The 144,179-nt window shown below is 44.4% G+C and overlaps 1 protein-coding gene across 3 annotated transcripts; it reads left to right on the forward strand.

Moving 5' to 3' along the window:
- Window positions 1-56,406: 56,406 nt before the first annotated feature.
- Window positions 56,407-121,226, forward strand: chd4a (chromodomain helicase DNA binding protein 4a). Of its 3 annotated transcripts, none has more exons than XM_060905002.1 (41): window positions 56,407-56,706; window positions 57,180-57,308; window positions 66,175-66,293; window positions 66,505-66,753; window positions 67,001-67,119; window positions 71,679-71,947; window positions 72,340-72,464; window positions 72,557-72,689; window positions 72,905-73,074; window positions 80,705-80,941; window positions 81,810-82,013; window positions 82,120-82,331; window positions 89,915-90,046; window positions 92,113-92,212; window positions 92,329-92,520; window positions 93,050-93,250; window positions 95,150-95,287; window positions 102,122-102,243; window positions 102,348-102,521; window positions 102,653-102,794; window positions 104,335-104,466; window positions 106,586-106,703; window positions 108,318-108,442; window positions 108,545-108,637; window positions 108,727-108,865; window positions 109,039-109,208; window positions 110,724-110,901; window positions 111,099-111,185; window positions 111,290-111,381; window positions 111,494-111,627; window positions 111,723-111,867; window positions 112,033-112,189; window positions 112,484-112,587; window positions 112,658-112,877; window positions 116,616-116,672; window positions 116,764-116,919; window positions 117,003-117,111; window positions 118,883-119,015; window positions 120,329-120,524; window positions 120,655-120,833; window positions 120,963-121,226. In XM_060905002.1, exons 2-41 carry the CDS (start codon window positions 57,245-57,247, stop codon window positions 120,975-120,977), a joined length of 5,841 nt encoding a protein of 1,946 aa, XP_060760985.1. In that variant the 5' UTR covers window positions 56,407-56,706; window positions 57,180-57,244; the 3' UTR covers window positions 120,978-121,226. The 3 variants fall into 3 exon arrangements, with proteins under 3 accessions (XP_060760985.1, XP_060760987.1, XP_060760986.1); XM_060905004.1 differs by having other exon boundaries at window positions 120,655-120,818; XM_060905003.1 differs by having other exon boundaries at window positions 57,185-57,308.
- The last annotated feature ends 22,953 nt before the right edge of the window (window positions 121,227-144,179 follow it).

Genomic DNA, 144,179 nt, shown 5'->3' on the forward strand with positions numbered 1-144,179 from the left:
TATCATCAATGTCCAACAATAATGTCTAATATCATCAATGTCCAACTCTAATATCCAATATCATCAATGTCCAACAATAATATCCAATATCATCAATGTCCAACAATAATGTCTAATATCATCAGTGTCCAACAATAATGTCTAATATCATCAATGTCCAACTCTAATATCCAATATCATCAATGTCCAACAATAATGTCTAATATCATCAATGTCCAACTCTAATATCCAATATCATCAATGTCCAACAATAATGTCCAATATCATCAATGTCCAACAATAATGTCTAATATCATCAATGTCCAACAATAATGTCTAATCTCATCAATGTCCAATTCTAATGTCCAATATCATCAATGTCCAATAATAATGTCTAATATCATCAATGTCCAACAATAATATCCAATATCATCAATGTCCAACAATAATGTCTAATATCATCAATGTCCAACAATAATGTCTAATATCATCAGTGTCCAACAATAATGTCTAATATCATCAATGTCCAACTCTAATGTCCAATATCATCAATGTCCAACAATAATGTCTAATATCATCAATGTCCAACTCTAATATCCAATATCATCAATGTCCAACAATAATGTCCAATATCATCAATGTCCAACAATAATGTCTAATATCATCAATGTCCAACAATAATGTCTAATCTCATCAATGTCCAATTCTAATGTCCAATATCATCAATGTCCAACTCTAATATCCAATATCATCAATGTCCAACAATAATATCCAATATCATCAATGTCCAACAATAATGTCTAATATCATCAATGTCCAACAATAATGTCCAATATCATCAATGTCCAACAATAATGTCTAATATCATCAATGTCCAACTCTAATATCCAATATCATCAATGTCCAACAATAATATCCAATATCATCAATGTCCAACAATAATGTCTAATATCATCAATGTCCAACAATAATGTCCAATATCATCAATGTCCAACAATAATGTCTAATATCATCAATGTCCAACTCTAATATCCAATATCATCAATGTCCAACAATAATGTCCAATATCATCAATGTCCAACTCTAATGTCCAATATCATCAATGTCCAACAGTAATGTCTAATATCAATGTCCAACTGTAATTTCTAATATCATCAATGTCCAACTCTAATATCCAATATCATCAATGTCCAACAATAATATCCAATATCATCAATGTCCAACAATAATATCCAATATCATCAATGTCCAACTCTAATGTCCAATATCATCAATGTCCAACAATAATGTCTAATATCATCAATGTTTTTTGATTGATTGATTGATTGATTGATTGATTGATTGATTGATTGATTGATTGATTGATTGATTGATTGATTCCAAACAGTAAAGAAGATATAAAAACAAACAAAAAAAACAAAAAATAAAAATAAAAAATGCAATCATCAAAACATCATCATAAACAAACAGAATAGCGTAGCCACAAGGCAATAACATAATAATGTTCGGAAAGGATTAGGAAGAAGTAAATAACTTATCAAATCCTAACCCTCTATACCACCGTTAATCAAACGTCACTTTCCACCATAATAAACTATATATACAAAAGAAAGCAAAATCAACAAAAAAAAAAACATACCAACATACCAAGACATACCAACATGGTATAATATCGGCCAAATCAAATCATATATATATACAAATACTTATGCATATATACACACATACAATACATATATACAGTACATACATATACACATACCTATAATTATACACATTCATACATACACAGACACCCATATCATAATTATGCATATATATATATATATATATATATATATATATATATATATATATATATATATATATATATATATATATAAAATGTCCAACAATAATGTCTAATATCCATGTCCAACTCTAATGTATAATATCATCAATGTCCAACAATGTCTAATATCATCAATGTCCAACAATAATGTCTAATATCAATGTCCAACTCTAATGTCTAATATCTTCCATGTCCAACATTAATTTGTATTAAAGCTGCTAGCGGCCTTGACGGGCCCTCGCACGTGTGGTTCTGCAACCCAGGGCATTCCACCACCCAACAAAACAGTTACATGTCATATATTCATCAAATGTTCAAAGGTGATGTGTATGTTGCAAATGCCATGACTGCTTGACGGATGAGAGATAGACAGACAAAAACTGTAAGTGTGTGTGTGTGTGTGTGTGTGTGTGTGTGTGTGTGTGTGTGTGTGTGTTTCTGTGGTGTGAAAATGTACATTTATATATGTACAAAACTATACATGTGTCTCCTCCTTATCTCTGTCTCACGCTGTAATCTGAAGTCATCTTAGCTTTCCTGTGTCTGCAGTGTGTGTGTGTGTGTGTGTGTGTGTGTGTGTGTGTGTGTGTGTGTGTGTGTGAACGCTGCATGTACACACACACACAATAATAGTGACCTGCCATCATTGTGCATTTTGCTGCAGACATATGAAAACTCTGCATGTACATTCACATGTCTGCAGCAAAATGCACAATGATGGCAGGTTACTATTATTGTGTGTGTGTGTGTGTGTGTGTGTGTGTGTGTGTGTGTGTGTGTGTGTGTGTGTGTGTGTGTGTCAGAGGGAGAAAGAGAGAGAGAGAGAAGTGTGTGTGTGAAAGAGAGTGTGCTCATAGATGTTGCGTGTGCATGTGAGTGCATACTTGAGAGTGTATGTGTGTATGCATAAATATGCATATGACTGTGTGTGTGTGTATGTGTGTGCACAGAATTGTATACGTCACCTATTGTCGTGAGTATTCATGTGTGTGTATATGATTGCAACTGTGTGTGTGTGTGTGTGTGTGTGTGTGTGTGTGTGTGTGTGTGTGTGTGTTACATGTATGAGAGTGTGAGTGTGTTGGTGGCACTATGTCAGGCATGTCATAGATCAATCCGTCAAAGCATTAAAATTTTTGCCCCTGCTTACATTTCCTGCTTGGCCAAATGGTGATACTGTGCTAGGCAGGTGATTTAGACGTGTCAATATCATCAATATCATGATATCCAATATTTTGTAAAGTTTCAGATCAATCCATCAATTAATTGAAATTTTTTCCCCATTTCCTGCTTGGCCAGATGGTGGCACTGTGCTAGGCATCTGAATTAAAATGTGAATATCATCACAATCATAATACACAATATTTTGTAAAGTGTCAGATCAATCAGTTAAGGCATTGCCAATTTCTGGCACATTTCCTGCTTGGCCAGATGGTGGTGCTGTGCTAGGCATCTGAATTACACATGTGAATATCATCACAATCATAATACACAATATTTTGTAAAGTGTTAGATCAATCAGTTAAGGCATTGCCAATTTCTGGCACATTTCCTGCTTGGCCAGGTGGTGGAGCTATAACAGGCAGGCCCATTGGGCATCAGGTTATCATAATAATCATAATATCTATTGAAGTAAGAAGTGTCTGACCATACAGTCAATGCACTGTGGCTTTCTGATATGTTTCCTGTTTGTGGCAAGATATTAAATCATAAAGCCATTTCAACATATTACAGAATATCAAAAATCCCTTCACAATTTAATATCAGTGACATCTTGGCATCACATATAACAGATTTCACATGAATCTCATGAACCGTCTAGGAGGAGCATGTTAAAATTCATCATGTGTCAAAACACATATTCAAAACTATTCTTTCCTTGGCCAGTTGGTGGTGCTATACCAGACAGGCATATTGGGTGTCTAGATGTCATAATAATCACATTCTCTAATAACCTGAAAGGTTTCAGATAGATAGATAGATAGATAGATAGATAGATAGATAGATAGATACTTTAATGATCCAAAAGGAAATTTAGACATCCCGTAGCTCTTAAGACACATACTATACATTCAACATACACAAGGACAAAGAAAAACACAACACCAATGGATTGGACATTCATGGTAAATGCATATTCCACATTCAGTCACTGTGAGTGCACCAATAGGGGGATAGTGCAAAGGGTGGGTCAAAGTGTCCATAAGTCTATAGGGATGAAGCATAAAAATCACAAAGTCAGTCAGAACAGGAAAGTACTGATTACTGCACTGGCTTGACATAAGGAATATTTACTTAAATTCAAGCATAAAAACAGGTGAATTCCCAGAAAACGGAACTCAAACCCAGTAGTCCATTTTTCCCTACCCCTTCAGGGAAGAGTTAAAAAGTTGAATGGCCCGGGGAACAAAAGATTTTCTCAGCCTGTCTGTTGAGCATGACAGAGAGAGCAGTCTGCCACTGAACAGGCTTTTCTGCCTGTTCAATGTGCTGTATAGGGGATGGTGCTCATTGTCCATAATTAGCAGGAGTTTGCTGAGGGTCCTTTTCTCAACTATCGATGCTATGGGCTCTAGCTCAGCACCAAGCACAGTGCCAGCTTTTCTCACTAGTCTGTCTATACATCCAGTGTCCCTTCTCTTGGCACTGCCACCCTAGCATACCACAGCATAGAAGAGAACGCTGGCAATGACAGACTGGTAAAACATCAGCAGGAGTTTACTGCAGATGTTAAAAGACCCCAGCCTTCTCAGAAAATAGAATCGACTCTGCCCCTTCTTGTCAAGTGCACCTGTGTTAGCTGTCCAGTCCAGTTTATTATCCAGGTGCAGCCCCAGGTACTTGTAGGACTTAACTACTTCCACATTGACCCCCTCAATGGAGTGGAGGGGAGCTGGACCTCCTATAATCCACCACCATCTCCTTGGTCTTGGAGGTATTCAGCAGCAGATGGTTTGCCCTGCACCATTCCACAAAGTCCTTCACCAGGTTCCTGTACTCCCTTTCTTGTCCATCCCTGATACATGCCAAAATAGCTGTGTCGTCAGAGAACTTCTGCATATGGCATAGCTCAGAGTTGTAACTAAAATCTGATATGTAGAGGGTGAACAAAAGAGGAGAGAGGACAGTACCTTGTGGGGCACCCGTACTACTGATCACAGTCCCAGAGACACAGTCCTTCAGCCTCACAAACTGTGGTCTCATGATAAAATAGTCTATTATCCAGGAGACTAGGTGTGGGTCTACCCTCATCTGCAGTAGCTTATCTCTCAACGGGGGGGCTGAATGGTGTTAAAGGCACTGGAGAAGTCGAAGAACATGATTCTCACAGCACCATTTCCTTTGTTTAGATGAGAGTAAGCTCTGTGCAGCAGGTAGATGATGGCATCATCCACTCCTATTTTATCCTTGTATGCGAATTGTAGCTGATCAAGTGCATGACTGACTTGGGGTCTGAGGAGTTGCAGTAGTAGCCGCTCCACTGTCTTCATTATGTGGGAGGTTAAGGCAACAGGCCTAAAATCATTCAGTTCACTGGGATGTGGCTTCTTAGGAACTGGGATGAGGCATGATGTCTTCCACAATGTTGACACCCTCCCAAGATATAGGCTAAGGTTGAAGACATGTTGTAAAGGCTCACCTAGTTCAGCCACACATACTTTCAGGAGTCTGGGACACACTCTATCCGGTCCAGAGGCCTTCCTAGGCTGCAGTCTCCTGAGCTCACGCGTCACCATCTCTGATGTTATGGAGACAGCAGGGGGAGGAAGCTTCCGGTGAATAGGCTGGAGGTCGTTGATTGGTGTGCATGGAACACTGAGTGAGGTAGCTGCCAGGGAGGGGGGGGCATCAATGGTAGAGGAAAGCAGTGAGGGGTGAGTGTGGGGTGATATACGGGTAGCCCCAGCCAATGGAGGAGGTTGGGGGGGGGGGGGGGTGCTGGGGCAAACAGCTGCATCAAAACGATTATAAAAATGATTGAGTTGATTTGCCCTCTCCACATTACCCTCCACTACACTGCTGGTCTTTTTGCAGCCTGTGATGGTTCTCAACCCATTCCAAACCTCCCTCATGCTATTATTCTGCAACTTTTCCTCCACCTTTCTGCTATACTTCTCCTTTGCCTCTCTCAGCCTGACCTTGAGTTCCCTTTGTATGCGCCTCAGCTCTATCTGGTCACCATCCTTGAATGCCCTTTTCTTCTTATTAAGGAAGTCCTTGATGTCACTGGTTATCCAAGGCTTATTGTTGGGAAAGCAGCGTACAGTTCTGATGGGAACAACAATGTCCATACAGAAGTTCAGATAATCAGTTATACAGTGAGTAGCCCCCTCAATATCCTCCCCATGTGATTCCTGCAGCACCTTCCAGTCAGTGCACTCAAAACAGTCCTTCAGAGCATCCTCTACCTAAGGGGACCATACCCTGAATGAACGTGTGGTGATTGGCTGTCTGCGCACACATGGAATGTACTGTGGCTGCAGAAAAACCAAGTTATGGTCTGATTTACCCAGCGGAGGCAGTGGAATGTCCTTGTAAGCTTCCCTCACATTGGCATACATGAGGTCATTTGTACGATTTTTCCTTGTGGGGCAGTTAACAAACTGATGAAATGCAGGCAGAGTTGACTACAATGTAACATGATTAAAGTCCCCAGAAATAAAAATGAAGGCATAAGGATGTTGAGTCTGGAGCTTAGCAACAGTGGAGTGGATGACGTCACATGCCTTATCCGGAAGTGCACGCGGCAAGATGTATACACAGACAGCGATCATATGGCTAAACTCTCTAGGCAAGTAATATGGTCTGAGGCTGACAGCTAAAAGCTCAATGTCTGGACAGCAAACCGTTTCTTTCACAGTGACATGTCCTGGATTACACCACTTGATGTTGATAAAAAGTGCAAGCCCCCCACCTTTACATTTTCCGCTTAACTCCGGACTTCTATCCAATCTCACTGTGGAAAAGCCGGGTAGCTCCATGTTAGCGTCAGGGATGTTGCTGTTTAGCCACGTCTCTGTAAAGCACAGTAAGCTGCACTCCCGGTATAGCTTGACATTCCTCACCAGAGCCGCCAGCTCATCTGTCTTATTGGCAAGCGAGTTGACATTCCCGATCACAACCGAAGGAACAGAGGGTTTATACCACCATCGTTTCTCCAGTCGTCTGGCCTTCAGCTTCTTGCCCGCTCTGCAACCACGGTAAGTTTTCCTTAACTTCCTGGGTATGATGTAGATATCTGTAACATTACATCAAATTGATCGTAGTGCCAGCAGCCGCTCCTGTGTGTAAACAAATTTGTTGCAGCCCTTACGAGCTGTGTGAAGACTGGTATCCATAGGATAGAATAAATATCCATGGAAGTTCGACATTCAACAGTACAAACTTTAGACGAAAAAGCGATAAAAACATTAAAAACAAACTAGACAGACAGAGCTCGAGAAAGGCAGCCACACTTGTCGGCGCCAAATCATTAAATGTATTTTGACTTCATGACACATTTCCTGTTTATGTGGCAAGTATTAAAATTCATAATATTCCCATTTCAACATATTACAACATATCAAAAATCCCTTCGCAATTCAACATCAGCAATATCTTGGCATCATGTTTGCCAAGTTTGACATGAATCTGATGAACCATCTAGGAGGAGTACGTTAAAAATGACCATGTGTCGAAATGCATATAAGTCCAATTACCTCACTTCCTGTTGGGCATGGCAAATGCAATGTATATACGAAAGTTGTTCGTCTTGGGACGAACTACATACGTACCGAATTTCATATGCATAGCTGAAACTATATGCCAATCCAAGGACTCCATGACATTAGAGGGTGCTATGAAGTCCCTGGGCCACGCCCGGGGCCAAACGTCTGTGGCTGAGAAGTGGTTACAATGACTGATGTGTGTATCAAATTTCATGAGTTTTCGTGCATGGGAAATGCCTCAAAAGAAGCCAAGCACAACAGAAAAATAAGAATAAGAAGAATAAGAATTAAAGCCGCTAGCGGCCTTGACGGGCCCTCGCACGTGTGGTTCCGCAACCCAGGAAATTCCACCACCCAACAAAACAGTCACATGTCATATATTCATCAAATGTTCAAAGGTGATGTGCATGTAGCAAATGCCATGACTGCTTGACAGATGAGTGATAGACAATGTGTGTGTGTGTGTGTGTGTGTGTGTGTGTGTGTGTGTGTGTGTGTGTGTGTGTTTCTGTGGTGTGAAAATGTACATTTATATATGTACAAAACTATACGTGTCTCCTCCTTATCTCTATCTCACGCTGTAATCTTAAGTCATCTTAACTTTCCTGTGTCTGCAGTGTGTGTGTGTGTGTGTGTGTGTACATGCAGAGTTTTCATATGTCTGCAACAAAATGCACAATGATGGCAGGTCACTAATATATAGATTTAGACACTGCCTAAAAGCGGCGCTCCCATCTGTTTCTGGATTGTAGAATTTTCCTCGCCAGTCTCTTTTGTTTTATTTCTTTACTGGCTAGCACTGGCCACGAGGCGGTGTGTATGACTGGTAATTGCTAACACTGGCCACTAGGTGGTGTGAATGACTGGTAATTACTAACACTGGCCACTAGACGGTATGTGTGACTGGTAATTGCTAACACTGGCCACTAGGTGGTGTGTATGACTGCTAATTACTAACACTGGCCACTAGACGGTATGTGTGACTGGTAATTGCTAACACTGGCCACTAGGCAGTGTGTCTCATCTCATCTCATTATCTCTAGCCGCTTTATCCTTCTACAGGGTCGCAGGCAAGCTGGAGCCTATCCCAGCTGACTATGGGCGAAAGGCGGGGTACACCCTGGACAAGTCGCCAGGTCATCACAGGGCTGACACATAAACACAGACAACCACAACCATTCACACTCACATTCACACCTACGGTCAATTTAGAGTCACCAGTTAACCTAACCTGCATGTCTTTGGACTGTGGGGGAAACCGGAGCACCCGGAGGAAACCCACGCAGACACGGGGAGAACATGCAAACTCTGCACAGAAAGGCCCTCGCCGGCCACGAGGCTCGAACCCAGGACCTTCTTGCTGTGAGGCGACAGCGCTAACTACTACACCACCGTGCCGCCTAGGCGGTGTGTATGGCTGGTAATTACTAACACTGACCACTAGACGGTGTGTATGACTGGTAATTACTAGCACTGGCCACTAGGCGGTGTATATGACTGTGTGTGTGTGTGTGTGTGTGTGTGTGTGTGTGTGTGTGAGAGAGACTGGTAATTACTAACACTGACCACTAGGTGGTGTGTATGACTGGTAATTACTAACACTGGCCACTAGGTGGTGTGTATGACTGGTGATTACTAACACTGGCCACTAGACGGTATGTGTGACTGGTAATTGCTAACACTGGCCACTAGGTGGTGTGTGTGACTGGTAATTACTAACACTGGCACCCAGAGGAAACCCACGCGTACACGGGGAGAACACGCAAACTCCGCACAGAAAGGCCCTCGCCGGCCACAGGGCTCGAACCCAGACCTTCTTGCTGTGAGGCGACAGCGCTAACCACTACACCACCGTGCTGCCCCTAGGCGGTGTGTATGACTGGTAATTACTAACACTGCCCACTAGGCGGTATGTATGACTGGTAATTACTAACACTGGCCACTAGGCGGTGTGTCTCATCTCATCTCATCTCATTATCTCTAGCCGCTTTATCCTGTTCTACAGGGTCGCAGGCAAGCTGGAGCCTATCCCAGCTGACTACGGGCGAAAGGCGGGGTACACCCTGGACAAGTCGCCAGGTCATCACAGGGCTATAGGCGGTGTGTACGACTGGTAATTACTAACACTGGCCACTAGACGGTATGTGTGACTGGTAATTGCTAACACTGGCCACTAGGTGGTGTGTATGACTGGTAATTACTAACACTGACCACTAGGTGGTGTGTCTCATCTCTCAGCTCATTATCTCTAGCCGCTTTATCCTGTTCTGCAGGGTCGCAGGCAAGCTGGAGCCTATCCCAGCTGACTACGGGCGAAAGGCGGGGTACACCCTGGACAAGTCGCCAGATCATCACAGGGCTGTAGGCGGTGTGTATGACTGGTAATTACTAACACTGGCCACTAGGCGGTGTGTATGACTAGTAATTACTAACACTGGCCACTAGGCGGTGTGTATGACTGGTAATTACTAACACTGACCACTAGGCGGTGTGTATGACTGGTGATACACGTACCTGGACAAACCACAAAAAATCAACTCGATGGGTTTTCCATTTATTCTTAGGTATGGTGCTCCGCTCGGAGCTCCGCTATGAGTGTGAGTGTGTTGGTGGCGCTGTGTCAGGCATGTCATAGATCAATCCGTCAAAGCATTGAAAATTTTTGCCACATTTCCTGCTTGGCCTGATGGTGATACTGTGCTAGGCATGTGATTTAGACGTGTCAATATCATCAGAATCACGATATCCAATATTTTGTAAAGTTTCAGATCAATCATCAATGAATTGAAAATTTTTTCCCCATTTCCTGCTTGGCCAGATGGTGGCACTGTGCTAGGCATCTGAATTACACATGTGAATATCATCACAATCATCTCATCTCATCTCATTATCTCTAGCCGCTTTATCCTGTTCTACAGGGTCGCAGGCAAGCTGGAGCCTATCCCAGCTGACTATGGGCAAAAGGCAGGGTTCACCCTGGACAAGTCACCAGGTCATCACAGGGCTGACACATAGACACAGACAACCATTCACACTCACATTCACACCTACGGTCAATTTAGAGTCACCAGTTAACCTAACCTGCATGTCTTTGGACTGTGGGGGAAACCGGAGCACCCGGAGAAAACCCACACGGACACGGGGAGAACATGCAAACTCCGCACAGAAAGGCCCTCATTGGCCACGGGGCTCGAACCCAGACCTTCTTGCTGTGAGGCGACAGCGCTAACCACTACACCATCGTGCCGCCCCATCACTATCATCTCATCTCATTATCTGTAGCCGCTTTATCCTTCTACAGGGTCGCAGGCAAGCTGGAGCCTATCCCAGCTGACTATGGGCGAGAGGCGGGGTACACCCTGGACAAGTCGCCAGGTCATCACAGGGCTGACACATAGACACAGACAACCATTCACACTCACATTCACACCTACGGTCAATTTAGAGTCACCAGTTAACCTAACCTGCATGTCTTTGGACTGTGGGGGAAACCGGAGCACCCGGAGGAAACCCACGCGGACACGGGGAGAACATGCCATCACTATCATAATACACAATATTTTGTAAAGTGTTAGTTCAATCAGTTAAGGCATTGCCAATTTCTGGCACATTTCCTGCTTGGCCAGATGGTGGTGCTGTGCTAGGCATCTGAATTACACATGTGAATATCATCACAGGGCGGCACGGTGGTGTAGTGGTTAGTGCTGTCGCTTCACAGCAAGAAGGTCCTGGGTTCGAGCCCCGGGGCTGGCAAGGGCCTTTCTGTGTGGAGTTTGCATGTTCTCCCCGTGTCCGCGTGGGTTTCCTCCGGGTGCTCCGGTTTCCCCCACAGTCCAAAGACATGCAGGTTAGGTTAACTGGTGACTCTAAATTGACCGTAGGTGTGAATGTGAGTGTGAATGGTTGTCTGTGTCTATGTGTCAGCCCTGTGATGACCTGGCGACTTGTCCAGGGTGTACCCCGCCTTTCGCCCGTAGTCAGCTGGGATAGGCTCCAGCTTGCCTGCGACCCTGCAGAAGGATAAAGCGGCTAGAGATAATGAGATGAGATGAGATGAATATCATCACAATCATATACACAATATTTTGTAAAGTGTCAGATCAATCAGTTAAGGCATTGCCAATTTCTGGCACATTTCCTGCTTGGCCAGGTGGTGGCGCTATAACGGGCAGGCCCATTGGGTGTCAGGTTATCATAATAATCATAATATCTATTGAAGTAAGAAGTGTCCGACCATACAGTCAATGCACTGTGGCTTTCTGATATGTTTCCTGTTTATGTGGCAAGATATTAAAATCATAAGGCCATTTCAACATATTACAAGATATCAAAAATCCCTTCGCAATTTAATATCAGTGACATCTTGGCATTACGTATAACACATTTCACATGAATCTCATGAACTGTCTAGGAGGAGCATGCTAAAATGCATCATGTGTCAAAACACACATATTCAAAACTCTATTCTTTCCTTGGCCAGTTGGTGGCGCTATACCAGACAGGCATATTGGGCATCTAGATGTCATAATAATCACATTCTCTAATAACCTGAAAGGTTTCAGCCAAATCATTAAATGTATTATGACTTCATGACACATTTCCTGTTTATGTGGCGAGTATTAAAATTCATAATATTGCCATTTCAACATATTACAACATATCAAAATTCCCTTCGCAATTCAACATCAGCAATATCTTGGCATCGTGTTTGCCAAGTTTGACATGAATCTGATGAACCATCTAGGAGGAGTACGTTAAAAATGACCATGTGTCCAAACGCATATAAGCCCAATTACCTCACTTCCTGTTGGGTGTGGCTAATGCAATGTATATACAAAAGTTGTTCGTCTTGGGACGAACTACATACCTACCGAATTTGGTATGCGTAGCTGAAACTATATGCCAATCCAAGGACTCCATGACATTAGGGGGCGCTATGAAGTACCGGGGCCAAACGTCTGTGGCTGAGAAGCAGTTACAATGACTGATGTGTGTATCAAATTTCATGCGTTCTCGTGCATGGGAAATGCCTCAAAAAAAGCCAAGCGTGACAGAAAAATAATAATAATAATAATAATAATAATCCTTCGAAAAACAATAGGGTCTTCGCACCGAATGGTGCTCGGGCCCTAATAAATGTATTCTAAAAAATTTTTTAACAATATTTAAGCATGTATGTAGACCCAGTAATTTACTGAAGCACTTTGGCAATGATTACAGACTGAATTGTTATTCTGTGATGATGCCACAAGCTCAGAGTATCTTGGTTTCAGTGGAGCATAGAAACTTCATTGTCATTTTAATGAGGCGTGACTTCCAGCTGGCTGCTCTGTAGAATTGGTGGAGAGGTGCAGAGATGGTGCTCCTTGTGACAGGGTCTCCCTGCTCCACAGAGGACCTCTGATGAGTGACCTTAGAAATTTTTGGTCACCTCCTTGATTAAAGTCCTTCTCCGTTTTCCAGTTTGTTCAGGACATTCCAAACATCTGATGGAAGCCATTGCTTTTAACAACAGCAGAAATGTTTTGGGACCCTTCCTGAGACCTTGTCACCTGAGAGCTCTCCAGACAATTTCTGTGACCTCATGGTTTTTTTTTCTTTTTTTTTTTGCGCTGATGTTCACTGTCACCTGTGGGGTAAACAGACAGAAGTATAAAGATATACAATCTACTGAATTTACCACAAGCAAATCAAGATATTCAAGCTGAAGAAATTGTAAATCCAAGGTCTTGAATGTACTTATGCAATTCTGTTATTTTGGGATTTTTGTTTAACTTGTAACTGCTTCAACAAAGTAGAGTCTAAACACTTAAATCTTGTGTAAAAGGTGTTTAAACTAAGTTTACAAACCCTGTTTATGCTTTATTTTTATTTTATTAAGGAGAACTTTTTTGGATTGATGACAGGAAAATTAATTACTAACAAAACAAGGGGGTAAAATGGAGAATGCGCTCTATGACTGAGTGAGAATCGTTTCTTGAAACATTTTTGAGAGTCTGAATTTTTCTGTGTTACTTTATAGCAATTTTAGCATCACAAGAAACAGCCTTGGTTAGATAAAATAACTGCATCTCAATTTAGAAATAATGACTTTGACTAAGGCACGGTGGTGTAGTGGTTAGCACTGTCGCCTCACAACAAGAAGGTCCTGGGTTCGAGCCCAGTGGCCGACGAGGGCCTTTCTGTGTGGAGTTTGCGTGTTCTCCCCATGTCTGTGTAGGGTTCCTCCGGGTGCTCCGGTTTCCCCCACAGTCCAAAGACATGCAGGTTAGGTTAATTGGTGGCTCTAAATTGACCGTAGGTGTGAATGTGAGTGTGAAGGGTTGTTTGTCTCTATGTGTCAGCCCTGTGATGACCTGGCGACTTGTCCAGGGTGTACCCCACCTTTTGCCCATAATCAGCTGGGATAGGCCTGCGACCCTGTAGAACAGGATAAGCAGCTAGAGATAATCGATGGATGGATGAACTTTGACCAAGGCATGGTGGTGTAGTGGTTAGCACTGTCACCTCACAGCAAGAAGGTCCTGGGTTCGAGCCCAGCGGCCGATGTGGGCCTTTCTGTGTGGAGTTTGCATGTTCTCCCCGTGTCTGTGTGGGTTTCCTCTGGATGCTCCGGTTTCCCCCACAGTCCAAAGACATGCATGTTAATATAATTGGTGGCTCTAAATTGACCGTAGTCAAGTGAGTCTGAATGGTTGTTTGTCTCTATGTCTCAGCCCTGTGCTGACCTGGCGACTTGTCCAGGGTGTACCCCACCTCTCGCCCATAATCAGCTGGGATAGGCTCCAGCTTGCCCGCAACCCTGTACAGGATAAGCAGATACGGATAATGGATGGATGGATGGATGGATGGATGGATGGATGGATGGATGGACTTTGACCAAATTTGAAAGAACTGTATAACTGGATATTCTGAGAGGACCTTTATAAATTAGGTTCAACTGGCCTGTGGGGGCACTACAATGCTGCTTGTGTCCATTCACTATCATTAAAACACAGATTTCTAGCCCTGGTACTGGAATGGCTCTCATGACCTTTTAACATTTTTCCCTACTTCGAAGGTCCTCTTCCACACAAAAATGTGCAGGACAGGGGGATTCCAGGATCAGGGTTGGGAACTTGTGCTTTACAATACTTACATTCTTCCAAATGGGAGACCAGGAAGTAACCTGCCTAGCTCACAAACTAGAATCAGGGTGCACACTCTGACAGGTTAATTGACCCACACAGTGACATATCACCTGTCACGCCCTCCAGAAATCACGCTTGAGCCAAGTTTTAGTTACTGATGGATGATCAATCTTTTAATAATGTAATCCATAAAATCCACTTCATTCATCTTTCATCCACCGTCAAACTGACAGTACAAACACAACACAATCAGTAAAGAAATCATAAACCCAGATACAACGCAATATAAATCAAAAACAGCAAAGACAAAGAAACAAACATACCTTGCTGGCTGCGTATAACTGAAGAGGGAATGAGACTTAAAGCTTAAAACACATCAAACATTTCAAACTAGCCCGCGGCTTGTAACATGGCCGCGAGCATAGTCAATTCCAATCACCTAGGCGAGTGGTACGGCACCTAATAATGTCTGTGTGCAACACCTGACATCGCCTGACCCAACATTGCCCAGCATAAATATCAAATTAAACACAAACATTCTTGGACATTACAAACATAATTGTGGCAGCGGGGGCATGGTCTAGCATCCGTCTGTGACAGGAGGGCGGAGTCAGGGAAGGTAAGTGGCAGAATCACTACACCTGTTGTTAATTGATGTGTTTGTGTGTCTTCCCAGTGACCGCGCCCTTCTTAAGGAGAGAGAGTGAGAGCAGAGGGACTCTCTCCACAACCAGACGGCTGATGTGTGTGCGTGTGTCTGAGTGTGTGTTTGCAACTGAAAAGTGCAAATAAAAGAGAGTTTTGTTAAAACAGTTCTGTCCTGACGTCCTTCTGTGCTCCACCCACTTACATGGACTGCACCAGTGGTGCCAAAACCCAGGACCCGAGCACAGAAGACAACAGCCCCATGGAGTCCTCCACCTTCGCCGACCTGATCCACGCCCTCGCCACGGCCCAACAGAGCCAGCACCAGGCGCTGCTTGCCCTCCGAAAGGAGCAAGAACAACGGTTCGAGGCCCTGGTGCTGGTGCAACAGGAAGATCGTCGGGCGTTCCGGCACCTCCTCGCGTCGGCGGGGTCCACCAACTCCACCGCCGCGGGCCCTTCCCCCCTCACCCTCACAAAGATGGGCCCGCAGGACGACCCCGAGGCATTCTTCACGCTCTTTGAGCAGGTAGCAGAGACCTCGGGGTGGCTGGTGGAACAGCGCGCGGCGTGCCTCCTCCCCCTGCTAACGGGAGAGGTGCAGCTGGCCGCGCTACAGCTCCCCGCCGACTGCCGGCTGGCCTACGCAGACTTTCGCCGGGCCGTCCTCCAGCGGGTGGGACGCACCCCAGAGCAACAACATCAGCGTTTCCGCGCTCTGCGCTTGGAGGAAGTCGGCCGGCCGTTCGCATTTGGCCAGCAACTCCGGGACGCCTGCTGGCAGTGGTTGAGGGCCGACAGCTGCGACGCTGAGGGACTCATCGACCAGGTGGTACTGGAACAGTTCGTTGTGCGTCTACCAGCGGGAACCGCAGAGTGGGTCTAGTGCCACCGCCCGGCGTCACTGGATCAGGCAATCGAGCTGGCGGAGGATCATCTGGCGGCTGTCCCGACGGCAGGACAGCAGATGACCTCTTCTCTTCTCTCCTCTCTCTCTCTCTCTCTCCTCCTCCTGTGTCTTCTCCTCGCCCCATTCCCCCACCGCGGAGACGGGGGCCGGCGCCACCTCAGCCGGCCCGCCGCACCCGCGGTGCCCTTCCGTGTCTCCCTTCTGTGTCTGTCTCTCCCCCCCCTCAGGTGAGTGAGCCCCAGAGCACTAGTGCAGAGAGGAAGCCCGGGCCGGTTTGCTGGCGCTGCGGGGAACCGGGCCACCTCCAACAGCAGTGCTCGATAATGGAGGTGGGCGCGGTGGTTCGGATCCCCAATGCGCCAGGAGCCGCCCTCGATCGGGCCGGAGCGTATCGCATGCCGGTGAGTATCCAAGGGGATACATATCAGGCGTTGGTGGATTCTGGCTGTAATCAGACCTCAATCCACCAAAACCTGGTGCAAGACAAGGCATTGGGGGGAGCACAATTGGTGAAGGTGTTGTGTGTGCACGGGGATGTTCACCGCTACCCTTTAGTGTCGGTCCACATTATTTTCAGAAGGGAAAAATTTATAGTGAAGGCGGAGGTTAATCCTCGCCTTACCCACTCTTTAATTTTGGGGACTGATTGGCCGGGATTTCGGGGTTTAATGACACACTTAGTCAAGAGTGGGTCCTGCCATTTGACAGGAGGAGGTCCCAGTGTCGCTTTGGCGAGAGCAACTGTCACAGAGCCGTCTACGTCATCTCCGCGCCAGAGTGAGGAGCCGCCGGCTCCTCCTCTCTCTATTGGGGAATCCCTCTCGGATTTCCCATTAGAGCAATCGCGAGACGAGACTCTGTGGCATGCTTTTGACCAAGTGAGAGTAATCAATGGTCAAACGCTCTAGCTGAACGCCACCCTGTCCTTCCCCTACTTCGCGATTATGAAGGATAGATTATACCGAGTGACGCAGGACACTCAAACTAAAGAGCGAGTCACGCAGCTTTTAATTCCGAAGAGCCGCCGGGAATTGGTATTCCAGGCGGCTCACTTTAATCCCATGGCTGGACACTTAGGGCACGATAAAACACTAGCCCAAATAATGGCCCGATTCTATTGGCCGGGGATTCGCGGTGATGTCCATAGGTGGTGTACGGCATGCCGCGAATGCCAGTTAGTAAATCCAGCGGCCATTCCAAAAGCGCCTTTGCGCCCTCTACCGTTAATCAAGACCCCGTTTGAAAGAATTGGGATGGATCTCGTCGGGCCATTAGATTGGTCAACACGAGGGTACCGCTTTATATTAGTTCTGGTGGACTATGCAACGCGATACCCGGAAGTGGTGCCTCTTTGCAATATCTCAGCACGCAGTATTGCGGAGGCGCTTGTGGGTGCAATCAGTTAATTATTGAAATTAAGTGATCAATCTCGTTAAATCAGTCTCATTAAATTTTGAAGGTCAATAATTAAAATGAATCAATCCCATTGAATCGTTTACTTTCACTCGTTTGAATTGAATCATACCATAGAATCAGTCTCATTCAGTGAATCATTTAGTGAATCGTTCAATGAATCGTTTAGTGAATCATTTGGTGAATCGTTCAATGAATCATTTAGTGAATCATACCATTAATCCTGGTGCTTAATAATAAATTACCAAACAGCTAAATTATGGTATATTTCCAAATTATTACAATCACTTACCACATTACATAACTTTTATATGCACCCTTTTGAATTCGAGGGAGATTGGGGACTTCATGTATATATTGTTGTTCACACAAATAAACACAGTTTGTTTAATAAATGAATTTATTATACAAAGATAAAAAGAAAAATAATAAATCAATATATACAAGCAGTGTGTGTGTGTGTGTGTGTGTGTGAGAGAAGGACTTGACCATGTGTTTAGCCTCGTGTAGCTAACTACACGTGGTGGAGGCCTAGCTTGTTGGTAGCTAAACAAAAGAATGTTATCTAAACAGAACAAAGGATTAGCTCTGTGTTTAGCCTTGTGTAGCTAACTACACGTGGTGGAGGCCTAGCTTGTTGGTAGCTAAACAAAAGAATGTTATCTAAACAGAACAAAGGATTAGCTCTGTGTTTAGCCTTGTGTTGCTAGTGTGAGTTTGCTAAAGGCCCTATGGCCTAGCTAAAGTGTGTTTGTTAAGCCTGGTGAGGCCTACTGAGCACGTGTTGCTAAAGACAAGGGTATTAGCCGTAGCTAACTAAAAGCTAACTTGTGGATTTCTAGCTGAGGTGTGGTTTATCAGGCCTGATGGCCTGCTGAGCACATGGTAGGCCTTGATTAGCTTTGTGTTGCTAAGCAGACAAAAGGGAAGCTGTAGCTAACCCACTAGCTCATAACCATACTGAATCCACTGAAATCTTAATGACATCAAGATGTATAATAATGAAATTATAATGTTAGTAAGAATAAAAAAAAGAGAGAAGCATGCGCAGCCTATCTATTAAACAATTGAGAGAACATAGAACCAAAATAAATCAACACGCTGCGTGTCTAACAGTGTAACAGATAAACCTGGGTTTAAATTCACACTATTTCAATAAAAGCAAATTCCTAAGACTATCCTAATTATGCCCAAATGCCAAAATCTTACTTAATCCTGCCTTTAGCAAGATATGAAGAACTATTCGCCGGTGTAGCTTCAGGCCTCGCCGTGGGAGCACGTGAGCCGCTCGTGATGGAGGCGGAGAAAACTTTCGGGTCCAGCGGAGCACTTGGGTGGTTCCCGTGGAAAGCAGAGGATTCTTGGTCCGAACCTCAGCATTCGTGAGGAAAAGTCTCTGATCAGAATAAGATGCACAGCGCTTTTGAGTTAAAAAGGATTCAATCGCTTCTTAACTTCTGACTGCCTGGGCTGCAGTCGTGACGTCACTTCTAATGCAAGTAAACCGGTTGTAACTCGGGTTGAGTTTAAAGATCGCGCGACTCTAGAGTTCACCTTTGCCAAGGGTAAGAAAGAAAATCGCGCTGAGTGATGAATCTTGCAAGAAAGAAGACGTCTTTTTGGGGTGGAGAGCGCGCCTCTTTATACATCCAGATTCATCGGAAGCCAGACGTGAGAGACAAAGATGGAAGCGTTGTCCCATTGTTTTATGTTTCCTTGTATGATGACGTAGATGATCCCGCCCACGCGTGACGTAGGTCACACGGAAGTGGACTGGGAATTGTAGTTCTGACACAAGATGGCGGCATGATACCTACAGTCCCCCTTTTGGTCTCAGGGGTATGACGGAGTCGTAGCACTGAGAGCACCGTATCGTATCATCGCCGTGTCCATAGTCCTTGAGGTAGACTTGCTCTGCACAGTCCATGGTGTCCTGTGAAGACTGTGTAAACTTGTGAGTTCCAGTAAGACAGTTGGAGACAGAGGCATTTTGGGCATAATATAATCACTATGGGCATTTTGGGCATATAATCACTATCTAACTAACTAGATCAAAACCACATCCAAAAAAAAAAATTAAACATTGAACATGAAACATGTAGTGTTTAATTTCTTATGAAAAAAAACAAGAAAAGAAGAAATGAAGGAAGAAAAGAAGTATTAGTGTTTGGGTTGGCAAACCTAATCTTCTGGGAAGGTGATAGCAGTGGGGGGTCTGGCTAGAAAGCGTGCGCTACTGCGGCTAGCTGTCGGGGACACAGACCATCTTATCTAACTAGGTGTGTAGTGTTATGTATGGGTTGCCTGGGCAGACCCAGTGGATGTCTTTCGTGAAGGTGCACATCTCTAAGTTTTGTGGATTCACAAAAGTGAGGATAGCACTGCCAAGACTATATGCCAGGTGTATTTGCGATGAATACACACTAGTAATAATAGCGGATTTTAGTATTTATCTACCATGTTATACTGAAGGGTTATTACTTCATTGGGTTGGTGAAGTCTGACCGGGAATGTTAGTGTACGCTTATGGTTGAGTGATGCGTACAAGCTAGGTGGACATGATGGGCCTAGCTGTCGTCCACCCCCTTTTGGAGTGAGGACTGTTCAAAAGGTTTGATTCGATTATCATGGAAATCGATATGAAAGCGTTTGATTAGGCCTAGATGTCCTAATGTGATACGCGACGGGGAACGGTTTTCCCACGATCGAAAGGTCTCGACCAGGGTGGTAGGAACTTCTCTGAGATTCGGGCGTAGTAGGCTTTGTGTCCTTCTACTCTCGAATCGAGATTCTTTTGGGCACCTGTAAAGGTTGACTGTAGGTGGCATCGTAGGTCGGCGACATGATGTGCGGTGTATGCAATCACGACACTCATGGCCTCTGGTTTGTATAGGAGATGCGGGGGAAGAACTGACTCTCGCCCAGTCATCATCCCAAAGGGTGTGACTTCAGTGGCGCAATGAGGGGTGGACCGAATGGCCCTTAGCACCAAGGGAAGTTTCACGTCCCAAATTTTACCATGGTTTGTGATGTACTTTCGCAGCATGCTCACAATGGTTTGAATGGCTCGTTCAGCCTGACCAGAGAATTGAGGGTGGTACACGATATGGAATTTCGCCTCGACGCCTAACATGTTCCACAGCGCAGCCATTACACCAGCAGTGAAATGGGTGTCTGTGTCTGAGTCGATGGATAGAGGGAGATTTTTGAAAGAGTTGTGGCCACTAGGGGGAATCGCGATGTCGGGTGTTTCGACACCGGACTCGGTGTGCAAAGACATGAACTGAAGTTCATCAGAAATTTGATCTCGCGTGGCGCTTGGTTGATCAGTGTTCGCACTAATCTCGTCGCAACGGGTTTGTGCATATTTTGTGGGATCCAACGACTGTGGGGTTTTGTTTTGTGTGAAGCTGACTACGTTTATGTTGCAGGGCTTGGTTGGGATTGGGTCGCCTTGTGAGAGCCGTGTGTCTGAAAAATGGTGGTGAAGACTTTAGCGCACACGAGAGGTGCGTCTTGTGTGTTTGCCTTCGCCACCAGGGGGGGCCCTACATCCTGACCCTCGCCTGCTGTTTCAGAGGGATCTCCTCCCCCTTTCACGAGATATACCCGTGGTTCCTGGCCTAGTCATGCCAGCGAATAGCTTTTTGCCATTTTTCTTGGGCTCTTTTGTTTTCTCTGTTGAGGGGTCTGACGTCTCCTGTAACAGTTCCTTAATCTCAGCCAACTGGGCTTTTAAGGAGTCCAGCTCTGAGGGGAACTCACCAGGTTGATCTGAGTCACTGTGTTGGTCGTCTCTACCCTTACATTTAGAGCTACAGTTGGAACGCTTCTGCCGTTTCTGGTCAGAGCGGGGATGACGGTTCTGCTGCCAACCGTTTTGTTCCCTACGACCCTTTTCATGTGATGGGCGATTGCCATAGTCACTGTGGACTCGCCCTCGGTCCCTCCTGGCCTTACCTTGTCGATTTTTCCACTCACCCTTGTGATGGCTCGGCAAGGATCGGGCTGGACCGGAATTTTTCCAGGTAGGTCCCCCTTTCGGTGCTTCACCTCCTTCTAAGGTTAGCGGGGGCTTGTCCTCACCCTGGAGGCTAAGGACTCTGGGTTCATCATCGTTTCCGTTTGCGGTTTTGACAATGGTCTCCCAGGTCATTTGGGCTAGTCGCCTAATTTCCCTCATCGAATAGCGACCTTGTCGACACGTCAGTGTGACATGGGTCCGCACGCTTGGGTGGAGGTTATGTAAGAAGAGAGATATGAAACCTCTATCTTCTTCCAAGCCTGGTGCGTTACTACCTTGGAAATAGGCAGTACATAGCCGTCTGTAATATTCACGAGGCGCCTCAGACCGTTTTTGTTTGACTTGTAATGCACACAATATCGCGGAGGTTTCGTCCGTGTATGGCGCATATTCTTCCCTCATGTAATTGCGAAGTTTCGAATAACTATCACGAATGTTTGGGGGTAGAGTCTCTAAAAAGGCACGAACGTTACTACTGGCGGTCTTCCAGATTAGTCTCAGTTTTTCACGTGTTGTGGCATTCGGCAGGTCCATCAGGCATCGGTCAATTTCTCGTAAATAGTTATTTACATTAGTTCTTTGATTGTCGGGATCGAATTGTTCGACATCTTTGGCAAGTAGGTCAATTTGCCGTAGGCGAAGGGTTTGGTGCACGTCCTTGTGCGACCTTTTTGGCTCTTCTGAGCACTCACTATCTAAGCTACTCTGGTGTTGTTCCCGTTTCGCACTAGATTCGTGGTCTGATTCATTTGAAGATGGATCAGGGAGACTGAAGCGCACTGACCTAGGTGTGCTACGGGCCTGGGCTCGGGATGAGCGCAGGGCGGCTCCATCCTGGCTAGACGACGACGGAGTCGTGTAGCGAGTTGATGGAGTTTGGCGGGGTGTCTGGTCCTCGACCAGATCATTTACGGTGTCCGGTTTGGACGCCTCTTCCCGCTCTGAGCTTTGGCGCATTGTTGGGGGTCTTTCACGCCCCTCGCACTGCTCTTGGGGGGTCTGCTCCTGGGCAGCCCTCTTAGCAACCATTTCGGCTTTCTCTAGCCGTTTGGTGCAATCATCAAGGGAGGTCTTCAAGAGCTCACACTCCCTATGTAAATCATTATTATCGGCTGTCAGCTTGGCATTGCTGGTGGTCAGCCTTTCAACCTCTCCACGGAGGCATCTGATTTCTGAATCAGCATTTTGGAAGTATGATAGGAATAGCTTACCTAGTGCCGCTTGGACACTAATAGTTGTTCTTTTTGGATCTCTCATATGTTTGTTTGAATTATCTAAGTTGTTTTGGCATTCACTCTCACTCGTGCTCTTAATGTTTGCCTTTTCGGAAGCAGAGCAGTGAATGAGGTCTGCGATGACCTCAAGGAAAGACACGTCTTGAGCGTTGTCTTCCATTTTTGAGACATGAGGGGATGCCATTTTACTTAGGCTGGATACTAGATAATTAATCAAGTTAATTATTAATTTAATCATTATTAATTAACTATGTAATTAATTAATAAGGTTTATTTGGAAATGCTCTCTTATCCTAAGTTGAATAGGTTATGAGTATTGGTGATATGGTTATCACACAACTGTTAACCGTTTTAACACACCTGGGGATATACCTTAGCAGTTGCTGAATTAAACTGAGTTTATTTGTTGTTGAACAATATTCCAGAAATCAACAAACCAATCTCGCCTCACACGGGGCACCAATTTAACTGTGGGTGCAATCAGTTAATTATTGAAATTAAGTGATCAATCTCGTTAAATCAGTCTCATTAAATTTTGAAGGTCAATAATTAAAATGAATCAATCCCATTGAATCGTTTACTTTGACTCGTTTGAATTGAATCATACCATAGAATCAGTCTCATTCAGTGAATCATTTAGTGAATCGTTCAATGAATCGTTTAGTGAATCATTTGGTGAATCGTTCAATGAATCATTTAGTGAATCATACCATTAATCCTGGTGCTTAATAATAAATTACCAAACAGCTAAATTATGGTATATTTCCAAATTATTACAATCACTTACCACATTACATAACTTTTATATGCACCCTTTTGAATTCAAGGGAGATTGGGGACTTCATGTATATATTGTTGTTCACACAAATAAACACAGTTTGTTTAATAAATGAATTTATTATACAAAGATAAAAAGAAAAATAATAAATCAATATATACAAGCAGTGTGTGTGTGTGTGTGTGTGTGTGTGTGTGTGTGAGAGAAGGACTTGACCATGTGTTTAGCCTCGTGTAGCTAACTACACGTGGTGGAGGCCTAGCTTGTTGGTAGCTAAACAAAAGAATGTTATCTAAACAGAACAAAGGATTAGCTCTGTGTTTAGCCTTGTGTAGCTAACTACACGTGGTGGAGGCCTAGCTTGTTGGTAGCTAAACAAAAGAATGTTATCTAAACAGAACAAAGGATTAGCTCTGTGTTTAGCCTTGTGTTGCTAGTGTGAGTTTGCTAAAGGCCCTATGGCCTAGCTAAAGTGTGTTTGTTAAGCCTGGTGAGGCCTACTGAGCACGTGTTGCTAAAGACAAGGGTATTAGCCGTAGCTAACTAAAAGCTAACTTGTGGATTTCTAGCTGAGGTGTGGTTTATCAGGCCTGATGGCCTGCTGAGCACATGGTAGGCCTTGATTAGCTTTGTGTTGCTAAGCAGACAAAAGGGAAGCTGTAGCTAACCCACTAGCTCATAACCATACTGAATCCACTGAAATCTTAATGACATCAAGATGTATAATAATGAAATTATAATGTTAGTAAGAATAAAAAAAAGAGAGAAGCATGCGCAGCCTATCTATTAAACAATTGAGAGAACATAGAACCAAAATAAATCAACACGCTGCGTGTCTAACAGTGTAACAGATAAACCTGGGTTTAAATTCACACTATTTCAATAAAAGCAAATTCCTAAGACTATCCTAATTATGCCCAAATGCCAAAATCTTACTTAATCCTGCCTTTAGCAAGATATGAAGAACTATTCGCCGGTGTAGCTTCAGGCCTCGCCGTGGGAGCACGTGAGCCGCTCGTGATGGAGGCGGAGAAAACTTTCGGGTCCAGCGGAGCACTTGGGTGGTTCCCGTGGAAAGCAGAGGATTCTTGGTCCGAACCTCAGCATTCGTGAGGAAAAGTCTCTGATCAGAATAAGATGCACAGCGCTTTTGAGTTAAAAAGGATTCAATCGCTTCTTAACTTCTGACTGCCTGGGCTGCAGTCGTGACGTCACTTCTAATGCAAGTAAACCGGTTGTAACTCGGGTTGAGTTTAAAGATCGCGCGACTCTAGAGTTCACCTTTGCCAAGGGTAAGAAAGAAAATCGCGCTGAGTGATGAATCTTGCAAGAAAGAAGACGTCTTTTTGGGGTGGAGAGCGCGCCTCTTTATACATCCAGATTCATCGGAAGCCAGACGTGAGAGACAAAGATGGAAGCGTTGTCCCATTGTTTTATGTTTCCTTGTATGATGACGTAGATGATCCCGCCCACGCGTGACGTAGGTCACACGGAAGTGGACTGGGAATTGTAGTTCTGACACAAGATGGCGGCATGATACCTACACGCTCTTCCGCGTCATCTCCCAAGTTGGAATCCCGAAAGAGATTCTGACTGATCAAGGCACCTCGTTTATGTCACAAACACTGAATGAACTGTATGGGTTATTAGGTATTAAGCCGATCTGCACCAGCGTTTATCACCCACAAACGGACGGCTTAGTGGAACGGTTTAATCGCACCCTTAAAAACATAATTAAGAAATTTGTAAGTGAGGACGTGCGTAACTGGGATAAATGGCTCGAACCCTTGCTCTTTGCAGTGCGAGAGGTCCCCCAAGCCTCCACGGGGTTCTCCCCGTTTGAATTATATATGGGCGTAAGCCGCGCGGCATTTTAGACGTGCTGTGAGAAAATTGGGAGGAGGGACCTTCACCAAGCAAAAATGAAATTCAGTACGTTATTGACCTGCGCACAAAACTCCACACTCTCACACAACTAACCCAGGAGAATTTGCGGCAGGCCCAAGAACGGCAAACCCGCCTGTATGACAAGGGTACGCGCCTTAGAGAGTTTGCACCAGGAGAGAAAGTACTCATACTGTTGCCCACATCGAGCTCTAAATTAGTCGCCAAGTGGCAAGGACCCTTTGAGGTCACACGGCGAGTCGGGGACGTCGACTATGAGGTGAAGCAAACGGACAGGGGTGGGGTGCTACAGATTTACCACCTCAACCTACTCAAACTCTGGAACGAGGAGGTCCCCGTGGCGTTGGTGTCGGTGGTTCCGGAGAAGGCGGAGCTGGGGCCAGAGGTTCAAAAAGGAACATTAGCATCACGTCCCTCTCCGGTTCCCTGTGGAGACCACCTCTCCCCGACCCAACTCGCGGAGGTTGCCCAGTTGCAGACCGAGTTTTCGGACGTGTTCTCACCCCTGCCCGGCCGCACTAACCTCATAGAGCACCACATTGAGACGCCCCCGGGGGTGGTAGTGCATAGCCGCCCTTACAGGTTACCCGAACACAAGAAACAGGTGGTTTGGGAAGAACTCGAGGCCATGCTCGAAATGGGCATCGTCGAGGAGTCCCACAGTGACTGGAGCAGCCCGGTGGTCTTGGTACCCAAGGCCGACGGGTCGGTCCGGTTCTGTGTAAACTATAGAAAAGTCAACGCGGTGTCTAAATTTGATGCGTACCCAATGCGTCGTATTGATGAGTTGCTTGATCGGCTAGGCACGGCTCGTTTTTACTCGACACTGGATTTAACAAAGGGTTATTGGCAGATCCCCTTGACTCCATTATCCCGTGAAAAAACGGCCTTTTCCACACCGTTCAGCTTACACCAATTCGTCACACTTCCTTTTGGGCTGTTTGGGGCGCCTGCTACGTTTCAGCGGCTGATGGACAGGGTCCTCTGCCCCCACGCCACCTATGCGGCCGCGTACTTAGACGATATCATTATTTATAGTAATGACTGGCCGTGGCACCTACAACACCTGAGGGCTGTCCTTAGGTTACTGAGGCGGGCGGGTCTCACGGCCAACCCGAAGAAGTGTGCGATTGGGCAGGTGGAAGTATGGTATCTGGGCTTCCACTTGGGCAACGGGCAGGTGCATCCCCAAATTAACAAGATTGGAGCGATTGCGGCCTGCCCAAGGCCCAAGACCAAAAAGGGGGTGAGACAGTTCCTGGGGCTGGCTGGCTATTATCGTAGGTTTATACCTAATTATTCGAACGTCACCAGCCCGCTGACTGATCTGACTAAAAAGGGGGCACCAGATCCGGTCCAGTGGATGGAGCAATGCCAGCGGGCTTTTTCTAAGGTTAAGGCTGCACTGTGTGGGGGGCCACTTTTACACTCCCCTGACTTTTCTCTCCCCTTTATGTTGCAGACAGATGCGTCGGACAGAGGGCTGGGGGCCGTTTTGTCCCAGCAGGTGGAGGGGGAGGATCGCCCCATCTTGTACATTAGCCGCAAGCTGTCGGTGCGTGAGGGGCGCTACAGTACCATCGAGAAGGAGTGCCTGGCGATCAAGTGGGCAGTCCTCACCCTCCGGTACTACCTGCTGGGACGCCCTTTCACCCTCTGTTCGGACCACGCGCCCCTCCAGTGGCTCCACCACATGAAGGATGCCAATGCGCGGATCACCCGTTGGTATCTGGCACTCCAACCCTTTAACTTCAAGGTGATCCACAGGCTGGGGGCGCAGATGGTAGTGGCGGACTTCCTCTCCCGTTAAGGGGGGGGGGGGAGTCGGCTGCGGGCCGGACAGCTGCCCGGCCTGAGTCGGGCGGTGGGGGTATGTGGCAGCGGGGGCATGGTCAAGCATCGGTCTGTGACAGGAGGGCAGAGTCAGGGAAGGTAAGAGGCAGAATCACTACACCTGTTGTTAATTGATGTGTTTGTGTGTCTTCCCAGTGACCGTGCCCTTCTTCAGGAGAGAGAGTGAGAGCAGAGGGACTCTCTCCACAACCAGACGGCTGATGTGTGTGTGTGAGTCTGAGTGTGTGTTTGCAACTGAAAAGTGCAAATAAAAGAGAGTTTTGTTAAAACAGTTCTGTCCTGCCGTCCTTCTGTGCTCCACCCACTTACATGGACTGCTACAATAATATTTAATGAAAACAAAAAATAACAAAAACTATGACAGTTACATCACCATTGATGATTCAAATGAGTAATGAGTGACAGAAAACTGATCGTGCAAATGTCACTGTTCTGATTTTTTTTGTCTGGGCTCCTTGTGCCACCCCTGCCATCCCAAGATGCTGCCCTGGGGGGCTGCCTATGTTGCCCATACCTAAATCTGCCACTACAGTTGTCTAAAATGTCTTTGTATGTTGTAGTATGAACATTAGCATTACCCTTCCCTAACCCTGACAAACACCCCCAGACCGTTACCCTTCCTCCACCACACTGTACTGTTGGAAGGTAGCATTCTCTTGGCAATTGGCGGCACAGTGTAGTGGTTAGCACAGTTGCCTCACAGCAAGAAGTTTCCAGGTTCGAACCCAGCGGCCAGCGAGGGCCTTTCTGTGTGGAGTTTGCATGTTCTTCCCGTGTCTGCATGGGTTTCCTCCAGGTGCTCCGGTTTCCCCCACAGTCCAAAGACATGTAGTTAGGTTGATTTGGGGCGGCCTTGAGCTGAGGTGCCCTTGAGCAAGGTACCTAACCCCTGACTGCTCCCCGGGCGCTGTGTGTGGCTGCCTACTGCTCTGGGTGTGTGTGCATGTGTTCACTGCTTCAGATGGGTTAAATGCAGAGGATTAATTTCACTGTGCTTGAAGTGTGCATGTGACAAATAAAGGTTTCTTCTTCTTCTTTCTTCTAATTGCAACACCCAGATCCATGAGACTGCCAGATTGTGAAGTATGATGCATCACTCTGGAGATTTCTCACTGCTTGAGAGTCCAGTGACAGCATGTTTTACACTCCAGCTAAAACTTGGCATTTGCTCACAGTGATCTTAGGTTTGTGTGCAGCTGCTTGGAAATCCATTTCATGAAGCTCCTGATACAGATGTTGCTTCCAGAGGCTGATTGAGACTCTATGTAACAAATGAATTGTTAGGGTTTTGCTGGGATTCGAACCTGGTTCGTTGGTGTGATGATCCAGCAAACCCCCACTAGGCCACCAGGGGAATGACTCAAATGCAGAGGCGTGAGGCAGAAGTAGAAAAAGTAACAAAAGGTTTATTTATACTATGTACACTATATCCAAGGCAAAACAAAAAAAACAAAAACAAAGAGTATAATTCAAAAAGAAAAAGGCAAAAATGCAAAAGCTCAGAAGATCCACAAAACACAGTACAAAGGAAACTGGAGATAAACATAACAGCACAAAGACTCCGTGACAAGAGGACTGAACTCAGGGGTATAAATACACAAACTAATTAAGGACACAGGTGAAGATAATTAGGACTAACAGGCAATTAACAAAAAAAAACACAAAACACGGGAACAGTGGCGGCCTCTAGAGGCCAAAATAAATATGACACGAAAAGGAAATAACAGCGGCCTCTAGAGGCCAAAACAGTCCAAGTCCTAACAGGACCCCCCCCCCCCCCCCCCCCCCCCCAGGAGCGTCTCCTGACGTTCCCAGGGCGATCCGGATGGGCCGAATGGAAGTCCCGACACAGTTCTTTATCCAGGACATCCCAAGCAGGAACCCAGCAGCGCTCCTCAGGACCATAGCCCTCCCAGTCCACCAGATATTGCAACCCGCCGCGGACCCGGCGGGAGTCAAGCAGGCGATGCACAGTGAACACAGTCTGCCCCTGGAAGATGCGGGGGGGGTGGGGGGTTCCTAGGGGCAGGGGCATACGTAGATGTCAGTACAGGCCGCAACAGGGAAACATGGAAAGTGGGGTTGATCCTCAGAGTCCGGGGCAACTGGAGTCGGTAGGAGACAGGGTTCACCCTGCGCACCACCTTGAAGGGGCCAATGTAGTGAGGAGCAAGCTTGCGGTTCTCCACCCGCAGCGGAAGGTCCTTAGTGGACAGCCAAACCCACTGCCCAGGGCAGAAAGTGTGTGCAGGTCTTCTGTGGCGGTTGGCCTGAGTCTGGTTGGTTCTGGAGGTCTGTATGAGGGTCTTCCTGACCTTGCTCCAGGTCTTGCGTTCTGGCTGAGAGAGGGAAAACAGTCTGCCACGAGGAGGGGTAGTCCCAGGGAGCAAGTCGATGGCACAGTCGTAGGCCCGGTGCGGAGGAAGAACGGCGGCCCTGCTCTTGCTGAATACCTCCTTGAGATCCCAGTACTCTGTGGGAACTTGAGATAACTCGGTGAGATCAGGGGGCTCGGCAGGAGACACAGGAGAGCTAGAGAGAAGACAAGAGGCATGGCATGCAGGGCCCCATTCCACAACCTGGCTTGTTACCCAGTCTATGCGAGGGTTGTGGCGAGTAAGCCAAGGAAGGCCTAGAATAACTGGGAACTCAGGTGAAGGAATATTTCTTCCTTGTGACCTTGAGACTGGAGGAAGACTGGAGAAGTAACTTGGGTGACTCTTCCATCACCTAACGCTTGGCCATCGAGGGCAGACACAGACAGAGGGACTTCAAGAGGTGCAGTAGGTATATTGATGCTTTGGGCGAAGTGAATATCCATAAAGTTCCCAGCCGCCCCTGAGTCTAACGAAGCTTGACAAGAGTGGACAGACTCACCCCAGGAGATGGAGACCGGGATGTAGATTCCTTGGCCAGGGAGTCCGGGAGAGAGGGTAGGCCCCGTCACAACCCTCCCTCGGCTGGACGGGGCGGTCCTTTTCCCAAGAGTTCGGGACATGATGCTCGGAAGTGACCAGGCTTGCCACAGTAGATGCAGCACTTGTCCCTCCTTCTGCGCTCCCTCTCAGATGCGGAGAGGCGAGTACGACCCACTTGCATGGGTTCTGGACAGTCACTGAAGGAGGTAGACGGTCTCCAGGTAGAGGTAGGGAGGCTGGGGGGGCTCAAGGCTTGGTGGCGTTCTCTCATCCTGTTGTCCAGACGAATAGCATGTGAGATGAGGGTTTCAAGGTCACTTGGGCATCCAATAGAGGCCAGACCGTCCTTGATGGGGTCAGACAGACCATGGTGGAAGGCTGACACCAGGGCAGTCTCGTTCCATCCACTTACTGCTGTGAGTGTTCGGAACGAGATGGCGTAATCTCCGACGCTTCCTCCTTGCCGGATGGACATGAGCTTTCGGGCTGCGTCGGTACTGATGTCTGCCTGATCGAAGACCCGAAGCATCTCTTCAGAAAACAGCTGGAAATCAAAGCACTCAGGTCCCTGTCTTTGCCAGATAGCAGTAGCCCAGGCTCGCGCCTTACCAGCTAATAAGGTGATCACAAAGGCAATCTTGCGGCGATCCATAGTGTAGGTGGTAGGCTGAAGCTCAAAGGTGAGTTGACACTGGGTAAGGAACTCTCGGCACTCACTGTGCTTGCCGTCATACCTCTGTGGTGCAGGAAGGCTGGGTTCGCGAGGTGAAGAAGGCAGCATGGCAGGAGGCACTGGAGCAGGAGTGGGAGCTGGATCAGGAGCAGGAACTGGATCAGGAGCAGGAGATGCAGGCAGAGATGTCAGCTGTGCCAGGGTTTTCCCAATTTGCTGAAGCAGTTCCTCGTGGCGAGCAAGGGCCTCACGTTGGCTGGTGAGGGTACGTCCATGAGCGTCCATGGTCGCTCCGAAGCGTGTCAAAGCTGCCATAATTCCCTGAAGGTTGGCCGGGTAGACAGTTGAAGCAGCCTCTGCTGAGTCGGTCATGACGGAGTCTTTCTGTTAGGGTTTTGCTGGGATTCGAACCTGGTTCGTTGGTGTGATGATCCAGCAAACCCCCACTAGGCCACCAGGGGAATGACTCAAATGCAGAGGCGTGAGGCGGAAGTAGAAAAAGTAACAAAAGGTTTATTTATACTATGTACACTATATACAATCCAAGGCAAAACAAAAAAAAACAAAGAGTATAATTCAAAAAGAAAAAGGCAAAAATGCAAAAGCTCAGAAGATCCACAAAACACAGTACAAAGGAAACTGGAGATAAACATAACAGCACAAAGACTCCGTGACAAGAGGACTGAACTCAGGGGTATAAATACACAAACTAATTAAGGACACAGGTGAAGATAATTAGGACTAACAGGCAATTAACAAAAAAAACACAAAACACAGGAACAGTGGTGGCCTCTAGAGGCCAAAATAAATATGACACGAAAAGGAAATAACAGCGGCCTCTAGAGGCCAAAACAGTCCAAGTCCTAACATGAATAGTCTTCCTATTAGTGTCGTAGGTAAAGGTGCAGATCTGTGGGTTCATTGGCCCCTGCAAACACTTGGGTGTATTGAAGGTGCAGTGGCAGGACCTGAAAACTCTGTGGAACTCTTGCTTGTTACCTTCTGGTGTCCCTTTTACTTATGCCATTGTAACTACAATGTCTTGCATGATTATTCACTTCAAGGTTTCAACATTTTGTTGTGCTCCAATTTGAAATTGACTTCAGTGGATTTTTTATGAATTGATTTACACATTATGTCAATACTTGATAGAAGCACCTTTGGCATCAATTATAGCTGCAGTTCTCAATAAGCTTGGCATGTCTTGATCCTGATGTTTTTGCCCATTCTTCAAGCTCTGTCAGATCATTATTGAACAGATTCTCAATCAGATTGAGGTCTGGGTTTTGACTGGGTCATTCTAACACATACAGGTTCTTGGTTTTGAACCATGGTGTTACATTATGCTACCACCACCATGGTTCTCTGTGGACATAGTGTTCTCAGGGTTTGGATTTAGCCAAATGTAGTACTTTGTTCGAAAGCCAAAGAATTCAGTTCTGATATTATTAGACCAGAGAAACCTTTCCACATCTTTGCTGTGTCTGTAGCACTGGATTTCATGTTCATGTTTTTCAATAATGGCTTTCTTCTTGCTGCTCACTTGCTCCTCCCAGCTTTGTGGAGTGTCTGGTCTGTGAGTTTCCTCACAGACCAGACTGTGAGTTTCCTCACAGAACAGACCGCTCAACAGGAAGCAGGCCTCTTGGTTTCTTTTCTGACTAACATGCTCTTTACCTGGTTACTGAATTTTGGTGACTTTTTGGAGTCACAGTTATACTATATTCGTTCCATTTTGAAAATAATGGATTTATAGGAGACATATGAAAAACCCACCTTTTTCAGTGCTTGTGCACATACATTTGGGTATCTGGAGTGACTACAAACCCACAAACTCTGAAATAAGACACCCAGTCAGTTTATTCATCAGTTAGTTCCCTTCTTACATAGAAAAAGAAGCTCATTAGAATTATACAGAGCAGCACACATCATACATTGACCCCCAGCCTGCTGAATGGATTGAGTTTATTTTTTTTTATGCTCATGTCCCAACTATAGTTGGAAAACCCATTTGTGTGTGCTAACCATTTCTTTTCCAACCCAGACCAATACAACACAGGACCGGCAATAAAATTGTTCCTAAAAGAGGGATCAATACCAACTGTGTGGCAAAACTGCAGATGAGGGAAATGAAATAGATACTGGACACTTAAATGTGTTTTTGAGCTGTAAACTAAATTGTATGACTGTACTGTGATGAAACATATCAATGCTGGTGTTAATATTGACAAAATTCCCATTTTTATAAAAATCAGCATTTTAGGGTTTCAAAATAGCTCCAAATTCCATCTACTGGTTAAAATCATCCTGAGTAAGGCTGATGCTGACATACCAGTGCATCTCAAATAATTATTAAAATTGTGAAAAAGTTCAACATTTTCCATCAGTTATATAAGAAAGTGAAAATTTAATATATTTTATAGACCCCTTCGCATGTTTGTAAACAAACCGACCGTTGCCAGGATGCGCGCGCAGCCTGGACCCAGAAACACTCACTACGTTTACATGCACATAGAGAGAATCGAATTTCTGCCGTTGCTCGACTGAAATCGAAGTTCAAAATGCCATGTATACACCTTAATTCGGCTGAAATTGAACCGAACTTGATTTCTCGGAATCGAGCTACACCACCTAGTTTATGCGATTTCTGCCGAGCTACTTTGTGCATGTATACCCTATCGAGCTACTTGTCGAGCTACTTCCGGAAGTGACGAGACCACAAGCGGGAACCACAACAGCCTCGGTCGGCATGACAACGAATCATGACAACGGCATGAATCTTTTCTTTTTGTGGCATTGTTTGCACTGTTAAAATTTAGCTCACTTACTGTATCACCAAATACATCTGTACAGCTGTTGCACAGCTGTGAATTGTGTACATAAACAAGTCACTGTATTTGTGTGTGTGTGTGTATATATATATATGTCCAACATCTGAAGAATGTCAATAAAAACAAAACAATTGAACTTTTTGTGTGTTTATTAAGACATAAGTTAAATTGTAAGCAAAAAAAAATATTTTTTTTGTAAGCAAAAAATGGACTTTAGAAAAATATTATTGTGCAAAATAAGTTGTCTTACAAAACAGTGGTCTGCGCCGGACAGTTTGTAGCCATAGTCTGTTAGAGCAAGCCGAACAGCTTGAACACGGAACTGCTAGTGTTGCCAGATTGGGGGTTTTAAGTGCATTTTAGTGGATTTGAACATGTTTTGGGCTGGAAAACGTCAGCAGTATCTGGCAACACTATAGCTCTTCTTCATGACGACAACCGGAAGTGTACCAACACGATGGGGCGTGTAGCGCCAAGTGTGGCTCGGGTGCACAATGCACCTTGCACAATAGCCCGATTTCACTTGTGCATGTAGGATTGGATTTCTCTGGCACCCCTGCTGGGACCCTTTGCTCGATTACAAACAGCAGCTCGATTTGGACGTGCATGTAAACATAGTCAATGATGCTGCCCATAGACCGGCATTATGAGCTGTCAGATTATGCAAAACAATTGTCATTACAAGATCGAGAATGCTACATAAATAAATTAACTCTAACAAGTGGACATCGCCTACCGGATCCGTATTTAATTAAAGAGTGGACGGACGATGTTAGTAAGTTCCCTGGTATACAATGGCCAGATATATACTCGTACCTTATTGACAAGACTTCAGTGTACACCCACGAAAAACTTTGTGCCTACAAGTCTTTAGACGCATATGATTATGTTATGTGCGGGCATGTACAACTTGATTAACAATGGGACATTCATATTCATTTTGTTTTAATCAAATTATGCCAGTGATGTGATGGCAATGTGGCTTTAGCTACAACAGCAAATACCAACACTAAACAGCAATTTGCAGGAGGTAATGGCATGAAAGGAATGATAGTGTAAAGAGTGCAGCTAAGAGAAATCAGAGCTGTGTAAAAATCGAGAGGCAGAGACCAGAAATGAAACTGAATGGGGCGGGAGCTAGGTTAGAGCGGTCAACGTAAGTTGGCATTTAGAGTGAGGGCACACAATTTTACCTTTCCATCCTTGCTTTAAAATTGTGATTTTCGGCATACACAAATAATGATGGCACAAAATCTGGACTGCTTGAGTCAAGCGAGACCTCTCCTACAAACAAAATTGCATGCAAAGCTAAGTTAACATGCTAACAATATTCATTACATTGTGTAACTATGACCCAGCTAATCAGACAAACGTTACCAAAGTATTTTGCTACATCAATAAACGAAGACTAGAAAGAATAAAAAAGAAAGATTTAATAAATAGCCTGATCTTACCTGTGATAAAGTGGGCGCTGCAAACCCGCGCATTTTTGATGGTGCTTTCATCCCAGTCTACACGTTTGATGGCTTGTAGCCATAGACGTCGGCGATTTTTTTGGAATGGGTGAGATCCTGCTGGAATTCTGTACATTTTAACCCCATCACTGCTACGATTCTGACACCCGACAACGCAACAACTAGGCATTTCTGAGTCTTTTTTGGGTCCAGGCTGCGCACGCAATTTCCGCTTACGTATGAATGACATTTACTGCGAAGGGGTCTATAGAGGGATCCCACATGACGTCACCGCGCCGCGAGATTTCAGTAGTCACCATATTGGAAGACCAAGTACACATCTATGCAAGTACATACATACATAAAACAAACTACACCTGAAATGTAGCCAGGGCCGGTTCTGCCCTAATCTGGACCCGGGTGCAACATCGTGCAACCCCCCCCCCAAAAAAAAAAAAACACACCAGTCTAAATCAGGACAACCAGTGTTCGAACTACGGAGGTACTCGGGGGATCCGAGATCCCCTGAAACAGACATGAGATCCCTTGAAAACATGATTTGGGAAATGTTGGGGGGTCTCTAAAATATTGGCAAAATGATGTTTATTGACATAGCAATCGTGTGTAACGGGAAGCATTTGCATATCCGAAGTGTTGTGTTTACATCAAAGATAAAATAAACCGATATGACAATGACTGCTGCTGCCAGGTTGGTTGTTGAGTAGCCTGACTGTTTTTTTTCTTGCGTGTGGTATCATTGTTGACGCGAGGTTGTTTTTTGAACATGCCAATGCGGACATGATTTCCCCTGATGAGTTATGACTTCAGATGCGATGCGTGTGTGGAGGTGTGGAGTCCGTGTGATATGTGCGTAAGATAGGCTTCTCATGTGTTTGGAGATCCGCGCTCCGAGACAAGCGCAAGCACCCCCCAGGGAAAAAAAGGGACCCCCCAAAAAATATCGGCATAGTTCGAACACTGAGGACAACCATCACATAACTATAACTATAAACATTTTAGATCAACTATTTTAACTAAATGGGCTATAATAAATAAGCCTGCAGGCAGCCACGGCGGGCTGCCTCAGAAAAGTAACCATTCAATGACACAACTGAAAGCCTGCAGCCACGGCGGGCTGCCTCAGAAAAGTAACCATTTGTCCTACCTTAAAACTCGTTTTGCATTTTCTGCCTCCTTTTTTGTATTTTCGACCCTGCGTTTATTTTCTTTCCTTTTCTGAAAACCCAATTTGTGTCCAGACATTTTGTTCTGCTACCAACGAACTAACTCATCAGGTCTTGTCTCTCGAGTCCACGATGAAAGGCAACAATTGATACATTTTTACAAACAGCCAATAAACAGCCAATAGGGAGGTTGCAACGTTCAGGCTCTCCTTTGCTCACAGACACTCAGTAATGCACTTATTCTCTGTCTCCTGGCAGAAAGCTCCTTAGTTTGCTCCCCTTGTGTCTCAATCACAGCTGGTATTCTGAAGAACGACTTCTTTTCACCTTTCCCATCAGCTTTGTTGGAACACCCTAACACAGCACAAAAGTTTACCATTGTAGGTTTATGATGAATCAAGTGCCTCGTGGGTTTAAATTCCGCACGCTGCCATTATTTCCCCCTGATCACGAGTTTGTTGGTCTTCCAATATGGCGCAGGGTCTGTTTACTTCCGGTTTCCGGTGACGTCAGTGGGAAGGGTCTATACTCATTACACATAAACTAAAATATTTCAAGCATTTTTTTCCTATTTTAATTTGGATAATTATGGCTTACAGCACAAACTATTTTTAAAAAAACATCCCAAATTATCAGAATATTTCAGTTTGAGTAAAAAAAAGTATAAATCCTGTGTATTTCTCGGTCTAGTTCAGTACACACAACCACAGTCATGGGGAAGACTGCTGACTTAACAGTTGTCCAGAAGATGAACATCGACACCCTCCACAAGTCCACAGAAGGTTATTATTGAAAAGGCTGGCTGGAAAATGTGCACAAGCAACAGGAATGAGCACAGCCTTGAGAGGATTGTCAAGAAAAGTCGAGTCAAGAACTTGGGAGAGCTTCACAAGGAGCGGACTGAGGCTGATGTCAGTGCATCAAGCACCACCACACACAGACATCTTCAGGAAAAGGGCGACAACTGTTACATTCCTCATATCAAGCCCCTCCTGAGCCAGAGACGTCATCAGAAGTGTCTTGCCTGGGCTAAGGAGAGAAAGAACTGGACTGTTGCTCAGTGGTCCAAAGTCCTTTTTTCGAATGAAAGTAAATTTTGCATTTCATTTGGAAATCAAGGTCCTTAAGTCTGGAGGAAGAGAGGAGAGGCACAGAATCCAAGGTATTTGAAGTCCAGTGTGAAGTTTCCACAGTCTGTGATGATTTGGGTTGCCATGTCATCTGCTGGTGTTGGTCCACTGTGTTTTATCAAGTCCAAAGTCAACACAACATCTCCCAGAAGATTTTCGAGCACTTCATGCTTCCATCTGCTGATAAGCTTTATGGAGATGCTGATTTCATTTTCCAGCAGGACTTATCACCTGCCCACAGTGCCAAAACTACTACCAAATGGTTTGCTGACCCTGATATTACTGTTCTTGATTGGCCAGCCAACTTGCCTGACCTGAACCCCAGAGAGAATCTATGGGCTATTGTCAAGCGGAAGATGAGAAACACCCGACCCAAAAATACAGACGAGCTGAAGGCCGCAATCAGAGCAGCCTGGGCTTCAGTAACACCTCAGCAGTGCCACAGGCTGATCACCTCCATGCCACGTCCCACTGATGCAGTAATTTGTGGTAAAGGATCCCCAACCAAATACTAAGTGTATAAATGAACACACTTTTCAGAAGTTGGACATTTCTGTATTGTAAATCCTTTTTGATATTATTGATAAATATTGTAAATAAACTGTTTTTGATACTCTACTTTCGCCTCACGCCTCTGCATTTGAGTCATCCCCCTGGTGGCCTAGTGGGGGTTTGCTGGATTATCACACCAGCGACCCGGGTTTGAATCCCAGCAAAACCCTAACAGAAAGACTCCGTCATGACCGACTCAGAGGCTGCTTCAACTGTCTACCCCGCCAACCTTCAGGGAATTATGGCAGCTTTGACACGCTTCGGAGCGACCATGGACGTACACTTGCAAGCCAACGTGAGGCCCTTGCTCGCCATGAGGTACTGCTTCAGCAGATTGGGAAAACCCTGGCACAGCTGACCCCTCTGCCCACATCTCCTCATCCTGATCCGGCTCCTGCTCCAGTACCTCCCGCCACGCTGCCTCCTTCACCTCGCGAACCCAGCCTTCCTTGACCACAGAGGTATGACGGCAAGCACGGTGAGTGCCGGGAGTTCCTTACCCAGTGCCAACTACCACCTACACTACGGATCGCCACAAGATTGCCTTTGTGATAACCTTGTTAGCTGGTAAGGCACGAGCTTTAGCAACAGCTATCTGGCAGAGACAGGGACCCGAGTTTACTGTTTACAGAAGAGATGCTTCGGGTGCTTCGGGTCTTCGATCAGGCGGACATCAGTACAGACGCAGCCATCTGGCAAGGAGGAAGTGTCGCAGACTACGCCATATCGTTCCGGACGCTCGCAGCAGTCAGCGGATGGAACGAGGCTGCCCTGGTTTCAGCCTTTCACCATGGTTTGTCTGACCCCATCAAAGACAGCCTGGCCTCTATCGGATGCCCAAGTGACCTCGAAACACTGACTTCCCATGCCATTCGTCTTGACAACAGGATGAGAGAACGCCGCCAAGTCCTGAGCCTCCCCAGCCTCACTACCTCAACCTGGAGCCCGTCTACCTCCTCCAGTGACTGTCCAGAGCCCATGCAAGTTGGCCGTACTCGTCTCTCCACAGCGGAAAGGGAGCGCAGAAGGAGGGACAAGTGCTGCCTCTACTGTGGCAAACCTGGCCACTTCCAAGCATCATGTCCCGAGCTCTCGGGAAAAGGACCGCCCCGTCCAGCCGAGGGAGGGTTGTGATGGGGCCTACCCTCTCTCCTGAACTTCCTGGCCAAGGAGTCTACATCCCGGTCTCCATCTCCTGGGGTGAGTCCGTCCACTCTTGTCAAGCCTTGTTAGACTCCGGGGCGGCTGGAAACTTTATGGATGTCAACTTCGCCCAAAGTATCAATGTCCCGACTGCACCTCTTGAAGTCCCACTGTCTGTGTCTGCCCTCGATGGCCAAGTGTTAGGTGATGGAAGAGTCACCCAAGTTACTTCTCCAGTCTTTCTCCAGTCTCAAGGTCACAAGGAAGAGAGATCCCTGCATCTGATTCATTCTCCAGAGTTCCCGGTGATTCTAGGCCTTCCTTGGCTTACCCGCCACAACCCTCGTATAGACTGGGTAACAAGCCAGGTTGTGGAATGGGGTCCTGCATGCCATGCCTCTTGTCTGCTCTCTAGCTCTCCTGTGTCTCCTGCCAAGCCTCCTGATCTCACCAAGTTATCTCAAGTTCCCACAGAATACTGGGATTTGAAAGAAGTGTTTAGCAAGAGCAGGGCCGCTGTTCTTCCTCCGCACCGTGCCTACGACTGTGCCATCGACTTGCTCCCTGGGACTACCCCTCCTCGGGGCAGACTGTTCTCCCTCTCTCAGCCAGAATGCAAGGCCATGGAGGAATACCTCAAGGACGCCCTGGTCTCGGGGTTCATTCGACCCTCCACCTCACCTGCTGGTGCCGGCTTCTTCTTTGTCGGCAAGAAGGATGGGGGTTTCCGACCATGTATTGACTACAGGAGCCTGAACAAGATCACTGTGCGCAACCGCTATCCCCTTCCGCTGATGTCCACAGCATTCGACCTGCTCCAAGGCGCCACCGTCTTCACTAAGTTGGACTTAAGGAACGCATACCACCTCATCCGTATCCGACAGGGAGACGAGTGGAAGACTGCCTTTAACACCCCGTCAGGGCACTACGAGTACCAGGTGATGCCCTTCAGACTCACCAATGCACCAGCTGTTTTTCAGGCCCTTATCAACGACGTCTTGAGGGACATGATCAATCAGCATGTTTTCGTCTACCTCGATGACATCTTAATATTCTCTAAGACCTTGCAGGAGCACCGCCACCATGTCCGCCAGGTTCTCCAGAGGCTGCTACGGAACAATCTGTTTGCGAAGGCCCAGAAGTGCGAGTTTCATGTTCCCGAGGTCTCCTTCCTGGGATTTATTGTATGGACGGGACAACTCCAAATGGACCCAGCCAAGACCCTGGCCATCCGGGACTGGCCCACTCCCAAGTCCGTCAAGGAGGTGCAGCGGTTCTTAGGATTTGCTAACTTTTACCGCAAGTTCGTCAGGAACTTCAGTTCCGTAGCAGCACCCATGTCAGATCTCACCAAAAGGACTGGTGGATCTTATGTCTGGTCTCCTCAGGCGGAAAAGGCGTTTAAAGACCTCAAAGACCGCTTCTGCACAGCACCCATCCTGGTCCTCCCGGACAATTCTCAACCATTCATCGTCGAGGTGGACGCCTCGGACAGCGGTGTCGGCGCGGTTCTGTCCCAACACTCGGAGGATAAGCTGCACCCCTATGCATACTCCTCCCACCGCCTGAGCCCTGCGGAGTCCCGGTATGATGTGGGGGATCGGGAACTGCTTGCGGTGAAACTGGCCCTTGAGGAGTGCAGGCACTGGCTGGAAGGAGCGCAACATCCATTCCTGGTTTGGACGGACCACAAGAACCTGGAGTACCTCCAGCAAGCTAAGAGGCTGAACCCACGACAGGCTAGGTGGGCCTTGTTTTTCAGCCGATTCAATTTGACCCTTTCATACCGCCCGGGCTTTAAGAACACCAAACCAGACGCGCTCTCCAGGCTGTTCTCGCCCAACAACAGGGAGAGTGAAGTTGGGCCTATTATCCCTGTGTCCCGGATTGTGGCCCCTGTCCACTGGGGTGTTGAGGAGGCCGTCCAACAAGCTCAACGCCAGGACCCTGGTCCTGGGACGGGGCCACCAGGCCTCCTATACGTCCCTCGTCAAGTCTGGGCCAAGGTTCTCCAGTGGGGTCACTCTTCCCCTCTCACCGCCCACCCAGGAGCTTGGAGGACCCTGGACTTCTTGAAAAGACGCTTCTGGTGGCCGAACATGGAGAAGGAAGTGAGGTCATTTGTCCTGTCCTGTGATATCTGCACCAGAACCAAGAATCCTCGACAGTGTCCCCAGGGTCTCCTGCATCCTCTGCCTATTCCCCGGCGTCCCTGGTCCCATGTGGTTGTCGACTTCATCACGGGCCTGCCTGACTCTCAAAGTAACACTGTCATTTTGGTTGTAGTCGACAGATTCTCGAAGGCCTGCCGCTTCATACCACTGTGCAAACTCCCTTCTGCTCTGGAAACAGCTAAATTAATATTTAATCATGTCTTCCGAGTCTTTGGTCTCCCACAGGACATCGTCTCAGACCGGGGGCCCCAGTTCTCCTCCCGAGTGTGGCACGGGTTTTGCAAGCTCATCAGAGCCACTGCCAGCCTCTCCTCTGGGTTCCACCCCCAGTCCAATGGCCAGATGGAGAGGCTCAAGCAGGACCTGGAAACCACCCTGCGAGGCCTGGCTATGGATAACCCGACATCGTGGAGCACCTGGCTGCCATGGGCAGAGTACGCCCACAACACCCTGCAGTCATCGGCCACCAAGCTGTCGCCGTTCCAGTGCCAATTCGGGTTCCAGCCACCTCTGTTCCCGGACCAGGAGGAGGACGCTGGGGTGCCCTCGGTCAACCAATATGTGAGACGGTGTCGCAAGACCTGGAGCAAGGCCAGGAGGACCCTCATCCAGACCTCCAGAACCAACCAGACTCAGGCCAACCGCCATAGAAGGCCTGCCCACGTTTTCCGCCCTGGGCAGCGGGTTTGGCTGTCCGCCAAGGACCTTCCGCTATGGGTGGAGAATCGCAAGCTTGCTCCTCGCTACGTTGGCCCCTTCAAAGTTGTGCGCAGGGTGAACCCTGTCTCTTACTGGCTCCAGTTACCACGAACGCTAAGGATCAACCCCACATTCCATGTTTCCCTGTTGCGGCCCGTATTATCGTCCACGTATGCCCCTGCCCCTAGGAATCCCCAGCCCCCCCCCGCATCTTCCAGGGTCAGACTGTGTTCACTGTGCATCGCCTGCTTGACTCCCGCCTGGTCCACGGTGGGCTCCAATATTTAGTGGACTGGGAGGGCTATGGCCCTGAGGAGTGCTGCTGGGTCCCAGCTCGGGACATATTAGATAAGGAACTTTGTCGGGACTTCCATTCGGCCCATCCGGATCGCCCTGGGAACGTCAGGAGATGCTCCTGGGGGGGGGGTCCTGTTAGGACTGGGACTGTTTTGGCCTCTAGAGGCCACTGTTATTTCCTTTTCTTGTCATGTTTGTTTTGGCCTCTAGAGGCCGCCACTGTTCCTGTGTTTTGTGTTCGTGTTGATTGCCTGTTTGTCTTCATTATCGTCACCTGTGTTCAATTTATTTTGTGTATAAATACTCCTCTGTTTGTTCCCTAGTCACGGAGTCTTTATGCTATGCTGTTAGTGCTAGTTCCCTCTGTCCCATGTACCTTGCCTGTCTCTCAGTATTCTTGGTTTTTGTTACTTTCTTTTGGACTTTGTGGATTTTTGTTTTGACCTTTTGATCTTCTGAGCATTTAAGTTTTTGCCTCTTCTTTTCTGAGTTGGATTTTGGACATTGAACCTTTGGATATTTTTATTTTTGTACATCTTCTGAGCTTTTGGATTATCCTTTTGTTTTTTCCTTTGGATTGTAAATATTGTAAATAAACTGTTTTTGATACTCTACTTTCGCCTCACGCCTCTGCACTTGAGTCATCCCCCTGGTGGCCTAGTGGGGGTTTGCTGGATTATCACACCAGCAACCCGGGTTCGAATCCCAGCAAAACCCTAACACAGTGATAATGAGAACAGTGTAGTTTCTGTAAGGGAAAGTCTAGATGCCCTAGGTGGAGTTAGTAATCCCCCAACTCCAGCATTAGAGCCCTTACAGCAGGGCGAACGGGTGACGGCTCGGCGGCATAAGTTTAGAGCCAAAGCTACCACTGAGGCTCGTCCATGGGAGCACCACTCCTCTCTGTGTCACGTGTTGAACAGGTTTGCTCTCCTTAGTGATGCACCTGCTGAGAAACCTGAAAGAGCTCTGGTTATAGGGGACTCTATCACACGGCATGTGAAATTAGCTCGGCCTTTAGGGGCACCAGCAGGTGTATACCGGGAGCCAGGGTGCCGGACATAGCAGGTAATCTTAGGTTCTTAGGCAAGCAAAGGTTCTCAAAGAACCTTTCTCAAAGATAGTTATCCATGCAGGAGCTAATGATATATGCCTTCGTCAGTCTGAGGTTACTAAGAGTAACTTTGTAGAGGTGTTTAAATTAGCAAAGGTGATGTCCGATGCTGTAGTATGCTCTGGCCCCCATCCCAATGCGGCGTGGCGATGTAGCTTACAGCAGGTTATGGTCGCTGAACTGCTGGTTGTCCCGGTGGTGCTCTGAAAACATTGTGGGGTTTATAGATAATTGGGCTAATTTTGAGGGCACTGCTGGTCTGTTAGGGCGGGACGGTATCCATCCAACTCAGGAAGGTGCTGCTCTCATTTCCTGCAGCATAGGTCATAGTCTCAGAACAGGCCTAGTTAATTTCTGACAATCCAGAGCCAAGGCCAGGGAGCAGACGAACAGGCTAAACCAACTGTCTGCTAGCTGCACAGAGTCATCACTCAGGGTCCACTACATCGAGACTGTGTCTGTTCCCTGAGCTCAACAAAAAGGTAGAAATATTCAGAGAGTTTGTTCCAGTAACCTAATCAATATAAAATTAGATCATACTGACTGAGTATGTTTAACTGAAACATGGATTAAGGTTATTTCCTTAGACAAAGCTTTAGTTGTCGGAGATTTTAATATTCACTTCAATAACCCAGAAGACCCTTTGAAAACAGTGTTTGTGTCCATTTTAGATTCAGTAGGGATTAATCAGAATATCATAGGACCGACCCATAATGGTGGTCACACCCTCGATTTAATACTAACATTCGGGTTAAACGTAGAAAATATAGTCATACTTCCACAGTCTGAAGTTATCTCAGATCATTATCTCATCTCATTACCTCTGCCAAGGAGGTTATGTTTTCGGTAGCATTGGTTTGTTTGTTGGTTTGTCTGTTAGCAACATTACGGAAAAAGTTATGAACGGATTGCTCTGAAAATTTTTTCCAGAGGTGTGACTGGGCACAAGTAACAATCCATTAAATTTTGGCGGTGATCCGGATCACCTTCTGGATCCCGGATTTTTTTAAAGGATTCTTGGCGGAGGTCTGTGCTCTCCGAGTGCTTTTCTAGTTCAAAATATGTCTGAGTAATAATATATGCACCTCACCACGCTACTGTATTAAATGTACATTCACGTCAACTACTGCACAGAGCTTTATAAATGATCTCCCAGAGTTATCAACTTTGATTGGGTCACTGTCAGCCCCTGCAGAACTTGATCAGGCAACTGAATGCTTTAGATCAGGGGTTCCCAAACTTTTCCATGCCAAGGCCCCCCAAACAGCATTAGCTTCTGGCCGGGGACCCCCTTTGCAAACCCACAGACAATGCTACAAAACATGTAAAGAAACATCAACTTTTAGAATGTTTTCTCTTTTATTCAATATTCAATAATTGTTACATTTGTTTAGCATAAGAATATTATTAACTAACATGTTTTCAACACAAATATTTTCGCACTGAACAATAAACTTTTCAACAAACTGTTGATAATAACAGCACAAAAGAAATCAAACCACTCTCAATTGTGTGTGTGTGTGTGTGTGTGTGTGTGTGTGTGTCTGGGAGTGACAGACGGTTTACACTAGTGGGAGGGATAGGCTTGGTGGCTCCTACATAGTTTGTCAACCCTGGGCTTAATCTCCGTCAGTGCCATACGCATGTCATTGTCCACATGTAGACGTGCTCTGTGTTTGGTTTTGAGTACCTTTAAAAGTTGAAAAGCCAGACTCACACAAGTAGGTTGTTGCAAAAGGGAGAAGGCATTTCAGTGCCCTGTCAGCCAAGCTGGGATCGTCCTTTCTTACATGTAGCCAGTAGTTAGACAGGGGAAGAGCCTCAAAGTCCATTTTTAAATCCCCTGAGTTTGTCATGTCAATCAGCTCCTCCTGTGACTTTAAGTCCAGACTAGAACCTACACCGGGGGCAAAGGGGTTCCTAACCCAGTTTAAATGTGTGTTTTCGAGGTCAGGGAAATAGTCTTTGAAATATCCTTGGAGGTGCTCCAGGTGGGACTGGATCAATGGAGAGACGGAGCCCAAATCATCACATGACAGCAGCTCCTGGTGAAGTAGTGGGAACATTTCTGTAACTCCCTCCTGGAGCTTGTTTGACCACAGCATGATCTTTTTGGAAAAAGCACGCACTTTGTCTTGCACCTGAGTATGTACGTGTCACGTCCTTGCATGCTTTGATTCAGTACATTTAGATGCTGGAAAATGTCTGACATGTATGCAAGTTTGCGGATCCAGGTTGCATCGGTGAACCGATCTGCCAGCTGATGCTTTTCAGATGAGAGGAGCTCTGCAACCTCCCTCCGCAGCTCATAGACATGGTTCAAAACTGCGCCCCGTGACAGCCAGCGCACGTTCGAGGGAAGCAGCAGTCCCTCAAAACGAGCGCCCATCTCATTACAAAGCAGGGTAAACAGTCTGTGTTTCATGGGACGGGCTTTAATAAAATTCACTACTTGTATAACCTCCTGTAGTACCTGATTCAACTTGTTATCCATCCTTTTTGCGACCAGTGCCTCGCGATGGAGCATGCAGTGTGTGGCCACTACATGTGGGGCCTTCTGCTTAATGAGAGCAGTCACTCCACTGATCTTCCTGGTCATTGCCGCGGCTCCGTCCGAACACACCCCCACACAACGGGTCCAGTCCAATCCGTTAGACTCGATGTAATCGTCCAAAACTTGAAAAATGTCTTTCCCAGTAGTTCTTCTTTCAAGTGCTTTACAAAATAGTATTTCCTCCACAAATCTTTCCTGTGAAATAAATCTGATGTACACAAGCAGTTGGGCCTCATTGGATAAATCTGTGCTCTCATCCAGCTGAAGTGCGAAGTATTCACTGGCTCTCACCTGCAACAACAGCTGAGCAGATACATCTTGAGCCATGTCACCAATCCGTCGGCTCACGGTGTTATCAGAGAGTGGGACAGCATCAATTTTTTTTGGCAGCATCCTCACCAAGCAATTCTCAGACAATGTCTTTGGTGGCTGGTAAAATCAAATCTTCTCCAATTGAGTGAGGTTTTTTAGCACGAGCAATGTGGTACGAGGCTAAAAATGATGCCTTCAGGGCCTGCTTGGGGACAGTAGCTTGCTGGGTGAATGCAGCAGATTGCCTGACCAAATGCTCTTCTTTGGGTCTGAAGAAATCTACTGTTTTTTCGGCATCTGTTGGATGTTTTTGTACCAAGTGACGCTGAAGTTTCGAAGGTTTTAAGCACTCGTTTGACAGGGTCTCCAGACAGAGGACACATTTCGAGCAATCATGGCCATTTTTCTGTATGGCTGTAAAGCCATACTTAATATATGCTGCCTCATATTTTCGGATTTTAGTTGGCCAGGACTTCTTAGTTTTTTTCACAGCAGTGTCCTCCACAGCAGGGCTGTTGGTTTGTTCCTTCGGTCTCTTCTTCAAAAACCTGTCCATTTTGCGCTAGCAATATGCTAGCTTGAGGAGCAAAGCAGCTTGATAAATGGCGCAAACAGCAACATCACAGGCAATCAGAGAGATGAGCATGGCAAACAACGTTTTGATATGATGTATTATTATTAATAATTTTATTTTATAATAATGATTAAAAACTAATTACAATATATTTAATAATAATTATTTTTAAAAAATTTTGTTTTCGCTATTTTTTTATCATCGTCCCTCCAACTTTCTGAGGCCCCCCTAGCGCCCCCTGGCGGCCCCCACTTTGAAAACCTAGGCTTTAAATAATGTAGCTCCTCTTAAAAGGAAAATGGTCAGAGACAAAAAAATTAGCACCCTGGTATAATGATGACACTCGCACTTTAAAACAGACCACTCGAAAATTGGAACGTAAATGGCGTCAAACAAAATTGGTAGCGTTCAAATTAGCGTGGAAGGAGAGCTTCCTGAAGTATAGAAAAGCTCTTAGTGCTGCTAGATCAACATATCTCTCCTCCCTAATAGAAGATAACAAAAATAATCCTAGATTCCTATTTGATACTGTAGCAAAATTAACCAGGAATAAGTCCACTATAGACACATGCACACCTGCAGTATGTAGTAGCAACGACTTCATGAATTTTTTTTAATGACAAAATTGAGAATATCCGACAAAAAATTCAAACTACTAATTTAAGGTCAGACAATGTAAGTGACCCTGTAGTTAAGGATATAACTGTATCAGATCAGCAATTAGAATGTTTTACTCCCCTTAGAGAAATTGAATTACTTTCATTAATCTCCGCATCAAAAGCCTCAACTTGTGTACTTGATCCCTTACCTACACGTCTATTCAAACAGATAATACCTGAAGTAATCTAAAAATAATAAATTCTTCTCGGCATCAAAATCCTCAACTTGTGTACTAGATCCCTTACCTACACATCTATTCAAACAGATAATACCTGAAGTAATTGAACCGCTTCTAAAAATAATAAATTCTTCTCTTACGATTGGCTATGTACCTAAATCCTTTAAACTAGCAGTTATCAAATCCCTGATTAAAAAACCTGACCTTGATCCCTGTCAGCTGTCCAATTATCGGCCAATATCAAACCTCCCCTTTATCTCCAAGATCCTTGAAAAAGCTGTGGCACAGCAGTTACGCTCATATTTACAGAGGAATAACATCCATGAAATGTATCAGTCAGGATTTAGACCTCATCATAGCACAGAAACAGCTCTGGTTAAAGTAGTAAATGACCTACTGTTGGCCTCTGATCAGGGCTGTGTCTCGCTGTTTGTGTTGCTTGACCTTAGTGCAGCATTTGATACCATTGATCATTCCATTCTTCTGGATAGACTAGAAAATGTTGTGGGAGTTAAGGGAACAGCCCTCTCCTGGCTCAGCTCTTATTTAACTGATCGCTATCAGTATGTTGATGTAAATAGTAATTTTTCTAGACATACTGAGGTAAAGTTTGGTGTTCCACAAGGTTCTGTCTTGGGTCCACTGCTTTTTTCTCTATATATGTTACCTCTGGGTGATATTATTTGTAAACATTGTATTAGTTTCCACTGTTATGCTGATGACACACAGTTGTATGTTTCTGCAAAACCTGATGAGAGACACCAGCTTAATAGAATTGAGGAATGTGTGAAGGACATTAGACACTGGATGCTTATTAACTTCCTTCTGCTTAACTCTGACAAGACTGAAGTACTTGTACTCGGACCACATGCAGCTAGAAGTAAATTCTCTGATTCCACAGTAACTCTGGATGGCCTTTCTGTTTCTTCACGTGCAGCAGTAAAAGACCTCGGAGTGATTATTGACCCCAGTCTTTCATTCAAAACTCACATTGATAACATTACCCGGATAGCTTTCTTTCATCTCAGAAATATTGCTAAGATAAGAAATTCAATGTCACTACATGACGCGGAAAAACTAGTTCATGCTTTCGTTCCCTCCAGGTTGGATTGTTGTAATGCCTTACTGTCTGGATGTTCCAATAAGTGCATAAACAAGCTCCAGTTAGTTAAAAATGCAGCAGCAAGAGTCCTTACTAGAACTAGAAAATATGACCACATCACCCCTGTCTTATCCACACTGCATTGGCTCGCAATCAAATTTCGTATTGATTATAAAATACTACTATTGACCTTTAAAGCACTGAATGGTCTCGCACCACAGTACCTGAGTGAACTTCTGCTCCTCTATGACCCGCCACGTCTACTTAGATCAAAAGGTGCAGGCTATCTGCTGGTACCTCGTATAGTGAAGGCTACATCAGGGGGCAGAGCCTTTTCTTCCAAAGCCCCACAGCTATGGAACAGCCTTCCAAGTAGTGTTCGAGAATCAGACACAGTCTCAGCATTTAAGTCTCGGCTGAAAACATATCTGTTTAGTCAAGCCTTTTGTTAATGGTGTCTATGAGGTAAAGGAGTAGGTCTGGAGGGTCATCAGACATAGAGAGTTTTGGTAAACTGGGATGTATGGATGCTGTCAGTCCCCACTCGCTTGCTCACTCGAGTTTGTTGACGGTGTAGTGGCTGGCTGCTTTATGTCCCGGGGCTCCCTCATGCCTGTGTTACCTTCTGGCTCTCCCCTTTTAGTTATGCTGTCATAGTTAGTTGCCGGAGTCCCTGCTTGTACTCGGTGCAATATGTATACTGTTCCTACTTATTCAGGTGACATTGGGCATACCTAACAACCTGCGTTTTCTCCCCCCCCCCCAAGTCTGTCCCTCTGAGTTACATGTCGGTCCTGGGATCGAGATGCTGACCTCTTCTGCTCCTCGGACCTGCCTGATCCATCCTAGTGCCCTGTGTCTGGTTGGAGTCTCATCGCATCGCTCCTGTGGAGGATGGCCCCATATGGACAGTTGAAAGTCACACTTGGAGGACGCTCTGGACACTAAAGGCCAATTTATGCTGACAACGCAGTCCTCGCAGATAGCGTCGCAGACAGCGTCTGCGTAGCCCCCCCACCTTCGCAGATGCTCTGCGTGCACCTCCCAAAAATTGTGACCACCGCAGAAGCCTCGCAGACAGCGTCGCAGACAAGAGGGCTCTGATTGGTCCACTCTACATCCGCTGTACACGCACTTCCGCTTCCCTACTTTCCTGGTTTGTTTTGTTTTCACGACCGCCATTTTTAAAAACACGAGCGAAGATGGAGCAGCACGAAGAGCGGTTGATCGAGGAAGTGAGGAAGTACGTACATCTATACGACTCCAGTTCTAGTCATTATAAGTAACCGGAGGATAAACACTCCACTAACCACACCCACCAACTACTCCTAGCGATTTCGTGACTTCGCGCCCCCTTGCGTTGTGGCGGTGAATAACATCGCGCACGCCTATTACTCCCCGCTCAACAATAAATTACAACTGTCTGCGAAAAGCTATCTGCGAAAGCCTTGTCGCAAGAGCATGCAGAGGCCTTTACAGTCATGCTTTTATGGCTGAGGACTACAGTTGACTTGCTAACTTTAGGACTGCAGTTGTCATGAACAGTTTTGCACTCAAGTTTCCATCAATGAAGAGTTTATAACACCAATGAAACTGACTTCATGTTAAAACTGTTAATGTTATAGTCATGTTGTCTGTTGTTGCCCAAATGAGGATGGGTTCCCTTTGAGTCTGGTTCCTCTCGAGGTTTCTTCCTCATGTTGTCTGAGGGAGTTTTTCCTTGCCACCGTCGCCACAGGCTTCATCATTGGGGATAGATTAGGGATAAAATTAGCCCATGTTTTAAGTTGTTCAAATTCTGTAAAGCTGCTTTGCGACAATGTTTATTGTTAAAAGCGCTATACACCATGGGCGGCACGGTGGTGTAGTGGTTAGCACGGTCGCCTCACAGCAAGAAGGTTCTGGGTTTGAACCCAGCGGCCAGCAAGGGCCTTTCTGTGTGGAGTTTGCATGTTCTCCCAGTGTCTGCGTGGGTTTCCTCCAGGTGCTCCGGTTTCCCTCACAATCCAAAGACATGCAGGTTAGGTTAATATGGGACGGCCTTGGGCTGAGGTGCCCTTGAGCGAGGCACCGAACTCCCAACTGCTCCCCGGGCGCTGTTAGCATGGCTGCCCACTGCTCTGGGTATGTGTGTGTGCTCATTGCTCACGTGTGTGTGTGTGTTTACTGCTTCAGATGGGTTAAATGCAGAGAGGAAATTTCACAAGTGTGTGATGAATAAAGTTGTGCTTTCTTTCTTTTCTTCAAATAAACTTGAAACTCCCCGTGCCTCCGTTGATTTCCTCTGACAGTCCAAAAATATGTAGATTAGGTCAACTGGCTACTCTAAGTTGCCCATGGGTGTGAATGGTTATTTGCCTCTGTGTTAGCCCAGGTGACTTGCCCATAGTGTGCACTGCCTTTCGCCCAAAGTCAGCTGGGATTGGCTCTGGTTTCCTCCATGATCCTGATGGATAAACAGTATGGATGGATGGATGGATCTCGCACCACTAATTTTGAGCATGCTGTGTATTCCTACTTACCAATTTATTAGGAATTCATGCCCATCTGCCCATTCATTCAAATATTTAATCAGCCTATGATGAGGCAGCAGCTCAGTTCATAAAATTGTGAAAGCACAGTGACTTTGACCATGGCATGGTTGTTGGTTCCACACAGGATGGTTTTCAGGATTTCAGAAACTGCTGACCTTCAGAGGTTTTCGTGGGTAGACAATCTCTAGAATTTACACATAATTGTGTGACAAAACAAACAAACACCCATTTGGCAGACGTTCTAGGAGTGTCAATACATTGTTAATGTGAAAGGTCAAAGGAGAACGGACAAACTGCATTAAACTGACAGTAACTCTAATAACAGTAACTCTTTACAACAGTTGTGAGCAAAAAGGCATCCCAGAATGCACTGTTTTAGCCAGTTTTAGAATGGGGTTCCGAATCATTTTTTGGCTGACAAGTGTATCTCAGTAGAAAAGCATACTATTCACAAAACAAAGGTGAAATTTGTACATGTGAACATTATCATGCCGTTTATACAGTCTAAGTTAGCTACATGCTTGCAGATCAGACTGACTTGCACGTGAAGTCGTGTTAGAAATGTTCGCAGAGGGTTTTTATTCTTTTTCATGCTTTTTCCCTGTCTGCTCTACCTGACCACCACTTGTACATCCTTCAGTGTACTGTATCCACATTGCGACAGAGATGATGAGCAATAGCACTGCAAGACTAGAAGGTTCATGATTCATTCAACATGTTTGACGATGGGGTGGCATGGTGGTGTAGTGGTTAGTGCTGTCGCCTCACAGCAAGAAGGTCCTGGGTTCGAGCCCCGGGGCCGGCGAGGGCCTTTCTGTGCGGAGTTTGCATGTTCTCCCCGTGTCTGCGTGGGTTTCCTCCGGGTGCTCCGGTTTCCCCCACAGTCCAAAGACATGCAGGTTAGGTTAACTGGTGACTCTAAATTGAGCGTAGGTATGAATGTGAGTGTGAATGGTTGTCTGTGTCTATGTGTCAGCCCTGTGATGACCTGGCGACTTGTCCAGGGTGTACCCCGCCTTTCGCCCGTAGTCAGCTGGGATAGGCTCCAGCTTGCCTGCGACCCTGTAGAAGGATAAAGCGGCTAGAGATAATGAGATGAGATGAGATGTTTGACGATACGGATGAAAACCTATCTGAATTGCAAGATTTTCCAGCTACTTGGCAGCATCACAGGCTGAAAAAAAATGAGCAGGCCAAATCATGCCAAATCCAAGACACATCAGTTGTTCACTGAGATTTCTCCTGAACCCCTCAATGGCCTTTCTGGGTTTGGGACGAAGCAGGAGAGCCGCACTATTTCAAAACGGAAATGCATCATGAAACTGAATGCAAGAAGTTCGTTGTTACTGGATGCCTGTTTCATTCTAAGAGCATCCCTGTTGGCACTTGGTTTGTGGAGTGAAGTTTTTCCCAGCCTTTTGAACAATGTGGTAAATTCTTAAGACTTGATTAGATCCTATTTTACATTTTCTTGTCGTCATTCACATTTATTTGACAAGTCTGAGGCCTTACACTATAGTCAGTTGCTATGATTACTGCAGCAGTGAGGCTGAGTTTGATATTATGGGATGTTCTTTGTTTTGTCACATTGTGACCTCATATAGGGGCGGGGAGGGGAGGGTGGCCACCAGAATGTGCATGTGTGTTATTTTTGTTCCTTTTGTGGGGGAGGGGTGAAGATATATATATATATATATATATATATATATATATATATATATATATATATATATATATATATGAAGATATATAGCTACACATTGAAATTGCTGCATGTATATCTTTCATGGCCTTGATTCCAAACCACTACACAAGTCCGCGGAAGAGTCACATTACGGCCGGTGTTGTTTACTGTGCAGCTTGTAGTAGTCAAAAGGGGACAGGCTTAATTCAGGAAGGAGTTTTACATCAAACTAGTACAGTGTATTTCTTGTTTACATTCAAAATGGTTGGCTAGAATTTATGTAAATGTATATCCCTGAGGTGATTTGGGGTTAAACAGCATGCTGACTTTAACACACAAAAAAAAAGCTAGTGGATGAGAAAATCTACTGCAGATGTGACAGCCAGTCTGACTCTAACTTACAGACTGCAGGAGTACAGCAGAATCCGAGTGGTGAATTAGTAGTCCTGTTCTTTGATTATTATGGGGTGGCACTGGGTTGGGGGGAGGGGAAAGGGTTGTCACCCAGCATATTATGGGATGTCGGAGTTGTTATGTGGGGGATGGGTGAATATTATGGTTTGAGTCTGGTCTGTTTCTTATGTTCTATTCCCGTGTCACCTTTCATGGGTTTAATGATCCCTGGGCAGAGCTCCCACATCTATCTGCATGTGTACATTTTGGGGCATTTGTACCGTATTCGGATGCAGTTTTTAAATGGATACAGAAGTCATGTGCTGAGAGATATGAAGTTGACATTCCGTGTTGAAACTCACACTCCAAAGTTCTTTCCTATAGCAATGTTTTTCACTGTTCTCCAGTGAGGACCTCATCAGAAGCTCTGATATTTACTCAATAAACATTTTATACATTTCAGCTTTTATGAAGTGTATGGCAGTTGCAAAAAGCAAGGAGACAAACCACAACCATGGTCCAATAGCTAGAATTAACGATAGGAAGAAAACGATCAGAGTCCTTCAACATGCATTTGAAAATGGTGACAATAACAGGAAATATTGCCCTCTTTGGGTTTTTCCACTTCGTCATTTCATGCTCCATCTCTGGGTCTGTCATGCCTGTCTGCTCTGAGGACTATTGGCCCGTTTGTCTGTCTAAACATTTATCAATGAGTCCACATCCTCATTTGTATTTCACTCCATCTTTCTCTGTATTTTTCTACCTGTCTATCAGTAAGGCTCAGCACTGAAATCCACATGTAGTTCTTTTGCTTAGTGACGCTGTAACGGTAAGCGATGATTGTAGATTGAAGATGTCTGTGTGTGTGGTGGGAGTGCGAGCATAAAGAATATTATGGTCTGCATTTTGGCATATGCAGTAATCTGACCCCCCCCAACCCCCACCCATCTCCTCTGCTTATCTCCATAGCAACTGTCGGCACAGGAAGGATATTATGGTCTGTACTTTATTTTGACTCAGAAATTATATTATGGGATGTTTGGTGCTAGTTGAGCACAGCGTGGGGGATGGGTGCATCTGAGCAACCACCTCTATATCTAAAATTATGTGATGCTGGGGGGTGGAGAGGGTTCACAGAACTTTCAAATGTACATGTGCCTCATTTCCTCTGCTCTTTGTGCCTGTACTTTACCTCTTTCGGGAGAAAGCCTTTAAGACCCAGTAAGAACAGAGAAAGATCATTAGAAAATGAACCCAACAACGAAGAGAGGACTGGACAGAGGCAAAAGAGAGATAGGCAGGGAGCAAAATAAAGTACAATCAGAGAGGCAGTCTGCTGAGTCAGAGGAGAGCAGGGAAAGATTTAAAGCAGTTTGCTAGGTATTACAGAAGCTTGTGTAAGATTTGCCCAGTGAAGAAAGGCCTACAGAATCCTGATGCCAAACTAAAACCACCATACTGAGGTATGTGCGGCGTTTAGAGGAGATAGTTCACAATACCATGGACTTGAATCCTGAAGAGGAAAAACTTTGGATAATAACTCATGTCATAAATTACTACAGAAGAATGAAATTGTTAAAGTGTGGGCTACGTCACTGAGCATCACACTATCAGCTTTACACTGTGTCCTGTGGCAGCACAAATACACTAAAGGCCACTAAAGTCTGTAGCGCTGCTATGACCAAAGGCTTCTTCCTCATACTGCACACTCACTGGCCACTTTATTAGGAACACCTAGGTGCGTAACAACCCATCTGCTGTTTTCTGCAGGTCTCTAATCAGCCAATCCCTTGACGATGCATCAAATCACGCAGATACAAATCAAGAGCTTCAGTTAATGTTCACTTCAAACATCAGAATGGGAAAAACTGTGATCTCAAAGTGTGACTTTCTTTCACTGTGGTATGGGTGTTGGTTTGAGCCAGATGGACTGGTAGTTTGGGTATTTCAGAAGCTGCTGATCTCCTGGGGTTTTCACACACAGCAGTCTCTAGAGTTTACACAGAATGGTGCAGAAAACAAAAAACACTGAGTGAGTGAGCGACAGTTCTGTGGGTGGAAACAAACGCCTTGTTGATAAGAGAGGGTCAGAGGGGAATGGACAGATTGGTTTGAGCTTTTTTGTCAGGAAGGAACTCATAGTAACTCATATAATCACTCTTTATAACCGTGGTGAGCAGAAAAGCATCTCAGCATGCAACAGAACAGGGATCTTAGCATCAACAACAAGTTCCTATTAAAGTGTGTGTATATACGCAAACTGGAAGGAATGGTTGAGTAAGCGGACATGCTTCTTGTTCACTTCAGACCATAAAGCAACTGTGAGGACAGAAGGGCCGCGATACAAATCCAGAAGAGTTACAGCAGTACAGTACGGTATGTAGTAGGTCTTTTGGAAACTATATGAAGTGCAGTTATATGGATTGAGCATTTTTAGTCAAACTGACAGACTAGTTTTTTTTTTTTTTTCTAATTTGCACACCTTTTCCTAGTGACCTGTCCGCTGCAGGCCCTGTCCCTGTCCCTAGTGTACAGTAGCTCGACACACATGAACAGCAAATCAATGATGTGGACAGAAAGGATGTAATGTTGCCATGTGACCAGCTCTTTTTTTTTTTCCTCCTGCGAGCTCTCTTTTTCGGAGTTATGCTTATTGTGGGATGTCAGTGACTGTGCTCATTATTATTATGGGATGTTCAAGGGTATGGGAGGGGTGAAGGTCCCTATGGTAACCGTTGCTAAGGGCCATGGTGGAATGGGGAAGAGAGTATGTGTGTGTGTGGGGGGGGAGGTGGATTATTATGGTCTGTATGTTGCAAGGTAACTATGCAGAGTGGGGGGAGGGGTGAGTCTGTGTATATATATGTGTATAGGGGGTTATTATGGGATGTCTGCCCCCTGATCTCTTTGTGTGTATGCGAGGGGTGTTAGTGGGAGAGACGGCGGCGTCGTGCGGTTCCTCCATCGCACAAAACAAACCCTCTCGCTTTATAACCGACACAAAAGGAAGCGCTTCGAGCCGCAGTGAACTGTTGCTGGACGAGGAGGAGATCGTACAGCGCGCCTGCCTGCCTGTGTGGAAGCGGTGGAGACTTGGAGAGACGGTTCCGTCTCTGTTTCAGCCAAGTTGTGTGAGTACAGCGGCCGCTCGGTGGGCAGCGGGAGTGTGTACCGGGAGAGGAAGCGGCGCTGTGCTGGGGCAGCCCGGTGTGAGGGAGCTCCACCGCGCGCCAACACATTTAGCCGGTGCAGCTAGCTTACAGACGCGCGCGCACACACACACACACGCACGCACGCGCGTTAGCCTGTGTTGTGTGCTAGTTGGTGACCGCGCTAGCTGTAGCGTTAGCATTAGCCTCGTTAGCTTGTGAAAGCCGCTCTGTTTGCCGGCTCTAAGTTTTACACTTTTTTTTTTTCCTCCCACTCGTGGCTTGTGTGAAAACAAAATATTTCCGGAAATCCAAACGACTTAATCATGAAATTAAGATTCTTATGAGATACATATATATACACACACACGCTACTTGTACTAACTTCCGTTTTGTTGAATTTCCCCCTGTTCGACACCGGCTCTTCTCCCGCCCGCCCGCGCTCTCTCTCTTAGCACAGGAGTGAGGAAGCAGCCGTGGTGTATTCAGCCGGACCGGGCGCTGAGGACACACCGCTACTATGTCTGCAAGTGAAGACGATAGAGATGATTTCGGACCGGCAGAAGACCTGTCAATGATGCAAGGTACCACACACACACACACACACACTCTCTCTCTCTCTCTCTCTACAGAAAGTTGTGTTCCAGTCAGTGTTTAAGTGATGTTTCCTCAGGTGTTTGTAAAACAAAGCCTTTTATTGAAAAATCATCATCGTGTTTAAGTTTGTCTTGTTTTTAGTGACTCGGTCCGCTGGTAGTTTAGCCACTTTTGCTAACTTGCTAATCGCTGTAACCGGTTCAGACACGAGCTGGTGCGGTTGAGTGTCGCGCCGGTGATGAGGTCCCGGTGAGCGCGGCTCTGATCTCATGAAACAGCCCGGAATGTAACCGGATGGCTCTCCGCTGTGCTGTGCTGTGCTGTGGAGAGTCGGGGCTTCCCGGCATGGCCGTGTTTGCGGCCTACCGGTGTTTTATCTCTGTGTGTGTGTGTGTGTGTGTGTGTGAGAGAGCAGTCGTGGCTCAGCTGATGACGAATCCACGCTTTTTATCAGAAAGCTCCGTTTACTGAACAGTCTGTCGCGCTATGAGACAGTTTTCCGGTAACCGACTCGCTCTGACCTGTTGTGGTTTTTTTTTTTTTTTTTTTTGACGTGAGCGTCACTTATCAGTTGTTGGTCCTGGGGGTTCCCCCTCTCTCTGTCTGTCTCTCCCGCACTGCTCGGCCTGCTGATCTTCCCCTCTTTACTTTAGCTCCATTAATCTAGCGTTCATCCCATGAGCTGGGTGTGGGCTCATTCTCCCACCCGACCAGCGCAGATTTGGCTGAAAAAATTCCAGGAGGTTCACACGCTTCCCAATAGGAAAAGTCCCAAATTTTAGTTCCCAACTCCTTATAGTTTTGTCATTAAAAAAAATATATTTTTGCAACTTGGCGCTGTCGCCTCACAGCAAGAAGGTCCGGGTTCGAGCCCCGTGGCCGGCGAGGGCCTTTCTGTGTGGAGTTTGCATGTTCTCCCCGTGTCCGCGTGGGTTTCCTCCGGGTGCTCCGGTTTCCCCCACAGTCCAAAGACATGCAGGTTAGGTTAACTGGTGACTCTAAATTGAGCGTAGGTGTGAATGAGTGTGTGAATGGTTGTCTGTGTCTGTGTGTCAGCCCTGTGATGACCTGGCGACTTGTCCAGGGTGAACCCCGCCTTTCACCCGTAGTCAGCTGGGATAGGATCCAGCTCGCCTGCGACCCTGTAGAACAGGATAAAGCGGCTAGAGATAATGAGATGAGATATTTTTGCAACTAACCTCGGACCCGTTTTGAGCAGAGTTTTTTAGGGAGCCATCTGTGGTTGGTAGAAGAGAGCAACTGGACTTGCTTGAAGATTCTTGAAGACGTTTCACCTCTCATCTGAAAGGCTTCCTCAGTTCTGTCTGACTAAGGCTACGTTTACATTAGACTGTATCTGTCTCGTTTTCTTCGCGGATGCACTGTCCGTTTACATTAAACCGCCTGGAAACGCCGGGAAACGGGAATCCGCCAGGGTCCACGTATTCAATCCAGATTGTGTCAGCTCCGGTGCTGTGTAAACATTCAGAATACGCGGATACGCTGTGCTGAGCTCTAGCTGGCGTCTCATTGGACAACGTCACTGTGACATCCACCTTCCTGATTCGCTGGCGTTGGTCATGTGACGCGACTGCTGAAAAACGGCGCGGACTTCCACCTTGTATCACCTTTCATTAAAGAGTATAAAAGTATGAAAATACTGCAAATACTGATGCAAATACTGCCCATTGTGTAGTTATGATTGTCTTTAGGCTTGCCATCCTTCCACTTGCAAGTGGTAAGTGATGTGCGCTGGGATCTCACACACAGCGGCTCAGTCCCGAATCAGTGGTTGTGCGCTTCACTCGCGCACCCTCCAGAGGGCACTCGCTGTTCAGGGCGGAGTGATTTGGAGCGCAGGATGCCTGGCGAGCCGAGCGTATCCGTGTATTGGTATTGTGTATGCACGCAAATCGTGTATTGGTGTTGCTGTGTGCACACTAATCGTTTTAAAAACGTTAATCTGATGATCCGCTGATATGGTTTAATGTAAACATGGGCTAATAGTGAGTATCAGGTATTTATCCTCCTATGCCCCTTTTCCACCAAAGCAATTCCAGGGCTGGTTCGGGGCCAGTGCTTAGTTTGGAATCGGGTTTTCTGTTTCCACTGACAAAGAACTGGCTCTGGGGCCAGGAAAACCGGTTCCAGGCTAGCACCAACTCTCTGCTGGGCCAGAGGAAAGAACCGCTTACGTCAGCGGGGGGGCGGAGTTGTTAAGAACAATAACAAGACCGCGAAAGATTGCCATTTTTAAGCAACGAGAAGCAGCAGCTGTACAAACGCAGTCATCTATTATTGTTGCTGCTCCTGCTTCTTCCGTGTTTTTGCTTCAATATTCGCGCCAAAGTTTATGCAAACGTAACTGATGTATACAGCGACGTAACTGACGTGTCTTCTCTTAGCACCGCGAGCGATGGAAAAGCAAACTGGTTCTCAGCTGGCTCGCAAGTTGAACGAGTTGTGAACCAGCACTGGCTCCGAACCAGCCCTGGAACTGATTTGGTGGCAAAGGGGTATCATGGATCATCATAGAATCAGAATGCTGATGGCTGCATTGTAGATGGCTGATTAAAAGATGTCTTGTACCCCTTTTCCACCAAATCAGTTCCAGGGCTGGTTCGGGGCCAGTGCTGGTGCTGGTTCACAACTCGTTCAACTTGCGAGCGAGCTGAGAACCAGTTTGCTTTTCCATAGCTCGCGGTGCTAAGAGAAGACACGTCATTACGTCACTGTATACGTCAGTTACGTCGCTACGTTTGCATAAACCTTGGCGCAAATATCGAAGCAAAAACAACACGGAAGAAGCAGCAACAACAATAATAATAATGGATGACTTCGCATTTGTACAGCTGCTGCTTCTCGTCGCTTAAAAATGGCAATCTTTCGCGGTCTTGTTATTGTTCTTAACAACTCCGCCCCCCCCGCTGACGTAAGCGGTTCTTTCCTCTGGCCCAGCAGAGAGTTGGTGCTAGCCTGGAACCGGTTTTTCTGGCCCCAGAGCCAGTTCTTTGTCAGTGGAAACAGAAAACCTGGTTCCAAACTAAGCACTGGCCCCGAACCAGCCCTGGAACTGCTTTGGTGGAAAAGGGGCATTAGACCCCCACCTCTGTTCAGAGATGGCCGTTCCAGGTTGACAAAAATGAACGATCCTCTCTGGCTAAAATGTCTGCCAGTTTTCTGGAAGTCCTCTCATACTCCCGCACCAGTTGAAGGGATCTCATCCCAAAGTGCCTAGAAACATGTCTGAAGATTCTCAGTCTCCAGGTACATAGTAATCTGTGGTTGGTAGAAGAGAGCAACTGGACTTGCTTGAAGATTCTTAAACGTTTTTTACCTCTCATCCGAAAGACTTCCTTTTTAGGGAGCTGTTTTGAGATTGCTGTATCTAGAAGAGTATTTAAGCCAGGTCCTTCACGTTTTCAAGGGTCAAAATCTGGCACCAGTACTTGTAGAACATGGACTTCTACATGTGTGCTTCTGGTTTATCATAGAATTCTGGGGGCTTGAATTTGCTGGGAAACTGCACACTACGCTCTATGGCAGCATATTTGCACTTTCCAGTCTTTCAAATATGCTGCCACAGAGCGTAGTGTAGAATTTCCCAGCAAATTCAAGCCCCCAGAAGCACACATGTAGAAGTCCGTGTTCTACAAGTACTGGTGCCAGATTTTGACCCTTGAAAATATGAAGGACCTGGCTTAAATACTCTTCTAGATACAGCAATTTCAAAACGGCTCCCCAAAAAACTCTGCTCAAAATGGGTCTGAGGTTAGTTGCAAAAATATCTTATGACCAAACTATAAGGAGTTGGGAGCTAAAATTTGGGACTTTTCCTATTGGGAAGCATGTGAACCTCCTGGAACTTTTTCAGCCAAATCTGAGATGGTTGGGTGGGAGTACTCAGAGATTTGACATGGAATGACCCTGTGCAAACTTGCCCCCCCCAAAATAATCAGGAATCTACTGGATTCTTCGACACAGCAGGACACTGATGTCTGTTTATTCAGAATAATGACTGAAAGTGAGTAGGAGCCGGTCACTGTCCTTTTACACACGTGTTTCCACATGACCTTTCAGATATTAATGCAAGGATTATCTTCTCTGGGGTCTTCCTGCTGAACAAGGCTGGATCATCGATGGCACGTTTGTGTGTCAAGTCCAAATCAGAATCGATTGTTGGCTCTTTGCTTTTGTGCTTGTGGTTCACACTCACACAGTTGAACAAAGTAAAATAAACTTTGGCTGATAGGGCTGTGAAGGTATGGTTCAGAAATCACCCGAGTATGGAGAACTCGGAGCCAGCACTAGATAATTATTAGATACTGGGTGAGTTGTGCAAAAATGATTCACGTTGTGTTTCTCTTTTTGTTCATTGGGCCAAATATCTTGTGCATAATTTTTGTCTTGTCCTTGAGCTCAGTTTGGGGGAAAAAATTCAACAGTGAAATTTATATCCAGCTTTGTGACCGTATTCATTGTTAAAAGCACCATGTAAATGAAATTGAGATGGGCCTGTGTCAGTTTAACAGCTCACCTCTACAAAAGAAAATGCTGCCTACAACCTAATGCCTCGGTCGTAACTGGCCGTACGTACATGCTCCTACGGCTGGTCTACGTGCAAAAACCGCAAGAAACGCACGCAGGGCGCACGTGAAACGCATGGAGGGCATGCGTGTGACGTGCTGACTTTCGAGCTGTAGACTGGCTGCAGAGGTTCTTTGTCATGTCAAACAAACTCTACGGGCGCTTACGTGTTTTTCGGGTTGCAAGACAAACTTATGGCCAACGTGCGTCTTTCTCCACGAACAAAAAAAAAACGCAGTGATTTGGGAAATGCCAAAAATCTCACGGCCAAAAAAATCGTACATCCGGTTGTGACCTAGGTTTAAAATGCACTATTTGGTTCACTTGCTGTAGCTGGATTTACTCAGGATTTAAACTGTTTTTTGAGACGGTTGGGGCTTTTTCACACCTATAGTTTTTGTGCCAGTCCAAATCAGTTGAGTTTGTAAACTTGGCGTGTCTTCCTCTTTGGTTCTGTTTCTTTTCACACAGAGAAAAGTCCAAGCAGACTTGTAGAAAGTGTGTTGCCTTTAAAGTGCATATCACAGGTAAATTCAGGAGCAAGATCAATGTAATTCTCCTATTTTATCTTAAACTTGGGTCAAATGTCTGTAACATTCTGCATTGTCTAAAGGTTTTTTTTTTTTTTTTTAACCTTGCGCAATACCAGAAAAATTCAGTTGCAATCAAGCTATTTTGAGGCGAATTGGCCCGCCTCTGGAAAAAACTTGGCATGTGGATTTCCTGGGAAACATTGATTTTCGTGACGTTGCGTGCGGGACGCCTCCCTCTGAATCCTACATCGGCGCTGGTTTGTTTATGAGAAAACGACCTGGTGCTTTTCTGCAAATTTCTTCAACGTTATCACGTAATTATTAAAATGGTTAACAGATGTATCGTAGGAGGGTGTAGTAACACCAATCACGATGGGATTAGTACTCATCGTTTCCCAAAAGACCGGACAATGAGAGAGAAATGGGAGCGCTTGGTGTACACAGGCTGTGCACTGAAACCGTGCAAAGCTCTCGCAGCCTGCTGGCGCTTCCGCAGGTAACGTCACAAATCTGGCTCCAGACTCCCTTGGGATTTTTCCAGACACGTTTTATTTTTTGTTTCTGCTGTAGTGTAGACAGATGGCCTTGTGCAAAATTACCCTTCTGGATGAGCGTGTAAAGGGACATACTTTCATATTTTGAAAAAGAAATTGGTCCAGAATATGCACTTTAAATGACTGAGCAGGGAATATTCAGCATGTATGAACCCCATTTTTCCAGAGAAGTTGGGATATTTTCCAAAATAGTCAAGTTTGATTTAATTAATGTGGACCTTTTTATTTAACTGAAAAAAGAACAAAACTTTTTCAGTAGCTTTACTGACCAACTTGATTGTATTTTGTAAATATAAATGAAGTTAGAACTTGATGCCTGGAACACTCAAAAAAAAAAAAGAAGGCATGACAGGCATCATTACATCACTTTCCCTCTTAACACTTCTTAATCTTGGGAACTGAGGATTGTTGCAGCCCTTCAGTGGGGAATTTTTGTCCATTTCTTGGTTAATGCGAGACTTCTCAGAAAGATGTCTCAGAATTCCCTGACTCTTCACAATATTATGGACTGTACGTTTTGAAAGACAAATCTTGCATTGAGAAATGTTCTTTTTGAATTGACCAACAACACTCTCTCTCAACCTTTGGCATAAAGGAGTGAGCCACACCCATCCTTGCTTGCAAAGACTGAAGGCCAATTTATGCTGACAACCCAGTCCTCGCAGATGGCGTCTGCGAAGCCCCCCCCCCCCCCCTTCGCAGACGCTCTGCGCGCACCTCCCAAAAATTGTGACCACCGCAGACAGCGTCGCAGACAAGAGGGCTCTGATTGGTCCACTCTACATCCACTGTACACGCACTTCCGCTTCCCTACTTTCCCGGTTTGTTTTGTTTTCACGACCGCCATTTTTAAAAACACGAGCGAAGATGGAGCAGCACGAAGAGCGGTTGATCGAGGAAGTACGTACATCTATACGACTCCAGTTCTAGTCATTATAAGTAACCGGAGGATAAACACTCCACTAACCACACCCACCAACTACTCCTAGCGATTTCGCGACTTCGCGCCCCCTTGCGTTGTGGTGGTGAATAACATCGCGCACGCCTATTACTCCCCGCTCAACGATAAATTACAACTGTCTGCGAAAAGCTATCTGCGAAAGCCTTGTCGCAAGAGCATGCAGAGGCCTTGAGCCTTTGGTGCTGTACCCTTTTTTTTTTTTTTTTTTTTTTAAATATGCAATCATGTGACCAATTAACCTGACTTCTAGTGGAATCTTCCTGAATGGTGTTACGTGAGTATCCGATAAACGTTTTTTTAGTTTTTTTTTTTGCTTAAGGCAGGCAGCAAATTCTAGCTTCAGTTATATATTTACAAAATACAACTAAATTGGCCAGTAAAACTCAAGTCTTTTTTTCTTTGTATTTCTATCAATTATATAAAGGTTCACATGAATTAAATTGGAGGTTTTTGTTGCATTTTGGAAAACATCAACTTTTCTGGAAATGGGGTTTGTACAATGACCTGCTAACTGTCAACACGTTGAACTGAAGACATGTTTGGTAAGCATGATTATAGTCTTTCCTCACCATGTGTTTTGAATCTACCCCTAAAGTAGTTGGCTACTTCATTTGTGAAATGTACCACACTGATAAGAGCGTCTATGTATGTAGTTGGGTCGGATCGAGGTTTGCTCACGTTCCTACCACAAACTGACCACTCCAGTGTTCATTTGGGAGTGGATTGAGAGCACCTCCTCTCAAGAGTCTGTGTGGTTGTTTTGGCAAGCACCTCTGTGGGACTGTGATCATGCCTGTCCAAAAGAATCACACTGGGGGGAACAAATCCAAGCCTTATTTTAAATGGACTAAAAGGCACAGGTGTGAAAATGCCTTCAGATGGTTTTGCACCAGTTGTTTTTGCTCCACGCTTCCTTATGTCAGTGAGCCACTCCAAGAGGAAATCGCACAGCTCGATTCGAATGGCCTAAATGAATGAATGAATGAACCCTTTTATTGTCACTTAGGTGGTGTTTACATTAGACCGTATCCGTCTCGTTTTCGTCGCGGATGCACTGTCCGTTCACGTTAAAACGCCGGGAAACGACTCCACAGGCGGAACAACTTGAATCCGGCAGGGCCCACGTATTCAACCCATTGCGTATCTGATCCGGTGCTGTGTAAACATTGAGGAACGAGGAAACGCAGTGCTGAGCTCTAGCTGACGTCGTCATTGGACAACGTCACTGTGACCTCCACCTTCCTGGTTCGCTGGCGTTGGGATCACACACACAGCGGCTCAGTCCCGAATCACTGCTCGTGTGCTTCACTCGCGCGCTCTGAGCTGCGCAGGGCCGGAGTGCGCACCCTCCAGAGGGCACTCGCTGTTCAGGGCGGAGTGATTTGGAGCGCAGGAGGAAGCGCTGAGCCGCACTGAGGTTTATTTACACATTCCAACTTATTTACCTCCTTCAGGCGCTTAAACTCAGTGAGAACATGAACATCACAGCCAGGTGTGTTTATCTGCTGGAGAAGGTGTTCGCTTGCCATCCTTCCACTTGCAAGTGGTGAGTGACTTGCGCATGCCCGATATGCACTGGGATCATGTGACGCGCCGTCTAATTAGTCATGTGATTAGCGTATCCGTGTATTGGCGTTGCTGTGTGCACGCGAATCGTTTTAAAAACGTTAATCTGATAATCCGCTGATGCGGTCTAATGTAAACACCACCTTTAGTCACAAGTACCAGCGAAATTGGCCATCAACCCGTCCATACATGTACACATACATACAATTGACACGGGGGAGTAGACAGGACGGGAAGACGGGGATGAAAAATACAGAGTAACATGAGGGGAGGGGAGGAGAAAAAAGCAACCCCCACACTATGCTCCTGTGGGGAGTACAGTGTGGGAACATTAAAAAAAACACCTCAGCACAAAATAACACAGTACACTTTACAACATGAAAACTTGAGGGGGAAGGGGGTGATCGGGGGGCAGAGGTATAGGTCACCCAGCGCAAACAAGCAGTTCGGTCCTGCAGGCGATGATGGCGCTTGCCCTAAATGCTGTGTATATGAAAGCATGCTGAGAGATGAGCAGAATTAGTGTGTTTCCGTTTTAAAGGTAGATTCTGGAGTTGTAGTTTGGGTACAGGGCCTTGGAGTTGACCTGCTGAGTGGTGGCCCACAATCTAACGTATGCAAAGAGCTTAAGATTTCCATGTCTGTCCTACAGATGACGACCTGGAAGAAGACATGTCGGAGAATGAAGCCCCTAAAGTGAAAAAGAAGAAGAAAGCCAAGAAGAGCAGTCGTGAGGGTAAAAGCAGCAAGAGGCAGCGCACTCGGAGGGAGGTAGGCCTAACAGATGCCACACCTGTAACTGGATATCTTGCTGTCTCCTCATATTTTGTGAAGTTTTTAGTGGCGCTCTCTTGTCCCTGTTTACTGTACTGTAAAGCTTTCCTGATGCCGAATATTGAAAACTGAAACACCTGATGTTAAAATGGAACGTGTCTATATTTAGTACAGAAAGTATTACAATACGTGTGCTCTCCCCCTCAAGGATATCCCAATTAGTTCCCCTGAGCCTGTAGAGGGGCATGATGTGGATGAGGTGGAGGAAGATGGGCCTGGAGGGCGTTCTGATAGTGAGGGCAGTGATTACACGCCTGGCAGGAAGAAGAAGAAGAGAGCCAGCATGTCCAGAGACAAGAAGAGGAACAGTGCTGGTGTTGATAGGAGCTCCAGCTTGGCTGTCTCTAAGAGGAAGGAGCCTGAGGAAGAGGAGGATGAAGATGATGACGATAACTCTGTGAGTAATAGAGCAACAGTTGGTGCAGTACAAATGATAGATGTTTGCTATGGAGATGTACACGGGACAGGATTTGTGCATTTTAATCCCTGTAGGAAGTCTGTGGTGAGAGATTGGATAACAGTTAACTGTACACACCGGTGTTGTAGAAAGCTCTTGAACCAGATCGTGTGTGTGTAAAAGTGTTATAAACTCCAAACTTATGAAAATGAACATACATTTGGGGTTGTAAAACTCTCTCTTCTAGGAGCCGAAGACTTCCTCCCAGCTGCTGGATACCTGGGGTATGGAGGACATTGATCATGTCTTTACTGAAGAGGACTACAGATCTCTTACCAACTACAAGGCCTTCAGTCAGTTTGTCAGGTATAGTATGCTCAGGCATCAGTTACCCTTTGGAGACAGAATTTTCAGAAAATTGATTCAAGAACCTAATATCATAAATTGAGTGAATCGTTGGATGTCTAGGTTTGTGTTATCGCTGACGCCCCCCCCCCCCCCCCCCTTCAGATTAGCCCGTTGTGTACCGACAATCATGGTACAGTTCAAGTCAGAGATCACGCTTGCTGGTATTTGATGTGAACGTTAACTGAAGCGCTTCGCCTCTGTCTGCACACGCAGTTTTGTGCAGAAGTCTTGGGTGTTTCTACATTAAAAATACTATAAAGGGCAGTAAATGGTAATAAATGAAAGTCAGTGTGACAACCCTTTATTTTGGTCTCCGTTACAGTGAGTGCAGTTTTATAAGGAAATGAGCTGTAGGTTTTTCTGAGCATCTTGAAGAACCAGCCAGAGTTCTTCTGGACACTTTGACTGTCACACTCGTGTCTTCATATTGCACCAAAAAAACCCCAACTGGTTGGGGTTTTTTTTTTTTTTTTATAAACGACGTGGAACTGACCTGTGTGTGCTACTGCTTTCTTGGGTAGAACTTTTAAACATGTTTCTTCTTGAATCTTCTGACATTTTCTTGTAAATTACATTCTATTTGTAGTGTAATAAGCAACTAATGGTGAGTGTAATTTGGCCTTTTGAAGATTGCAAAAATGTGCCTGGAAATAGCTAAGAAGCCATCTCCAGGAATCTAAGGTGGTGTTTACATTAGACCGTATCCGTCTCGTTTTTGTCGCGGATGCACTGTCCGTGCACATTAAAACGCCGGGAAACGACTCCACAGGTGGAACAACTTGAATCCGCCAGGGCCCACGTATTCAACCCAGTTCATATCTGATCCGGTGCTGTGTAAACATTGAGATACGAGGAAACGCAGTGCTGAGCTCTAGCTGACGTCGTCATTGGACAACGTCACTGTGACATCCACCTTCCTGATTCGCTGGCGTTGGGATCACACACACAGCGGCTCAGTCCCGAATCACTGCTCGTGCGCTTCACTCGCGCGCTCTGTGAGCTGCGCAGGGCCGGAGTGCGCACCCTCCAGAGGGCACTCGCTGTTCAGGGCGGAGTGATTTGGAGCGCGGGAGGAAGCGCTGAGCCGCACTGAGGTTTATTTACACATTCCAACTTATTTACCTCCTTCAGGCGCTTAAACTCAGTGAGAACATGAACATCACAGCCAGGTGTGTTTATCTGCTGGAGAAGGTGTTCGCTTGCCATCCTTCCACTTGCAAGTGGTGAGTGACTTGTGCATGCCCGATATGCACTGGGATCATGTGACGTGTCGTCTAATTAGTCATGTGATTAGCGTATCCGTGTATTGGCGTTGCTGTGCGCACGTGAATTGTTTTAAAAATGTTAATCTGATGATCCGCTGATACGGTTTAATGTAAACACCACCAGCCACGTTGTTCCAGGCCTTTGGCCTGTCATTCAGACAGACCGAAATTTGGATGGACGGACAACGTTTCAGACTTTTCTGTCCTGTGACTGTTTGCTTAAAATCCCCCAGTGAGCTCAGACTGCAGTTACTAAAACAGTAATAATTTATTAATGTGTTTTGTGGTCAGTGTACTACACTGTAGTGTGTCATGTGGTAATGCATTATGACAATGCAACTTTCCTGAATACAACCATATATCAGTTGTAATTATGTTCTACACATATACAGTGATGCTTGAAAGTTTGTGAACCCTTTAGAATTTTCTATATTTCTGCATAAATATGACCGAAAACATCATCAGATGTTCACACAAGTCCTAAAAGTAGATAAAGAGAACCCAGTTAAACAAATAAGACAAAAATATTGTATTATACTTGGTCATTTATTTATTGAGGAAAATGATCCAATATTACATATCTGTGAGTGGCAAAAGTATGTGAACCTCTAGGATTAGCAGTTAATTTGAAGGTGAAATTAGAGTCAGGTGTTTTCAATCAATGGGATGACAATCAGGTGTGAGTGGGCACCCTGTTTTATTTAAAGAACAGGGATCTATCAAAGTCTGAGCTTCACAACACATGTTTGTGGAAGTGCATCATGGCACAAACAGATTTCTGAGGACCTCAGAAAAAGCGTTGTTGATGCTCATCAGGCTGGAAAAGGTTACAAAACCATCTCTAAAGAGTTTGGACCCCACCAATCCACAGTCAGACAGATTGTGTACAAATGGAGGAAATTCAAGACCATTGTTACCCTCCCCAGGAGTGGTCGACCAACAAAGATCACTCCAAGAGCAAGGCGTGTAATAGTCGGCGAGGTCACAAAGGACTCCAGGGTAACTTCTAAGCAACTGAAGGCCTCTCTCACATTGGCTAATGCTCATGAGTCCACCATCAGGAGAACACTGAACAGCAATGGTGTGCATGGCAGGGTTGCAAGGAGAAAGCCACTGCTCTCCAAAAAGAACATTGCTGCTCATCTGCAGTTTGCTAAAGATCACGTGGACAAGCCAGAAGGCTACTGGAAAAATGTTTTGTGGACAGATGAGACCAAAATACGACTCTCTGGTTTAAATGAGAAGAGTTATGCTTGGGGAAAGGAAAACACTGCATTCCAGCATAAGAACCTTATCCCATCTGTGAAACATGGTGGTGGTAGTATCATGGTTTGGGCCTGTTTTGCTGCATCTGGGCCAGAACGGCTTGCCATCATTGATGGAACAATGAATTCTGAATTATACCAGCGAATTCTAAAGGAAAATGTCAGGACATCTGTCCATGAACTGAATCTCAAGAGAAGGTGGGTCATGCAGCAAGACAACGACCCTAAGCACACAAGTCATTCTACCAAAGAACAGTTAAAGAAGAATAAAGTTAATGTTTTGGAATGGCCAAGTCAAAGTCCTGACCTTAATCCAATCGAAATGTTGTGGAAGGACCTGAAGCGAGCAGTTCATGTGAGGAGTTCTCTTTATCTACTTTTAGGACTTGTGTGAAAATCTGATGTTTTAGGTCATATTTATGCAGAAATGTATAGAAAATTCTAAAGGGTTCACAAACTTTCAAGCACCACTGTACCTGCAACTCTGACAAGATCATTTTTCAGTGACCTAATAAAATGGTTTTGAAAGTCCCTAGTTCTTAAAACCTTTTTGATACGGAAATTGTCTAAAAGATTTCATTTACAACGTGTCTCTGACAGCTCAAAATGCATCTTCAGGCATTTAATCACTGCAGGGTTTCTGGGGGACTCTGGCAGCCCCCCGGACCCCTGGCCTTACTGGGTTGTGGGAGGGTGTCCTTGGGTTTTTTTTTTTTTTTTTTTGCTGCCATGTAAATCATCCTCTAGTTTGGGAAAGGTGCAATATAAATTAAACTTTTGATATTTTGAGCCCTGGGCTTGTCTGTGAAGACTGCATTTAAGATGAACCACCATTAAGACCAGAGAGCTGTTTACAGGAGAAAAGCAAGCTCTTTTGAAGCTGAGAAAAGGGGGAGAAATGGAACAGCCATTGCACAGGCACTGGGATTTGGATTGTCCTGGTAAGAGAGAAACCACAGATGTGCAAACAACCAGTAATGGAGCCAGTCAGCCAAGGAGAATGACAGCAGTTGATGACAAACCTTGTGTGAGAGCTGTGACATCACCAACAACCTCCACAGGGCAGGGGTGAAGGTTTTACAATCCACCATTTGAAGAAGACTTTGAGAGCAGAAATATAGAGGCCATACCACAAGATTCAAGTCACTCCTCAGCAGTAAGGATCCGAAGGCCAGATTGGGATTTGCAAATGGAGAGGAGTAACAAAATCTTGTGGAGCCAAGATTAACTGCACAGTGGAGGTTGTCATGGCTTGGGGCTTTCATGGCTGCTTCTGGAACAAACGCAATCTTTTTATTGATGATAGAACTCATGATCTTGGGAGCAGAATGAATTGAGTCTACAGAAACGTCGGGCAATTTACAGAAATTCGTCCAATCTAATTGGGAGGAACTTTTAATCATGAAGGAAGCCCATGACCCAAAACACAATGCAACGCAACACAGGACTTCATCAGGGGGGAAAGTGGAAGGTTTTAGACTGGACAAGTCAATCAGCAAACCTGAACCCAATTGGGCAGCTTTTCACCTCCTGAAGGGAGGAAACCCCATCCCCCCCCCCCCCCCCCCCCCAAAACTAACAAAAGAAGCTAGCTGCACTATAATCCTGGAAAAATGACTCAAAAGAAGAATGCAACAGTTTCAGTGGGTCACTGGCTTTATTGCAAGCAAGAGCCATGCAAACAAATTAAATGCTATTTACATTAAGATTTTAAATTGTTCCAATACTTCTGCTCACACACTGGATTGGCTGTCACTAAAGGTGCTGGGTTGTTTAACACCTAGATGTAAATGTCAGGAAATGAAGGCTGAGATTCTGATCGGTCATCTCAAAAATGGGGGGGGGGGATTGGTCATTGCTATTCCAATACTTTCAGAGGGTGTGTGTGGTGGATTTTTTTTTTTCTTCTTTTCCTTTTGCTCCCCCCCCCCCCTAAATTTTATTCTCTGAAATATTCTCAATCTCAAATTTTTTTGCCTTTTTCTAGGCCTCTTATTGCAGCAAAGAACCCAAAGATTGCAGTCTCCAAAATGATGATGGTACTTGGGGCAAAGTGGCGTGAATTCAGCACCAACAACCCTCTGCGTGGGTCTGCCAGCGCCAATGCTGCCCTGGCAGCTGCCAATGTGGCTGCGGCTGTGGAGAGTATGGTGGCGGCCGAGACTCCGGCCGCTGCCCCTGCAGCCACTCCGCTTGCTGAGCCCCAGCCCCCTCCGGCTCCTCCACTCCGCAAGGCCAAGACTAAAGAGGGCAAGGGTGAGCTGGTGGTAATTTTACTTTTAATAACAATACAGCATGGCTCTTGCAAGATCAAGTTCTGTTTTATGCAGTGGTTTGCCAGTGTAATAAATTGCTTGTGCTCTTTCATTAACTAATTCTAGATGTCTAATTCCAGTCAGGAATATGAATTTTAAATGAAAATTGCTTAGGTTAACACCCCCCACCCCCCCGATGTAGAGCTTGCTTTGGTACGTTATTTCACTGAATGCTGTAGTTGGCCAGTACGTCTGGGTGCAAAATAGCTTCCTGGGGTGTAACATGGCTCTTGGTGGCTGGGTAGAAGAGTGTGAGAGGGAACTGACTGGGCTCCTGTGAGAGCTTCAGTAACAAATGTTGTGCTGTAAGTCTCTGGTATGTTCTGTTGACAGGTCCTAATGCCCGCAGGAAGTCCAAGCCTACTCCCAAACCTCAGGAAAAGAAGGTCAAGACTAAGAAAGTTGCACCTCTAAAGATCAAGTTGGGTGGCTTCAACAGCAAGAGAAAGCGCTCCTCTGTATGTAATCTTTTTTTTGTTTGCATGGTGCTCCTCACAAACACTAATTTCATCACCGCTGACAGATTTATTTTTCCTGCTTGCTTGTTAAGAGTGAAGATGATGATATGGATGTAGACAGCGATTTTGATGATGGCAGTATAAACAGCGTCTCCGTGTCTGATAGCTCCAATAGCCGCAGCAGCCGCTCAAAAAAGAAACCCAAGCCCAAGAAGAAGAAGAAAGGTGGGGAAAACCTCAGTCACTCTCAAACTGAACTCTTTCACTTGAGTGTAGGCAGGCATGACAGACTTCTCAGTGAAAATTCTTGTTTCTTTCCAATGCCTCCCTGAACAAACCTGATAAATCTAGACGTAGTATCCTTTCATGGCTCCTACTGGAAAGGCCTGCTCAAGTCTGATCAGTCTGTCCCTTTTATTCCCTTTCCATGTCTAATTCAGTGGACGATGATGCTGATGGCTATGAGACTGACCATCAAGACTATTGTGAGGTGTGTCAGCAGGGAGGAGAGATCATCCTGTGTGATACCTGTCCCAGAGCTTATCACATGGTCTGTCTGGATCCTGATATGGAGAAAGCCCCTGAAGGCACTTGGAGCTGCCCACACTGTGTGAGTAACCATCTGTAAATATGCTTCCTGTTAATAGCCTCCCATAGTTCCTGAATGCTGGTGGATCACGCATCAGAGTTGTTCCTGAGCATGGTGGTTAACCATTTTTTTTTTTTTTTTTATTATTTCAGGTTAGCTTTATTTGTTCTGAAAATGCCTCTTTACTGACGCATTCCTGAAGTTTTATCACATCAGTGCCGTTTTCATCTACTTTTTCAATCTCCGTGTGTTTCTGCTACAAAGTCGGGGGGAATGGATTACTAGCATCTCCATCAGGACTCAACATTAACTGCACGGGACAACTAAAATGTTCGGTCCGGACAAGTCGAATCCGTGTCAAATTATTCCCAACTCTCCTGGAAGTTCCAGGAGTCTCCCGCATATTGATAGTGGCTCCCTCAGAGTGTGTGAGCGTATGCTGATTGCTCAATCTTGTTCAGTAGACCAATCAGTGGGCGGGCTTTACGTCTTTTCTCTCCTGGACCGAGAGTCCATCAATTCGGTGTATCCAGGAGTCTCATGGTAGAGCGCCCCAAAAAACAAATTATAAAACCCACTTCACCTCAGACTACATGAGTGTACTCTTGCCTAATAGGAGTTAAAAAAAAAAAAATGGTGTTGCGTGCTGTACTGTTGGTAGCGGTGACTTTAGCGTTGCCCACGGTGGGGTAAAAGACATGTTGAGGAGTTTAACAGTGTCGTGTTCATGTGCAGATTATTTATACGAGCTGCTAAGGCAACGTGATCAGGACAAACCCCTTGAAGACTTTGCTTAAAGTAGCAGTCGAATATAAAATGAGTTAAATAGTAGTAATAAGCGGTTTATGTAAATAAAATCTGTAGACTACTAATACTGCTGTCACATGCCGACTTGGTTTATAGACGAGAGAAAATTACTTTGACTTATAACCACCTCAGACCGTATAGTAATGATGCTTTTAGGGATTGTCGAAAATCAGCATCTTGTGATTTTATTCCAGAGTTGCATCAGAAGTTCCAGTAAAACTAGTTCAGTCCCCTAAGTGATCCGGCATGTTCTTGTTTACGAAATTCCAGGGAAGCAGAGTACAGCAGCCGTGTGTAAAAATAACCACGGTGTAATATATCTAATTATAGATGTTTAGACTCTGAATTCATCGACAGCAGAGAAATGATCAAATACCTCAATAAAATATCTGTGCTGAATCTTCAGTTCATTTGGACTTTTTGTGTTCCTCTGTTGTATGGTTCACATTAGCGCATCGTTGTAAAATGTTTCGGAGGAGTTTTACGACTGTGCCGAACTCCCTTACGGTTTTTCATTCACGATGTGACTGACACCCTTATGTCCAACTTGTTTCTTTGTTTCACTTATTTAAATTAATTGATGTTTTACTGGATTAATCAAGATTTAACTTTATTTCCTCCAGAAGCTTTGAATTTGGGTGAGTAACTCTTAAAATTGCAGATCAGGTAATGGGTTGGAACACATGAGCCATAATGGGGCATTGGATAGTTTGTTTTTTACTGAAAAATGGGTCATTAAAACATAACTATACCTGCTTTTTTTTTTTTTTTTTAAATGAACTTTTGTTTATGGTAGAGGACCTGGGTTAGATATGTATGCACATAATTTAGGAGAGGATAACTGAACTGTTCTAGGCTAATTTGAACCCAAGGAACAACTTGGGATGTGTGCCAAAATCACTATCCGGGGTGAACAGGCTGAAAATTACCAATCCAAAATGGCCAGCAGTAGCTATATTGAAAATTATCAATTTTTGAACCATTCGCCACAGAAGTATGTGCAGTAGCTCATTTTATGGGCTTTTGGGTATGGGGAGTCCATTAGTGACGACATTTTCATGATTTGAAGGAAAAGGGAACAAGCTATGGGCAAAGGTGGTGTGTGTGGTTTTTTTTTTATTTTTATTTTTTTATTTTTTTTTATTATTATATATAATAAAGGGCCACAATTGCGGTTTCGCAGAAACCCTGAGAATAACCCTACCTCAATCATGGAATTGGGAGACCTATGCACATCATTTAGAATATAAGAAAGCAAGCATTTGATTAATATAGATTGTATTTTCGGACTCTTATGATCAATGGAACGTTAACTTGGAGTGAAAAATACAAAACTTTTTACTTTAGTAGGCAGCAATATCTTGAGAGCCTAAATGTTTAACAGCCAACAAAACAACATCACATTATTACTGTTTGTGTCTCATAAACTAGGGTCAGGAACATGAAGAGTAACACAATAATAATACCATAATACTGGCGGCCATCTTGGATTGGTAATTTTCAGGCTTTTTGCCCCGGATAGTGACTTTTGGCACACGTCCCAAGTTATTCCTTGGGGTCAAATTAGCTTATAACAGTTGAGTTATCCTCTCCTAAATTATGTGCATACATGTCCTAAGCCAGGTCAGTAAGCGCAGGTTGATTGGAGAGGAGAAGGGTGTGCGTGCAGGAAGTGTCGTTTTTTTATTATAAAAGAAACAAACAGGCATATAGTCCAAAACGGCAGGCTCAATCAATAACGATAAACAGGCAGAAGGGTCGAGCGAGGCACAGACGGACTAAACTGGGTAGGACAAGATTGGAAACCAAAACACCGAAACGAGCCAATAACCAGGAAAACCATGCAAGAACAATGGCTCGGTAATGGTGATAAACACAATACTTCGCACTGTGTAGGTGTGTGCGGATTACCCTTAATCCAGGGCAGGTGCTTGTCATTAGAGGCACACTGTCAAGCGTGCGTGTGAGTGAAGTCTATTGCATGGGTGTAACAACCACTTTCCTTTCACTGAAATGGCAAGTACATGGTAATAAAAAGGACAAGTGAGCTCTTGCTGCATGTCCAACTGGACAAGTGGATTAAAAAGTTAACGTCTGTCTGTGTTCGTTTTCATTAGTAACAAACTAATCGTCTGACTGTCATGAGGGATTTATATTTTTCTCTTCAAATCTGTAACTGTATAATCCAGTGTTTTTAACAGGCATGTCTGCATGTTCAATTAAAAAAAAAAAAGTCACAAAGCAGCTTTGCAGAGATGCGTTTTAAATTTTTCCCTAATGAGTGTGCCAGAGGCGGCACGGTGGTGTAGTGGTTAGTGCTGTCGCCTCACAGCAAGAAGGTCCGGGTTCGAGCCCCGTGGCCGGCGAGGGCCTTTCTGTGCGGAGTTTGCATGTTCTCCCCGTGTCCGCGTGGGTTTCCTCCAGGTGCTCCGGTTTCCCCCACAGTCCAAAGACATGCAGGTTAGGTTAACTGGTGACTCTAAATTGAGTGTGTGAGTGTGAATGGTTGTCTGTGTCTGTCTCAGCCCTGTGATGACCTGGCGACTTGTCCAGGGTGAACCCCGCCTTTCACCCGTAGTCAGCTGGGATAGGCTCCAGCTCGCCTGCGACCCTGTAGAACAGGATAAAGCGGCTAGAGATAATGAGATGAGTGTGCCAGAGGTGACTGTAATGAGGACTAACTCCTAAGGTGCCATGAGGAAGAAGCCTTTTTTAGAGGAACCAGAGTAAAATGGGAACCCATCCTCATCTGGGTGACCCCAGATAGTATGCTTTATCAATGGCTTGCTCTCTAGAATTGTCACATGCAGTCAGAAAGTGCAGTTATGTAACCAGGAAATTCATTCTAGTTTTGACATTATCAGCTATTCACTGCTGGAGACTTGAGTTCATGGTGATGCAGTCTGAAGTGATCTTCACTGTTTAAGTGGTACCATCCACAGTAATTTCACTGGCGTTTAGGCGGTCCATATCGGGCCATCCTCAGCAGCAGCAAGTGTTTTTTCCCAAGTGATGAGGGCTCCAAACAGAAGTAGGGCATCAAGATGGATCAGGCAGGTCCAGGGAGCAGAAGGCGTCACTGGTATTGAAAGAAACACAGATTATTAGGTAATGCTCAGTGTTGATGGTTGTATGTTGATTGATCTAAAGTAGGGGTGGGGAACGTCCGGCCTCCGGGCCGTATACAGCCCGCAAGACTGTTTGATCCGGCCCACAAAATGGTTCATAATTACTTACATGCACAAAAAAAGGGGGAAAAAAAAAAAGTAAATCAGAAAAAATGAGACCGCAATTAAAATGGGCGAGTGGTTGTCTTTCCAGGCCAAGGTCAGGGTCCTGAACCCCACACGAGCAGAGCGTGGTCATGCGTGGGCATAGACAGACTGTTTTAACGATTTCACCAAAATGCACCATGGTATGAAGAAGCGAGCTAGATGCGGAATGTCGCACTTTTCAGGAAAAATGGACAAGGATTACTTTTTTTTTTTTCCGTATAAGTAAAAAGCAAGTCTGGTTGCTTAGTTTGTGGGGACGCCCTTGCAGTGATGAAAAAGGCTAATCTGGAGCGTCATTACAGCACCAAACACACCAAGCTGGACGAGCTGAAAGGACAAGTGCATGTGGATAAAATTAATGCTCTTCGGCAGTGTTTGGGCACCCAACAAGCAACGTTCACAAGACTTCAAGGTAACCAAGAAAATGTTACACAGGCTAGTTTTGTGGTAAGTGAGCTAATCGCGAAGAAACTGAAACCACATTCAGAAGGGGCATTTATAAAGGAGTGCCTTGTCGCTGCCGTGGAACTGCTCGCACCAGATAAAGTGAAACTTTTTTCCCAAAGTGTCAGTTTGTCTTGAAGAACCATCTCTGATCGGATTACTGGCATGGCACAAGACTTTGAGAACACTGAAAGATACCGGGAGGGATTTTTCAGTTTTTCTCTTTAGCCTGCAACGAGATAACAGACTTCACAAATACTGCCCAACTCGCCATTTTTGTGCATGGGATTACAGCAGAGTTTAATACATGGGAGGAAATGCTGTCTTTGCAAGCCATGAATGGCACTACCAAAGGTGAGGATTTGTTTGCGTTTTGAGCAAGTTGTTTTGGCTATGAACAAATTCAACCTGCGGTTTGACAAGCTAAGTGGACTGGCTACAGACGGAGCCCCAGCCATGGTTGGCGTGCAGAAAGGATTGACTGTTGGTTAAAGAAATGGGTCGTCTCAGTCTGTATCAGTTGTGTGCTACTGTATCATCCACCAAGTGAGCCTGTGTGCACATTCCCTGAAGCTCAATAATGTGATGACTACTGTTTCCACCACCAACTTCATTAAAGGCAGAGGACTTAACAGCCACCAGTTTAAAGAGCTACTGAGTGAGCTTGAGTCAGAGTATGGAGACCTGGTTTACCATTGTGAGGTGCGGTGGCTGAGTCGCGCAGATATGCTTGCACGCTTCTATAACTTGAGGGGAAAAAGTAAAGCAGGTCATGGAGATGAAGGGCAAACCAGTTGTTGAACTCAGTGATGGCAAGTGGCTGTGTGATTTGCACTTCATGGTGGACATTACCAAGTACCTCTCAGAACTGAATGCTAAGCTCCAAGGTCCCAACCAGCTTTTCAGCTCACTGTTTTTTCAAATGCAAACTCATTTGGAGCTAAGCTGTGGCAAGTGCAACTGGAAGGGGGACACACACTGTGCACTTTCCTACTTTGCAAGAACAAAAGCCTGCTGTGACATCTGAATATGCTGAGGAGTGTGCAAAACTACTCCAGGCCTTTGGAGAGGGGTTCCAGCTGATGAGAAGTTACAAGAAGGACCTGAACATATTTGCAACACCATTCAGCGTGGAATCGGCTGATGTGCCTGACAAACTACAGCACGAAATCCTTGAGCTGCAAAGCAACGATGTACAACAACCTTCCTTCCTCTGCTTGAGTTCTACAAACTGTGTGCGCATCCTGAGGATTTTCCCACTCTGAGGAGGCATCACTGTTTGGGACAACCGCCTGCTGTGGTCGGTTCTTCTCGAAACTGACCCTTGCAAAGAATCCGTTCCGCTCAAGACTGACTGATTCAAACCTGGAAAACAAGCTGCGAGCAGCATCATCTGCACTGACATCAGGTGCCTCGCCAAAGAGAAGCTGTTCCAGCCTTAGGTCGGCCAGATGATGATGATGATGATTATTATTATTTATTATTATTATTATTATTATTAGGTAAAATCTGGGGCAGTGTAGTGGTTAGCACTGTCGCCTCACAGCAAGAAGGTCCTGGGTCCACAGCAAGGTCCACAGCAAGGTCCACAGCAAGAAGGTCACTCACCCAGCGGCCGATGAGTGAGTGAGTTTCTGTGTGGAGTCCGGGTGGGTTTCCTCTGGGTACTCCGGGCGTGCGCGCGCACACAGTCTAAAGGCATGCAGATTAGGTCAGTTGGTGGCTCTAAATTGACCGTAGGTGTGAATGGTTGTTTGTGTCTGTGTCAGCCCTGTGATGACCTGGCGACTTGTCCAGGGTGTACCCCGCCTCTCACCCATAGTCAGCTGGGATAGGCTCCTGCTTGCCTACGACCCTGTAGAACAGGATAAAGCTGCTACAGATAATGGATGGATGGTAAAATATTATATTGTAACATCTTGATTACATATAACGCTCAAAGTGCTTTATATCGGTACACATCAATAAGAACAAGAGTTAAAAACGGAGCATTAAAACAGTAAGAGGTGGATAAAAATTTAACAAGAAAAGGGGAGGATCAAAAAGGGATAAAACAAAGTTACATCAAAGTTGCGTTCTTATTTGAATAGCATGAAAGAGAGAGCTAAAATGAATGGGCTGCATCTTAAAATTTTCAGCAGCGGTTATGGGTTAAATTTAGTTTGGCCCCATAGGCTGTTATAAAACTCAAAATGGCCCTTGATAGGAAAAAGGTTCCCCACACCTAATCTAAAGCTAATGCTTGTGTATTCAGTGTAACTCACTTTAAAGGTAAGAAGTGTTGCTGTGTTTACTGTTCATGCTGTGAGCTTCCATGTTGATTTGATGTCACCTTGCTGAACTCCTGAGTCAGAGTTGAGAGGGTGGGGTTCCCCGCTCTTCCCCTGGTCAGAGTTGAGAGGGTGGGGTTCCCCGCTCTTCCCCTAGTCAGAGGTCAGAAATTATATGCCACATGCAGGATTCCTGCTTTTGAGCCGGTCAGACGTACCAAATATTAAGGTCACTAAATTTATTCAGGGGTGGCACGGTGGTGTAGTGGTTAGCGCTGTCGCCTCACAGCAAGAAGGTCCGGGTTCGAGCCCCGGGGCCGGCGAGGGCCTTTCTGTGTGGAGTTTGCATGTTCTCCCCGTGTCCGCGTGGGTTTCCTCCGGGTGCTCCGGTTTCCCCCACAGTCCAAAGACATGCAGGTTAGGTTAACTGGTGACTCTAAATTGACCGTAGGTGTGAATGTGAGTGTGAATGGTTCTGTGTCAGCCCTGTGATGACCTGGCGACTTGTCCAGGGTGAACCCCGCCTTTCGCCCGTAGTCAGCTGGGATAGGATCCAGCTTGCCTGCGACCCTGTAGAACAGGATAAAGCGGCTAGAGATGATATGAGATGAAATTTATTCAGTTGTTCCATGCAGCCAGAGAAGAGGTGGTTATGATCCATTTTAAATCAATTCCTAGAGCAGACTTTGCATTGAAATATTTATTTATTCCATCGTTACTGTGTGTGTGTGTGTGTGTATATAAAACTCAAATTCTCACAAAAATGGCTTTTGGAGCGTTCCTACAAGGTATCTTTTCAAATGTGGCTAGCCATAAAAACTTTGTTTTAAAGATGAGTGCCTGTCTGTCTCTCAGGAGAAGGAAGGCATTCAGTGGGAAGCACGTGAGGAGGCTTCAGATGGGGAAGAGGAGAACGATGCAGGTGGAGGTGAGGCAGAAGAGGACGACCACCATATGGAGTTCTGTAGAGTGTGTAAGGATGGGGGAGAGCTGCTGTGCTGCGACACCTGCCCCTCTTCATACCACATCCATTGCCTTAACCCACCCCTGCCTGAAATCCCTAATGGAGAGTGGATCTGCCCGCGTTGCACTGTGAGTGAGCCAGAGGATGGCGGATCGTGACCAGTTTTTATATGTGAACCTTGTGTGATACCAGAATCTGAGTATAGCAGTCTCGAATGTCCTTTATTTTGCCAATGGGCTACTTGCACAAACACTTCCACGTTTTATTGATGGTAGTGCCTACGTTTCCCTAATTGTTCCTTCTAGTAAGCTGGAGAAAGGTTTTGGAAGGTAAGAAAATGGCTGTTAACAGAAATGATTACTGGAGCTAATGTTACTCCATACAGTTCACTACAAAGGAGCTTGTTCCGTTTCTAACAGGGTGTTTTTCATTTGAAAGAATGCTACTCACGAGATTCATTTCTAGACATGTATGTTACATTGGCAGTGAAAAATCATTTTATCAGCAGTCCTTTTATTAAAACAAACATGATAACCTATGTAAAATGGCTAAAGCATGTTAGCCACGTCATTAGCATGTGACCCTTTGTTGTTTTGGTTCAACTAGTTGATCTGGTGCAAAATGTCTGTCTGCCACACACCTTCATATGGGTAGAAATGGTGGCATGGTCATGACCTTGGTTCATTTAGCATCATCTCCTGAGATGGTGCCACCCTTGGCTGGGAAGCTGTTAGATTTTGAAGACACTGTGCAGAAAGGGACCCAGTAGTGCTTTTAATTTCTTCATCTTTGAAAATATTCCGTCATAAATACCTTGCTCATTTTGATCATGGTATGGAGGAGAAACCGTACTAATGAATTTAAATAGCGCTGCTGGGGAGAGAGAAATTGCATCGTCATGGCCGCGAGTGCAAATGGCCCATTGTCAGACAAGTAGAATAATTTGGCTTATTGTATTATTCTTTTTGGATTTGGAACTTTGCTTCCTCTTTTCAGTGTCCTCCTTTAAAGGGAAAAGTGCAGAAGATCCTTACCTGGCGTTGGGGAGACCCACCGCCACCCACCCCTGTTCCACGCCCACTTGACCTCCCAGCCACTGCCCCAGACCCTATTCCACTGGCTGGCCGGCCCGAGAGAGAATTCTTTGCAAAGTGGCAGAACATGTCCTATTGGCACTGCTCCTGGGTGTCTGAGCTGCAGGTGTACACACACACACACACCTTTCCCATGTCTTGAACAGGTTTAACAACGTCTGTGTTCTAAGGATATGTGCGCAGCTGGGCTAAAGGTTCTCTTCCTTCCTCAGCTGGAGCTGTATTGCCAGGTGATGTTCAGAAATTACCAGCGCAAAAATGACATGGATGAGCCCCCACCCATAGACTTTGGAGGTGAAGGCGATGATGAGAAGAGTGACAAGAGGAAAAACAAAGACCCCATCTATGCCCAGATGGAGGAGAAGTATTACCGCTTTGGTATCAAGATGGAGTGGATGATGATTCACCGCATCCTCAACCACAGGTGAGGCTGCAAGTTCTGGAGTTTCTTTTGCTCTTGGAAAGGAACAGGCTTCAAAAGAAATTCATTCAGCAAATCAGGCTTTTCAAAGCTTTCATTTACCCTGCTCACGCAGATTAAAGAGAATTTGCATAATAGATGCAAAAATTATTTTTGTGACCTAGATGTAGGGTTTTATTGTCTGTGACCCTGCAGATTGCCACTTATAGCTGTGATTGGTGATGATCCTAAAGGTTTGTGGAGCCTAACTGTGATGGCTAGGAACACCTAAATTTAAAGTACGTTAAGAACCGGACTCTCCGTATATAAAATACGATTTCCCCTGGTCGGCCTGGTGGGGTCTCTGTAGGGAATATGAACTTTAACACGTCTGGCTCCATTTTCTTAGACCAAGAATTTTCGTGTGTGGAGGTGGTGGTCGTCCCCCCCCCCCCCAAATAACTTTCATTATACGAGATGTTTTGTGGTGTTATACAAATTAACCTCTCCAAATAAAGCGATTTAATGTTTGTGGGTTGTATGAGGCAGAAAGATGGACACAATTTTTCTCTTCTCCTCCCTCAGCTTATTCCTTGACCTTGCACCTTGATCCATTTAAGTTCTGCCTGCTTGGTTTGAAGTAACTAGCATAATGTGCAGAACTGTTTTATCCGCCTACAAATTTCATCAAAACACTCACCCACAGCATGACCTCATGTCCTTGGTCTTAATACCAAAATAGATTTTGACATGCTGTGGTATTAAATTCTGAGATTACCATTTATGGTCAATTTTAGAAATTATTGGTTGACATTCTATAAACCTCTCTTTTGAGAATTTAACTGTTCTTCCTATTTTTAAAATGTTTTCTGTTCTTACGTTTTTCCATACCCAGCGCACGCTTCTCATCTCCTCCGGGGGCAAGAAGTGAGAAGTTCATGAACATGGTTGGAGGATGATTAGTTAACCCCAATAAGCAGATGTTGGCGTGAAAATATGTCCAACGTTCTGTTTTTAGCACAGTGAGGATTTAAGGCCACACCTATTTAATTAGTTGGTTCTCAAATTTTTTCAGGAAAAATATGAAGCGAGCAGGCGAAATAAATAAAATTTTAAAAAAATGCTCTGATGGTAAAATTAGCGGTGGAAATGGACCGAACAATACAGGCAAACCAGTAAACAGAATTTCAGCACACCTGTCAAAGATTTTACGCTTCTGTTCGCTGAATACCCTAACAATTACAAACCCAGGCTTTGCAGGACTCCCCTCCACAGGCACGTTTCTTCCACAAGTCTTTATTGAAAGTGAAAGGGGCGGTTTGATTGGTTTTTGACGTCACGTGACCTTTTCTGTTGGCGGGAGTTTTTTTTTTTTTTTCCCCCTCCATTTTGCATTTTCTTCAAGCGGCGATTCCAAGAACCAACTAATCGAATTGGTGTGGCCTAAAGTGCATATCCTGGACCAATTTCGTGGGTGTTTTAAAAAAAAAAAAAATGTATGTATGTGTGTCCCGTTACACACTCATCCAGAAGGGTAATTTTGCACATCTGTCCACAGCAGAAAAAAAATAAAGCGCGTCTGGAAAAATCCCAAGGGAGTCTGGAGCCAGATTCGTGACGTCACGTGCGGATCCGCCTGCACGGGTTCAGTGCACAGCCTGTGTAGACCAAGTTTAGCAGCGAGCGATTTTGCATTGAAATATGGAATTGTCGCCTGAGCTTCTAAACCCATGGATTCATGAATCAATGCTCATCTACAGTGCCTTGGAAAAGTATTCATACCCCTTGAACTTTTTCACATTTTTCCACCTTACAACCACGAACTTAGAAGTTTGAGATTTTATGTGATAGACCAACACAGAGTAGCACATAATTGTGAAGTGAAACGAAAATGATAAATGGTCTTCTGGTATTGCGCAAGGTAAACAAACTGCAGAATGTTACAGATATTTGACCAAAGTTTAATATAAAATGGGAGAATTACATTGATCTTGCTCCTGAATTTACCCGTGAGATGCACTTTAAGGTTCTCGGGTTCCCTTTTGGATTTCATCATGTGAACTCTTACTTCTGGTTGAGTTTTTTGCAAAAGGGAGATATAAAACAAAGTAGAAAATATAAATTTTGACCTGGAGTTTTGCAGTGCACCACACATCAGAATTTATTTGGGATTGTTCTGGTTATCTTTATCTGAACCACTGTGGCTGATGTTCTTGAACATGGCTGCCATTGTCCATTAGCTTCTAGTAGAACTTTTTGATGAACTTGAATCCAAAGATGATAGTTCAGTGTGAACTGTGAGGGTTTTGTATGTATGTTTTTTGAAAGTAAAAATGCTACATTTTAAATATTTGCCATGTCAAATTTCCCTTTCGGTCACCCCAAATGTTTTTTTTTTTTTTTTTTTTTTTAAAGTTTAATTTAACCACTGGGGGTGTACAAGCGTACTCTTGGCGCCGGCCCCAAGCTCGGATAAAGGGAGAGGGTTGCGTCAGGAAGGGCATCCGGTGTAAAACTGTGCCAAATCTGACCTGCGGCTTGAGATCCGCCGTGGCGACTCCTAATCAGGAGTAGCCAAAATAAGAATTTGCACTAGCAGTGCTGGTGGAAATTGTTATTCACTCGGGCTCTTTCTACTTTAATGTGTGGGGGTTTTTTTTGTTTTGTTTTGTTAGGACGCTTCCCCCCTCAGTTTTCAACCAGTTATTACCAAATGTCACATGAATACCTCTGGCAGAGATGCCAACATGCATGATTTGGGCATAGCAGCTACGGATTTGAAGCACAATTATGGTGTGCTGCATAGACCTGAAATTGATGCGCTTTTCAACTGGTTTTGCCAGTGTATCAGTTGACTCAACATATCTTCAGTGTTCAGACTGTTCCACGTCATTGTTTACACTGATTCGGATAACCCCAGGAATTTCTGTATCCTCAGGGCCCAGTCCCACAATACCGATAACTATAGAAATAAATAAATGGGTCCCCTGCAGTTTGGTTGGTGTCACACCAGACTGATAACAGAACCTAGGCCTGCTCCTGGACCGATTTTTACACCGGAGTCGGAGTGCTGAGCTCCCACTTGCACGTTCACACAAGTCTGTTCACATGGTAACGGCATGATCATCACTTTCACTCTTGGTTTCTCGTTCGCGGCGGGCACGCCCACTGTAAACAGGATAAAATCCATCAGCTGTAGTTTAGGCTCCGTTTGTGTTAGTTTCACTTATTAGCGCACACTAGGCAAAACACACAGGCATGTCTTATGTACAGTGTGTAGCTGTGGGTCATGACCCTGACTGGCTGAGAGGTGACCTGATTCATGCTCTTGGCCAATCGCAGTGCTCAGAAATGCGTAGTTGTCTTCCTGGATTGCCAAAGGTTCAGTGTGCTGCCGCCGCCACCAGTCCTATAACGGAAGTACGCTGGAGAAAGCAAAGTCGGCTACATGGAACACATTTATTGAAGTAACTTCAGCATGTTCAGTTTAATTAAATGTATGGATGGGTGTCTTTCAGTATCAACCTAAAGTCCAGTATTAGACCGGTGCCCAATTCAGGAAGTAAACATTGTTAATGTTATTTGAAAGACCTTTTATACAAGTCTTTTGCCTTTTACTCTGGCTTTTGTTGATCATGATGGAAGCTACTGAAACCCTGGATTACAGTACGAGCTCCGTTACCTGAACATCCTCTTGGTTAGCCAAACTTTTCCCCCAGACAGTTTGGATAATTGAATTTAGACTGTACTGTAAACCCTGCATTTTATTTTCCTCAAAAAATAGCTCAGTGATATAACCTCTAGGCCATTTTGAGCGTCCCTGAAAGTTGGGTTCTGGAGGGCCTCGGCGATCCCCAGACCCCTGACCTTGCTGTGCTTGGAGATGCTACTCTTTCGTTTATCAATGTTGGCATCTTTGCTCTGGACTGAATTTAAGTAGCTATGACTTTTGGTGCAGGTGGCACGGTGGTGTAGTGGTTAGCGCTGTCACCTCACAGCAAGAAGGTCCGGGTTCGAGCCCCGTGGCCGGCGAGGGCCTTTCTGTGTGGAGTTTGCATGTTCTCCCCGTGTCCGCGTGGGTTTCCTCCGGGTGCTCCGGTTTCCCCCACAGTCCAAAGACATGCAGGTTAGGTTAACTGGTGACTCTAAATTGAGCGTAGGTGTGAATGTGAGTGTGAATGGTCGTCTGTGTCTATGTGTCAGCCCTGTGATGACCTGGCGACTTGTCCAGGGTGTACCCCGCCTTTCGCCCGTAGTCAGCTGGGATAGGATCCAGCTTGCCTGCGACCCTGTAGAACAGGATAAAGCAGCTAGAGATAATGAGATGAGACATGATTGTATGTTTTATGAATAAATGGTTTCTACCATTTAAGTGTTAACATTTTGACTCGCCCTGTATTTAATTCCTGGGCTCCATCTGTAACAGGGAGTGATGTTGCATCCCATTAATACACTTTACAATAGATTATTAGATTCTAATAGGATGGATGAGCCAGAATAATCGGGGATCTTTTTTTTTTAATAGGCCTGACCTTGTTACAAGTATGAAATGGATGGGCCTTATGGAAGATGCACAGAACCTCAATTTTTAATGAAATTTCTGAGTGGATAGTATCTCCATCTTTGACTCTTGTATGCTGCATAAATGGGGATTTCTCATCTCATCTCATTATCTCTAGCCGCTTTATCCTTCTACAGGGTCGCAGGCAAGCTGGAGCCTATCCCAGCTGACTACGGGCGAAAGGCGGGGTTCACCCTGGACAAGTCGCCAGGTCATCACAGGGCTGACACATAGACACAGACAACCATTCACACTCACATTCACACCTACGCTCAATTTAGAGTCACCAGTTAACCTAACCTGCATGTCTTTGGACTGTGGGGGAAACCGGAGCACCCGGAGGAAACCCACGCAGACACGGGGAGAACATGCAAACTCCGCACAGAAAGGCCCTCGCCGGCCCCGGGGCTCGAACCCGGACCTTCTTGCTGTGAGGCGACAGCGCTAACCACTACACCACCGTGCCGCCCCTAAATGGGGATTTAAAAAAAAAATTAAAGTTAAAATCGACTGCAAAGTTGTGATTGGCGCTGCCCCGCTGAGCCAGCCAGCCCTGAGCGCGTGACGTCACAGCGGGAACCGGTTTTAAGGCCGAGGCCTTTTACAGTTATAGACCAAAGTCATATCAATAAAAATTTATGGTGAAAGTAAGAAACACTGTCACCGACTTGCTCAACTAAGACTGATTTGACTTCACTGATTGTGGGTTGACTCTCATTAAAACAGGATGGGTGTTATAACTTATGCAGCATACATGTACATGCATGCATTTTCACTGATAAACCGTAAAAGGCTCATTAAATAATCAGATGAACTGAGACAATCACATTCTGAAGCAAATTAAATAACCTTATACCGCTAACTTAAACACAATACAAGCTACATGGATTAATCTAAATGCAGGGAAACAACCAGTGTTTTTAATCCAAATGAGAGTCGCAGCTTACCCGTCTGCCTTCACTTCTTGAAGGCCGATCTTGTGGCCAGTTATTTTGAAACAATCTGACTTTCAGTTCTTCATTCATTCGCTGCTTCCACATAAGGGTGAGATATTGCTGCTGAGGCGAGCATATCCAGCAGAGAAATCAGACAGTTGGTCCACTCGTTCTCCATACTGGGTACCATACCATTACTGCTCGGCTCAGGCGATCACTAAAACCTGGCATGGGACGCAACGTCGTCAGTTTTAGCAACAACCCTCGGCTCATGCGCCAGGAGAACTGGTGCGACTGAACTTGCTTTCCTTTTCTTGTGGTTTTCCTTTAATTGTTGGTACTGCACTCTCTTTCAACACTGGTTTATAGCCAGCGCTCCTCAACAGATCAGAGGTCTCGTACGAGTCTTCAGTAAAATGTGCAGAGCAGAGGAGAGACCACTTCATAGCCGCCCAATGTGCCCATGAACTTCTTGTAAAACGCGTCCAAATCTTTGCAGTTTGAACATTCTTGGGCCGTGAATGCAACATAAATCCACCTTCTGTCGTGTTGCTGCACCCGCCAGCAACACATCTATGTGGCATGGCGATAAATTAGCTCAAAATGGAGGCTCGGAGTTGCAGTCAGCTCTGTGTTTTAGTATAATGGAAATGGCGATGAGACCGATAGACTTCCTGCTGTGACGGCACAGGTATCGAGGTCATTCACTCAGACCGCTACCTAATATAAAGCATTTTAATTGCAGAAATTACTATATTAGATTTGTTAATGCTTAAAACTATTCCTGTGCCATTTTTGAGGTCTCAAGGCATTTATAAACAGTGAGGCCATGGCTCTGCGTGTCTCCTTTTTAAAGTAGAAAAGGTTGAGCCCTTGCTTTAGTCCAGGCATGATGCTGCTTTACTTGAAGTCTGAGAACTCCTGTTAAGTTTCAGAGGTCGTAAGTATCGTATCCTAAAACTGTAGGCCTGCAGACACAACTCTGCCCACGGTCTCCTTTCCTTCAGCCTACACTTTTTTTTTTTTTTTTTTTTTCTCCTCCTTGAAAGAGCTTGATGCTTTGAGTGATCTCTGTATAAACTCCTGTACATGTTCAATTCTATATTAAATGTAAATAGAATCTCAAATGTCCTGCTGAATATTATATTATACATTTCCCATGTAGTGAACAGATGGTGTATAATGAATGTCAAAGGCTGGGAGTAAATATCTTGCTGAGGATTTAAATGACTGTAATGACGCATTGATGGTGATTCAGAGTACCTTAAAGTACAATTCAGTTAAGGGTTTATTTTAAAATTAACTTCGAGTTTGTGCTTCAGATTAGTGAGTGCAGACCAAAAACTTTTAGCCTGCACTGAAAGTTAAATCATGTGTAATGGAAAAAGCTTAATAATAATAATAATAATAATAATGCATCTGTTTTATATAGTGCTTTTCATGGTACTCAAAGATGCTTTACAGGAGGTTCAAAAACACACACACACACAGACAAACAACAGATATATAGGAAGGTGACGTGTCATATGCAGTCTTGAACAGGTGGGTTTTGAGATGGCGCTTGAAGGAAAGTAGTGTATCGGAGTTACGGATGGCCAGGGGGAGGGAGTTCCAGAGGGTGGGGGCAGCGATGGCGAAGGCTCGGTCTCCGAGGGTCCGGTACTTGGACGTGGTGATGGGAGTGAGGAGGTTGGCATCTGCAGAGCGTAGTCGGCGGGTGGGGGAGTGGCGATGGAGGAGATCAGTCAGGTACGAGGGTGCAAGGTTGTTGAGGGCCTTGTAAGTGATGAGGAGGATCTTGAAGTGTATGCATTGTTTTATGGGAAGCCAGTGAAGTTGACGGAGGACAGGGGTGATGTGTTCTCTGAAGGGAGAGCGGATGAGCAGCCGGGCAGCAGAGTTTTGTAGTTTTTGAAGAACAGTAGAGGGAAGGCCATACAGGATGCTATTGCAGTAGTCGAGTCTGGAGGTGATAAAGGCATGAATTAATGTCTCTGCAGCTGGGGTGGAAAGAGTGGGTCGCAGGCGTGCAATGTTTCGTAGGTAGAAAAAGGATGTTTTGGTTACATGATTAACCATTAACATTTTTAATACCTCTTTCTGATGTCCAGTGTGGATAAGAAAAATAGCTGTCACTACCTCATCAAGTGGAGAGACCTGCCGTATGACCAGGCCACCTGGGAATCAGAAGACATGGAGATCCCAGAATACGACTCCTACAAACTGCAGTACTGGAACCACAGGTAAAACACGCGTGCGCACTTTTGTCTGTGAACCTTGCGTAATTGCATTTAACTATTTGGCTGATTCTCTTTTATAAAATCTATAAGGGGTTATCCATAATTTTCATCATTATCATGAGTCTATAAAGAGTAGACTTTTGAGCAAACCCCCCCCAAAAAAAATGTACATTAGCGGACAAAAAAAATGATGGATCTACGTGGAATAGGAATTCAAAATAAAACCATGTCTTGTATTACTTTTTATTAAAATCGGATGACGGGACAATACAAAGATTCACAAGAGAAGAAAAGACACAAGACGGATCCAGAAGTTTTCATAGAAAGCAGGCGACTTCATTTTTCAGTCCCCCCAGGATTCCACGGGCCTTTTTTGTGATTGTTGTGGGCTAAAATGTCTGTTAGGGGGTTTTTCCAAAAAATTGCGATGAAAGTTGCGGTGTGTTTTAGGTTTTTGTTGCGATTACATTGCGGGAGGAAGTGAAGGTTGCGAGAAATTGTTGCGATTTTCTCTTTTTGTGATTAAAATTGAGTATGTTAAATATTGTTATTACTGAAAAACTATTGATTTTAAAAAAAGACACTGAGAAATGGTCCTATAAACAACTTTACCAATATAAAAGATTACCAGGACTACAAACATGCAGAAAAATAGGCTTTACTTATCCAAATGCACCTGTTGGTTCAAAAGTTAAAGTGCAGAGAACCTCACAGCACAACATGAAGTTCCCTTAAAATATAATATAAATGCCTCAGCTTTCATGTAAGAAAAAAACCTATTAATACTAGTACTGTGTGCAGGCAGTCTCTCCTGAAGACTAAATTAAACAATAATTATAAACTAATAAAATAAATGGCTCAGGCTTCATAGAAGAAAAAAACAATTTGAACAGAATCTCACAGTATGATGCTGAAGCTGCCTAAACAATGGAAAATAAAATACCATTTTGGCTAAAATGTTGGCATCCATTAATTTCTTGTATTAAGTAAAAAAAAATAATGTAAAGTGCGCACAGTCCTTCACTGTAAACATAACACACTTTCAGTAACAGAATTTAAGCCTATATAAACACTGACTCGCATATGCTGCTTCTCTTGAACGGAAACACGGAAGTAAGTGGTGTTGCCAGATACTGCTGATGTTTTCCAGCCCAAAATATGTTCAAAACCCGCCAAAATGCACTTGAAACCGCCCAATCTGGCAACACTGGAAGTAAGGCGGAAGGTAGTTTGTCAACGACGGCAACGATTGGTCAAATTTGCGGGAAAGTTGCGGTGATTGGATATAATTGCAGCACCACCCTGAATTGTGGGGATTGGTTGAATTTGCGTTGAAGTTGCAAATCGCAACATCGTGAAATCCTGGAGGGTCTGATTATTGAAAATTAGGAACTGTCTTTTTAAGGGGAGCTGTTGCATTTTGGCTTTGAAACATTCGTTTTTGATTCTTTCCAAGCAGCCTGTCCTGCCCTAACTGCCTCCTGCCGCTTCTCAGATGTATGCAGGAAACAAATGTTTAAAAACTGCTCGTACTCGTTTGAAGGAGTCTTGTGAATAGCGGTATTTCTGCTATTCACAAACTTGTAAATGCAGTCAAAATCTGGGTCAGCCATTGTTTGTTGTATTGAAGAAAGAAGGCGTGTAGAGCGAGCTGGCAACACCGATGTGGCGCGAAATTTTTAACATGGCGGCCGCTGATCGGCACATTGACGGATCTTTTTTTTTTTTCACTTTTAAAAAGTGTACGCCTGGTCATTAACCCCCTCCCCCCCACGTACGGTTTGTACGCTCGTGATAATAAGTTATGGATGACCTCTAACAGATCCTCATGATTCAAGACTGACGGTAAAGATGGTCCAAAAGCACTGAAGTACCTTAGACTTTAAAAAGATTGAGTTCAAAACAAATCAATTCTATATTTGTGGTGGTTGGGGGTGGGGCTTTTTTTTTTTTTTGGATGACCTAATACACATTCCAAACTGCTCAGTTATAAATTTCACACGGTGCTTGCTGATATCCACACGCTGTGTAATTTGGATCATTTGTATTTGTGGACTTCTCCCCAATAGGGAGCTCATGATGGGAGATGAAGGCAAACCGAGTAAGAAATTGAAGATCAAAGGAAAAGTGAAGAGACTGGACAGACCTCCAGACAACCCAGTTGTTGATGTGAGGAAATGTGTAGTCCCACATACACACTCAAAAAAAAAAAAAAAAAAAAAAACCACAGTAACAGGTTTTCTTTTTAGGGTGATGTTGACCTTTTTTTCCTTGACCTTTTTCAGCCCACCATTAAGTTTGACCGTCAGCCGGAATATCTGGACTCAACGGGTGGCACGTTACATCCATACCAGCTGGAAGGGCTGAACTGGCTGCGTTTCTCCTGGGCTCAGGGTACCGACACCATCCTGGCTGACGAGATGGGCTTGGGAAAGACTGTGCAGACTGCAGTCTTCCTTTACTCCCTCTACAAAGAGGTGTGTATCGTGAGGGGTTGCCATTTTGAATCAAGAACCTATAAATGGATGTACAAACGTAATCAACATGGATGGCCATTCTGGATGTAGATTGGTCTAGAAAAAGATACGCCTGCCATCTGTTGGCTCAAGTGCAGAATGCAAGCATTTGTTCTGGTTAATCAGAACACACACACACACACACACCTCCATCCAGTACCTCAAGGTACAGTAAATGCATGTCCTTTTTTATTTTTATTTTTTTCCCCCTCCTCCACTGGCCTAAAAGAACAAGTCCAGCAAGACGATGGTTGAATCCACAGGGGTACTTTTTGTAAAACTAGGTGGTGATCTGTGAATAAGTACAGTCTTATTTAGAGTTGCAGTATATTATCTCACTACTTGGAACATGTATGAAGTAATTCAATGGGCGAAAGCATTACGACTTGGGTGTTTTCATTTATAAAGGCTGTCTATCAAAAGACAAGCTCTAATTACAAATAAATATGATGGTCAGGATTTCACTGGTATGCATTTTTATTTTTTTTAGGGTCACTCAAAAGGACCGTTTTTGGTCAGTGCCCCCCTCTCTACCATTATTAACTGGGAGAGGGAGTTTGAGATGTGGGCTCCTGACATGTACGTGGTCACCTATGTAGGTGACAAGGACAGCAGAGCCGTCATCCGAGAGAACGAGTTCTCGTTTGATGACAACGCTATCCGCGGAGGCAAAAAGGCTTCCAGGATGAAGGTAGGTTCAGGATCAGTTATTTAATAAGCGCTGCAATGTTAGTTTTAGCTTTGGATCCTTTTTTGTAGGGGGGTTGGTCATAAACTTTCTGATAAAAAGCAAGATGAACATGTGCTTAGCCCTTCTGTTAAAATTCTGAATATGACCACATTTGTGTACAATGATCAGCAGGATTTTTTTTGGAAATACAGTGGTGCTTGAAAGTTTGTGAACCCTTTAGAATTTTCTAGATTTCTGTATAAATATGACCAAAAACATCAGATTTTCACACAAGTCCTAAAAGTAAATAAAGAGAACACAAACACATGAGACAAAAATATTATACTTGGTCATTTATTTATTGAGGAAAATGATCCAATATTACATATCTGTGAGTGGCGAAAGTATGTGAACCTTTGCTGTCAGTATCTGGTGTGACCCCCTTGTGCAGCAATAACTGCAACTAAACATTTGTGGTAACTGTTGATCAGTCCTGCACACCGGCTTGGAGGAATTTTAGCCCGTTCCTCCGTACAGAACAGCTTCAACTCTGGGATGTTGGTGGGTTTCCTCACATGAACTGCTCGCTTCAGGTCCTTCCACAACATTTCCATTGGATTAAGGTCAGGATTTTGACTTGGCCATTCCAAAACATTAACTTTATTCTTCTTTAACCATTCTTTGGTAGAACGACTTGTGTGCTTAGGGTCGTTGTCTTGCTGCATGACCCACCTTCTCTTGAGATTCAGTTCATGGACAAATGTCCTGACATTTTCCTTTAGAATTCACTGGTATAATTCAGAATTGATTGTTCCATCAATGATGGCAAGCCGTCCTGGCCCAGCTGCAGCAAAACAGGCCCAAACCATGATACTACCACCACCATGTTTCACAGATGGGATAAGGTTCTTATGCTGGAATGCAGTGTTTTCCTTTCTCCAAGCATAACGCTTCTCATTTAAACCAGTGTCGTATTTTGGTCTCATCAGTCCACAAAACATTTTTCCAGTAGCCTTCTGGCTTGTCCACATGATCTTTAGCAAACTGCAGACGAGCAGCAATGTTCTTTTTGGAGAGCAGTGGCTTTCTCCTTGCAGCCCTGCCATGCACACCATTTGTTGTTCAGTGTTCTCCTGATGGTGGACTCATGAACATTAACATTAGCCAATGTGAGAGAGGCCTTCAGTTGCTCACAAGTTACCCTTGTGACCTCGCCAACTATTACACGCCTTGCTCTTGGTGATCTTTGTTGTTCCTCCATTTGTACACAATCTGTCTGACTGTGGATTGGTGGAGTCCAAACTCTTTAGAGATGGTTTTGTAACCTTTTCCAGCCTGATGAGAATCATCAATGCTTTTTCTGAGGTCCTCAGAAATCTTCTTTGGTCGTGCCATGATGCACTTCCACAAACGTGTTGTGAAGATCAGACTTTGATAGATCCCTGTTCTTTAAATAAAACAGGGTGCCCACTCACACCTGATTGTCATCCCACTGACTGAAAACACCTGACTCTAATTTCACCTTCAAATTAACTGCTAATCCTAGAGGTTCACATACTTTTGCCACTCACAGATATGTAATATTGGATCATTTTCCTCAATAAATAAATGACCAAGTATAATATTTTTGTCTCATTTGTTTAACTGGGTTCTCTTTATCTACTTTTAGGACTTGTGTGAAAATCTGATGATGTTTTAGGTCATATTTATGCAGAAATATAGAAAATTCTAAAGGGTTCACAAACTTTCAAGCACCACTGTATTTATGCTTTTGGTTCTAAGGTCTATGCCTTTAGGTTAAGAGTGTGAGTGAGTTAATTGTTAGATCACGCTGTTTTTAAAAAGATCAACAGTCTGGTGCCAACTATATCGTACTCCGTGGGCGTCACGTGACTTTATTTTGCTCGTTCCTTCACACAGAAAGAGGCTGCAGTGAAGTTTCATGTCCTGCTGACTTCCTACGAGCTGATCACCATTGACATGGCCAGCCTGGGATCGATTGACTGGGCCTGTCTGGTGGTGGATGAGGCACATAGACTTAAAAATAACCAGTCCAAGGTGAGTCACAAGACAAACTGGAATAGTCAGTGACGGATGCCGTTGTTACCAAGGTTTACAGAAAATGTCGCCCAGTTTGAAATGCAGATAGGTGACCAAATTGAAGGGAAAAGCTGATTTGGTGAATGGAAGCATCCACAGTAGTTATGTTTTCTCCAGACAGCTGTCTTGCTTGATGGAGTTTAACATCCTCCCAGTCCTCTCATGCCTGGATAAAAGTGCTGAACGTGGCCATTTCAGCTTGAGAAGAAAAGATTTGAGTGAAGGTTAATCATGGCGGGTTTTATATACTTGTGTGCTAATTTCCCCACCACCACCAGAATGTGGTGTGTGGACACTCCCGCAGGGTGAAACGTGTACTGTGTGCACGCGTGTGTCTTTTAGTACCCCTTTTTAACCAACGGGGAATGGGTCCTTGAACCAGTTCTGTTCAGGATTCTCTGAACCTTGGTACCAGTTAGTGACCCGGCCCAGGTTTCCACCAGTTTTGAGCAGAACCGTTCTAATCAAGGATGCATCATGAACAGAGGGCGTTGCACAATTCACAGTGGGAGTAAACGGTAGTAGCAGGGGGCGTCGTGGCTCAGGTGGCTATGTCGCCATACCATAAATCCGGGGACCCGGGTTCGATTCCGACCCGAGGTCGTTTCCCGATCCCTCCCCATCTCTGTCTCCCACTTATTTCCTGTCCTGTCTTTACACTGTCCTATCCAATAAAGGTGAAAAAAGCCCAAAAAAATCTTTAAAAAAAAAAAAACGGTAGTAGCAAGATAGTGGTGCTCATTAGGGTGCATCAGTTGCCCCCTAAAAATGAAAATCTCCTCCGATCATGATGCATTTTTGTTTTTATGCTCCTTTTGGTAAGAAAACACACTGGGTGAAATATTTTGACAAAATTCAAAAGTTTAATGGCGGCACCAGGAGCTCAAAGTTATGGAAAAAGCTGCTATTTTATGACTTTTATGACAGTTTCGATCACTTTTCATGAAACATTATGGCACCTTATAGAGTATACCAAATATCTTAGACACATTTTTAGTCCATATTCTAAATATATTATCAAGCACAGTTTGAGTTTTAGCTGTTCATTGAATCATTGTTCAACTAAAACAATACAAATGTATTATGAATCGCATTAATGCTTCTCAATCCCTTGCAAAGGTTCTTAACATGATCTCTGGCTCACAGGAAATCAATAAATGGAGTCCAACATTGTGACTCAAACCTTACACGAAAACATTAAGCGTTTTTTGGCAAAAAAATGAACCTCATGGTGCCACCATTAGACTTTTGAATACGGTCAAAACATTTTACAGGATGTCTTTGTTGGTGAAAAGGAACACCCAAACAAAAATGCATCAGATTTTATGAAAGTGACGGCAACTGATGCAGCCTAATGCTCATTGATTTTACCTCTGAGCTTTTTATATATATTACACACACTCCTTCCCTGAAGATGCATCCTTTTCTGTTCTCAATTACTGTGCTCTGCTTCCTCTCCAAACTAATGACCCGCCCTCCCTCTGTCACGCTTCGTGCTGGAAAAACCAGTTATTTTTTGGTTCTAGCTGGGAACCAGCATTTCAGGTTCTGAACAAATTTTACGTTTATTCAAAATGCTCTGAACGGTTCAAAATTTGGTGCATGAATCAGAACTGTTCCCTGTTAGTTGAAAAGAGGTATCGGAGGTGCCATCATGTAAACCACGCAGGGATTTACTGAATTACAGCATCGACGAGCTGAAAAACATTGCGAGTTCCATATCTTGCTGTAAGAATAATGAATAGAGGATGACAAAACAGCAGCATGTACAGTGCTGGGTGGGAAAAGGAAATCTTGTGTGATGTTGTTAATTATAAAGTAAATGACTCCTCATTGAAAGGTGTGGGTTTTTTTTTTTTTTTTAATGTTTCTCCAGTGTGCAACATTATGGGGGTGGTGTAACACACTTGAAGGGAAGCGTTCTCCTCCTACTCCTGTATGCATGAGTTCCCCGACACCCATGTTTGGTTCGCGTCACTGTAATTGAAGGAGAGTTATGCTGCCACCCCACCTCCCTGAGAGCACAAAGCTAATTTTGCGTTCTTGAGCTCCCGGCCACGGCTGGCTGTGGAATCTTTGGGATTTGGCCCGGTGATCTCTGGGTGATGGAGTAAACGCTGAAATCCTTGAAGTGTTTATCCTGTCTGTATTCCAGTGCTTGTATTGAAGCACTTCAGTATAGCTAGTGTTTAAATTCAGTTCTCTGTCACTGACTGACTAACTGAGGTTTAATTTTTATATTTGCCTACACCGTGTTCACTTTGGAGAAAAAGGAAGTAAAGAGTGTGATCCTGCAGGATGTACAGCCTCACACTTTAACATTTCGAACCCTGTGTGTGAGAGTGTAGAGGAAGACTGGGGAGGCAGGTGACATTTCAGCTACGCCCCAGCCTTGGGTTTGTGCAGTTTCAAAAACTCAACAGAACCGAACACCTCCACAGAAAAAGGGTTCGTCATAGACTCCCAACATTCAGTCCTGTTCATAGTGTGTGTTGAGAGCACGAGCGAGAGCTCCACCAGCTCGTGCACACTCGCACGGATTACAGGATTCACTGAAAGCACAGAGACCCATAAGTAGCTTGGCGGTAATGAATCACAGGTGAGAATCGTCAGGCTTTGCCACACCCCCATTATCGTAGTAATGTATTTATGCTGACACAATCACTGCGTTTACATGCACATAGAGAAAATCGAATTTCTGCCGTAGCTCGACTGAAATTGAAGTTCTAAATGCCATGGAAACACCTTAGCTCGGCTGAAATCGAACCGAACTGGATTTCTCGTAATCGAGCTACGCGACCTAGATTATGCGATTGTAGCCGAGCTACTTGGTGCATGTAAACCCTATCGAGCTACGTAGTCGAGCTACTTACTTCAGCACTGCCCCTTCCGGAAGTGACAAGACCACAAGCGGAAAACACAACAGCCTCGGTCGGCATGACAACAGTAGTAGTAGCGAGCAGCAGAAGAGGTCAGGAGGAACAAGGAGAACGAACAAACACGGAACTGATAACTTTTATACTCTTGAATAGCTCTTCTTCATGACGACAACAACCGGAAGTGTACCAACACGATGGGGCATGTAGCGCCACCTGTGGCTCGGGTGCACAATGTACCTCACACAATAGCTTGATTTCCTTGTGTGCATGTAGGATTGGATTTCTAATACCCCTTTTCCACCAAATCAGTTCCAGGGCTGGTTCGGGGCCAGTGCTGGTTCACAACTCGTTCAACTTGCGAGCCAGCTGAGAACCAGCTTGCTTTTCCATCGCTCGCGGTGCTAAGAGAAGACATGTCATTACGTCGCTGTATACGTCAGTTACGTCGCTATGTTTGCATAAACCTTGGCGCGAATATCGAAGCAAAAACAACGCGGAAGAAGCAGCAGCAACAACAATAATAATAATAATGGATGACTTCGCGTTTGTACAGCTGCTGCTTCTTGTCGCTTAAAAATGGCACCCTCTTGCGGTCTTATTGTTATCGGTCTTAACAACTCCGCCCCCCTGCTGACGTAAGCGGTTCTTTCCTCTGGCCCAGCAGAGAGTTGGTGCTAGCCTGGAACCGGTTTTTCTGGCCCCAGAGCCAGTTCTTTGTCAGTGGAAACAGAAAACTCGGTTCCAAACTAAGCACTGGCCCCGAACCAGCCCTGGAACTGCTTTGGTGGAAAAGGGGCATCTGGCACGCCTGCTGGGACCCTTAGCTTGATTACCGACAGCAGCTCGATTTGGATGTGCATGTAAACGCACTGTCATGATCAGTTTTCTGTAAATTTATTACACAGTAATGTGAGATCACTGTATGAAGCAAACATGATAAACTATTAGTGTTCATTTATACCTGCTGCTCATTGTAGGAGCTGTAGGCGGAGCCAGGGAGGGGCTTGGTGGTGCTGTCGCCATCAATGTCTAAAGGCCCCAAGGAACTTCTGTGGTTTATTGAGCATTTTGAATCTGAGTACTAGAAGTTACTATTTGGAAAATGAGTCTGCTCTAAAAACAGAAACGCAGGTGAACTGATTCAGCCAGTGGGCACAGCATGTAGTGAACTTCTTTTGGCTGTAATTTCATGTCCTGTTTTTTCCAGAGTCCCCTCCCCTCCCCCCAGATGCTGATGAATTCTGTGGTTGAGGCAGCCATTCTGACTCCTTATAGTGGTCTGTGGGGCTCATTCACCCAGCATTAGGTCTGCGGCGTGGAACACTGGTTCATTAGCGGCGGTGTTGGTGACTGACAGCATGAGTTTGTGATCTGAGGCTGAAATGTGCACAAACCTCTGTGTCTGCTGCAGCTCGTGTGCGAGCCCTGGCTGCGGCCTAACTGTATGACACTTTATATTCGGAGGGGTTTACATCAGCTGGCTTTGGGAAACTTGCATTTCTGTCCTGAGAGCTGAGTCTCACCTTGTGTTTAACACCGAATGGGTGTGTGTTGGGGTGTATCATCCATTTCTGTCCTTAGCTGCTTTTTAAAGATTTTATCGTTTACGCTTCACACTTGCTTTGAACTAGTCTGGTTAACACCAGACCATATCACAAGTGAAATATGGTCTGGAATCCGCCTGTTGAATTTCTCGTAGGGGAGGTGTGGTTTACAATTGTCAACGGCCGTTTATTGGACGTTGCGAATGTCTATCATTTGGCGTATACGTAGCCCATGGCCAATCATGGCAGTTGTACCCGGTGACGACGTTGGCGCGACGAAGAGGTGAAGAAAAGAATGAAAGAGAAGGCAAAACAAAAATAGGAAAACAATGGCACCGAACGATTACTGCCGTTTGTGCAAGACAAATATGAGAGAAGCTGGTTTGGTTCGTATCGCTCGCCGCCATGTTAAATGTGATCCGTAAACAGTCCCAAATAAACTGCAAGCTTCGGTTTGTTGAGTAGTACGCGTCACCGTCTTTCCACCCCTCCCCACTCTCTGATTGGCTCCCTAACTCACGCGAGCCTTTAGACCATAGTTTCCATGCTGTCTTTTCAGATCGGAACGATTGTGCAAAGCAGTATGGGATTTCCCAGGCTAGCTTTGAACAGTATTACTTTTAAATTTCATTATCCCCACCTAAGAAACTTCGTTTTGTCAGACTGTTTCAGTGCGCGCACACTCCTCCCCACCATTCAGTGTTCGCCTCGTAGTTAGCTAGTGTGTGGACTGCATGCCATGTTTAGCCATGATTCCCCCCCACCACCCCCTGGCTTTGTGCTGCAAAGACCTGTTAAAGCAGAAGTATAATTCTGCCTTTACTGTTGCCTAGCAAAGGCTGTTCAACTGGCTGTGTTTTTATTCGGAACGATCATTAAAGCGACCTCTGTCTGTTTTGAAACCTTGAGTAAAGACTTCAGTAAAAGGGTTGGAAATTGTACACAAGTGCATGTGCGTTTAAGGAAAACAGACGAATTGGCTGCTTTTCCGTTGTAGGTCCGTGTGGTTCCAAGCAAGGCAAGGAACAGTTTGTGGTATTCCTATCCAAGTCTGGTTAAAACGGTGCACGATGGTGGAGCCAATTAACATCTGGGACACCAGCAAACTTGAGAGCATTTAAAGGAAGTAAAGAGTTGGAAAATATTTGCTAGGCTAGCAGCAATGTTTTTCTTTAGATTTTAATGTGAATGATGCTTATCAGACTTATTCATCTGGGGGAGTGGTTCTAATGAGTGCTGCTCAGTTAAGTTTATTTGTATAGCGCTTTTAATAGACATTGTCGCAAAGCAGCTTGTATACGAAAGTATGTCCCTTTACACACTCATCCAGAAGGGTAATTTTGCACAAGGCCATCTGTCTGCAGCAGGAGGAAAAAAAAAAGCACGTCTGGAAAAATCCCAAGGGAGTCTGGAGCCAGATTCGTGACGTCACCTGCTTAAGCGCCAGCAGGCTGCACGAGCTTTGCACGGTTTCAGTGCACAGCCTGTGTACACCAAGCGCTCCCATTTCTCTCTCATTGTCCGGTCTTTTGGGAAGCGATGAGTGCTAATCCCATCGTGATTGGTGTTGCTACACCCTCCTATGATACATCTGTTAACCATTTTAATAATTACGTGATAACATTGAAGAAATTTGCGGAAAAGCACCAGGTCGTTTTCTCGTAAACAAACCAGCGCTGACGTAGGATTCAGAGGGAAGCGTCCCGCACGCGACGTCACGAAAATCAGTGTTTCCCAGGAAATCCACATGCCAAGTTTTTTCAGAGGCGGACCAATTCGCCTCAAAATAGCTTGATTTCAACTGAATTTTTCTGGTATTGCACAAAATGTGACAGATATTTGACCAAAGTTTAATATAAAATGGGAGAATTACATTGATCTTGTTCCTGAATTTACCCGTGATATGCACTTTAAACATGAGCTAATTTTATCCCCAATGAGCAAGCCTGTGGTGACCAGTGTGCCCATCGCTGTTCAAGAAGTACACAAGAATGGGATAAGTAAGGTGACTCTGTGGCAGAAGGTAGCGTTGATGCCGTGTGTGAGGGATGGGCCTGGCACTCCATACAGGCATATTATCTTTTTGGGAAAAGTTGTTCCTATCTCCAGGACAGTTCCAGAGACTTGCACAACCTATACCAAGGCACACTGAAGCTGTTCTGGTGGCCTGTGCGGTCCAAACGCCTTCCTGAGACACTTCTTTAATTTGTCACCTTGTCTGTGTATATAAAATGTGTTCTTAGTAGTAATAAAACAGGATAATAATTAACTGGTTGTATAATTAAATGCTATCTTGGCCTTGGAACTGACCTGTAGACTGCTTGAATAAATGAGCGTGCATTTGTATTCTAATGCTGTGACTCTTGCAGTTTTTCCGAGTGCTGAATAATTACCCCCTTCAGCACAAACTGCTGCTTACGGGAACTCCTCTCCAAAACAACCTGGAGGAGCTCTTCCACCTGCTCAACTTCCTCACGCCAGAGAGATTTAGGTAGGTGTGTGTGTGTGTGAGAGAGAGAAGACCATTTTTCCTCTTTTTTTAAAAACATTTTATCATCCATCACACACATCTGATTTGTTCCATGTCTCCTGTAGCAACCTGGAGGGCTTCCTGGAAGAATTTGCTGATATTGCTAAAGAAGACCAGATAAAGAAACTCCATGACATGCTGGGACCACACATGCTCCGAAGACTCAAAGCTGACGTGTTCAAGCACATGCCTTCCAAGACTGAGCTCATTGTCCGAGTAGAACTCAGTCCCATGCAGAAGTAAGGGGGGAATCGGAGCAGTTGGGATGGAAAAGTAGTTTTATTCAGAGATTAGGTTTCATCTTTTACCTGGCTCTTATCTTTCAGTGTCTTAAAGAAGCCTTCTTAAGGACAGTCTTTATACTTTGTAGGAAATATTATAAGTTCATTCTTACCCGCAACTTTGAGGCCCTGAACACACGAGGAGGTGGAAATCAAGTGTCCTTGCTTAATGTGGTAATGGACCTAAAGAAATGTTGCAATCACCCCTACCTCTTCCCCGTAGCTGCTATGGTAAGCCATTTTCAGATGCGTACAGCTGGACAATGTAATTGGTTAAATCGCTGTATTCAGACCTGCAAACCTTTGTGCGTTTTAAGTCGGAATTCCACCTAGTTTAAAACTTGAGAATGCGCTGATGAATAATCACTCAAAAATATGGAATGATTAACTGACCCCTGCTCCCCTGTACATTCCCTTTCTCACGTTTTAGACCAGGTTACTAAGCATGATTTTACATTCTGAATGATGGCTCACCCTGAAGGGAAATGAGTGTTTGTTTGTTAATGTACAGCGAAGTATGAATTTGTTTGACCTCATTAACATTTAGGCCCCGGTCACACCGCCCGAACTTTGCTGGAGCGTTCCTGGAGCGGTGAAAAAAAATTCATCACCACTCGTAACCGTTCACCACCGTTTAACAAAAGTTGGCCCCCGTTAAAGCAACGCCGTATACGCTCGGCCACCGCTGATGTTTCTCGAGGGGCCCTCCTACCGCTCCGAAAGTTTTGAGCTGCACAAAATATTGCGAGCGGTGAGGAGGGGGCAATTTTCCGCCCCGGCAAAGTTCACCCCCGCTCCACCAACGCCCAGTCAAAGTTTGGCACCGCTAGACGCAAGTTCGTGGACGCTTGGGTCCGCTAGGCCAACGCAGAAATCTTGAACGCTGGACCACCGCTGCTTCGCCAGCGTTGCCCGGGCGGCGATTAAACGTTGCACAAACTTCGGTGGAGCGGTTGTAAGCGTTTTACGAGCGGACACGGGGTTGCTGGAACGGTGTTGAAGCAGCTATCCATGGCGGCGATGAACTTTGGTTTGGCGTTGGTATAGAGGTGTTGGAGCGGGACCAGAATTTGGCTATAAATACGGGGAGAAATGGACCAGGAGCTCATTTGGAATCGAGCTGCCGTTGAGTTCAGACCTCATCTATATCGAATTTGCTCAGTTACAGTAAAACTGTATCACCATGGATGCTGAGAGACTTGCTATGATTGGTGCTAAACCAACTTTATACCCCCGCCGAGCCAAAGCCCGCATGCGCAGAACGCCGCTAAACCAACGCTCGCGTCACCGCTAAACCAACGCTCGCTACCGCTAAAGCAACGCCGGCTTCAGCGGTGCACCGCTAAGCCAACGCCCGTGTTTTCGATTTTTTTTTTTTCTCCCATTTTGTGCGCAGTGACGAGCGTTGTTGAAATTCGGCCCCCCCTCCCTACCGTTCAAGGAACGCTCCAGCAAAGTTCAGGCTGTGTGACCGGGGCCTTGGTCCATTGTGGTCGAAAGTATTTGTATACAGAGTTGATGGAGCTGCCACTTGTCTCTTTTACATAAGATGCAGACACTAGGATCACCATTTTATTTATTGCTGTACGTCTTTGGGCTCGGAATAGGACGAAAGTACACGTAAACTCTCTGTATGCACACACTTCTGTTTGTCCCATGGACCGGTGATTAAAATAAGCAGTATTCTTTCAAGGGTGAGCAGGTCTGAATACAAGTGTAGAATTTAGGACTGTTAACTGGTTCTAAACTGATTCCTGATGGGTTGAAACAGGAAGCGCCCAAGATGCCGAATGGGATGTATGATGGCAGTGCCCTCACAAAGTCTTCTGGGAAACTGCTGTTGCTTCAGAAAATGCTTCGCAAGCTGAAGGAAGGAGGGCATAGAGTGCTCATCTTCTCTCAGGTACCCTGTATAAGCATTCACAAGCCAAGTTCTATCCATATGACCGAGTTCCTCTATATTCCCCTATACAGACGTCCTCGTCTTTAAATACGCAAGGTTAAAAGGGGCATGAAGTATAGATGAAATATTACACAGGTCATTATTGCACTTGAGGATAAAACAATTTTCCAGTTCACTGCCAACATGCACGATTTGGGCGTAGCAGCTACGGATTTGAAGCACAATAGACCCCTTCGCATGTTTGTAATCAAACCGACCGTTGCCAGGATGCGCGCGCAGCCTGGACTCAATGGCGCCGCCCATAGACCGGCATTATGAGCTGTCAGGTTATGCAAAACAATTGTCGTTACAAGATCGAGAATGCTACATAAATAAGTTAACTCTAACAAGTGGACATCGCCTACCGGATCCGCATTTAATTAAAGAGTGGACGGACGATGTTAGTAAGTTCCCTGGTATACAATGGCCAGATATATACTCGTACACTAAACAGCAATTAGCAGGAGGTGATGGCATGAAAGGAATGATGGTGTAAAGAGTGCAGCTAAGAGAAATCAGAGCTGCGTAAAAAGCGAGAAATGAAACTGAACGGGGCGGGAGCTCGGGTAGAGCAGTCAGCGTAAGTTGGCATTTAGAGTGAGGGCACACAATTTTACCTTTCCATCCTTGCTTTAAAACTGTGATTTTCGGCAAACACAAATAATGACGGCACAAAATCTGGACTGCTTGAGTCAAGCGAGACCTCTCCTACAAACAAAACTGCACGCAAAGCTAAGCTAACATGCTAACAATATTCATTACATTGTGTAACTATGACCAGCTAATCAGACAAACGCTACCAAAGTATTTTGTTACATCAATAAACGAAGACTAGAAAGAATAAAAAAGAAAGATTTAATAAATAGCCTGATCTTACCTGTGATGAAGTGGCGCCGCAAACCCGCACATTTTTGATGGTGCTTTCATCCCAGTCTACACGTTTGATGGCTTGTAGCCATAGACGTCGGCGATTTTTTTGGAATGGGAGAGATCCTGCTGGAATTCTGTACATTTTAACCCCATCACTGCTACGATTCTGACACCCGACAACACAACAACTAGGCATTTCTTCCAAATATTTCTTCTCGTCTCTACCGTCGCGGAGTCTTTTTTTGGGTCCAGGCTGCGCGCGCAATTTCCTCTTGCGTATGAATGATGTTTACTGTGAAGGGGTCTATTACGGTGCTAGGCGTAGACCTGAATTTTTTTTTTTTTTTTTTCCTCCCCCAACCAGTTATGCCTGTGTATTGATTGATTGAATTGACGCATTTTAGGCATTCAGACTGTTCCACGTGTCCTTGTTCGCATGAATTTGGATAATTCCAGGAGTTTCCATATCCTTGTGTTAGCTGCGCTGTGATTGGCTGTGAGGTGACCTGATTGGCTGAGAGCATGAATCACAGTGCGTGTTAAATGCAGTGCTCAGAAATGCACAGTAGTGATGCATAGTCATCTTCCTGGAAGCAAACGGTCTCCACCAGTTGTTTCAGAACTGAAACTTTTTTCAATTTCTCTCTCAAACTAGTGTCAGGTTTGAAATGAGTCCTACAACAGAAGTATGCTGGAGAAAACAAAGTCTGCTATGTGCAACAAATTATCTAAGTAACTTCATGTTCAATTTAATGAAATGTATGGATGGGTACCTTTTCAGTATTTACTGACTTGAAGTCCAGTATTAGACTGGTGCCCAGTTCAGGAAGTAAAGACGGTATTAATCTAAACAAAGACCTTGTACATAAATCTTTTGCCTTTGGCTCTTGTTGCTGATCATGATAAAACTACTGAAACGCTGGATTACAGTACAAGCTCCGTTACCTGAGCATCCTCTTAGCTAGCCAAACTTTTACCCCCAGAGAGTTTGGATAGTTGAGCTTGTATTGTAAACCTGCATTTATTTTCCTCAAAATGGCCTCGATTTGCATCTGAGATTCCCTGAAATTTGGTTTCTGGGGGCCTCTTGGGCCCCAGACCCCCAGCCTAATAGGAGCCTTGCTGTACTTAGAGATGCTACTCTCATTTATGAATGTTAGTGTCTCTGGTATGAGGGGGAAATGGCTTATTCATGTGTTCCTTGCTGTAGATGACTAAAATGTTGGACCTGCTGGAAGACTTCCTGGAGAATGAAGGCTACAAGTATGAACGTATTGATGGAGGGATCACTGGGGCAATGAGACAGGAAGCTATTGACCGCTTCAATGGTAAATATTTATTTATAGATTATATCATATTAACATTAGGCATAGTAATGGCTCTTAATATTACTCTAATGAACGGTTATTCCACGAAATCGAGGCGTGTAGCACAGAGATTGTGTGGAATAACTTGTTTTTTTTTTTTCTCTCCACATTCACTGGATTTTGAGAAATGGCGCTGCCTTTTTGCAAATTTGATAGATAAAAACTTATCCAACAATCGTTTCTGCTCAGAATGTAAACAAACTGGCGAAATGACAGGAGCAATTTCTGAAAAATGCGATAATTCTTGAAAAAATAAAAAGCTACGTTCTTACCATCAAATACTTTTTGCATATTTTTGTTGCTGGGGGGGGTTAGAGTAGAGTTTATTTCGTCCTCGTTTGGTTCAGCAACACGCACTGCCATTTTTGTTTTCTCTTCTCATGGTATAGACCCCTTGCACGGACATCGCATATACATTAGCAACCATCACTACCCTAGACCTGGGGGGACAAGCAAACTTTGTTCACATACTGAAGCCAAGCAGAGATGTCCAGCATCTGTTGCTGTTGTCTGAAGAAAACTACAGCTAAAAAAAAGCTCTACTACTGGATTACTTGGATAATCTTAATCAGAAAGAAGCGAAGGATGTACATGGAAATTAGTTTATTAGCGGTTCTGATCTGTGCAAAATTCCTCGAAACAACTGGAGTGATGGTGCAGATTTGTGGCCTAGCATTCGCTACATGTTGGAATATACCTTCTTTTTCCTGAAGAGTCCTGACATGGAAGAAGAGTGGGTTTTTTTTTTTTTTTTTTTAAATAATAAACTACAAAAGCAAGAAAACCTTTGTGTTTTTCCCAACATCAGCTTTTGGGAACAGAATGTTGTGAAAGCCAAAGCATTTACTCTCAAAGGACTCTGACCTGAACTGTGGGCTAGAGCTTGTTCCCACCCCTCCATGTCTCAACAACCCCAAGGACATGTAGTTAGAGATGCTTACACTCCCTTTATACAGTGATGCTTATTATTGTTAAAACAAGATCTGAAGTGTTCTTTGTAAAATAACATCTTGCTCTGGACTTTCAAACAATTAAAATAAGAGTCACCAGAGAGTCCAGCTTCATGCCGACCACAGAGCCAGCCTGCCTGATCAGTTTGTCCAGCCTGGATGTGTCCTCCTTGGATGTGCTGCCCCCCCCCCCCCCCCCAGCACACCACGGTGTAAAACGGGACACTGGCGACCACAGACTGATAGAACATCCACAGGAGTTTCCTGCAGATGTTAAAGGACCGCAGCCTCCTCAGGAAGTACAGCCTGCTCTGTCCCTTCCTGTACAGGTGTTTGGTGTTGCAAGTCCAGTCCAGCTCCACTGGACTCTAATTTCCTCTACTTGATGGGGGATGGCATTAATTCCAACAATTTACATTTTTCTGTGTTTTACGAAGCTGGAATGTTCGGCTGTTAAACAGAGTTTTGTCATATCTGTGAATTGTTTTTGGCTGTAAAGTAGAAGGCTGACTGAACATCCAAGAGGAGTGATATGTCGGGTTTTATTCCATAAAATTAGCAAACTTCAGCACTAAATGTGCCTCATTGTCTAAAGAAGGCTTAACTGTTCTTGTTTATCCCTCAGCTCCTGGTGCTGTTCAGTTTGCTTTCCTTCTGTCTACTAGAGCTGGAGGCTTGGGTATCAACCTTGCCACAGCTGACACGGTGGTCATCTACGACTCCGACTGGAACCCTCACAATGACATTCAGGCAGGTTAATTTGTGATGTCCGCCTTCTCAGTGTACACACCTAAACAGTATTTTGGTTTTCTGTTAACTTGATTTTTTTTTCTCCTCTTCCCTTTCATGTAGGCCTTTAGCAGAGCTCACCGAATTGGTCAGAACAAAAAGGTCATGATCTACAGATTTGTCACCAAAGCCTCCGTTGAGGAACGAATTACTCAGGTATTGCCTGTTTCCAGGATTTTACCCATCCTTTATTTTTAACTGGATGGGGTGTGTCTGTCCATCTTATCTATCAATGTTAAATGTAGGTGGCTAAGAAGAAGATGATGCTGACCCACCTGGTGGTCAGACCTGGCTTGGGCTCCAAAACGGGCTCCATGTCTAAGCAAGAGCTGGATGACATTCTCAAATTCGGTACAGAGCAGCTGTTCAAGGATGATGGAGAAGGTGATTGCTTCATATTGCCTTGTGACATTCTAACCTTTTTTTTGTTTGGCCTTAATTTGTAAGGATGAGCAGGATATTTTTAACTGCTTTTTGATCAAATCTGTGGCTCACCGAGTTGGCCATGTTCTATAAAAATAACTATATATATCTAAATACTGACTGCACTTTATTAGGAGAGAATAAGGAGGAGGACAGCAGTGTGATTCACTATGATGATAAGGCCATAGACCGGCTGCTGGACCGGAACCAGGATGCTACAGACGACACAGAGCTTCAGAGTATGAACGAGTATCTCAGTTCCTTCAAAGTGGCTCAGTATGTAGTCAAGGATGAGGAAGATGAGGTGAGTGTGTATCAGATATTTCATAATAATAATAAGTTAAATTTATATAGCGCCTTTCAAAAAACCCAAGGACGCTTTACAATTATAGACAAGGAAAGGGAAATATATATATATATATATATATATATATATATATATATATATATATATATATATATATATATATATATATATATATATATATATAAATAAAAATAAAAAGTCCACCAAGTAGGGGTCAGGATGTAATTCCCATGGTGTAGCAGCCACAGTCCCACCAAAAGGTGCACGAAAACAAGTCCCACATCTCCAGCCGTGACGCCGTCAGCAACATCGCTCGAACACCACGCCATGGATCCACACAGCAAGCAGAGAAGCTCCGCCATGCAGAGCGCTGGTGTGTCCCAGAGCACCTGCACAGCCGCTGCGACGCCACCGAGCAACATCGCTCGGAACATCACGCCAAGCGTTAAAGCGCAGGGCGCTGGACAACCATGATGTAAATTGAGCAACGAGCTCACTGCAGTCCACAGCTGGAAGCGCAGACATCACCCACAGCGAACCAAGGCCTGGAGGGAACCGACGCCCTAAACTGGGTCCGGAGCTACACCACAACCGGCGGACAAAACACTCAAACACCAAACTACACAAACACACAGGAAAGGAAAAAAAATAGAAAAAGAAATAAAATAAGAGCTCCGGTGAGAAGCGGCAGCCAGAACGCGCACGACGTACTCTCTAGGGATGGCGAAAACTAAAAAAAAATCTTGACCGACCACCGAGCCTCATTAGCCGGTTAAAGTCGGTTAACCTATGAGTTTAAACAGGGATGCAAACGGCGCGCCTTTTTCACGGCTCGTGCAGATCCGATTTTTTTTGGGGGGGGGGCGTTGGAGTGTCTGAATAATTTAATCAGAGTAAATTCTGTATTAAAATTACTACATAAGCAAATGCCGTTAGTCCATGAAAAAGTCGGCATCTGCGCCTTTAGTTTGTGTGGAGCGATCTGATCTGCAATAACATGCATTGTTGGCTACAGACCGAAACACTTTCAGAATGCACTGGCCAAGGCAGGACTAAACTCCATGGGCCTTCTAATAATAATTAAACAAAAACAGAATAGTAATTTGTAAGCTAAAAAGCCTGTGTCTACACTTTTTTCTTTTTCCCCCTTTTTCCTTTTGCTGAGTGGCAGCGGAAGGGCAGGACATGACTGAATGGGTGTTTCTGATTTGTCAGCTGTCGTCCTTACACCGCATGGCATGCCCCAAGCGTTTACAAACACAGAATTCCAGGTTCCCCGCTCCAAAATCGGCAGCTTCAAAACGATTTTTTTTTTTTTTTCCACCGACAACCCAAAAAAAATTAACCGGTTGACGTTGATTCGGTCGACCACCGGTCAAACGGTCATCGGTTAACATCCCTAGTACTCTCAACTGGAAATGAAAAAAAAGACTTTCATGACCACCTATGCTGTTGAGTAAAAGCTTGTTTGTGTTGGAGTGCCAGCTGATTTTTCTGTTTTTCCTATAACAGGAGGAGGAGGTGCAGAGAGAGATCATCAAGCAGGAGGAGAGTGTAGATCCAGATTATTGGGAGAAGTTGCTTAGGCACCACTATGAGCAGCAGCAGGAAGATTTGGCCCGCAACCTTGGCAAGGGCAAGCGCATCCGTAAACAAGTCAACTACAACGACGGGTCCCAGGAAGACCGAGGTATCCGACTGACCGTCTGGGTGCAAATTCACATAGGGTTTGAATCTAAAGTGCAACCTTTTTTTTTTGAATTAAGGAATTTGTGCGATCAGAAAACTTGCTAAATGAAGGCCGGACTTTAAATTCCGACGCATCAGCGGTACCACATATTGCAGTCATTTTGAAATGTTACTTTTGTCTGTATCTGTCCGTAACAGATTGGCAGGATGACCAGTCCGATGGCCAGTCAGACTACTCTGTTGCCTCAGAAGAAGGAGATGAGGACTTTGATGAGCGAGCAGAAGGTGAAATGCTTCACCTGTGGCAGAAAAGCTGTGAAAACAACAGATTTGCATGAACTTTTTGTCTGTGCTTATGTTTGTTTATATTTTATTTTTTCCAAATTAAGCAAACTCCCGTAGACCTAACAGAAAAGGGCTCCGAAATGACAAGGATAAGCCTTTGCCCCCCCTGCTGGCCAGAGTGGGCGGCAACATTGAGGTGAATTTATTCCAGCTGCTTTTTAAATGAATGTGTATGTAATCACTGGTAAATGAACCTTGCTGTATCAGTAGCAGCTTCTCCCCCATTTAACACGGCATTTTTGTTTTAGGTGTTGGGTTTCAATGCACGCCAACGGAAGGCTTTCTTAAATGCTGTAATGCGTTATGGCATGCCGCCCCAGGATGCTTTCACCACCCAGTGGCTGGTTAGAGACCTACGAGGGAAATCTGAGAAGGAGTTTAAGTACGCGTCAGCCTTGTGCATTGCTCCATGCATGATGCGCATCAGCAGTCTCTGGCTGTGCGTTGTGTAATCCTGATGCTGTTTTATCCTCACAGGGCATATGTGTCACTTTTTATGAGGCACTTGTGTGAGCCTGGTGCTGATGGTGCTGAAACCTTTGCTGATGGTGTGCCACGAGAAGGGTTGTCACGACAGCACGTTCTTACTCGAATTGGGGTGATGTCCTTGATCCGGAAGAAGGTGAAACCTTTTGAAGTGACTGTTAGATTTAATCATTCGTTTATGGTATAACTTTTTTTTTTTTTTTTTAATACATTAAAATTGGCAATGTTTGACAGCTTGTACAGTGTTTGTTCAGCTGATTTTGTAGCTCGTGCAGCTCATGGTTATGCTGATTGCTTCCAGGTGCAAGAATTTGAGCACGTGAACGGTCAGTGGTCCATGCCTTGGATGATGGAGCTGGAAGAAAATAAAGTTGTGGCTTCTGGCCATCCTGATTCTCCAGGGAAAACTCCTTCCACTGGCACTCCAGCTGACACACAGCCCAACACACCAATTCCAGGTTTGCTTCAAATTCAGTTTGTGTATAAGCAACTGCACATGTACTGAAGTGGAACAGCCATACATGCGGCACACTCTAAAGGCCTGCGGTCTGAGCACGTTTGTATTCAATTTGATAAGCAAGGAATAACGCATGACGAGCCATAAAGTTATATGAAGATAATACAAACATTACCTCATACAATCAATTAATATAATCCAGTATTTGCACTGCTCACTCACTCACACTCCTTGGCTTCTCTGAGTTAGTGTGAGCCACATAGGATTAATGAAACCTTCCTTCTGCACTCTGTAGACGATACCTCCAAGACGGAAGATGGAAGTAAAGAGGCTGAAAAGGATAAGGAAGGGAAGAAGGATGGTGATACGGAACAGCAGAGCAAAAAGTCAGAAGCAGAGGTGAGGTGTGGGTCTGTTGTCCCTGGTCAGTTTTAAAAGTATTACAGTAAAAAGCATATCCTTTCTTTAGGTCATTGCTATTCCTGATGACGACGAGAAAACACCCTCCCCTGCTGAACAGAAAGAAAAAGGAGAGAAAGACCTTGCCTCTGCATCCACCTCAGAGACAGAGAAAACGGGCAGTGGAGAAGAAGAGAAGAAAACTGGAGAAGCTGCTGAGCAAAGCAAGACTTCTGACGAGGCAAAGACTGAAGATCCTGAAACAAAGCAGGATGACGCCACAAACAAAGGTGGGGGTTTTTTGTTTTTTTTTTTTTTGATTAGTGTAGAGCAGCACAGCTGTCTAAAGTTTCAACCTGTCATTGGGAAAGTGTTGGTTTGAATGTGTTCACAAATTATTAGCCATTATGCACAAGTCTTCTAAGAGGAAGCATGCTGGCCCGTATCAGTAGAGTAAAACTTTAATGTCCTTTTGGGCTGTGCTTCACAGGCCAGGCCTTTACATTACACCTTGGCCAGGCCGTTTAACGGTGTGCCCAAATTAAATGCGCTCAAATTGGCGTCCCCAAATTAATCAAGGAAAAAAGGGCTGATACGCATCTTTACCACACCTTGATCGTTCCGATTTCTGATCAAAACAATTAAGTTATTTCCAAAATCGACCGAAAATGTCAAGCAAGCGACGGAACATTTACCTATAACCCACTCAAAGGTACCAGTCTCTTTCCTGATCGGCGGAAGTTGGATTCCCGAGTTTTGATTGGTTAAGCCATCTGCCATTGACTCGTATGCTAGCGTTTCTGCTTTGATTTTCTGGAAGCCACAATGCCGCGTGGAGTCTACGGCCCATTACTACAGGACGCTCGCACAACAAGCAAAGCGACACTTATGAGAGCCGCCGTCTAACTCGTACCTGCTTCAAAAAAGGCAAAAATTCATACCATCATTCTGATCAATTTAGACATCTGAAACCTCTGTGAGAGGAAATTTGACTTCCACGCGTGGAAGAGGGGAAACCCCCCACCCCCCGGTGTTGCCAGATTGGGCGGTTTTGAATTCTACTTTGCGGGCAAAAAATGGCTTGGGCTGGTTGACAAAAATTGGGCGGGTTTGGCGTTAGTTCGGCAGGTTTTTATCAGATGTTTATATAGTTTCACTCCCACTAGAAAGCAGAGATTCTTGAATATGCGAAGGAAATCAGGAAAAACAGCTCTCTTTGGCCAACTGAGGCAAGTCAGAGACCTAGTTTACCCAGCACCCCTTAGGGATTTTAAACAACCAAAATTGAGCATTGGCCTAAATTAATCATTAACAATAAACATTAATCTCATTAAGTATTATTTAAACAAAAAAAGTCGATGTAACTGTAAGACTAATATGAATGTGTGTAATGTAGTGCAGAAACTGAATTCATTAACTAGTAAATAAGAATGATGCAATCCATTCTCCATTTTCTCTTCTCATGTTACATTCAGCCATGCATCGCAGCTGAACTTTTTTTTTTTTTTTTTTAATTGAAGTATATAAAACAGGTACAATCTAACAAATCCACAAAAATCAGGATAACAGATGAAGAAAATACATGGACATAGACAAAAATTGAGCAGAATAACTAGGCCTATAAAATTAATAAAACAAACAGGATAAATAAAAAGAGAAATAAATAAGACAAATAAAAAATAAATAACCTCAGCAATGCAGATGTTAGATATGCATCGTAGCCTAACATAGCCTACATAATATTCTGCGTGTGCGCCACCTACTGGTGAATGTAGGATTTGGAACCCAGCAGATGATTGCAGAGTTCTAATCTGATTCAACCACGCGGAGCTGAGTACCAGACAGCAGATTCTTCACCTCCAGTACTGACGGGCTCATGTTGCCATTTAGAAGTTGTTTGCATTGTTGTTCGATTTACAGGTAGTATACTGGTCTTTAGCTGCATATTTTTACTTTACAAGATAGGCATCAATTCATTTTACATTTTGGGTGGTTTTAAGTGCATTTTGGCGGGTTTTGAACATATTTTGGGCTGGAAAACGTCAGCAGTATCTGGCAACACTACCCCTCACTCGCTATGCTCGTTCGCGCAGTCGCTTCGCTCCTTTGATGTGCCCAAATTAGTGTAATCTAAAGGCCTGCAGGCACACGCATATACAGTACATTGTGCACAACGCAGCACAAGACCCATATCTCCCACATGTCACCGTGTTGGTTCTAGTTAGTTTAAAAAAAAAAAAAATCGGTAGTGGATGGGACAGTCTGTACTGTGCTGGACTAAACTGTACTGGTTAGTGCTAACGATGGGAAGACTAAACCTCTGCCCTAACAGAAACATCTGGAACTCAACATAATGGATGTCAGCTAACAGTTTGTGTTGATTTGGATCCTTGTCGTGCTGGAAGGTCCAAAACACTGGTCTGTGCTTTTGAGATCTGCACTTCATAGAAGTGCGGACTTTACACTTGTCAAGCGTCAAAGCAAGTTTCATAGAAAGAGGTTGGTCAAACTCACGCAGGGGGAACATCATTTTAACACCTAAACTGTTAAACACCAGGAAACACTGCCACGTCAGTGATCAGCAATTAATAATGTGTGATCTAAACAGATCGCCGTTCACTGAAAAGGCAGTTGAGGATCAACAAAGCGATAAACGGATGTGACTACTTCTGCTAGTGCAGTGCCTCCCTCAGTAATGGTCATGTGATGGAAGAAGAGGTGGGGATTAATGGCAATGAGCTTTGGCTAAGGTTTTTATTTTTTTGGCCTGTACTGGATATGAACAGTGCTGTTCAAGTCTGTTGTGTGTTTTGCACACAATAGTTTTCAGCTGCACTCTTCTGTATCTTCAGTTAAGTCACTACTTCACATACAGTACCGGAGTTACTGAGGTGGTAAAACTGATGCATACAAGCTAATGGGTTAATGTTTATAGCACACATTAGTAACGTTACTTCAGCAGGAAATCCAGGTAACTGCTTTAGCATGTGAAGCTTTTTAAATACAGGCTTTCGTCTAAACCGGGGAACAGGGGCGCTGCGCCCTCTTACCGAAATGCCGATTGAACCCCAAGTCACACTTGGGCCATGCACTTATATGCTACTGCACAACATGCAATCTTTCTCAAAACGATCTTTTCTCCGTGAAAACAGCCCAGCAGCACCACGTGACAATGTGTCTGATCATCAAATCCATTATAATTACTCCAAAAATATTCCAATCAAAGTAGATACACCGCCAGACGGTGCAAAAACAATCCGAATTGGCATTTTCCAGACTGAGGCGCCATGTTTACTTGTTGCGGCTGCTCTCGCGAGATTTGACATGGGTTACATACAAGGTCAGCTGACTTGTAGAGCGAGATTTCTCGAGACTGAATGACCTTTCACCTTTTGACAGAAGTAGTTCGCGAGTCGTTTTTGCTGACACTTAAACATGTCGTCCCACGGCACGAAACGGAAGAAAGCCAAAGACTGTCCGGGGCAGAAGATGATTACTTTGAAAAAGAAATGTTGACAATTTGTTACAATTTCCCTCTCAGATAGATAGCCTCAGAATGTCCCATTGTAGCCTCAATTTTTCAAAGGCTTCGCACGGCGGAGGGGGGGGACGGACAACCGGCACCATCCCCCGCCCCGCTTCGCTCCCTCGCCATGGTGAGCGTCCTCATGCTAAATTTTTCTAGAAAACCCCTGAAATATACTTATAAAATCAGTCAGTATGCTGGGTTTTATTCCCCCTCCTTTACTGGTGGATGCAAGAAAAGCAAAATTCTCATAACTGATGCATTAAGCAGCCTAATCAACCTACATCTCTGCAGGACAATAAAGAAAGAAAAGCCATGTGTAATTTTGCATGTTCTGGTCTAATGATTTGTTCACTCCTGATTTAGGTGATGGTCCCGCTCTCAGATATGCGTTTTTCTTTAGAAAAGACACATTGCTGCAATGCTATGTATGTAAGATGGAAAGCATTCCACACGAGTTATTTTGTGAAATCTAAAATTCATGATTTCCACCTGTCATCAGATGATGAGAACGAAGATAAGGTGGAGAAGATGGACATCACGCCGGAGGAAAAGAAAGGTATCGACTGGTTCATACATGCCTGCTCTTTCACTTCTACACTGAATTTTATTGCAAGTTGTTCAATATCATTTTTTTTTCCTTCTTGTAGACCAAAAAGATGAAAAGGAGTCTTGTAAGATAGAAGAACCAGCCAAATTACAAAATGGCGATGGTGGCAAAGATGGTGTGGCAGCAGGAGTAAGTGAAGAGAAGAAGAAAGCGAAGACCCGCTTCATGTTCAATATTGCAGATGGAGGATTTACTGGTAAGAAGAGTGACTTTTTTTTTTTTTGTGTGTGTGAGAGAGATTGATTTTATTTTATTTATTTATATGATGGTGTCTTGCAGAGTTGCACTCCTTGTGGCAGAATGAGGAACGAGCAGCCACAGTTACTAAGAAAACCAATGAGATATGGCATCGCCGCCATGATTACTGGCTTCTTGCTGGCATTATACAGTATCCTTTGCACGGTTATTAGTTCTACATGACTGAAGTGTACATGTGGTCCTTAGTAGGCATGTCTTCTTGAACCAAATATGGAATCCATTATCAACTAGCTGTATGGCGTTCCCTAGGCCATAATTGTGGACACACGTTTTTATCAAGGTGGTGGTGGATCTGGAGGCAGACTCACAAACAAGGGGCACGAGGCAGGATACAAGTCCATCATAAGGTGCCACACACACACACGGGTTCAATTTTCTGTAGCCAGTTTGCCTACTGTTTTTTTTTGGAGATTACTGGTGAACCTGGGATGAACCGACAATGAGCATGCACAGAAACTCCACGTGGACATAACCTTACCTCAGGACTGAATTGGGTGCCTGGGTTTGAACCTTCATTCATCCAATCCTAGCTGACTTTGGGCGAGAGGTGGGATGCACCCTGGACAAGTCACCAATCTGTCACAGGTCTAACACCCACACATGAGCCACCCATGGTAGCCGCAGGGTCTTAAGTCTTAAATTTAATATTCCAAAATTAAGGCCTTAAAAAGTCTTAAATTGCTTTGCCCAAGTCTTAATTTTTTAAACAAAGGTCTTAAATTTACTCGTACTATTCTACAATGTGAAAACGTGGGTTTTGCGTAACATCAGTGAATTTCTTGGAGTATGCGCAAAGAGAGAAACAATATTGATACATTTTCGTGCCGGCGCAATCATCGGAGTCCGTGGTGGAGAGGAGACTCCGCGAATCGCAGCATGGGGAAGTGTCGTTTTAATCAGCAGTGGCTTTCAGATGAAGGATATCGTGATTGGGTGAGGGAGGTTCCTGGAAGCGACGTTGAAGCAAGATGCTGTGTTTGTCGAAAGGCCTTCAAGTTGTCCGCTATAGGTCATTTCGCTTTAGAGTCTCACATGAAGAGCTCAAAGCACATTGCATCTGCCCTCCACCGCCACCAGCCCATCGCTCAGTTCTGCACGGTTCAATCTCCGAATGCACCTGGAGTTGGCACTAGCACCACTGTCGAACATCAGCAGCATCAGGCAAGGCTAGCAACAACACAAGGGCCGAGCAGTGGCATGATGGGTGTCGGTGGAACCCCGACACTTCGGGCAGAGGTGCTGTGGATTTTAAAAACAATTACGGAACACAGCTCGAATGAGGGCATAAGCGAACTCTTTAAGGCTGTGTTCCCAGACTTGGAAGTCGCTACAACATTCTCCTGTGGAAAAAACAAAACGTCTTGTATAACAAAATTCGGTCTTGCTTGTCTTGAATGTGAAGATTTGACAAGCAATGCACATAATGACTTAAGTAATATAACTTTTATAATAAAAGTACTTTTACTTGAAACATTTGTCATTATTGGGAATTTGATCTGGTGTCCTACGACCGCGTAATGGGTGCGATGTAGGTCTTAATTCTCATTTAAGTGGTCTTAAAAACGTCTTAAATTTATGGTGGTCAAACCTGGGGAAACCCTGCCACCGTTCACACTTGTGGGTAATTTAGAGTTAGTTTACACTTGACCTAATCCACACATCTTTCTTTGGACTATGGGAGAAAACTGCAGCACCTAGAGGAAAGGCAGGCATGAGAACATGCAGACTACACAGGTGTACAGTTGGCCACCAGGTTCAAACCCAGAACCTTCTTGCTGGGTGGGGGTGGGGCCAACTGAAATGCCAGATTTGGTGGTAGTACTGGCAATCCTACTTGTCCCTAATCCTTACAAGTGCCTGTTGTGCTGTATGTATATCTATCTTTAACTCCTTGTTCTCAGACATGGCTACGCTCGGTGGCAGGATATTCAAAACGATGTAAAATTTGCTATTCTCAATGAGCCCTTCAAAGGTGAGATGAACAGGGGAAACTTTCTGGAGATCAAAAACAAGTTCCTGGCCCGGAGGTTCAAGGTACACGGGGTTATTTATTTATTTTTTTTAAAGGACCCATGGCATGGTGGTTTGTTGATGCTTTAAACGGGCTCGTGGAGGTTTTCGGATGCCTTTCTCGAAATGAACCCTCGGCACGTAGATATAGCCTCCTGGGAGAAAGCCCCATTTCAGTGCTTTTCCCAGTGCGTCGTTTTGGTAATGAGAAGCAGGAGGCGGGGAAGGGTAGAGGGTGGGGGCAGGTCTTATTAATATTCATGACATGTAAACGTGTTACCTCTGATTGGCTAACAGCACTGTGACGCTACCTCCAGTGGGTCAGAACAAGCGGATGTGGGTGTCTTACTATGGCGAGAGAGAAGGAACAAACCGCGAAGGGAAAAATACCGCGCGCTGACGTCATTAAGGTGCGACGCGAGGAAATAAAATAAATTCAACAAATGTTTGGGTTTTTACTGAACAAACAAATAAAATGAACGAGTGACTTAAAAAAAAAAAGAATGTGGGTGTCTTTGTAAAAAACTGTTTTGATTGGCTATTATAACAGAGCATGCTGCATGCTTTTTGGTTTTGTAGCGCAGAGTACCTGGCTAACTGCAGGAAGCGGTTAGCTGCACAGCTAATGTAGCCATTGCAAGGCTAACGTGGCACCGATTTTAAAACACGGCAAAACGACTTAACAGTTATACACTTACTTGTTCGGTGTTTGTGGCTGATGCGGCAGGGATGCTTGGTACGGACCCAGGCTTCAGTGACAGTTGATGTGCAAAACCTGCCCTGTACTGTCCCAAGTTGTGGAAACATTCCTCAGGAAAATGCTTCTGACAAACATACACCGTCTTAGGTAGACTCGACGGCGTATTATTGGAGTAAATACAATTAAGCCACTGCGTCTTCAGGGGCTCTCCCGTCGGCAGTAAAAACAGACTCTTTTCTGTGTTGTCACATCCATGTACAGCGCAATTTCCATGTTTCGCTCGCTTAGGTGATGCCATGTTGTTGTGTCCTCTATGGTCTTCTCACTACAACTGCGGGGCAATCCATACAGTGGGTGGGAATCCAGAGGGGGGGGCGTGGGGATCATCTCCCTTGCTGACGTAGTAAAGGGAAGAGCTTATCAACGCGCCGTTTTGACGCGCCATTCTCAAATGTTGGGCATAGTTTGGTTTACACATTATGAAATTTCTAGCCACTGGGGTGACTTAAGAAGGTCAGAGGGACTCATTTTAACGTTAAAAAACCTCAAAGTGAAAATTTCATGCTATGGGACCTTTAATTTTCTTTTAAAGTCTCCTTTACCTTCCTGACCTGTTGCTTCCTGACTCCCCTCTTAGCTGCTGGAGCAGGCACTCGTGATTGAGGAGCAGCTACGAAGGGCAGCATATTTAAACATGACTGAGGATCCTTCTCATCCCTCCATGGCTCTGAACACGCGCTTCAGTGAGGTAGAGTGCCTGGCTGAGTCACATCAGCACCTCAGCAAGGAGTCCATGTCTGGGAACAAGCCTGCCAACGCCGTCCTGCACAAAGGTGAGCTGCAGCAGAAGCTGCGGCTTCCATCTAAACTCGGCGTGTCTACTGGGGTTTGTGCTTTCTGTGGTTTAAACTCAGATTTCATTCTGTGTAGTTACCCTGTTTTTTTCATCTTTCTTTCCAACAGTGCTGAAACAACTTGAAGAGCTGCTGAGTGACATGAAGGCAGATGTCACCCGTCTCCCAGCAACCATTGCCAGGATACCACCTGTTGCTGTGCGGCTGCAAATGTCTGAAAGAAACATTCTCAGCCGTTTGGCCAGCAGAGGCCCAGAGACACAGTCCCAGCAGGTACCAAACGTTAAGGTCCGACAGTCCCTCTTTATTATAGTGCTGTCCTCTGATTGGCCTAATAATCTAGAGAAGTGGCTTTTTTTTTTTTCCATATATATATTATTTTAAACCATTAAACTCTCTCTGTTTAAATTGTTCCAGGTATCTCAGCAGTAACCACCATTCAAGCACCACCCACCACCTCAACATTCCTGACTGACACCTCAAATGACATCTCACCTTAGCTTGAAGCCACACCCCTTTACCTACAAATGGACAGGAGTCTGTAGGCAAAATATGGAGTTTGTGGCATTTGAAGCTATTTTATTTTCTTTTTTTATTTCTTATTTTTTTCTTTATTAATATTATTGATGGTTTTTGGGACTGAAAATAAGAGTAATAAAAGCCTTTTGTCTCACTTTTCAACTGTTCTTGTAGTCTTGTGCTGGATATTTGCTAGAAATGGTTTTGGGTGCTGCAGTGAAAGGAGCCCTCTCTGCAGGGATGTGTGTGTGGGTATTCAAATACTGAGATCACTATTCAGGTATTTGTTAGAAGACTGTCCATATATCCATTACAACACGGTGGATTTTTTTTTTTTTGCATATTGCAGCTGGTTAGGAAGCTGGGGTCAGAGTGCAAGGTCAGCATAAATACTGAATTGGAGTTCTTGAACACTGGATCATTCTCCCAAGTTAGTTTAAACTCCAAGTTCACATGGTCAGTAAACATTTTAAAAATGTCAAGTCACATCTGGTAGTATTTTGATGCGAAGAGCAGTTCAGTAGTGGGCAATAAAATCACGTACTTGATGGAGATATTTGTTTGGCATTCTTGCAGCTGGTTTTAGTTAAATCCTTTTAAACTTAGTTTTCATAAGGGTATCCTGATTAGTAATGTGAGGGCAAGCTTCATCAGGTGATGAAGACTATCACATGCACTTCCAGTAGTGTAATAAAGCAAATGCAATGCACCAAACATGGTTTAGTTCCTCAAGCAAACCTGGGATAAAGGGAGAACATTGTGTGAACTTCTCTGACAACTTTAAGTGTTCTGTGTTTGAAGCAAAACATGGAAATGTTTTATATGGAAATGAGTGGATTTTAACTAAAACCCTATCATAAGGTCATTTCCCACTCTTGAAAATGGGTTAAAGATATCGGCAAAGTAAGACTATTTTAAAAATTTGTATAAAAAGTCATAAAACGTACAACCCCAATTCCAGAAATGTTGGGATGCTGTGTAAACTGGAAATAACAATGTGATGACTTGCAAATTATGGAAATCCTATATTTCACTTAAAATGGTACAAAGACAATGTCTAATGTTGAGACTGAGATTTTGTTTTTTGAAAAAAATATATGCTCACTTTCAATTTGAGATCAGCATGTTTCAAAAAAGTTGGGACAGGGGTGTGTTTACCACTGTGTTGCATCACCTCTACTTTTAACAACACTGTAAACGTTTGGGAACTGAGGAGACCAATTGCTATAATTTTGAAAGAGAAATGTTGCCCCATTCTTGTCTGATTTTATACTATTTCAGTTGCTCAACAGTTCAGGGTCTCCTTTGTTGTATTTTGCACTTCATAATGCACCAAATATTTTAAAAAGGGAGACAGGTCTGGTCTGCAGGCAGGCCAGTTTAGCACCTGGACTCTATGGAGCTGTGCAGAAAGCGGTGTGGCGTTGTCTTGCTGAAAGAAGGAAGGGCTTCTTGTCTGGATGGCAACATATATTGCTCAGAAACATGTATATATAATTCAGCATTAATGATGCCTTCCCAGATGCACAAGCTACCCATGTCATGTGCACTAATGCCCCCTCATACCATCACAGATGCTGAATGCTTTTGAGCTGTGCACTGATAGCAAGCCGGATGGTCCCTCTCCTCTTTTTAGCCTGGAGGACGTGATGTCCATGAGTTCTAAAAATAATTTCTACTTTTGATTCGTCAGACCTCGGGACAGTTTTCCACTTCGCCTCAGTCCATCGTAAAAGAGCTCGGGCCCAGAGAAGGGGGCGGGGTTTCTGGATATTGTTTATATCTGGTTTTAACTTGCATTTGTGGATGCAGTAATGAAGTGTTTTCACAGACGATGGTTTTCTGAAGTGTTCCTGAGCCCATACAGTGATTTCCACTACAGACACGTGTCTGCTTTTAATGCAGTGTCTCCTGAGGGCCTGAAGATCACAGGCATCCAATGTCAGTTTTCAGCCTTGTCTCTTTACATGGAGAGATGAATGAATTTATTTCGAACATGTATAAAAAAAAAAAAAGTATGTAACTATTTGTACATACAAAAGAAAGAAAATGAGAAATTAATAATAAAATAACATAAAGAGCTAAGACATTACAAAACACTGCACATTGTTCGAAAAAGGAGTGGGAAGAAGTACAATTTTTTTTTATTTTTTTTTATTTCCCACCCCCTTTTTGACTACCCCGAAATCCAAACTACATTAATACACCTATAAAAATATATACCATATATACACTTCATGAATATCTATATAAATATATAATTACAAAAATATATACTATGTACCTATCCCTGTAAATATATAAACTATCCCCATAAATAAATGTATACCATATACTAAGTTCTAATATAACAATCAACTCTATTCTATTTATAGATTTATCCCTCATCATCCTCCGTTAACATACTTCCTCTTCCATGTACTTGTTTAAAAATATTTTTTGTACCTTTTTTAAAACAGATTTATATTTGCACTTTGTTTTATTTCTGTCTCCAGTCTGTTCCATAAAGTCACCCCACAGCTCGATACGCACATGCTTTTCATATTTGCTCGAACCTTTGGTTTTTTAAAATTTAGGTCTCCCCTTAGATTATATGCCCCCTCTCTCTCACTAAACATTCCTTGTATATTTTTTGGCAATAGATTATTTCTCGCTTTGTACATTATTTGTGCTGTTCTGAATTTGACCAGATCCATAAATTTCAACATGTGTGATTTTATCAATAGTGGGTTTGTATGATCTCTGTATCCTGTTTTGTTTATTGTCCTTATTGCTCTTTTCTGTATTGTACGTATCGGCTGCAGAGTGGTTTTGTAGGTGTTTCCCCAGACTTCGACACAGTAAGTCAGATATGGCAAAAATAACGAGTGATATAGAGTACGCAAAGATTTGCAATCAAGAATATGTTTTGTTTTCCACAGAATTGCCGAGCACTTTGCCAGTTTTGCTCGTACGTATCCTACATGAGGTTTCCAGCAGACTTTATGATCCAAAATCACACCAAGAAATTTAATTTCCTGTACCATTTCTATCTTAGTATTGTCTATTATCAATTCTACATTACAATCTATTTTGTGTCTCCCAAACAACATGATCTTTGTTTTGCTTAGATTTAATTATAATTTATTTTTGTCAAACTATAGTTTTAGTTTATTTATTTCAGTTGTGATTGTCTCCAAAGTCTGCTGCAAATTCTCACCGGAACAAAAAATATTGGTGTCGTCTGCAAACAAAACAAATTTCAGTACTTGCGAAACTCTACATATGTCATTGATATATAATATGAATAATTTCGGACCTAATATTGACCCCTGTGGTACCCCGCATTTAATGTTCATGAAATCAGATTTATGGTCACCTATCTGCACAAACTGTTGCCTGTTTCTTAGACAGCTCGACAGCCAGCTCCACCCAACTCCCCTAACACCACACTTTTCTAGTTTACTTAATAATATACTGTGATCAATGGTATCGAATGCTTTTTTTAGGTCCACAAATACTCCAATTACTATTTTTTAATTGTCTATACATTTTGTGATTTCCTCTATTAGTTCCATTAGTGACATCGATGTTGATCTGTCCGTTCTGAATCCATATTGACTGTCTGTAAGGAGGTTGTGTTTTTCAATGAATTTGTCCAGTCTATCTGAAAAAAGTTTTTCGAGTATTTTGGAGAATTGGGGGAGTAAAGAAACAGGCCTGTAGTTTGTGAAATGGTGTCTATCTCCGGTTTTAAACAATGGTATCACTTTTGCAATTTTCATTTTGTCTGGAAATGTACCTGATTGAAAAGATAAATTGCAGATGTGGGTGAGTGGTTTCACAATTCCCTCAATAACTGTCTTTACTGTTGACATGTCTATATCATTCCAGTCTGCAGAGGTTTTGTTTTTACATTTTCTTACAATTTGCATAATTTCTTCCTCATCAGTTGCAGTTAGAAAAATTGTACTTGGATTTCTGTCCCCCATATCTTCTATGTCCCCACATTGTGTTGTCTCGGGTTCCTTTATTTTTGCCGCTAAATCTGGTCCCACATTTACAAAGAATTGGTTAAAACCATTCACCACATCCTCCATATTATTCATGGTCTTGTCATTATCAGTGTAGTACTCTGGGTAATTTGTAGTTTTGGATCCATTTCTCACAATACCATTTAGTACAGTCCATATACCTTTAATATTGTTTTTATTTTTCTCCACTAATTTATTATAATAGTCTTTCTTACATATCCTCATAATATTAGTTAATTTATTTTTATATATTTTATATTTTTCCTCTGCCTCTATAGTTCGATGCTTTAAGAATTGTCTGTATAATATATTTTTCTTTTTGCAGGCATTTTGTAGCCCCTTGGTGACCCACGGACTATTTGTATATTTATGTATATTACTGTATTTCTTTATAGGACAATTTTTATTATCTAGTTCATTGAATATTACTAAAAATTCCTCATATGCTTTATCAACATCTTTTTCTTTATAAACTACATTCCAGTCCTGTATCATTGTCATTTTTTAGCGCAATCATGGCTTCTTCAGTTTTCACTCTTATAATTTTTAGTATCCTTTTTCTTGCTATAATTACAGTAATAAACATTAAAAATAGGTAGGTGGTCACTGATGTCTGTTAATAGTAGTCCACTCTCTGTATTATTTTCCAGGATATTAGTAAATATATTATGTATTAAAGTGGTGCTGTGAGAAGTGATCCTGCTTGGTCTGGTAATAGTTGGGTACAGTCCCATACTGAACACTGAGTTAATTAACTCTTCTGTCATTTTATGTTTCTTATGATTTAAGAGGTCGATGTTAAAATCACCACAGATGTACATGACCTTCTGTGTTGATTTTATAAACATACTTTCCATCTAATCTATAAAAACTTCTATGCTTGATCCAGGAGATCTGTATATACAGCTCACCGTTATATTTTTCATTTTTTTCACAACATATTTCTACTGTAATACACTCCATCCAATCATCAACAGCTACCGTCATTTTATTATTAATTTTATATTCCAAACTATTATCAACATATATTGCCACTCCCCCTCCTCTTTTGTTCATTCTGTTGATATAATTAAGTTCATACCCGTTCAGCTCAAAATCTATGCCCATCTCATCATTGATCCAAGTTTCTGATATGGCTATTATATTGAATGGATTCTTGAACTGACTGAGATATTCCTTCATTTTATGGAAATTGGCATACAGACTTCTGGTATTGAAATGAATAATTGATATTTCCTTCTCTGGTTGTTGCATTGTATTGATATTCAGTGTAATACCGGCAGCTGATATTGATGTTGCTGAAAAGATTATTTTCCGGATCAATATTATTTTCCATATCTTGTGTTTTATGCTCAGTATAAAGGAAAGTGTCCCGTCCTTGTCATGATTGTAAGTTGCTTTGATTGGCTCCCTCAGAATTTGTCCAGTTCCCCAATATCTCGGATGACCAGGATCTTGGCCTCTTCTGGAGATCCCTTCAGCTTTATGAAAATCTTGCAGTTTTGTGTCCAAGTGTTCTGGATTTTCCCCTGTTTACTCAGGAGTCTCGCCTTTCTTGCAATGTCTGCATTTTTTTTGGTTAAGTGCTCATTTAGAAAAATGTCTGAGCCTTTCAGTTTCCTCCCTTGCTTTAACAGTTGCATTTTATACTTTCTGTTGGCAAATCTTATTATTACAGCCGGTTTGTCTGTGTAGCTTCTCCGTGGGAGAGAGTGACATGCTTCGATGTTTGTACTTTTTACCTCTATCCCTTTGGAGTGCAGGAATGCTATCACCTGTTGCTCCACAGAGTTAGCATCCTCCTCGTTCTGCTCCTCTCCGTCTCCTCTCGCCACTGCTCCAGCATGTGACCGGGGTTTAATCTGCAGTCCGGTCACAATGACGTTATTTATCCTGGTGTATTGCTCCAGATCCTCCACTCGGTTTTCGAGAAAGGCAATCCTCTTTGCCTTCTCCGTGTTCTGCAGCCGCAGAACTTTGACCTCTTCCACCAGGTCCAGGATGGTCTTCTGCTTTCCTCACCCAGAAAGTCGAGGGATTTTTTGATGTCCTCAATCTCCTCGACCGTAGGAGCTCTCTTCGGGGGCATTGTGTTTGTTGTTGTTACGCAGCCCGCAGGTAGCTCTCAGCCCGCCCTTGCGCAGCCTCGTTCCCGCGCAGCCTCACTCCCACGCAGCCTCTCAGCCCGCTCCCGCGCAACCTCGCTCTCGCGCAGCCTCTCAGCCCGCTCCCGCGCAGCCTCTCAGCCCGCTCCCGCGCAGCCTCTCAGTCCGCTCCCGCGCAGCCTCGCTCCCGTGCAGCCTCTCAGCCCGCTCCCGCGCAACCTCGCTCTCGCGCAGCCTCTCAGCCTCGCTCCCGCGCAGCCTCTCAGCCCGCTCCCGCGCAGCCTCTCAGCCCGCTCCCGCGCAGCCTCTCAGCCCGCTCCCGCGCAGCCTCGCTCCCGCGCAGCCTCGCTCCCGCGCAGCCTCGCTCCCGCGCAGCCTCTCAGCCTGCTCCTGCGCAGCCTCGCTCCCGCGCAGCCTCTCAGCCCGCTCCCGCGCAGCCTCTCAGTCCGCTCCCGCGCAGCCTCTCAGCCCGCTCCCGCGCAGCCTCTCAGTCCGCTCCCGTGCAGCCTCGCTCCCGCGCAGCCTCTCAGCCCGCTCCCGCGCAACCTCGCTCTTGCGCAGCCTCTCAGCCTCGCTCCCGCGCAGCCTCTCAGCCTCGCTCCCGCGCAGCCTCTCAGCCTCGCTCCCGCGCAGCCTCTCAGCCTCGCTCCCGCGCAGCCTCTCAGCCCGCTCCTGCGCAACCTCGCTCTCGCTCAGCCTCGCTCCCGCGCAACCTCGCTCTCGCGCAGCCTCTCAGCCTGCTCTCGCACAGCCTCGCTCCCTGATTTCTCCAGATTCTCTGAATCTTTAAATGATGATATAGACCATAGCTAATGCGATCCACAAATTCTTTGCAGTTTTCAAGAGGAACGTTATTCTTAAATTGTTGCACTGTTTGCCCTTGGAGTCTTTCACAGAGTAGTGAACCCCTCCCCATCTTTACTTCTGAGAGACTCTGCCTCTCTGGGATGCGCTTTTTATACCCAATCATCTTACTGACCTGTTGACAATTAAACAATTTTTTTTTTTTATAAAGTGCCCCAGCTTTTTTGGAATTGGGGCTGTACAAATTGAATTATACTACATACAAATATCCTAATTCACACATGGACCATATGAATCCTTCAAGTCAAGCAAGAATCAATTGGAATAAAAAATTTCATGCTTTCAGAGTTTAAATCGTATCTTCCACTCCTACAGCTACACCCCATATCTTAAATATACAGTGGTGCTTGAAAGTTTGTGAATCCTTTAGAATTTTCTATATTTCTGCATAAATATGACCTAAAACATCAGATTTTCACACAAGTCCTAAAAGTAAAGAGAACCCAGTTAAACAAATGAGATAAAAATATTATACTTGGTCATTTATTTATTGAGGAAAATGATCCAATATTACATATCTGTGAGTGGCAAAAGTATGTGAACCTCTAGGATTAGCAGTTAATTTGAAGGTGAAATTAGAGTCAGGTGTTTTCAATCAATGGGATGACAATCGGGTGTGAGTGGGCACCCTGTTTTATTTAAAGAACAGGGATCTGTGGAAGTGTATCATGGTGCGAACAAAGGAGATTTCTGAGGACCTCAGAAAAAGCATTGTTGATGCTCATCAGGCTGGAAAAGGTTACAAAACCATCTCTAACAAGTTTGGACTCCACCAATCCACAGTCAGACAGATTGTGTACAAATGGAGGAAATTCAAGACCATTGTTACCCTCCCCAGGAGTGGTCAACCAACAAAGATCATTCCAAGAGCAAGGTGTGTAATCGTTGGTGAGGTCACAAAGGACCCCAGGGTAACTTCTAAGCAACTGAAGGCCTCTCACACATTGGCTAATGTTCATGAGTCCACCATCAGGAGAACACTGAACAACAATGGTGTGCATGGCAGGGTTGCAAGGAGAAAGCCACTGCTCTCCAAAAAGAACATTGCTGCTCATCTGCAGTTTGCTAAAGATCACGTGGACAAGCCAGAAGGCTACTGGAAAAATGTTTTGTGGACGGATGAGACCACAATACGACTCTTTGGTTTAAATGAGAAGCGTTATCCTTGGGGAAAGGAAAACACTGCATTCCAGCATAAGAACCTTATCCCATCTGTGAAACATCGTGGTGGTAGTATCATGGTTTGGGCCTGTGTTGCTGCATCTGGGCCAGGACGGCTTGCCATCATTGATGGAACAATGAATTCTGAATTATACCAGCAAATTCTAAAGGAAAATGTCAGGACATCTGTCCATGAACTGAATCTCAAGAGAAGGTGGGTCATGCAGCAAGACAACGACCCTAAGCACACAAGTCGTTCTACCAAAGAATGGTTAAAGAAGAATAAAGTGAATGTTTTGGAATGGCCAAGTCAAAGTCCTGACCTTAATCCAATCGAAATGTTGTGGAAGGACCTGAAGCGAGCAGTTCATGTGAGGAAACCCACCAACATCCCAGAGTTGAAGCTGTTCTGTACGGAGGAACGGGCTAAAATTCCTCCAAGCTGGTGTGCAGGACTGATCAACAGTTACCGCAAACGTTTAGTTGCAGTTACTGCTGCACAAGGGGGTCACACCAGATACTGAAAGCAAAGGTTCACATACTTTTGACACTCACAGATATGTAATATTGGATCATTTTCCTCAATAAATAAATGACCAAGTATAATATTTTTGTCTCATTTGTTTAACTGGGTTCTCTTTATCTACTTTTAGGACTTGTGTGAAAATCTGATGATGTTTTAGGTCATATTTATGCAGAAATATAGAAAATTCTAAAGGGTTCACAAACTTTCAAGCACCACTGTATATATCTACTCATTTGTCTCAATAAATTGAGAGCAGCAGTGTCTGTGTTCATGCTGTTGCTTCTGGATCTGTGAACCAGAATCTCCTGGGTGACTGAGGACAACATTCCTTGATCATACTTTTGTCAAAACAACTTTCTTTAGTACACACAAATCAGAACCTCTCAATTCAAATGGGGGCTCTTGTCTGGGATCTTCACGTGGAAGGTAAGAGCTTTGTTTTTTGTTTTGTCCCCCCCCCTCATTAATTGGGTTCTTTCATTCCATCTGGAAATCTGAGATTTTGTAATCCCAATTGCAGACGTGTACCATATAAAAGCCTGTAGGTGCAAGAGTACTTCAAAAAGTTCTTGATGTCACCTGGAAACAAGGGGCATGACTCCTAGTTTGAGGCATAACTGTATACTCATCTCATCTCATTACCTGTAGCCGCTTTATCCTGTTCTACAGGGTCGCAGGCAAGCTGGAGCCTATCCCAGCTGACTACGGGCGAAAGGCGGGGTTCACCCTGGACAAGTCGCCAGGTCATCGCAGGGCTGACACATAGACACAGACAACCATTCACACTCACATTCACACCTACGCTCAATTTAGAGTCACCAGTTAACCTAACCTGCATGTCTTTGGACTGTGGGGGAAACCGGAGCACCCGGAGGAAACCCACGCGGACACGGGGAGAACATGCAAACTCCACACAGAAAGGCCCTCGCCGGCCCCGGGGCTCGAACCCAGGACCTTCTTGCTGTGAGGCGACAGCGCTAACCACTACACCACTGTGCTGCCCTAACTGTATACTATAAAGCCTTATATCACTGTCCACAAAAACTTAAATGAAAGAAGCAATCACAGAAGAAAGGAAGGGAAAGCTTCAAGCTGGTGTGCTCCAGTACAATTTGTCTGTCCATACAGCACAGGTTGGCAGGTGCAGAAGCAGCCAAATGTGGCTTTAAACTGTTGCCCCATGCATCATACTCACCCGACCTGGCACCGTCTGACTTCTATCTGTTCCCCAAACTGAAATCCCACTCACATGGTCACCATTTTCAGAGTGATGATGGAAGTCATCCATGCTGTTGAGGAGGATCTGGAGGCTCAAGATGTGCCTCCTTCCGTGAAGGGATAGTGGAGCTTGAGCATCAGTGGACCAAGTGCATTGAAGTTAAAAGAGACTGTATTGAAAAATAATGCAAGAACAGTCTTTCTCCTGTGATGTTTTCTGGGTGAGGCCGAGAACTTTTTAAAGTACCCTCTTATTTCCTACCGCTGATTGGAAGTAACCATGGCTTTGATTTGTCCAAGTTATCCTCATCTCTGATTGTGTCTTTGAATAAGAGGGTAGTTGAGACTTACTCAACCATATATATATATTCCTAAAACTGTCATACGCTCACCGGACACTTTAATAAGAACTTGTTGATTCTAAGATCCCTGTTCTTGGCTGCAGGAGTGAAACCCAATGTGTTCTTCTGCTGTTGTATGCTGAGCTCACCACGGTTGTAAAGAGTGATTATATGAGTTACTATATCCTTCCTGGTAGCTCAAACCAATCTGTCCATTTTCATCATCATCATATTCCCTTTGTGGAGTGCTTCCTTAGGGTGCTTCTGTCTTGGTAGGAAGAATCCTATTAAGCAGTTGCAAGAAGCCTGATTTTATCCATCATTGTACGTCTTTTCTGTTCTGTGGCTAAACCCAAAAGTTTTTCAAATTTTGACCACTTAGAAGATTTTGTGTAGAACAATAGTTGTTTTGGGAGTTCATCATTGCCCATACGACATATGTATGCAATATATCTTAATTGCTGTTTATGGCAGAATAGTTCAATGGGAAGGGTCTTTGTTTTCTCACGTAGTTCCGCATTTGATATTTCAAAGCTCCAGTCTATCTCTCCCTCGATATCTTTATCTTGATTATTTATGTCGGGTGCGTTTTTGCACTTAAATCCACCTTTTACTATTTTACGGAGGAGGCCATGCCATACAACTTCAATTTTACTCATTTCTTGTGGATTTAACTGCCATGCCTTGATCGAACACATGCTGTGAGGAGCTTTACTCTAGTTGATAGATGGATGCAATGGTCAGTTAAAATATGTTTTAACTTGTTCCATTTTTGAAAAGTGGCTCCAATCCTAGTACCAAGGAATGCAGAATTGTCACCAGATTTCATGATGGTATGTCCAAGGTATTTAAAGCTACAGACATTTTTAATCTCATCACCAAAGCAAATGAGACACTCCTTACTTTTCACCTCCTCAACCACATTATAGGCCATCGTCTCTGTCTTCTTCTAATAAGACATTTGCAATTCAAAGCAAATGAAATTTGTCATAAATCTGCAGAACATTTTGAAGCTCCTCAATGGATTCTGCAAAAATGGCTAGGTCATCAGCATATAGAAGTTCTGTTATCTGATTTTCCCCATTTGCTTGCACTTTATGAACTTCTTGTGGCGACACCTCATTTGGGATACAATATTTGCTTGAAGCCAGTGTCTGGGTATGCTTTCAATATTTCATGGTGGGCAATTCTAACAACAAAGTCCATGTACACATTGCAAATGGAAGGGGATTCCAGAGCACCTTGTTTACATCCAACTAGAGTGTCAAATAGTCGAGCTGTCACTTTGATAAACACTTTTGTGCATGTGTATAGAGCACGTAGGACTGATAGTAATTGGGGTGATTTCAGTCAGATTTCAAGGCATTTCATCAAAGCGTCGTGTGGTATCCAATCATATGCTGCTTTCAGGTCCACAAAAGCTATGACCAGTGGGGTTCCTGATTTACTTGACTTTTCAAGAACTTGGTGTAGAGTGAAGATGGCATCACACGTTGATCTGTTTGACTGAAATCCAAATTGTGATGTAGGTGGAATTGGGATTAATTAAATTATAAATTATGTAATAATTGATAATTGAATTAATCAATTTATAATTAAAGATCAGTCTCATAAAATCTTAAATTATTAATCTTAATATTCACCATAAATGGTTACATTCAAGATTAATGGTAGCTCTGCATTAGATGGGAAACCCAGTTGTATACAAAAGCTAAATTTGAAGGAAAAAGGAGTTCTAAATAGTTGACCTTGTGAATAAACAACAGGAACAAGTAAAATGTAATTCAATTTGATTAGCTTTTATTTGTCTACTACTCACTAATAATAATCTCACAAAATGCATTCAATGTCGGGCAAAGGTAATAACAAGCCACAACAATGGAACAATTACACCTGGGCCATAGGTTTGGGGCAGGAGAGAGGGGGGGAGAGAGAGAGAGAGAGAGATAGGAAAAGAGAATCCCTTGTGTGTGCGTGCGTGTGTGTGTGTATCTGTGGGCAGATGCTAACGACTAGCCACTCTAGCAATGCTTAAGCAAAATGGCGGGCAATGCCTACATGTCGTAAACTAGGTGACGTATCACAGGTAGCTCAATGAGGGAGGTACCAAAATGGCGTCGGGGAATATGGCGCCTGCAGGCCTAGTCGAGAACACAAGCCTACCAGCTAGCGTATCACCCTGAGGTAGCTAGCAATGAGTTGCTAATGAGAATCTGGCCACGTTACAGCTGGATCCAAACACTGTGCTTAACAACAATTTCCAACAGACTATCTAGGCAAAGAACTCAACGCGAGGGAGAGAGAGAGAGAGAGAGAGAGGGAGGGGAAGAGTAATAAGTGTTGGATGGAGAGGACTAGGCCTTGTAACGGTCCAGCCTCAGGGCTTAAAATAACAAACTTGTCGCTGCGCTGCTAATCAGATAGGGAAGCTAGCAATGGAGTTAAGGAAAGACATAACATGCAAGATACCCTGTTTAACAAGTTCAAAGAAAAACAGAACCAAAACAAACAATAAAAGACACCTTCCGTGTCTGAGCGGGTATGCTAAACAGCTCAAAGCTTAAACATGACCCTAACAACCATCTGAATAAACTACAAATTACTAAAATTTGCCCAAGTGCCTACTCAATGCGATGGAAGTTCATTCTCCGATGTCCGCGCTGAGGGTCGCGGTCCGAGGAGAGGAGGTTAGCGGCGAGTTGCATCCAACCGCGGCTAAACAAAGCAGGGAGATGGAGGCCTAGCTGGTCCACGGTGCTTCGGGAGAAACCTCCGGTGATGCGTCGACGAGAAAAAGGCTGAGAGGAGCGAAGCTGTCCGCAAATGTCTCTTAGCGTGGAAAACTACTTAACTGTAGTTAAACTTTGCAAAGGTTTAGAATCAAAACCACTATATCACTGAAACCTAGCGGGTCATTCAAAAGTTCGGCCGAAACTAATTTGAACAAGCTGTTCTCAGACAATAGCGGTTAGTCTCAACACTGTAGCGAGCGTGCCTACAGTCCGTCCGACCACTCCAGTAGTCAGAACATGAGAGAGTGAATCGAGGCGCTCTTGATACAGTTAAAGCAGTTCCACTTTACGTCACATCCGGGTGGAGCGCGCAAGGAATTGTGGGATCGTTATGGGGCGCTGGCAAGTTACCAACAGTGATGGTAGCAGAATATGCTCATATGCCTCCCAAGCTCTCTCCACAATGATCCCCAATACAACTTTGGATAGGGTAGCAATGATACTTAGACCTCGGTAGTTCTCAGCACATGACCTCAGTCCCCGTTTGTGGAGGCATGTAATGCTTGCAGTAAGCCATCTAGTTGGTACTTGTAGAAATGTCTATCAGCTCTATCAGTAGCATAATATACTTCAGCATCCTTTCAGATGTTGCATATTTCAGATGTTCAGCATACAATTTATCTGTTCCTTTGCATTTGCCATTCTTCAGTCGCTTAAGCCCTTTCTGGATTTCTGAACAGTCTGGTACCGACATGTCAGTGGTAGGCAAGTCCTCTGGTGGTAGTATGTATGTGTAGCTCTCAGGGTGCTCTAGTTCTGGTTCATACAACCCCGATTCCAAAAAAGTTGGGACAAAGTACAAATTGTAAATAAAAACAGAATGCAATGATGTGGAAGTTTCAAAATTCCATATTTTATTCAGAATAGAACATAGATGACATATCAAATGTTTAAACTGAGAAAATGTATCATTTAAAGAGAAAAATTAGGTGATTTTAAATTTCATGACAACAACACATCTCAAAAAAAGTTGGGACAAGGCCATGTTGTCTCACCACTGTGAGACATCCCCTTTTCTCTTTACAACAGTCTGTAAACGTCTGGGGACTGAGGAGACAAGTTGCTCAAGTTTAGGGATAGGAATGTTAACCCATTCTTGTCTAATGTAGAATTCTAGTTGCTCAACTGTCTTAGGTCTTTTTTGTCGTATCTTCCGTTTTATGATGCACCAAATGTTTTCTATGGGTGAAAGATCTGGACTGCAGGCTGGCCAGTTCAGTACCCGGACCCTTCTTCTACGCAGCCATGATGCTGTAATTGATGCAGTATGTGGTTTGGCATTGTCATGTTGGAAAATGCAAGGTCTTCCCTGAAAGAGACGTCGTCTGGATGGGAGCATATGTTGCTCTAGAACCTGGATATACCTTTCAGCATTGATGGTGTCTTTCCAGATGTGTAAGCTGCCCATGCCACACGCACTAATGCAACCCCATACCATCAGAGATGCAGGCTTCTGAACTGAGCGCTGATAACAACTTGGGTCGTCCTTTTCCTCTTTAGTCCGAATGACACGGTGTCCCTGATTTCCATAAAGAACTTCAAATTTTGATTCGTCTGACCACAGAACAGTTTTCCACTTTGCCACAGTCCATTTTAAATGAGCCTTGACCCAGAGAAGACGTCTGCGCTTCTGGATCGTGTTTAGATACGGCTTCTTCTTTGAACTATAGAGTTTTAGCTGGCAACGGCGGATGGCACGGTGAATTGTGTTCACAGATAATGTTCTCTGGAAATATTCCTGAGCCCATTTTGTGATTTCCAATACAGAAGCATGCCTGTATGTGATGCAGTGCCATCTAAGGGCCTGAAGATCACGGGCACCCGGTATGGTTTTCTGGCCTTGACCCTTACGCACAGAGATTCTTCCAGATTCTCTGAATCTTTTGATGATATTATGCACTGTAGATGATGATATGTTCAAACTCTTTGCAATTTTACACTGTCAAACTCCTTTCTGATATTGCTCCACTATTTGTCGGCGCAGAATTAGGGGGATTGGTGATCCTCTTCCCATCTTTACTTCTGAGAGCCGCTGCCACTCCAAGATGCTCTTTTTATACCCAGTCATGTTAATGACCTATTGCCAGTTGACCTAATGAGTTGCAGTTTGGTCCTCCAGCTGTTCCTTTTTTGTACCTTGAACTTTTCCAGCCTCTTATTGCCCCTGTCCCAACTTTTTTGAGATGTGTTGCTGTCATGAAATTTCAAATGAGCCAATATTTGGCATGAAATTTCAAAATGTCTCACTTTCGACATTTGATATGTTGTCTATGTTCTATTGTGAATACAATATCAGTTTTTGAGATTTGTAAATTATTGCATTCCGTTTTTATTTACAACTTGTACTTTGTCCCAACTTTTTTGGAATCGGGGTTGTATTCCTGGGACCAAAGTGTTTGGAGAAGTGTTCTTCTAGCTTGGATATAGTTATGAGTGGTTTACTTGATCGATCCAGTGATGTATGTTGTTTCATCAGTCTAAACTCTTCTTCTGTTTTCTGTTGTTCGCTTGCAAGGTTCAGTTGGTCTGCCCTGAGTTTGTCTCATCTCTCATCTCATTATCTGTAGCCGCTTTATCCTGTTCTACAGGGTCGCAGGCAAGCTGGATCCTATCCCAGCTGACTACGGGTGAAAGGCGGGGTTCACCCTGGACAAGTCGCCAGGTCATCACAGGGCTGACACATAGACACAGACAACCATTCACACTCACATTCACACCTACGGTCAATTTAGAGTCACCAGTTAATCTAACCTGCATGTCTTTGGACTGTGGGGGAAACCGGAGCACCCGGAGGAAACCCACGCGGACACGGGGAGAACATGCAAACTCCGCACAGAAAGGCCCTCGCCGGCCATGGGGCTCGAACCCAGAACCTTCTTGTTGTGAGGTGACAGTGCTAACCACTACACCACCGTGCCACCCAAAGGTTTATGTTATGTTAGAAATTTTAGAACAGAGTAATTGTATGAGTAAGTTAAATAGCCAAGTGGATGAGTGTGTGAGTAAAAACATGATGGTAATACACCTATTTGTTTGGGGGGGAAAAAACCACACTTTCCTGAAGTGGAAACTCTCAGTAGCTTAATGAATACAGATGAACGAGCCTGAGATAAGCACTTTGAGAAAAAAGTACAGTGTGTTTGAGCAAGTGTGTAGAGTAAAAGTTTACTTAAAACAATTTTTCAACACTATCAAAAGTGTAGAACATGTACATAATCATATTTGATAGCAAATTAAAGCTTATACACATTGAAACATATAATAATAATAATAATAATAATAATAATAATAATACACCTTTCTGCATGTAGGCTTTTGCTGAAAAAATTTTCCTGAAGGGTTACAGGCTTGAAAACTTTAGTATAGTGCTGTTTGTGTCTAATGCATACAGGGGTGTTTCTCTGACTCCCGGCACTTTTAAGTTCCAGTGGTTGTTTTTCACCAAAACTAACAGATTTTCATTTTATGAATTTCACATCACGATACCCTGATAGTCATCTAATCCTGCCTGTATATTATATTTTTACTGCACTTCAACTGCCTTTTATCAGTGAATTATGCTGTTTTGTGCTCATCCCAGACCCAGACTTGTACTTTTAAAATGTTAAAAACCACTACAAAAGTATTGTTTTAAAATATCCTTTTTCATGTTTGTCTTGGGGCGGCACGGTGGTGTAGTGGTTAGCGCTGTCGCCTCACAGCAAGAAGGTCCTGGGTTCGAGCCCCGTGGCCGGCGAGGGCCTTTCTGTGCGGAGTTTGCATGTTCTCCCCGTGTCCGCGTGGGTTTCCTCCGGGTGCTCCGGTTTCCCCCACAGTCCAAAGACATGCAGGTTAGGTTAACTGGTGACTCTAAATTGAGCGTAGGTGTGAATGTGAGTGTGAATGGTTGTCTGTGTCTATGTGTCAGCCCTGTGATGACCTGGCGACTTGTCCAGGGTGTACCCCGCCTTTCGCCCGTAGTCAGCTGGGATAGGCTCCAGCTTGCCTGCGACCCTGTAGAAGGATAAAGCGGCTAGAGATAATGAGATGAGATGAGATGTTTGTCTTAAAAAGCATGAAATAAACACACATCATTTCAATTTTGACTGCATGAAGTCATTTTTAACGATTTTTCACATAAGACAGTATCCCACAGTGATTGGTCATCTCCACCACAACTATTTTAAATTCCTAGACCCACCTTAATAGTTTATGTTGTTACCAAGAAAACGATAGTGTCAGTGAAGCGCAAGGTTGAGATCAAACATGAGAGACATATGGTGATCAGGAAAGGAGAAAAATCCAGCTAACTATTACTTGTAAACAGAGTATTTTTATTGTGTCATTTTAAGTTGTACAAGCTATGTATGTTTGCAGAAGCAGCATAACCAGTGAAGGAAAGAGACATCCATCCATTATCTATAGCCACTTATCCTGTGCAGGGTCGTGGGCAGGCTGGAGCCTATCCCAGCTGACTATGGGCGAGAGGCGGGGTTCACCCTGGACAAGTCGCCAGGTCATCACAGGGCTGACACATAGACACAGACAACCATTCACACTCACATTCACACCTACGGTCAATTTAGAGTCACCAGTTAACCTAACCTGCATGTCTTTGGACTGTGGGGGAAACCGGAGCACCCGGAGGAAACCCACGCGGACACGGGGAGAACATGCAAACTCCGCACAGAAAGGCCCTCGCCGGCCCCGGGGCTCGAACCCGGACCTTCTTGCTGTGAGGCGACAGTGCTAACCACTACACCACCATACCACCATTTTATTTTTATCTTTATTTTATTTTAATGTATTGTTAATAATCTTAAGCATATTGCATACATTCCCTACCGAAAGTATTGGAACAGAAATGCCAATTCATGACTGATTAGCTTGTATATTCTTTCTGCTCACGTGGAAACACACAACACTATTTAACTAATGAGTTCTTCTTGATCCATGGCATCACGCTCTGAGCCTGATGCTGTCCAAGTTTGTGCTTTTGTCCAGTCTGGTTTGGTCTTTGTTCTGTACTTGAACTTGCTGTTGATTGACTCAAATGATATCTGGAGAATGCAAGGACCAATAGCAAAAATGCAATTAGAAAATACCTGAATCAATATATCCCTCTGGTGATGGTGTGTCTCAGTGTCCTCCACCACCTCAGAGAGGTACTTCATTTTGTGAACAAACCTCAGAAGATATTCACCTGTACTATAATGAATGCTGGTGTGTTAATTAGTCCAAGAAAGTGTGTCTCTTCTTCCATTGGATTTCAACTGTAGATCAAATACCATTTACGTTCATTAATTATGTTTATATTCTGTGTGGACTTGAGAAAACTTGAGTTTATAGGCGTAATAAGCACCTAGTAAAGATCTAACCCTCATTGTTGTTTCCATTTATTTCTTCTAGTGTCTTTTATTGTGCAATATTCAGGCAACATTTTTTGCTGTTCTGACTTGTCGGATGTTCTTTTAGTTAAGCTACAACATTCATGATAATTTTACAGATGCAGTTCTGGAAAAAAAAAAAAAGACCACTGCAAAATTATCAGTTTCTCTGGTTTTACTATTTATAAAAATGATCAGTTTCTCTGGTTATACTATTTGTGTTTGAGGAACATGAACATTTTTGTTTTATTCCATAAACAACTGACAACATTTTCCCCAAATTCCATATAAAAATATTGTCACTTAGAGCATTTAATGACAGAAAATGACAACCGGTCAAAATAACTAAAAAGATGAAGTGTTTTCAGATTTGAATAATACATAGAAATCAAGGTCATATTCAATTTTAAACACAATACTAATGTTTGAACTTAGGATGAGTTCAGAAATCAGTATTTGGTGGAATAACCCTGAGATTTAATCACAGCTTTCATGCGTCTTGGCGTGCTCTCCACCAGTCTTTCACGTTGCTCTTGGGTGACTTTATGCCCCTCCTGGTGCAAAAATTCGATCAGCTCAGCTTTGTTTGATGGCTTGTGACCATCCATCTTCCTCTTGATCACATTCCAGAGGTTTTCAGTGGGGTTCAGGTCTGGAGATTGGGCTGGGCATGGCAGGGTCTTGATCTTGTGGTCCTCCATCCACACCTTGATTGCCCTGGCTGTGTGGTATGGAGAATTGTCCTGCTGGAAAACCCAATCCTCAGAGTTAGGGAACATTGTGAGAGCAGAAGGAAGCAAGTTTTCTTCCAGGATAACCTTGGACATGGCTTGATGCATGTGTCCTTCACAAACAAAAATCTGGCCATTCCAGCCTTGCTGAAGCAACTCCAGATCATCACTGATCCGCCACCAAATTTCACAATGGGTGCAAGACACTGTGGCTTGTAGGTCTCTCCAGGTGATGGGGGAAAAAGCTGAAATACCTCTGAAATAACTCTGTACCATTAGACAACCAGGTGATGGGAAAAGCTGAAAATTGAACTCATCAGAGAAGATGACCTTCCTCCAGTCCTCTACGGTCCAATCCTTATGGTCTTCAGCAAACCTCAGCCTGGCTCTTCTTTGCTTCTCATTGATGAAGGGCTTTTTTTCTAGCTTTGCATGACTTCAACCCTGCCTGGAGGAGCCTGTTTCAAACCATTCTTGCCATGCACTTAACCCCAGCTGCCATTTGTCATTCTTTTTGTAGGTCACTTGATCTCATCCTATGGTTGTTGAGTGACATTCAAAGGAGTTGATGATCATCCCGATCAGTGGAGTGTTGTTTTCACCCTTTGCCAGTCTGTGACTTTGTTGTCCCCAATGTCTGCTGCTTGACCTTGTTCTTATGAAATGTTGAGGATGGAAGCAACCTGATGCTCACTGTATCCATCTGCTAGTAAAGCCAGAATTGATCCCTTCTTTTTCTCACTCAAAACTTTTCTTTTGAACTCTTTTGGCATGATGAGATAATTTTGTATTCCAATTAAACTTAAGGTACTACTACCACTGTTTTTGCCATCCAAACTGGTTCTATTGCAAGAGGATAGTGATGACCACAGCAGTGGTTTTTATACTTTTCCTTGTTAAATCAGATTTGGTTCAGGTGATCACCTAATCAGTTCAAATCAAATTTCCATCCATCCATCCATTATCCGTAAGTGCTTATCCTGTGCAGGGTCATGGGCTGGATAGGCCCAGCTGACTATGGGTGAGAGGTGGGGTATAAGGACTGTGATATTTTCCTTTAGAATTCGCTGGTATAATTCAGAATTCATTGTTCCATCAATGATGGCAAGCCATCCTGGCCCAGTTGCAGCAAAACAGACCCAAACCATGATACTACCACCACCATGTTTCACAGATGGGATAAGGTTCTTATACTGGAATGCAGTGTTTTCCTTTCTCCAAACATAATGCTTCTCATGTAAACCAGAAAGTTCTATTTTGGTCTAATCCATCCACAAAACATTTTTCCAATAGCTTTCTGGCTTGTCCACATGATTTTTAGCAAACTGCAGATGAGCAGCAATGCTCTTTTTGGAGAGCAGTGGCTTTCTCCTTGTAACCCTGCCATGCACACCATTATTGTTCAGTGTTCTCCTGATGGTGGACTCATGAACATTAACATTAGCCAATGTGAGAGAGGCCTTCAGTTGCTTAGAAGTTACCCTGGGGTCCTTTGTGACCTCGCCAACTATTACACGCCTTGTTCTTGGAGTGATCTTTGTTGGTCGACCACTCCTGGAGAGGGTGACATATTGGCCTCCTTCAGTCTCGAAGACTATGGACTACACACTTTTGAGTGGCTTATTAAGCTGATTTTGGCATGACAGTCTCTGCCACAGTTAGGGCATAGAAACTGTGTTGAAGGCAAAGGTAGCTGGGTGCGCTTCCTTCTCAGCTGTCTTTTCTCATCAACTCTTTGTCTAGAGGAAGACTCAAAATAGTCAATACCAGTCTTCACTACTTGCTTCCATGAGACTCTGTCAGCGGCTTGCTTTTCCCAAGTGTTGGTGTTGATGTTGCCGGCCTTCAGATCACATTTACAAACATCCTTAAACCGTAGCTTTGGCCTGCCAGTCAGGCGCTTTCCTTCAGCAAGCTTGCCATAGAGAAGATCTTTTGCTATTCTACCATCGTTCATGCGGACAACGTGCCCCAGCCAGCGCAAGCGTCTTTGTTTGATGGTGGCATACATGCTGATGGTCTCAGCTCTCTCAAGTACGATGTTATTTGGTACTTTGTCTTTCCAGGTGATACCCAAGATGCTACGAAGACATCTCATATGGAAGCTATTCAATCGTCTTTCTTGGTATGCATGTAAGGTCCATGACTCGCAACCGTATAGTAAGGTACTCACAACACAAGCTCTGTAGACTTGTATCTTGATGTAATCGGACAGGTATTTGTTTTCCCACACTCTCTTTGTAAGCCTTGACATTGTTGTAGATGCTTTGCCAATACGCTTGCTTATCTCTTCATCTAGTGATAAAGTATCAGATATTGAAGAGCCTAGATACACAAAGTCATGAACAACTTCTAGTTCATAGTCAGCAATTTTGATTGAGGGTGGGTAATCTACATCTTGGCCCATAACTTGGGTTTTTTTCAGGCTGATGACGAGACCAAAATCTTGGCACACGGAACTGAAGGAATCAATTAGTTTTTGCAGATCTTCTTCTGAATGAGTGGTGATAGCAACATCGTCAGCAAAGAGAAATTCTCTGAGACATCTCACTTGAACTTTGGTTAGAGCTTTCAGACGGGAGAGATTAAAGAGCTTTCCATCTGATCTGGTGTGCAGATAAATGCCTTCAGTAAACGATCCAAATGCCTGTTTCAGCAGTACAGAAGAGAAAATCCCAAATAATGTGGGGGCAAGTACGCATCCCTGTTTGACTCCATTTCGAATGACAAAGGGGTCAGACGTTGAACCATCAAAGACAATTGTGCCATGGGTATTGTCGTGGAAAGACTTGATAATATTGAGAAGTAGGGGAGGGCAACCAATCTTATCCAAGATCTCAAACAAGTCAGAACGACTGACAAGATCAAATGCTTTAGTTAGATCAATGAATGCAATAAAGAGCGGTCTACGCTGTTCTCTACATTTCTCTTGAAGTTGTCTAAGAGAGAACACCATGTGGATAGTCGATCTGTTTCCTCTAAAACCACATTGAGATTCTGGATACACTCTTTCAGCAAGAACCTGTAGTCTTTTCAGCACTACTCTGGCAAACACTTTGCCAACAATGCTTAAAAGGGATATCCCACGGTAGTTGTTGCAGTCACTCCTGTCACCTTTGTTCTTGTAAAGTGTGATAATGTTGGCGTCACGCATGTCCTGAGGAATGACTCCTTCACCCCAGCATAAACAAAGGATCTCATGCAACTCGGCTAGCAGAATGTTGTTGGTGCAGCATTTCAGAATTTCAGGGGGTATGCCATCTTTGCCGGGGGCTTTTCCAGAGGCAAGTAACTTTATTGCCTTGTTTACCTCATCCAAATCTGGCTCTCTGTCAAGGTCTACTAGCTCTGGTAGTCTTTCTATAGCATTCAACGCACCTTCATTTACCACAGTCTCTTTTCCATAAAGATCAGAATAGTGTTCCACCCAGCGATCCATCTGTGTCTCTCTGTCCTGTATGACTTCTCCTGCCAAAGTTTTTAGAGGGGCAGTCGACTTCTTTGTGGGGCCAAACGCCTTCTTGATACCATTATACATTTCTTTGACATTTCCAGTGTCTGTAGCTTTTTGTATTTTGGAACAGAGTTGAACCCAGTACTTGTTTGCACAATGCTTTGCTGTTTGTTTTACTCTGCTGCGTGCTGATTGTAAAACTTGAAGATTTTCCTTGCTGGGGGTGTTTTTGTAAGATAATAGTTCTTGTCTCTTCTCTTCTATGAGTGGTAGTATCTCCTCTGAGTAAGCTTCGAACCAATCAGGATATTTATTTTGTTTTTTACCAAAGGCTTCTAAGGCAGAGTTGTAGAGAACGTTCCTAAAATGCTCCCAACGCTTGCAGGCAGAGTTGGTCGCTGTGCTGGGTAGAGTACTTTCCAATAACGGTGTGAATTTCTGGACCTTTTCTGGATCACATGTGTTAGTTGTGTTAATGTGAGATAGACACTTCTTTTTTGCGTGATGAAGCTTTTTAGAGATTAGCTTCACTTTGCTGCAAACT

This window comes from Neoarius graeffei, chromosome 22 (assembly GCF_027579695.1).
Source record: "Neoarius graeffei isolate fNeoGra1 chromosome 22, fNeoGra1.pri, whole genome shotgun sequence".
Classification (NCBI taxonomy): domain Eukaryota; kingdom Metazoa; phylum Chordata; class Actinopteri; order Siluriformes; family Ariidae; genus Neoarius; species Neoarius graeffei.

Bases quoted from the DNA above. Each gene is read 5' to 3' on its own strand.
- chd4a (XM_060905002.1), top strand. From the start codon at position 57,245: ATGTCTGCAAGTGAAGACGATAGAGATGATTTCGGACCGGCAGAAGAC. The intron at 90,047-92,112 runs GTAAAACACGCG...TCTCCCCAATAG, and splicing joins CTGCAGTACTGGAACCACAG to GGAGCTCATGATGGGAGATG. The intron at 104,467-106,585 runs GTACCCTGTATA...TCCTTGCTGTAG, and splicing joins GAGTGCTCATCTTCTCTCAG to ATGACTAAAATGTTGGACCT.